This window comes from Aquila chrysaetos, chromosome 3 (assembly GCF_900496995.4).
Source record: "Aquila chrysaetos chrysaetos chromosome 3, bAquChr1.4, whole genome shotgun sequence".
NCBI classification, from domain to species: Eukaryota; Metazoa; Chordata; class Aves; order Accipitriformes; family Accipitridae; genus Aquila; species Aquila chrysaetos.
The window spans coordinates 6,933,439-7,073,814 of record NC_044006.1 but is presented as its reverse complement, the minus strand read 5'-3'; the positions used below and the strand labels follow the sequence as shown (position 1 = coordinate 7,073,814).

At 42.8% G+C, this 140,376-nt stretch overlaps 7 protein-coding genes and 1 long non-coding RNA gene across 22 annotated transcripts; 6 read left to right on the top strand and 2 right to left on the bottom strand.

Moving 5' to 3' along the window:
- Nucleotides 1–10,756: 10,756 nt before the first annotated feature.
- On the top strand, nt 10,757–18,365 carry FAM210B (family with sequence similarity 210 member B). Of its 3 annotated transcripts, none has more exons than XM_041122158.1 (4): nt 10,757–10,999; nt 14,288–14,460; nt 15,943–15,983; nt 16,912–18,365. In XM_041122158.1, the coding sequence occupies exons 1-4, from the start codon at nt 10,817–10,819 to the stop codon at nt 16,947–16,949; spliced, it is 435 nt and encodes a 144-aa protein (XP_040978092.1). In that variant the 5' UTR covers nt 10,757–10,816; the 3' UTR covers nt 16,950–18,365. The 3 variants fall into 3 exon arrangements, with proteins under 3 accessions (XP_040978092.1, XP_040978091.1, XP_029863654.1); XM_041122157.1 differs by having other exon boundaries at nt 16,295–18,365; XM_030007794.2 differs by having other exon boundaries at nt 10,765–10,999; nt 15,943–18,365.
- An 822-nt stretch (nt 18,366–19,187) lies between these two features.
- On the bottom strand, nt 19,188–27,236 carry AURKA (aurora kinase A). 5 transcript variants are annotated; one of them, XM_030007789.2, is made up of 9 exons: nt 27,014–27,236; nt 26,320–26,407; nt 24,913–25,195; nt 24,251–24,329; nt 23,349–23,540; nt 22,526–22,664; nt 22,010–22,158; nt 21,203–21,377; nt 19,188–20,560 (listed from the first exon to the last, which is right to left on the bottom strand). In XM_030007789.2, exons 2-9 carry the CDS (start codon nt 26,371–26,373, stop codon nt 20,369–20,371), a joined length of 1,263 nt encoding a protein of 420 aa, XP_029863649.1. In that variant the 5' UTR covers nt 26,374–26,407; nt 27,014–27,236; the 3' UTR covers nt 19,188–20,368. The 5 variants fall into 5 exon arrangements, with proteins under 5 accessions (XP_029863649.1, XP_029863650.1, XP_040978090.1 ...); XM_030007790.2 differs by lacking the exon at nt 27,014–27,236 and adding an exon at nt 26,785–26,883; XM_041122156.1 differs by lacking the exon at nt 27,014–27,236 and adding an exon at nt 26,773–26,841.
- CSTF1 (cleavage stimulation factor subunit 1) lies at nt 27,021–36,695 on the top strand. The gene is made up of 7 exons (XM_030007786.2): nt 27,021–28,099; nt 28,758–28,928; nt 29,645–29,840; nt 31,285–31,562; nt 32,362–32,559; nt 33,143–33,533; nt 35,074–36,695. The coding sequence occupies exons 1-7, from the start codon at nt 27,980–27,982 to the stop codon at nt 35,331–35,333; spliced, it is 1,614 nt and encodes a 537-aa protein (XP_029863646.1). The 5' UTR covers nt 27,021–27,979; the 3' UTR covers nt 35,334–36,695.
- A 126-nt stretch (nt 36,696–36,821) lies between these two features.
- On the top strand, nt 36,822–63,414 carry CASS4 (Cas scaffold protein family member 4). 5 transcript variants are annotated; one of them, XM_030007784.2, is made up of 7 exons: nt 36,822–39,174; nt 51,953–52,381; nt 55,589–55,693; nt 56,752–56,901; nt 58,730–60,064; nt 60,880–60,939; nt 61,666–63,414. In XM_030007784.2, exons 1-7 carry the CDS (start codon nt 39,130–39,132, stop codon nt 62,077–62,079), a joined length of 2,538 nt encoding a protein of 845 aa, XP_029863644.1. In that variant the 5' UTR covers nt 36,822–39,129; the 3' UTR covers nt 62,080–63,414. The 5 variants fall into 5 exon arrangements, with proteins under 5 accessions (XP_029863644.1, XP_040978089.1, XP_040978087.1 ...); XM_041122155.1 differs by lacking the exon at nt 61,666–63,414 and adding an exon at nt 61,281–61,655; XM_041122152.1 differs by lacking the exon at nt 36,822–39,174 and adding an exon at nt 42,807–42,996.
- Nucleotides 63,415–63,838: 424 nt separating this feature from the next.
- On the top strand, nt 63,839–95,836 carry RTF2 (replication termination factor 2). Its single transcript, XM_030008489.1, has 9 exons — nt 63,839–63,982; nt 65,146–65,240; nt 65,343–65,436; nt 65,628–65,767; nt 67,042–67,120; nt 86,289–86,402; nt 91,076–91,130; nt 91,210–91,302; nt 93,803–95,836. Exons 1-9 carry the CDS (start codon nt 63,914–63,916, stop codon nt 93,985–93,987), a joined length of 924 nt encoding a protein of 307 aa, XP_029864349.1. The 5' UTR covers nt 63,839–63,913; the 3' UTR covers nt 93,988–95,836.
- On the bottom strand, nt 74,446–82,027 carry LOC115339094 (beta-1,3-galactosyl-O-glycosyl-glycoprotein beta-1,6-N-acetylglucosaminyltransferase 7-like). 5 transcript variants are annotated; one of them, XM_030008486.2, is made up of 6 exons: nt 81,591–82,027; nt 78,960–79,088; nt 78,363–78,494; nt 76,420–77,451; nt 75,853–75,948; nt 74,446–75,073 (listed from the first exon to the last, which is right to left on the bottom strand). In XM_030008486.2, exons 4-6 carry the CDS (start codon nt 77,393–77,395, stop codon nt 74,847–74,849), a joined length of 1,299 nt encoding a protein of 432 aa, XP_029864346.1. In that variant the 5' UTR covers nt 77,396–77,451; nt 78,363–78,494; nt 78,960–79,088; nt 81,591–82,027; the 3' UTR covers nt 74,446–74,846. The 5 variants fall into 5 exon arrangements, with proteins under 5 accessions (XP_029864346.1, XP_040978221.1, XP_029864347.1 ...); XM_041122287.1 differs by having other exon boundaries at nt 78,363–78,456; XM_030008487.2 differs by lacking the exon at nt 78,363–78,494.
- On the top strand, nt 77,402–78,210 carry LOC121233172. The gene is made up of 2 exons (XR_005932044.1): nt 77,402–77,798; nt 77,918–78,210. It is a non-coding gene; the product is annotated as an uncharacterized LOC121233172 (long non-coding RNA).
- A 25,768-nt stretch (nt 95,837–121,604) lies between the features above and the next one.
- Nucleotides 121,605–131,893, top strand: TFAP2C (transcription factor AP-2 gamma). The gene is made up of 7 exons (XM_030010352.2): nt 121,605–121,856; nt 123,364–123,840; nt 124,187–124,238; nt 125,790–126,012; nt 126,661–126,779; nt 128,190–128,331; nt 130,196–131,893. The coding sequence occupies exons 1-7, from the start codon at nt 121,809–121,811 to the stop codon at nt 130,479–130,481; spliced, it is 1,347 nt and encodes a 448-aa protein (XP_029866212.1). The 5' UTR covers nt 121,605–121,808; the 3' UTR covers nt 130,482–131,893.
- Nucleotides 131,894–140,376: the final 8,483 nt, after the last annotated feature.

The following is a 140,376-nucleotide window of genomic DNA, read 5'->3' as shown; positions in this document are numbered from 1 at the left end:
CACAAACAACTAAAAAAAAGCAGGTAGCACCACAGAATGCTGGTTGTTTCTGATTATTAGCAAAACCTTCAGATTTTCAAGGGTTCAATACGTCTGACCCCCAATTAGAAGTGAAATGGTCTACCAATTTATTATTTTTCTTAATTATCTTGAAAGTATTTCTAGAAGGCAAGTAACCTATTAGTATGTGGGGGATGATGTACCATGGAAACCACTTTGGGGTTTCCATAGGACTGGATCTGCTGTTATGGCAGACTGGTAATTAAGGCACAGATCACTCTCTGATTTATGTCAGTTTTATAGTATTGCAACACTATCCATCCAGCTAAAAAAGAGTGTTATCAGGTTGCGTTTCTTCAGGAGCTTTTGGAATCAGGTTATTTTTTAAAACTCATCCAGGCTTCTGGAATAAGAGGATCTGTTAATAAACAGCATTTCTTCTAACCTTTCCCTTTTGGGTTTTGTTTGTTTGTTTGTTTCTTCTTTTCTTTAAATGCTTAATAACCTTTATACAACATCCAAGATCCGTATTTTTTTCCAGTTTTTCAGCTCTCCTTTCTGATTACCCATTTAAATTCACATTGCTATATATCCTTGTTCTTCTCTCCCATTTTACAAACTCTGGGTTTACAACAGCATAATTAAGAATTTGCCCCAGTAAGCTCATGAGAGAAGGAGTAATAAACAGATAAACTTGCTAAATCCCTGAATAATAAGTGAATTCTCATGTACTATACCACAGGATAACAAATAATGAAGAATGTCTTATTCATTATTAATAAGAAATAATGAATAATGGGAAGTAATACAGCAGAATGGCTTTCCTCCCTCTTTCCCTAGTACTGAGGATACCTGCTGAGCCTTCCTTCCTTCAGACTTGCTACTGTAGCAGATTTTATACAGTGGTTCTTGAAAGCATATTTTGGCAACTGGATGCACATCTGAAGAACAAGTAAAGAACCTTCTGCAGCAGTTAAAAACATTCAGCAATTTAGTCAATACCTGTCCCTATTCCCAGCAGATATGCTCATACTTGGCAGCGGCTCCAAGTTTTATTAGAAGTCAGGTAACCACATTAGCATACCATCGGGCCTGAAATAATACAGTTTTTCCTCAGCAGAGCTCATTAGCTCAGCACAGAACAGTTACATGACTTCTGGTTATCTCAGAGCCGAAGCAGATTGAGCTCCTACCAGTAAAATGTGCTGTAGGCCTTCTCAATAAAAAAAATCCCACTCTGTTTTCTGCCCTGACGCAGGCTGAGGTGCAGCAAGCCTTTTTCCTGATGAGAACTAGGGAGTGATGAATGAGGACCAGCTGGGGACTCAGTTTCCCTAATAGACCTCCTCAATGGCCCACAACATCTACTCCCTCTTTGTTCCAAGGGAGTTGGCTGCATGACTACTATTGAAGTAACCACTTTGCAATAGCAAGTTTTCACACATGGTTTAAATTGAGTCATAAATGCATTGCACAAGCCAGCTCCCAAAACTAGCCCAGCTGTGAAAAGTCAGCAGTGCCATCCATTGACTAAACTTTGTAAGGCATGTGCTTGACAAGGGAGAAATATCTATCAGTGAACAAGCAATATCCCTCCATTCTGCCTTCTTGCTATTGCAGATAATTTACCAAAGAAAGTCTTTATATGTTGGACTCTGGTCTCAAACAAGTTCCTACAATGCCTGCTCTCAAGCAACAGCTGCTAGACGTGTTAAAAGACTTCACTCATACAGACAGAATATCTGCGTTCGCGCTTGTTGACTCATGATGGATGGGTGCTTGTGCCAGCTAACTAGTGTCACAAGAAGAGCATGACAAGTCATAGGGTGATCACATGCCCAGAGTCAAAGAACAGGCTCTTTTCTTTTCTCCTACTGAGATGATATAACAAGCACGACCATAGTGCAAGATCAGAACCAGGTACAGTAACATGACACCAGTAATATGGCTAGTAACAGGGTGATGACATGCCCAGGCCCAAGAAAAGGCTCCTTATTTTGTAAGATCTCAAAGCTGACAACCCTATACAGAATTACTCTCTTTATAAGTGGTCCTACTTTACCCAACCACACTTGAAAATATGACACAAATCTTTTGTAAGTGATAGGTTAGATGCAACTGTGGTTTGTAATCTACAATGCTCTCTAGCTATGGGCTCATGTTACAAGCTACTCTCATCTATTAAATGCTTGTATCAATGCAAGTAGTATTATTAGTTAAGGTTTGGTCATTCAAAGTAGTTACAATTTTGGGTGTATCTCAAATTCTGCCTGAAAAGAAGAGCAGAAGACACCAAATGAAGGCACAGTCTCCTCCTGCACCTGCTCCTCTTCTGGTCTCAGGAAAATTACTGATGCAATTCTTCTGATGCAAGAACAGAGATAAGGTACAAGCATGGGGACCTTATCTGCAAAAGGCTCTCTTGTTGCACCGCTCCTAAGTGCTGGCTCTGCAGAGCAGACAGAAGTTAAGGACCACCTTGGCCCCTTTACCCATGCCTTTAAGGAAGTTTACAGGTTTTTTTTCCTTATGGCCAATCACATCAGAACCTCTTTGGCAAATTAAAGGTGTATATTCAAAAGCTGCAAGGTAAACTCACTTGCATGTATGAGAGTACAGACTGGGTGCATCACTCACTTTGAAAGGATGTGTCCCAGTGCAGCAGCATAACCAGCTGAAAGACGTGGTAACAATTTCCAGTAACCTCATACAAATAGGGGCTAATGACTGTGTTTAGTAATTCACATCAGCCTTTTCTGAGTACACTACAGATTGAATATTGCATTGCACTGAGTTGTTTGGCCAGAATCCTATTATGGCATTATGCAGTGAGAGGTAGAAAAGAGGGAATCTGGCCTTGACTGTTACTTGTTTCATCCAAATAGGCTGACAATTTGTTTTATAGCAATATTGGTAAGGAGTAAAGGGCAGGAAAATTTGCACTTGAGAATCTGAGTCATGGGCTGCTACAACAGAATGTTATCAACTATTTACATAGCTTTTAAGCCTGAAGGGGAAGAGGACAACCTGCTTTTTTATTTGTGAAAACAATTTGAAATTGCTGAACATTTAGAAAAACAAACACAAAACATGTCTCTCGCCTAATTTTTCCTAAGTTCTCATGAAGCTAAATTATGATCAGTACAGCAGTGAGACAAATGGAAAAATAAAAGCTAAAGGAGTCTATGTGGATTTGAAAGTCCATGGGAATCAGAAGAGTGTCATGGAGTCTCTCAAAACAGATGAGGCAGCTACTCAAAATGAGATTTATTCTCATCAAAATTGTTTAGCAGTCCAAAAAACATTAGTAACAGGTTTGGATGCCTGTCAAACAGAACCAATACTACACAGCCAACTTCAGAATTCCCAAGCTTTAGAACGATGACCCAAAATGTGCAATCACTCACCCAATAAGGCGAGGGCTGCCAACCTCAAGGAGTTTCCTTACCCAGCAGCGCAACCTAAGGGGAGACTCCCCCAACTGCTCTGAGGAGGACCGACTCAATTTGCCCTCCGACGGGACTCCGTTTATAACTTAGTCGAATCTGATCTGTGGTCACATATGGTCAGTGGTTTAGAAACATCTCTCGACCGAGGTGCTTCATTGGCTGTGGGCTTTGTCTGTCAACCGAAGGGCCTTGCCATTCCTATCCCTCGAGCGAGGTGTGTACGTGACCATAGTCTCCATGCGGCAGGGCAGCTTGACCCCCAAACCACAGCTTCTAGAACTCTTTCCTTTCAGTGGTCAAGGAGTTTCAGTCTTTATCAGGGCAGGTACACCTGCCACAAAGAGGTGTAAAACAGCTTGAGGAGGCAAAGCAGTTTAAACATTCAGCTTCCAAATTTGGCCCCATAATTTTTCACTTCATAAAATACCACTTTACCCATTTTAATAGCAGCAGACATTAAAAAGAATTCACTAAATAGCACCATTTTGCATCCCTCTCTGTGTTATAGTCATCAGCACAAGACACTGCACTTTTGCTGGGCTAGTTGACTTCATCCGTTTTAAAAGTTTGATAGCTTTTTTCCACAGGTACAGGTCTAAAGCAGACACCTCTTCTCAGAGTGGGTTGCACTGAATGATAAATTAAATAGCCATCTGAAATCTTATCCAAATACCAAACCCCAGTTACCTGAATGAATTGTTTGCACTTCAGTGCAAAATAAATATCAATCTAAGGGTAGAAGATGGTAACTTTTTCACAGACATGAGGAATGGAAACTTTGCTGGATACCAAAAAATGTGACTTGAGTTAAATATTAAAGCCTGTCTTCCAAACTGTGAATGGGTACGTGATAACATCTCAAGAACTAGCAGTGGGCACAGCAATTATTGCTGCTTCAAATGTAACCCAGGTTAATAGTTACTGAAAGGTGACTTCTATGAAGTAATCTGTGTGTGTCCTCAGTGCAGCATTATTACGCAGAGCTAGGGCAAAAAGGCCAAGAGCTGTTTGGACGTGGAGACTGAGTTACCCTCCACGTTAGGGTGAAACACATTAGTGGGTGCCAAGGAAGCTGCTTCTGCTGCCACTCCCTGTAGTTTATCTGTTCTGTGAAAAAATAACCTTCTTGCTTTGCTGGGGCTATCAATCCTGCACCTAGCAGGAGACATCAGATGTGATTTTCACTGACACATCCAAATGGCTATACAGCACACCATCCAACTGAAAAAACAACTCATCAGAAGATTACTGGAGAGGACTCTTGTGGCAAGAATTGCTTGCTGACTTGTTGTATCAACTAAGACACAAAGATCCTGAAAGAACTATGCTTCCTCCATGAGAAAGAGAGGGACCTTCATTGCTCGACAGCAACAGTCTGCTCACTCGCATGCCAAGGACAGGCACGTGAAATCAGCAGCAGGTCACATAAATACAAGCAATATGGATGTTTTCACTTCTTTTTTCTTCTATTTTTACTTTACACCCCTTTTTCTCAACAAGACTACAGGGTCAAAGAGCAAGACCTGCTTAGTAGGTGAAATTCATCTTTGTGCAGAGGCTCCCACAAGTCATCACATAAACTGCCAGAGTAGCTTTTGGAAGGATTTGGTTGAAGCCATACCTCCCCTTCCTCGGACAACCAGAGCTCTGCAGTGGAAGTTCCCACACTTATCCAGGGCACTGAAATGACACAGGGCCACACAGTCCCATTCTTCAAGGACTGGCAGGTAAATAAAGCAAGTAATTCCTTCTTTGTTGTCCTGTTTGGAGATTTTTCTCACCCTAAATTCCTCCCACAGACAAAAATATCTGGGCTGGCTTCCTTTGGATTTAGCTATCCTAGCAGTGCAGTCTTCTCCCATTTGAATACAAGATACCAAGTTTTAATGATTTTCCACTGGTTTTGCTTGAGAAGGAAGATGTCCCTGAAAGTTACCTGCATGTACTCGAGCATTCATGACACATAAATTTCCTATTAAGTATGTTTATAAACTGCATATGGATTCCTCAAATAATAAACAGGCATTGTGTTATACTTTGCACAGATACACATTTTAATTTCAAGGAAATAAAATTTCCTGATATTCTTTTCCTTATATCATTTCAATTCATGTTCATCTTATCAACTACCCACATTATCTCATCTTCATAATTTAAGCACCCTTGGAACATGATGTGAAAAAGCCAATGTACTAAAGAACTAGGCCACTTAAAACTAGTTCACATGCCATGCCCTTAATTTACTATAATATAAAAAAATTTACTTTAGCTTCTTTTCTGAATGAGGTTCATGATCAGTTCCCAACTTCTCTCATTATGTTTATGTACATGGCATTACTACATTTGTAATAATACTAGATGATACAGCTTCCATCACGCATAAGCAATTGCATCCCCCTCTCATACAGGAACCAATTCCTACTTGTCCATTAGAAGGCATTATATTTTGGAACTATCACATTCACGATCCCTGAATTATTTGTAGATTAAATGATTTGCAAAACATGTAATGAATTTGCTCTCATGCAGTTTATAAAACTTAGAAGACTTCTAAGATTTCTTCATTATCAAAACATCACTGTAGTTTGACTAAGACATTATTAAAAGTAAGCTGTTACTGAATTACTAATCACATGTGTCCTTACAAATGAACTTAACTCCTGAACTAGCTCATTGCAGAGTCCCACAAGCATCAATGGCAGTACTTAGCTTGCACTCTTGGCAAACCCCAGATTGAACAATTCTGCAACATGGATTTCTAGTTGCAGAAATTGCATGTTATAGCATACTTCAGTTCTGTCACTGTTCCTACAGCGCTGTAAAACGAAGACAGATTTTGACTTCAAAAAGTCAAATTATGGAAGGGAAAGTGTTATGTAAGGGGTTTATAATAGATATCTTGATAAAGGGTATCCCCTATGCTACTTCATTATAAATGCTCTGATAAAAGCATGACAAACATTTCTGAAAAATTACATGAGAATGGTCATTATGGAAAAGCCTTTGCCTCATGGGAATCCAATTGCATCTTCTGGCGACATTTTACTTACTGCCTCTTTGGCAGTCTCTCATCTTAATTCCCAGCTTTACTCTTACTGATGATAAACAGTAACTATGCAATAATAACATGAATAACACAAAACCAGAGCAGCACTATCTGGCTATTGGAAAATTACAAAAGGAAAATAATAGTAAATCTACATAGTAACAGGCTGAGAGATGAAGCGGTGGTTCAGACAGGACACAAATGCAGTGAATCAAGTGCATCATCAATCTAAGTCTATTTTTAAATAATAGATGCCTAAGCCATCTTGATTTGGGGTTCACATCTTGACATGCTCTTGTTTCAGGACTGCTGAACACGCTTTTGAGATGTGTAAATATTTTAGCATTTTGTAGCATCCACTTTTTCAGTTTATCTTATATTTAGCATAGATACCAAAACATTTAGATACATGAGTGCTTGTGAGAAAATGCATGACAGACAAAGAAGTACATTTATATAAGATAAATTATTAAAGTTTTGCTTGGAAAATGGACACGTTTTAAAGACTGATATTCTAATTATCAAAGAGCAATAGGACAATTTGAGTTAATTTTAGAAAAATGAAAATTACTAGTCAGTCCTGCCCACTAACAATAGCAATCATCTCAATTTACATGAAAGATAAACACACTGTATGAGTGTAATAGAGAAATTCAGTAACCAAAAAGTGAATCTCTCCTTCACATTCAACTGCTATTGCGCCCACTCTGGTGGATACAACGTCACATCTTCCCATGGGATCTAGCATGTTAACAGCTAGTAAATACAAGTTCAAGGCAGTTCTTTGTTAGGTCTAAAGTCTCGTTCTCCCACTCACCCCACGAATCAGGTTTGCAAATGTGACGCCAATCTGTAAGAAGGGCTGGAAGGAGGATCCGGGGAACTACAGGCCTGTCAGTCTGACCTGGGTGCTGGGAAAGGTTATGGAGCAGATCATCTTGAGTGCCACCATGTGGCACATACAGGACAACCAGGTGATCAGGCTCAGTCAGCATGGGTTTATGAAAGGCAGGTCCTGCTTCACTAACCTGATCTCCTTCTATGACGGGGTGACCCACTTAGTGGATGGGGGAAAGGCTGTGGAAGTTGTCTACCTAGACTTTAGTAAAGCCTTTGACACTGTTTCCCACAGCATTCTCCTGGAGAAAGTGGCTGCTCATGGCTTGGATGGGTGCACTTTTCACTGGGAAGAAAGCTGGCTGGACGGCCAGGACCAAAGAGTGGTGGTAAACAGAGTTAAATCCAGTTGGCTACTGATCACAAGCGATGTTCCCCAGAGCTCAGTATTGGGATCAGTTCTGTTTAATATCTTTATCAATGATTTGGAGAAGGGGATCGAGTGTACTCTCAGTAAGTTTGCAATCGACACCAAGTTGGGTGGGAGTGTTGATCTGCTTGAGGGTAGGAAGGCTCTACAGAGGGATCTGGACAGGCTGGATCGATGGGCCGAGGCCAATTGTATGAGGTTCAACAAGGCTCAGTGCCAGGTCCTGCACTTGGGTCACAACAACCCCACGCAACGCTACAGGCTTGGGGAAGAGTGGCTGGAAAGCTGCCTGGCAGAAAAGGATCTGGGGGAGCTGGTCGACAGCCAGCTGAATATGAGCCAGAGGTGTGCCCAGGTGGCCAAGAAGGCCAACAGCATCCTGGCTTGTATCAGAAATAGTGTGGCCAGCAGGACTAGGGAAGCGATCGTCCCCCTGTACTCGGCACTGGTGAGGCTGCACCTTGAATACTGCGTTCGGTCTTGGACCCCTCACTACAAGAAAGCCATTGAGATTCTAGATGTCCTGGCAACGCCTGAAGATTTCAGGCAATAAGTAACAACTTCGTGGAACTTGCAAATGGAAGATGGCCCCAAGTCCTACTGTTGCAGGCAAGGAGAGGTAAATATAGTGATACGCAAGGAGTAAACGTTGTTGTACATATTACAGAGACACCTGCATATCCAGGATAACACACACGTGTGTCTGTGTGGAAGCATTTTCTTGAGCTGTCTTTGAAAGTTGTACCTTCTCCCCTTTGTGTTAGTTACAGTGAGCAGGACAGAGCTAATGTCTTTTTCCCTGCACTTGTAAACTATCTTCACATGAAGGTACCTTAAGCCTGGGTGTTTGCTTGTTTTTCAGTAAGCATATATCATTTGTTGTTTATCGTATTGTTCCTTCCTGCTTCTAAGCAATATCTCCCACAGAGATTTTGGAGACAGCAGACAGCCAGACTGTACATATAAAACTGCCAACCCTAATGCTTTTATGCCTCATTAACTGACCTCCTGCTCTTTTCTGCATTGCCCAAGATTTCTAGATGTCCAGTAGCAATATATCACATACGCCACAGGAAAGCAGCTCTGTGATCTCTACCACGCAATGGCTCTAATGGGTCTGCCAGACAAACACAGGGAAGTGTCCAGTGTATATGTGCAGAGCCCTGTGGTGGTCCATGCCAGTGGAACTTGACTGACAACTTCTTTACTGAGATCAGAACTAACTCCTGGGATTTTTTATAATGCAGAAAAAAATTGACAAAATTGTAGTGAGCTATGATTAGAGCATTGCCATGTTAATATCACCTGTCTGCTCAAGTGGTGCTGGTCTATAGTCACAGAAAACACATTAACAAATTGCTTTGGAAGAGTAATAAACATAATAAATATGTGAAATTGTGTTCCGAGAAACTATTCTTCTACAAAGCATTCAGAGAGAGACTAGACTTATGAAGCAAGAACTAAAGGAAGTGTAAAACCCTAGAACTGGCAGTGCTGTTTTTAATGCCCAGAACAGACTCTATTTTAAAGCATGTAAATCTCTCCCCCTCTCTTCCTCCAAGATACTCCTTGAAACCCATCTGTTCTGTCGTGCACTGCACTTAACAAGAGCCACCCACCATGCCGTTTCAGCATTGTACCATTCAGTGTTGTCCTGTGCAGTTCCAGCTTGTGCTCCTAAACTGCAAACTCTTCCGGAGGGAAAAACCTCCTATTTATCTGACACAGTTCTGCTATTGTACTCAGCCCTGCATGCTTACATCACTGTAAAAACAACAATGTGCCTGAAGAGGAAAGGCTTAGCAACTAGGAAAAGAGAAGTATTTCATTGCTGGAACTTAGCATTCAGACACATTGTTTTAGTATGTTAATATAGTTAGTGCAATATCTACCCTTTGCCCCGCAATGAGCAGCCTTGTCTGTGATGGCAAGAAGCCACTATTTCAGAAAACTGCAGCGATTGCAGTTATGAAAAGCCTTGACATTGTGCAGGATAGTGGTCAACTTGCAGATATTAAACCATGTTCAGTAGCATTAACACTGAATGGTTGAAACACCACAAAAGGTCTGGAAATCACCACAGCTATGCATTGATCCTGAAAATTACCCAGTGTGGACAGATTTTGCTCATCAACCAAAACCCTACTGGTTGAAATAGGTCGAAATAACAAATCCCAGAGCTCCACAGGGCACTGGGATTCACCTGCAAGGAATATCCCCCCCGCATCCCCAACATCTACAATTCTCCCACAGTGATGTTATATCAATGGTATTTTTAATTCCTACTTTTCCTGTTGTGGTTTTAATAGAGAAACAAGGCTATAAATGTGAAACTTTCTCAGTGTTTGTTGGAAGGCCTCTTCTGGTCTCAGAGATGCTATGAACCCTTTGGGACTGGAAAAACTCTGTGTTGGCACTCTGCCCTGCACCATGAAATCTTGGCAAATTACTAGAGCTCTACAAAATAAAGTCAGTAATTAAGTAAACTGCCTGTACTGTAAGCCCATGCACCAGAACTGCAGCAGCCATGACATTTTAACCACCTCTCCGCTTCAACATACACTCTGAAAAACGACAGGCATCACCTTCCCTCCGCGCTGACAGGCCTAAATACCGCCGAGGACACTGAAAAGGCGATTCTCCCCTCTTAGCGAGCTACCTGGAAGGCCACACCATAAAGCTGCTGTGGACACACTCCTACAGCTCCTTCCAAAAGAGCGCTGGAGGGGGTTTAGCCCGCCAAGACGAGGCAGGGGACTGCCTCATACCGTCCCAAGTGGCAACACACCGCCCTTGGAGACTTTTTTCCCTCAGACTAAAAGCGCGCACCGCTCGCTCCCCCTCAGCAGCCAGCGACACCTGCAACCGCCCTCCCGCAAAAAACCGCCAGCCCGCCCGGCGGCGGGCGCCCTCCTCCTTAAAGGGGACGCTGCCCCTTTAAGGAGGAGGGCGCCCGCCGCCGGGCGGGGCTGGCGTTCGGCTTGTCAGGTCTGGTCGCCCGCCCGCCCCGCTCGGCGCGCAGAATTGGGGCTGCGCTGTTATCGCGCCGTTGCTATGTACCGCCTGGTGCGCCTGGGCCCGCTGCGGCCGCCGGCCGTTCCGCGCAGCCCCCCGCGCCCGCTCCCGCTCCCCGCTGTTCCCCGCGCCTTGGGCTGCGGTCCCCGCCTCGATCGGGTTGGCCTCAGCCCGCCGCTGCCCCTGGTAACGCTGCGATCCGCCGCCGGTAGCTCCGCCAAGGTAGGTAGGTGGGCGGGGGGGAGATGTCTGGGAGCCCCCCGTGAGGTACTGAGCTGTGTGAGGGGGCAGCGCGGCCTCAGGGCCCGCCTCTGGAGGGAGACGTCTTGGTGGGGAGAGGATGGTAGCTTTGATTAAAGCCCAAGTTGTCCTGTTCTGGAGGTGTTTTCCAGCTTTTGGGGGTGTGTTCAAGATCAGGGGTTCGGCTGGCCTGCACTGCCCCTTTGGGGGGGGGGGGGGGCATGTTTTCCCTGGGGGCTGCAGAGTTTGAGCGCTTCGGGTGAGTCATGAAGGATTAAAAAAAAGGAGTTTTCAGTAATTCGCGCAGACACCGAGAAGCCCGGGTGTTCAGGTGGCGGTGGCTGAAAGGGTTTTCTAAAAGTGCCGGGGGTTTCAGCCCCTGCAGATGGCAGCGGGTGGCAGGCTGGCGGCATGCCTGCAGAGTCTGACTCTGCGCCTTTTCGTTACCCGAGAGATAAAATACGAACGTGCACCCGCTTAATTACGTGTTTTGCTGTGCTTTCACCGTTCAGTTGATTTCTGTGGAGATGGGAAGGAAACATTTTTCTGAATTTGTACCACTCGTTGTTTTGTATTTGAATTGACTCAGGAAGAAGAGCAAATTATGGCCTTACACATAACTGTTGTTTACACTGCAGTAGATTATTAAATCTTGTTTATGCTGGGTTTCTGTAGGAGACAGGGACCTGCTTTCCAGCTGCTTGTGCCAAGATTGTGAACATGAGCTTTCTGTACAAAGCCTCATTTACATCTTAATTTCTACATCTTAATTTGCAGGTTAATTTCTGTAGCCTCACTGCAAAGCATAACGTGATGTTTCAGATTTGTTTTGATGCCTTAGTTCACCCAGAAGCTGAGTCTTTGCCTAAATTATGTGAATAAAATTGGCTTTGTAGCAGAATTATTTGGAAAATAGGTAGTTTTCTTTGCTAAGTTGTACATTATTCAGGACATGACTGTACTGATAGTCCAAATAATATCTGCTGAAGTGGTACTTTTTTTAACATCTTGCTTTGATACCATTCAGAAATTGCCTGGCATGTGAGCCTGAGAGCATGAGTGAATTAAAATGTACTTGGATGGTGAGAACAAGGTACTTTTCAATCCTTATGATCCACCTTGCAAGCATGGCTGTAAGACCCAGAGTTCCTCTGAGGCTTATGTATCTCTGTAGGTTGTCAGCTCCTGTTTTCGTGGCAGCTATCTGAAGAAAATCTTCATGTTTAGCTCCTTAAATAGATAATGATCATCTTTGTTTGGATGAAAAATTCACTATAAGCTATTAAATCTTAAAATACCATTCAAACCATGCTTGGCTTTTAAGAAAATCACACCATTGAATAAATGACTGTTCTTGACTAAGCATGTGATGTTGATTGCATTGTTAGGACAGCTTCTGGCAGAAGGTATTACGAGCCAATTTTGTTCAGTTTATTCAACTCGTTCCATTCAATAACTTAGTATTTAAATTTTACAGACTGGGAGTTAAAACAGAATTCTTCCCTCCTCCCCCCAAACTCCCCTTTCCTATAACAAAACTGAAGAGTAGGAGAATGAATACTGAAACATGGTGAAGTAGCAGCCATGTAGTACAGCTATGTATGGAATCTGATTACATCCAGTGGCTGAAAGTAATTAGATTAAGCAAAAGAATTGATTCATAGTTAGATAATGAGCTTGCTTAAAAAAATATATATTTGAACATTTTTTCCTCATTTACCTTCTAGTGTTAAAACTGCTTGGTTTAAGCAATAAAGGATTTCTTTTTCTATTGGGCATTTTTCTTTCTTAGTCAAGTTTCAGTTTCTATTCGACTATGGCTTTGGCTCATGAGCCAAAAAAATAATTTAAAAAAATCTAACTTTATCCATTATGTTTGAAAATTTTAAAAATACAAGAATCAGAGTAAGATTAGCTACACGATTCCCTAAATACATATTTATGGATCAGCATGATTTCCTGTCAAAATGAAATGCAGAGTAACACAAATTATGATTAAAAAAGAGAAAAACAGCAGCAAACATAGGGTTTGGGGGTTTTGAGGGGTTGGTATGGTTGGTCTGGTTAAAATCACTGATTAAAGCAAGTTCATCCTACTGTGAGTGTTGTAAGAGGAGCCTGTCTTGTATCCTAATTTACAATCTCAGCAAGCCCAAGGATTAATCAAAAGTATTTTTCTTCTAATTTGTGTGCCTTGAAACCAATCCACGGTAGGACAAGGTGGTGCCAGGCACTCAGTAGCTGTACCTGTCCTGTGGGCAGCAGCGGCCTTTAGTGTGGCTGTCATATTGTCATGACTGCTGCTGAATTCAACTGAAAAGAAAGGACTCTTCTAATCTTTCCTGACAGCCGCTCACTAATTAGAGAAAAATCCTGAGGTCTTTGTGGAAACATTTTCTTTCTCCAATTAGTATTTCTTCTATGGCAAGTATGAGGAGGTATCCAACGGCTGTCTTGTTACTAGCAGCGTATATGCCCTTCTTTGCCGGCATTGCACTATCAGATTGCTTTGGGGTATATTTTAGTACGAAGTTCTGCATTTTAAATTTACTGAGATAAAAAGCTATCAATAAATTTTACTGTGACAAACATTTTCAGTGAAGTTAGGCTATTTACACCAGCACTGGCATGTCTGTATAGTTACTGTCTATACTGTGGCAACAGTATTGTTTGTTGCTGTCAACAGTAGCAGTTCCCTGGTTCTTCCTTTTTTCAGCTGATCTAGAGAGGGTGATTTACAGGAACCTAAATGTTGGACCTCTTATATCAGTAAGTTGTTAGTAAGCCAGCATCAGTGTGGTATCATGTAGGCTTCCAGTGCCATCAGCTGCTTAGCCCTTGAACAAAAACCTCTTATAAGAATGCACTGTACGAAGCTGAGCAGTGGGTGTAAGCAAAGATCTCTTTGGCACCTCAGTGTCATCTCTCATGCAACTGTGTGGGTGTGCCTTGGCACACATTTGGATCAAATGAAAGACTGGGACTATAATAACTCTTTTTAATGATGAAACTTGCATTGTGTAAGAACTTGCACCAAGCTCAGTGCATCCCTTTGATAAGAATAGTTGGGAAAAGGGAGTTTGCATGGGCTCTGCCACAGGCATCTGCTATCATAATGTGAAAGAGCAAAAGCATGTTACTATCTTCCCAAAGCATGCTGAACAGCACTGTATGCAAGCCGCTTCTTTCATTATTTCAGATTGGCTCAACTGACTGGAATATGATATTGTGCTTAATGCTAATAAATATTTTTAATTGTTTTCTTTTTAGGATGCAGGTGGTTCCCCCGAAAAGGCAGTCACGGATCCCAGTGGTGAAAACAAGAAACTCAACAAATCCCAGCAGCTGAAACAAGTTTTTAAAGAATACGGTGCTGTAGGGGTTTCATTCCATGTTGGAATTTCATTAGTATCTCTAGGAATTTTCTACCTGGCTGTGTCAAGGTGAGGTTTGCACAGTTGTCTGTAGCCTCTAGGTAATGGTTTAACCAAGAAAAATATCTTACCATTGTGCTTATTTCTGGAAGGAGACATGTACTCTATGCCTGTTTCATCTATACACAGTAATCTCCTGAATTTTGGGTATAGTTGGATCCATTTATAATGGAGATTAGATCCGTGCCTGATGAGGTGAGAGAAGATAGATGTACATGGTCTTCTTGCATAGGTTCACGATCCATGGTGGTCAGGTGAAAACAGCAGAGTAGAGACTGCACCAGGGTAACTAACCAAATGAGACAATTTATTTTTGTTCTGCAGAAATATCTTTTCTTCTCAAAACAGTAGTATGGTCTGCAGAGATAGAGCCATACAAAAGTGCTGGAGCTTAGAGATAAATTTGTTTTTCTTGGTGTTGAACTCACTTTTTGTAGTTGAACTGCAGAAGGCAATGGCCACTAAAACAGGATTAGATTAAAAAAAGAAAACACTAGATAACCATATAGGAGTCCGGTGGGAAATTGTGTATGTATGTGGCTTCTGGTGGGAATGCATCAGTTATAAATATGTCTGTTGAGCATGAGGTATTTCAACTGAGGAGATGGGGAAACACATTGTTTCTCAAAACATTCCCTGCCACTTACTTTTGCCTTCAGTGGGGATATGTGAATGCCCGATTTCTCTAATTTACTACATCATGGCACAGGGTGACAATGAAAATTTTTTCCTTCAGGTATGATTTAACTCCCAGTTACAAGATATTATACTGGCAAGTGAAGGGGGTTGCAGTAACAACTTATTTTGGAAAAATACTCCAAACATAGGAACCTTGATGAAAGCTGCTATGTCTGTAGAGAATTAAAATATTGATGGATTTGGTGGATAATGCTTATTTGAGATCCATAATACTTCCTTCGCTTGCTAGATTTTAGATAAGATACTTGTCATTTTAGCAGCTTTGTACTCCTCTGTTAGAACACTCTAAGCCTAACAACAGGTACCTTATTTGGTTTGGGTTGATCTATATGTGATAAATTTCATCAAGACACAGAGTAGGCTTTATTGTAAATTTGGGGAAGATGAATTTCCAACACAAATTCACAAATTTCTAACTTTTTTAAAATTCAAAAGTAAAAAAATAGATTATTTTATCTCCGAAGGTTGAGCATGGGGCCAAGTATTCTCCATGCACATGCTGCAGCTATACAGCTGTAAAACTTAGAACAGACTTGACTTCACAGGGAACTTGTCAATTTAAGTAAAAAAATGCGCATCTGAAAATTTTGCATGTGGTGTTGCTACAGAAGTAACTTAAGCTGTTACTGCTGAAATAATTAATTGGTTTTATTATTTAACATCTAATTTGAACATAAATTCCAGAGTTGGAAGTGTGCCATGTTAAATTCCCTGAAAAAAATAGCACTGTATATTTTTTAGCATGCAGCCTTGAAATAAACTAAAGAAATCTTGTTTTCTTTTTTTCCCCAGTGGTGTGGATATGACTGCAGTTCTCTTCAAACTTGGTTTCAGTGAGTCATCATTGCAATCTAAAATGGCTGCTGGTACAAGCACATTTGTGCTGGCATATGCAGTTCACAAATTGTTTGCTCCAGTACGAATCAGCATCACTGTGGTTTCTGTGCCGTTTATTGTCCGATATTGCCGGAAGATTGGTTTCTTCAAACCTCCTGCCCCAAATCCATGATTTCTTACTGGTTTTTACTCTTTTTAAATGCTCTATATCCATGTAGCTTTTTGGATTGCTAAATTTTTTTAAAAGACTTAACTTGGATTCATGTTAATGCTGACCTCCTCTTGCATTTCTTACTTGTTCTTTCAGGTAAATGTTACACTGTGAAAAGCGCTGTCCTCCTCTCCCTTTTGCCACCTCTTCTTTAGAAAAACCTGTTAAAATGGTATCTGGTTTCCACTGCAAGGGGTAATATAAATGCTTGACAATGAGCAGTCTCTTTAGAACACACAGTTCTGGGTCTTTATAATCTAGCTTTTGGGCCTTAACATTTCTCTTGTCAAAATAGAGTGGCCATGTTAGTTTATTACTGTGTAGTTCAGAAACAGACTAAGATTTTCTTCCTAATAGTCTGTGGAATAAACGATATCCTACTGTATGAATAGTTCTTTTGGTAAGTGTGTATATTGGAATCTAAGGTGGTAGGTGAGTGTTTCTTTGTTATAAAAGGCATGTATTAGAGCCCAGTCTTGCAGCACCACACACATGCTGAACTAACTTAAGTGGCAGTACCTGTATGCTTAATTATTAAACAGTGATAATTGTTTTAGCCAGAATAGGTGATGCACTGTTCTGAAACTACAGCTCCTTTATGGTGCTTCCATGTTTCAAAATTTTATTGTTTGCAAATGTGCTTTATTTATAGGCTAGGAACTGGTCTTACTGAAGTCTTTTTTTTTTTTTCTTTTTTTTTTTTATGCCTATAGACTCAGAAGGAATCCTGAGTCTACTGAAATCAGTGTAACCAGAATTACCTCCTATGTGAACATATTCCAAAGATCATCAAGTCAGAGGCAAGGTATCTGTGGGTTTTTAATCTACTGAGATCTGGCTTTGCACTGGAGACTTTTTTTTTTATCTGAAAACTAACCCTAGCAGCTTTCTGCTCCCGTGGATGAAACTCAAATCTGCACCTGAAGTCCAGACATTACAATTCATAGCTTCTCAAGAACAATTCTTATGCTTTTGTCTGACAGACTGTTGAATGTACCAGTTAGAGGTGCTTTTCATTTCCTTATTTGGACACTGTTCCTATTAGAATGTAGTTGCATATGCATTATATTCACATACCACCTTTCAGTTAACCTAAAGACTGGATCCCGAAACTAGGTAGTCAATGTAACATTCTGTGGTAAACCTGAGTTTCAGACTTAGGACTGTGCTTCTGTGAGATAGCTCGAGGCAGATCTATCAGTCTTTCGGACCTGTTCCTTCCAGGTCTGCTCTTCTTATGTTGTCTTGCTCTGTCTTTGTGCTTACACTTACCCCAAGGTGGCTCTGACAGATCTGTTCATGCAGGAATCCGATTAAAGTAAAATAGCAGGAAATTACCCTGGTGATGACAGTAACTTTTTTTTTCTTTTCCTGAAATATAGTGAATTGAGAGGAAGGAATCATGTGGTTAGGATGAGAGTTGGCTGAGGGAGGGAAAGAGGAGCAAGTAATTTCTGTTGTTACAAGCAACCTATTAACTCTACTCAGCCATAACATTAAATTGCACCTTAACTCCTTTCCCATTCAGAAAGTCCAATCCATAGGCTGGTTGGATGCACTGAGGGTTCTCAGGCTCACTAGTGAGCAAGCAGCATTTGTGCCCTAGGAAGATGAGTCACAGCCACATACATCCTTGTACTTCTGTATTATTGCTACCCCTTGGTTAATCAGAGGTTTTCTCTAAGACAGGGAAAACTGGAAGAGGGGTAGTTTACCTCCTCTGCTCTGTGGAAGCAAGCAGATACTAGAGATTGCCACCTGAAAACAAAGAACCCATTGGTAAGGGCTTGGTCTCAGGGGGCTGTGCTGTTAGCACAGATGAGGGTTTAGTGTCTTAAAATGGAAACAGTTGCAGCAGTGAGTAGGTACACATGCAAGATAGAGGCTTGATGTATAATGCAAACACAGCCATATGTGACATATGTAAAGATGCATTATATAGTTAAACACTGCTCAAAATACTGACCTTAGGAGCAGGGCATACTCAGTATCAGCCTTGCAGTGTGGCCTGCTTCCATGAGAGCTGTAAGCTGTGTCACTAACAGAGCTTATATCATGCACAGCTGCTTGGCTTGCTTGTTAAAATATGGAGCCAACATTCTGCTGCTTCACATACCCATATGTGCAGAAGGAATGGCTGTCAAGCTCATTTTGACTAGCTGCTTATTAAAAAAAAAAAATACTGGACTTTGCCCATTTCATGCCTGCTTTGCAGTGTGGCTGCTGAAACTGGCAGCTTGTCCAGGGTACTAGCTTCAGCTTGCTGCTATCTAAGCCAGCTCCAATTAGAGCACAAGTTTCAAATCAGCTTGTCCCTCAAGGAAGCTCTGCCTTTACCCTTGACAGATCTGTGTTACTATACCTGTTACATGGATGGAAGCTTATTGCTGAGTGTTTGATAGGTAAAAACTGCACACAGTTGAAGGGTTACCACATTATGACAACACGCAACCAATACTACTGTAGCTTTCTGGGACCTGCTACATTCTAGAACAGCTAGAGTCTTTGAAATTTCAAGTGGGCAGTCAGTATTTATTAAGTGTAGGTTTTACTTGGGCTTATTTTTTTTCCTGTTCACAGAAGCCTGTGGTTTTTTTCTACATGCCCTCTCTCTTTGTATCAGTTTAGGGCAAGTTCTGTTACCAAGGATAACAAAAGAATTCCAGAATAGTCACAAGGCATCCTTGTTTTCTTCATTTAATCAGTCATTTCCGATAAGTATGTTTTGTCCTGAAGTTGTAAGAAAGTGAATATTCAAGCTTTTTCTTTTTCAAAAAAATCTTTCTGTAAAGCAGGAATCATTTAAAGCAAATGCACCTAAATGTTATTGAAAGTCACCAGCACTAACTAGAGATTTTCTTGCAGTAAAGAAACAGAGCTTCATTTAAATTATGACCAGAATTGAGTTTACCTATTAAGATAAATATGGTTGTATAAACTACTGGCAATTTGTTTAGATGAAGTTTTTTGCAAAGTATGTTTTAAATTAATTTGAGAATATATTTTGAATTCTAGAATCCTTGCTTGTAAAAGGATCATTTTTTAAAGTGGTTTGTAAAATAGTGAAGATGACCTTAAAGTCTTATAATGAAAATAAAGTAAATTGCTTTCTCTTAGTTTGCTTGAAGTGTTTTACTGGAAGAACAGTTGGTTTGTATGTTTTGGTGGCAAGTTGTCTGACCCTTGCTACCTTTTAGGGAATAACACCGTACAACACCAGACATTAACATTAGTTCCTGTTAGATATCCTGTTTGATAACAATACTTTCCAGACCTTTCTCTTAGAAGTGCTTTCAGACCATGTTGTCTTTGAATAACTGCATTAAAAAAAAAAAGGGGGGGAAGAAAGAAGCAGGCCTAGGTTTCAAGGGTTGTAGAAAACCCATAAGGTGAGTAGCAACACATTTGGTACTTACCTTGTAATCCTGTGTTGTGACTGCAGAATTGTAAGTGACCACACATACTTTGTGGTACCAGCACTTTGAGCAAGAACTTTATACCAGCATCCTTTTTGACAGAGTTAGGAAGCAAACTTATTTTGTGATCATAGATGAAGAGTCAAGCTGTACTGATGGTAAAGACAAGTGGTTAGAGAGACAGCCAGTGGAAGTGATAATGCCATAAGGAATGTTACCCTGCTGGTGGCAGTATATAACAAGTCTTTATTTTAAAAGTTGAGTGCTCACATTTAAGACAAAATAGAGACAAAAATAATGCACACATCATTTTTAGGACACTTAGAGAAATGCATTCACCTTACTCAGTTTCAGATTACACCACAGTTATGATACCCTTAGCAGCCCAGTAAGTTAGGAGGCAGGTATCTCCAGGATATTGCACTGTCCAATAAGCTAGAACGACAACTTCCTCTTGTTGTTAGAACAATGAACCATTACCAGGACAGACCACATCATAAGAGCCTTGAACAGCTTAATACTTACATCAACAAACCTGGCCCACATGCAACTGGATTTCAAGTATATTAAGTATTCCACAACCTCCAGCTAGAAGTCAAATAATTTTACATTGCAATTAGAGTTTAAGGAGATGGCCAATGCAAAGACTTGCATTCCAATTGCCATTAGATTCCAAGACCTGCTTTTCATATTGTAAGTATTACAGTAGTCACAGTACAAGACTCCTCTTGTTGATCCCATGAGGTTACCCCTGCTATGACTGTGTTCTGGATGGAGCAGCAACATCACTCTTTCTGCTGTTGGGCATCTTTGTAGAGTTTGCTGTAATCCAGGGATGAAGAAGTACATCCTTCAGGGGCAGTCGACAGAACGGGTTATGCTTCAGAAGCTTTGAAATTAAATCCCTTGCACCTTCTGTTACAAATGGAGGAAACTTGAATTCCACCTAAGGAAAAGGAAGAACACTAAAGATAATGCAAAAGTTCTTTGGTAATAACTAAGCCAGAGAGACAAAGGGCTCTACCTTCCAAGGTAGATCTGGAAAGGAAAGCTCTGTCAGACTTGTGGGCTATGCACCTTACACCTATCGAGATGAGATTAAGTAATTCCATCATAATCCTGAAGAAAACAAGGTTCTCACTACTTGTAGAAGTTAAGCTAGTATATTTTTCAATGGACTTCAAACAAGATTAGCTTGCTGGAACTTTTCTAGGGTATGCAGCAGGAAAAGTTCAGCTTACGTATTTTTAGTAATACCTTGAATGTTAAATATTCATTTTATAAATTAGAAAAGAAAAGATGCAGAGAAGATTAGTTGCTTTATGAAAGAGGTAGAAAGAAGTTCAGATGCAGGCAGAAACAGGGTAGAACCAAGGAAGTAAGGCAAGGTATCTTAAGGTCTCAGTCATTCTACTGAATGACTGAAGACAGTTTTAGGGATCTAGTTTTACATATATCATTGTGTCTTGCTACAGTTCTAGTTATGATACATGCCGTTCTTCAAAATGACCATTTGTTAAACTTCAGTCAAACAACAGAACTGAAAGGCAGAACAATTCAACTATTCCAAATAAGTGTTGGCACATACCTTGGAAATAGCTCTGTAGGTTTCCTGATATGTTTCTGCTTCAAAAGGTGGTTTCCCTACCAGGAATTCATAGCACAGAACTCCCAGGCTCCAAATATCCACCTTTTCATCATGTGTTCTTCCCTCAATCATTTCAGGAGGCAAGTAGTCAAGTGTCCCACAGAGAGTTGTTCTCCTGAAGAAAAGTCTAAGTTAATCATTTGCTGATTATGGCAATTATAAAATCCATTTCAAGAGCCAGACAGAAACTAATGCTGGCAATCATCTGTACCTCAGTGGAGTCTACCCTGGATAGAGTCAGCACCACCAGAATACCTGATAAAGAAGTTCCAGCAGTAAGTTTTCTACTTTTGCTTTAAAGCATCTCAGTCACTGCATTCAGTCTTATCCTTCCTTTTTTCATCCCACTTGCTAGATCAATAGTCTTCCTTTGTCAGGTGCAATTCAGACTAATTGAGGAAATGTCTTAAGTATATTGCCAGTGTGATGTTTGAACACAAGTGCTGGTCTGTCATCTCAGGGACCACTATAACCCTACAACAGTACACCAACCTTCTTCACTTGTTTCAGGTTCAGTAAGTTTTGAACTATACAAGTTGAAAAAAAAAAAAGAGGATAGTAACACTCCCTCTCTGCTACAGTTGACTACAAGACCTTTGCTACAGTGACCCTGTTCTTAAAGAATTTTTTCCCAGTACTTTAGGAAGTTCACATCTACCTCCATTCCACAATTGTAAGTGTGGCAAGAAAACTAACATTTTCACTACAGAAGTATTTCACTGTGTAAGATACATATTGTATTCTCACCTAGAAGATGGAGCATGCACAGACCATCCAAAGTCAGCAATTTTTAATTCTCCATTTGAGCCAAGCAGCAAGTTTTCTGGCTTGATGTCTCGGTGAATCACACTCTTTGAATGACAGTACGATAGGGCATCTGCTAATTCTGTTATGTACTGTATTTAGAAAGAGAACAAATCTTTAAAGACATTGTCACTCTAGCTTATCTGGCTACAGTATAGCCTTTTCTAGGCATAATAGAAGTTTAAGTTACAGCCATTATTCCTTAAACCCTTGTAGTCTGACAATACAGACTCTGCCTGAAGTGACCAAGCACTTACAACATTAAGCAATGCTGAACATAGTTATATTCGTGCTGTGCAGTAATTTGTCTTCCCAACTTATTCCTTGTTACAAGTGCACAAGCAAACTAGCATCTAAGGAATCTCAGTTTCACAGAACTTTAACTGAAGAGCTAGCTTTATGCTGCAGATATTCCAGATACGAAGAGCAAATAACGTATAAGAAGCTAGAACAACCTACAGTAGCAGTTCTTTGCTCATCAAACTTGGTAAGCTTCTGAAGTTCCTTGTAGACTTCTCCACGAGGTGCATACTCTAGAATAAGGTAGACTCTTGTAACATCATGGAAGTAGCCATATAATCTGAGAATGTTGGGGTGTCTGCAAAAAGATTTAAATATTCTTCTGAACAAGATATTTGTCCATGTAACTTTAATTTCCCTTTCCTGCCTCCACCCTTTCAAGGCAAGCATGGGAACTTCAACATCTTGTAAGTGTTCCTTCAGCTCACAACATATTCATTAAGAGAGTTTCATAGCAGATAGACGGTGTTTATCAAAGCAGCAGCTTAGACTCCCTACTAGCAAGCAGCTAGCCAAGAGTTTGGCTAATTCATATCTTCTTGAACACACCTTTCTATAGCAGCTGGAAGAGTAGATTACCATTGAAGGCGCCAATTCCTACAAGTTTTGGAATTTAAGCTTAAATACTTTAAACAATTTCTGCAAAAACTATTTTCTTCAGCAAACTAGGCTTATTTTCCAGGAAGCAGAAAAACCAGAAACAAGCTCAGACTCTTGAGAAATTGCAGTTACCCACGTAAATCCAAGCAGCAGCCAAGGGTTTTTTTGTAATAGGAAGAGTTGTTAACAGAGGTTACTTCATTGCAAGGTAGACAAAGATAAATCTTGGTCCAGGAAAGGGAAGAATCCTAACTAGCAATTCCAAGGTGTCATGTGTTTAAAAAGACACTTTTCTTCAACAGGTTATGTTATCATAAACAAAGTTACTTTGTTTATTTGAACACAAACAAAGCAAAGAGTGTAATTGGTCACTAAACTTTACCTAAGATGAGACTGTATTTCAACTTCTCTTCGTAGTTGATGTTCTACACCAGCTTCCTCAAGTTGTGTTTTAAAGAGCACTTTCAGCGCAAGAATAAATTTGCTCTGCTTTTCACGTGCCAGGTACACATTTCCAAATTTTCCTTTCCCCAGAGGACGACCAATTTCAAAATCATCAAGAGACCATTGCCTTCTGCAAGAGGAAAGAGAAAGTTACAAAAGCAAGATACTTGTGTGGGCTTTGACTCCTACATTTACAATCTCTAATGTTTCTGCTCAATAGATAACTTGGTAATCTGAACTAGATTTTGTTCTTTAAGACAACACCAAGAGAATAAAATATGCATTGAGACTTTTCAAAAGAAAGTTCTGAAAGCTAGTCTCTTCCTTCCTAAAACTTATGCACAGAGATACTAACATCAACCACACTACTACAAAATCGAGACTCCCTATACCAAGCCAGGCTCATTTCAATACGCTCAGTACAGACCTATTACTAGTGCATGTCAGAACTGTTTAAGGTAGCCATACTACAAACCTAACTTCCTCCTTAGTTAGACTCCAGTCTCTTGCACACGTGAAGGAGGCTTTGTTTTCACGTGTACACCTTGTGATTGGAGCAGTGGCTATCAGTGTTCTCTCATGGGAAGAGCTATTACTCATTTAGCAAAAGTTTTCTTTAGATTACAGGAAGTCCTTGTTCCTGAGAATTATCAGGTCAAAGTAAGATTTCCTGGAGTTTCATGTTGTCTCTGTGAAGTGGAGGGCCACTGGTCTCCGCAACCAAGGTGCTCAAGCAGCCTTCTGCTTAGCTGTAGCTTAGTTGCAGCACGAAGTCCTAGAAGTTAAAAACAAGCCTACTGCAACAGGACTCAGCCAGAACAATTTAGGCATAAAACTTACTTTTTAGTCTCTTCATTTTTCTTTTTAGCCGTCTCTTCATTTTTCTTTTTAGAGGTGCTTTCTGCTTCAGAATTTTTTGCTACGTACAGAGAAATAGATCAGCTTTATGAACCAGACCCACGAACACAATACAAAAATTCACATGGGAGCAAATCTAACCTCTGTGCAGTATCTGAAACAGTTCTTAGAATACATTCAATGACACTTTAAACAACCTAGCATAACTTACTATTGGCAAAGCAGCATAGCAGTTATCAGTGCTATCAAACTGTAATTTTAAAAGCTCTCTTAAAAAAACCATTAAGCTTCCCCCCCAAAAATACAGTGTTCTTGTATACAAGAGATTAACATGAATACAGGAAAAACTGTGATGTATGAGTGCCAATTACATTAACTCACAACTGACTAGTGAGCATCTGGAAATTTTTAAACACCCATATAGGCTCTAAATGGGTAATCCTGGCAACAAGGATAGTGCAGTAACATCTGCGCTGAAGTATATGCTGCTACTCTGTCAGGGCACAACCAAGTACTTCTCTACAGGACTGTCCCACATCATCAGCATCAGCTTTAGGTTTTCTGCACTGCACTCTGCTTCATAGAATAGAAGCATCCCAAGTGTCACAACTGTATAAATACATGTACATAATCTTCAGAATTACCAGGTACTGGAGCCTGTTGAGGTTTTTCATTATGCTTGCTTGGAACTTGAGGCCTAGCAGTCGCTTGGACCAGAAATTTTGGTCGGGGCTGCTGTGTTGTCTGGTTATTAGACAGTTTTTGGTTTGACAGTACAGTTTTTTGTGATTGCACAGGAACTCGCTGAGCAAAGTTTGAAGGACACAGAACACGTTGCGCTTGAACTCCGCTGTTCAGCAACCGGCTCTGGGCAGAATGCTGAGGCACAGGGACACGTTTTGGGCCATCGCCAATGGGATTAGCAATCTTCAAAAAGAAAAGATTATGTATTAATTGTAGAATATCATTATGGCCCCACTCAGTAGAGCAGGAAAAAAACCACAAAGCACATTAACAGGAGATGTTAAGGTATTCTGATCTTATGTTTTATGAATGAAAACATTCTTAAATTTCTACATTGACAAGAAAAAGCTAGCAGTTTTGTACAACAGCATACTTATTTATAGCTAGCAGAGCTTTTCCACGCACATCTGAAGAACAACAACCAAAGGTATTAGGACAGCAGATCTTTACTACAAAAACATACACTGCTTTGAGTCATTGCTTCCTTTATTGCTCTTCCTCTTGATATACCTTGCACTGCAATGGGAGTTCAGTGGAAAAATGCAAGTTTATTTAGTAAGGTTCAGCAATCTGCTTTTAATCTTTTGTTTCCAGCAAGGGAAGGTAGTTGAGGCTTATATTTAAGAAATTCTTAGTTGTTCTGGGATACTTTGCCTATAGTTAAGTTCAAATGCTAATGATTAGCTTCTCACATTTTTGACCCTCTAATGATACCTATGCAACAATTGAGACTTTTTTCTTCCCCTAGATATTATTTAGTCTTCTGGTTCAGTTCACTAAAAATAATGTACTCACAGCTTGATTAAAAATAAGCTTTGCTTATGCTATTCTGAAGCTTTACCAGGACTTACTTGATTTTAAGTTAAAATAGTGAGAATGTGCCTGCGTTTCTGTATAGAAAAAGATATGTAATCAGGGTGATCTCGAATACCACTGCATGGGCATGTCAATAGCAATATTAACACAGTGCTTGCTTTTGGGAGCCATATCTGGAATAAGCCGACTACACACATTTGCTCTCTCTTTAAAGGGTGTTATACTTAAAATACAAGGAGGATTTCCCAATTCAGGTATAACATACTAATATCAGCTATTAAAAAAAAAAAAAGTAAGCCCTGGCCACTGTTCTCTGCAAGAGAAAGCTACTGAAAGACAAAATTGGCAATTGTTTCCTGCACATTGGTTCAAGACAGTTTTTCCCCTTTTTGCTATTTAGTACAGCTATAGTAATTATCACAGGCCGTTTGAAACCTGCAGCTCTTGCGTGATCAGGAGACACACACCCACCAACCTAATAAGTCATTTACCTTCGCAGCGCGACCGGGGTATCCAGAATGGTTCTCTTTCGTATTCTTGTCCATAGCGCCCGAGAAGATCAGCTACATACAGCTTAGCCTACGGATGAGACACAGCGAACAGGGGTCAGTTCCGCAAAACCCACTACACCCTAGACCTCTTCTTCAAAACCGTCCCCACCCCCCAATTCGAAGGCCGGCAGGCCCCGAAGCAGGGCCTGCCGCATCCCACCGCCTCACGCCCCTGCCCCGCAACGGCCGGCCGGCCAGCCTGCCCTCGCCGCATCCCACCGCCCGGGCCGGTCCGGTCCGGTCCGGTCCCGTCCCTGCTGCCGCCGACCGCCTCCGGCCGGCAGGATCCCACAGGCCGCGGCCCTGCCCGCGGAGCCCGCCCGCTCACCCCCGGCCTCCGCTCCCTCCGGCCGACCGCGGCTGTTTGAATTCAAACCGCCCTCCCTTAAATACCCTTTAAACTACCGCCTCTCGCCATTGGCCCCTCTCCCGCCGCCCGCGCGCGCTGATTGGCTGCTTTTCAACCGGCCAGCCCGCCGATTGGCTCTCCGCACGCTCCGCTCGTTGCGAGGCCGAGCCTCGTCGCCGCCGGCCTCTGGGGCGCATGCGCAACGGCAGCCTGCTGCGTATCCCGAGTAGGGCCAACCCGCCCGCCCCCAGGGCGGTGTTTGCGCTACATGCGTATTTTACGTACCGTCTCTCCGCCGCTGCCTCCTTCCGTACTCCAACTGCGTGGATCGGCGCCCCGCTTACACACTTTTCTCCGCAAAGTCCCTGCCTGGCCGGGTCTTCCGTTACGCAAATCGCGTACGCCCAGACCACCCACCTGTGGCAACGCTACAACTACCATCCCTTCCTCACAGCCGCCGAGGCCTCGGAGCGCGCCGCCGCCGGCGGGGGAAGGGCGCCAGGTTAGTCCCGCATCCTGCGAGGCACCAGCCTCTTCCCTCTCCTCCTCCACACACGCACCCGCCGACCCGGGCCGAGCGAGGGAGAGGCGGTGCTGCCACCTCGCGTGGAGCCGAGCGCGAGTGGGGCCGGGGGCCATTGTGTCCTAGCCGGCGAGGTAGGTGCCCCGGGTGGCAAGGCGGCGGCCCCGAGGAGCGGGAGGACGGGCGGAGGGGCGAAGCAGGCCTCTGCCTCGCGCTCGCCCGCACGCGTGGCCCAAGGCGGCGCTCCACGTGCCCTCGGCTCTCGAGGACGAGCGCGAAGGGGACGCCGGCCCCGGCACGGCGCGCCGGGGGACGCCTGGCCCGAGGTACCTTCGCCGGCCCGCGGACCCCTCGTGTCGCAGCAGCCGCGACCCCGCGGCAGCTTCCAAAACCGCGCAGGTTCTCGAGGAGACGCTGAGCGGCAGCGGGACGGCGCCGGCGGAGGACGATCTGTGAGTGCGGTTCGTGAGCGGCGGCGCGAGAGGAGCGGGAGGCCGCCGTGCTGTCTCGGTTGCCGGCTGCCTGAGTGGTCCTGCTCACGCTCGTGAGGGGGACCTCGGCCGCTGAGTGACAAGCGGCAGCCGAAACTCGGTTCAGTACTTCGGGCCTCTGAAGAACCGTGATCGAAGGCAACTTTTAACTGTCTCTGCGGTGCTGAAAACAAGTGCGAAGGCGACCCTGGTGTGTGTGTTGGTGTTTACAAGTGATACAGGATAGGTAAAAAGAAGATGTCAGGTCGTCGTGTCGCTGCAGCATGTGACAGACGTCAGCTGCCACGGGGCATGGGTAGCATGGCATCCCCCCTCCTTGACCCGCGTCCACTTCGACTGCCGTTTCTTGAGGCTGACGTGAGTAGGGCTTTTGGGAGGGTGGTGGTGCGCTCTCGGGACAGGCTCTCAGCCTGCCGAGAGACCGTGCGGTCTGGCAGTGCGAGATGCTTGCGACTGTGCCGCCTGAGCGGCTGAAATCGCCGGGGAGGCCTGCGGCGCTGAGCGGCGGCGCCAGCAACTTGTTATTTCACAGCCCGTTCACCTCCCCGTGTTTGGGGATCCCGGTGTCTCAGCGGAAGCAGCGTTTCGGAGCTTTGCAGCTGGGACACAAAAGAACCCCGGTCCTTGCCCCGTCCCGTCCCCCCTCCCCGCCTCCATCAGCCGCCCTCCTGCAGGGAGCCGGCCCCCCGCAGCTCCTTGGGCTGCTCAGCCAGCGGGGCCTGCCGTCCGCATCCCCGCCCTGAGCGCGGCTCTGCCGGCCTCGGCCAAGGCCCCGACCTCCCCGGAAGGGGGAGAGGGACCCCCGGACGCGGCGGCGGGCCGCCCTGCCTCCCCGCTCCGCCCGGCCCGGCCCGCCGCGCCCCCCCCCCCCCCCCCCGCTCCGTTCCCCCCCCCCCCGGCCGCTCGGGGGCTCCCTCGGCGCGTCATCCGTCACGTGACGCAGCGGGGCCTGCCAGTGCCCGGGCGCGGGCGCGGGGTGTCACGGTCATGTGATGCTGCCATTCTCTCCTTCAAGAGTCGCCTCCAATCGATTTGCGGGCGCTCGATGCAGCAGCCTTCGCGGAGGAGCATTCTTCGGTCCCGGCCGCCGCCGCCGCCTCCTCCCCTACCGCCGCCGCCAATCGATGCGCTCAGGGCTCCGGTCGCCATTTTAGGGGGAGAGCGAGGGAGGCAGAAGGAAGGGTCGGTAGGTACCGGGGCCGCTCCGCGCTGTCCCTCCGCTCTGGGCTCCGCTGCCCGGGCCGGGTCTCGCCCTCGGCAGCTCCCGCCCGAAGCTGCCTCTCCCCCGCCCCCGGCGTTCGAAGCCCGCTTTCTGTGACCGCCGTGCTGCGGCTAAGCACTCCCCGCCCTCATTCAGTCCCTTTCCCCCACGCCCCCTCCCTGCCCGGTTATTGGTCTTGCAGCCCGGGGCTGGGAGAGGGTGTACGGCCGGGTGACCGGCATCTGCCGGACGGGGGTGGGGAATGCGGTCTGCCGGGATGGAAGGGAGGGAGCGGGTTGGGGCTGTGTGAGGGCGGCCAGCCGTTTGACTTCTCGGCACGTTTTATCTTCATCGCCTCCCCGGTGCCCAGGTCCGCCCGCTCTAGCGAGGCTGAGGGAAAGATACGGGCAGAATCATTTTGCTAACTAATGCCGCGTTATTTCAGTCTTCTCTGTTGCTCCTTAATACACTTCATGTTCTGTTTATTGGCGAGGTTTTCATTTCGACGGCAAACAAGTGCAACAGGTTTTTCCTTTTTTTTTTTTTTTTTAATCCTTTCATTTCTATGTCTGTGATTTGTACCTAAAATATGGTAGTATTTGGTGTCTGTGCTGAAATGCAGCAGGATGTGCTTTATTTGAAGGTTGTGGTTGTTTCGTGCAACTCTCTTGTATGTGATTTTTCTTCTTTCTTTCTTTCAGGCCCCTCCGAGGCATTCCTTGCTCACAATGTATAGAACAAAAGTCAGTTTGAAAGATCGTCAGCAACTTTATAAACTGATAATTAGTCAGCTGCTATATGATGGATACATAAATATTGCCAATGGCTTGATAAATGAGATAAAACCGCAATCAGTCTGTGCACCATCTGAACAACTGCTGCACCTAATTAAGTTAGGTAAGCTGGAAGAAAAAGCTAACGTAAAAGTCTAGTTTCTAAATCCCTAGCTTAAATCCTTGTGAATTAAGAGGTTAGTGTTACTGAAAACACATCTTTTATGCAAACGTTATGTCTAGTAATAGCATAAGACTTTGTATATTTAGATACAGCCTTTTGCCTCCGTGGCTTCTTTTGAAGGGCATTCTGACTCTGTGTTTCAGTCTTTAGTATGCATTAAAAGCAAAAGAGATCACTGACTGTTGTCAAAATCTGTTTGTTTGAACTTCTGTGACACGTTAGAATACCTGCTCAGGGTCCTGGGTGACTGGCAACCATCTAAAAATAGGCTCCAGTAAACAGGATCACTGAGTCCACAGACCTAATAGAAAATGGACCCACACAGTTCTCTGCCAACTTCAGAAATATTTTCTATATAATTCTTCCTGACAGTATTGGAAAGGGAGCAAGCCCTTCCATTGGCAATCTTCGCTAGCCTTTATATATCAGTCTCAAGGAAATAAGCTGCACGGTCTAGGGTCTCAGCAGAGGTATCTCCTGTTCTCTCTCTGTGTATCTTTCTCTCTGAAAGTACATATGTGCCGCAGTACGTAGTCAAAATACTTGAGCTGCTGTTGAAACAAGCTAAGTTACTGGAAGAGGTCTACCCATAACATCATGTATTGTAACTGAACTGGTTCTGCTGCCTGAACTAGTTGAGTTCCAAGGGTATAAATATGTGAAGCCTTGTGTCTGTTTGAAATAAGAATGCCAGACTTGCAATTTGTAGATGAAAGCAACAAAAACTTTTCCCTTGCATTAGATCGGTTGATGATCACAGTTGGGCACATAGATGAAAATTCTTGTGTCTCCCTTGTTACCACTTCCAGTGGTAAACTGTCTTTGTTCTGTAGATGCATCCTGGAAATAAAAAAAAATTTAAAAATCTGTAAAGTGGGTGTGAAGAGGAGTAAAACCTTTCATTTGCGATGCTGGGATAGTTGTTTGTGGAGTAGGTTTTTTTTTTTTTCCTTCAATGCAATAAAACAGAAAGGAAAAGAATTGGTAAATGCTTCAGTTTTTTTTACTTTAAATCTCATGTAATAGTGTTGGGGCTTGTTTCTCCCTCTAAAAAGCTGACTAGAGGCCTGTTGATGGCTTCAATAACTGATTGTCAGTGCATTTCTCAGTACTTAACATTGTACAACATTTGCTGGCTGTATTTCCACAGTTAATTTTAAGAGCTTTATTCTGCTCTGGTGTAGCCAAAGTACCTCTCATGTCTCACGAGAAGTACTGCTGTATAACTAAATCTGCTCTGCTAGCTTAGCTTTGTTCAACAGGGGCTGCCTCTCTTAAAATCTGACTCATAGCTGTTACGGAAGCCTGTAGCATAGATCTGGCCACAGCCTATCTGTCTAAGAAGGTTAACCTGGTTTAAGTGCATCAACTTCTCTCTTTTCAGGAATGGAGAACGATGACAGTGCTGTTCAATATGCAATTGGACGGTCAGATACGGTAGCTCCAGGCACAGGAATTGACTTGGAATTTGATGCAGATGTACAGACCATGTCTCCTGAGGCTTCTGAATATGAGACTTGTTATGTCACATCTCATAAAGGACCATGTCGTGTAGCTACATATAGCAGAGACGGACAGTTAATAGCTACAGGATCTGCTGATGCCTCAATAAAAATTCTTGATACGGAGAGAATGTTGGCCAAAAGTGCTATGCCTATTGAGGTAAAACATGACTTGAATAGTAACCACTTTGTGAATTCTTGAGGTGCTGTCTGTTTCATGCCATGTCTGTGCCTTCTGGCTGGCTCAGTGGGTTGGACTAAATATCTGTCTCGCCATATTTGCTACTCCCAACAGCGGCTCATAAAGTACCCTTGAAGAAAAGGAAGAAGAAATAGGGCAAGTATACCTGTGTAACTTCTGGCAGCAGTCTAGAGAATTGAGCCAGAATTTACTTCTACTAGTTGCTGATAATTGCTATATTGTATGAACACAGTTAATTTTTGAACCCACTTATACTTTTGGCCCCTACAGCCTTCAGTTTCAGAACTGTTGCACAGAATACATATTTATTTGCTTCATTTTTTCTCCAATACAGTTATCAGGTAGCAATTTAAAAGTGGGGGGTTTTTTTGCAGAGAGTGCACACCAAACTCTTGGCAGTATCCTGCGTGAGTAAAAGCTGCAGTTTTCCCAGTTGGTACAGCTTCTCTTAATTCTTACGGCAATACAGTATTTTGATTTGGACTGTTTACGAAGGTGATACATTTTCTTGCACCAATTCTCTGCTACAGAAACTACTTTGTCCTTGAGCAAGTCAGCTGACCTTCGTAAAGATACAGGGATCTTATAACAATATATAATTGGCCTTCAAATAATTAAGATAATAGTGATTATGTGTCTAGTCACGTGTCAGAAAGGTAGCTGTTGTTTGGCCACTCTGGCAAGCATAAAACTTACTTTTCCTATCAAAAGCATGTTCTGCTTTCTAACGCTCTAAATTGTTGAATCTTCTTTGTAGGTCATGATGAATGAGACAGCACAGCAAAACATGGAAAATCACCCTGTTATTCGGACTCTGTATGATCATGTGGATGAAGTTACGTGTTTAGCTTTTCATCCAACAGAACAGATCCTAGCATCTGGTTCAAGGGACTACACACTTAAATTGTTTGATTATTCAAAACCTTCTGCCAAAAGAGCCTTCAAATATATACAGGTTAGACACAATATCAGTTCAGAGCAACCAAAGCATGAATGTATAAGTACTGAGGTATCAGTGAGCTGAATTGTGTCTGAGTTTATAAGTGGTTAGGTATGTAGGAGTATGCAGCTACAAAATTTGCAGACATTATGGTAATTAGGTGTTAAAAGAGTTTGTGTGTAATGGATATTTATACTCTTTGAATCTAGTGCCTGTCTGCTGTTGGTTAATCTAGACCAAATCTAATATGGGTAACTTTGAAGTCCATTATATTATCTTCATTTTGGAGGAGAGTTCAGGATTATGTGGTGGTGGGCTTTGGGGTGTGTGGCTGGCTGACAAAGCCTCCTGTCACTTGTGCGATATGCCAAAAGTGAGCAGGCACTGCAAGCTGCTCTAGGACAAAAGCTGCGATACATTTAAAGGTAGCCTGTCATTTTAATCCTATAGGAAGCATTTTCTATTTTGCAAAAACAGAACACATTGTGCTAACTGATAGTTTAACTAGTTTTTTAGCACTTTAATGCCACCAGAATTGACGCTTCCATTTCAGATTTTTTTTCTTTCTTACACCAATTATGTGTTTTTGATCAAACAGGAAGCAGAGATGTTGCGCTCAATTTCTTTTCACCCTTCTGGAGATTTCATACTTGTTGGTACCCAGCACCCTACTTTACGACTGTATGATATCAATACTTTCCAGTGTTTTGTGTCTTGCAATCCTCAAGATCAGCACACTGATGCTATATGTTCAGTAAATTACAACGCAAGTGCAAACATGTATGTGACAGGAAGTAAGGATGGATGCATCAAACTGTGGGATGGTGTTTCAAATCGCTGTATCACTACTTTTGAGAAGGCACATGATGGAGCTGAAGTCTGTTCTGCTATTTTTTCCAAAAATTCAAAGTACATCTTGTCAAGTGGAAAAGACTCTGTAGCTAAACTATGGGAGATATCCACTGGTCGAACACTGGTCAAATACACAGGTATGTGGCAGGTGACCTTCCAAGTACCTTCTTTTTCAGGTACCGACCCACGGCAGGGGTGGTAATGCTGTCAGAAGAATAGTAATTCTTAAAGGCAATGGCAGACTGCTGCTTGGAGGATAAATTGCCCCAAATTTTTGAAAACACTTAGCGTAGACTAATTCCAGAAGAGAAGCTGTGATTCTTGTGTGTCAGTCACTGTAAACATATATAGTCTGAGCAGATTTTGGAGACTTTTCTGACATCATTACTTCATTGCTTTGGAGGGAAGTTACCACTAAATTAGGGAAAAGTAAAACGGAGCACTGCCCTAAGGATTAGGACACTTGTGCAGAGGGTTTTGTTCTCTAGTTCCAATTCAGTGTGGTTTAGAAACAGTGATTATTAAAACAAAACAGCATCATCACTTTTCTTACTGGTGATCATTTTGATTTTGTGACTTCTCTATTTATTGCTAGACTAGGGGCACAGTTTAAACTGGAAGGGTCAAAACTAACACCTCATGCATTTCTGGCTAGAGTAGGCCACTTTCTTGCAGAGTACCCACCCAGACAGGGGGAACTGAACATACTTTGGGGCAGTTGTTTTAACCATTAGACTCTTGTGCAAAAGATGACTCTAGTAAGCCATGGCAATATTCTGAAAAATAGCTACAGCTGGTTTGGGGGGTTTTTTCTTTCTTTTTTTTTTTTTTTTTTTTTTAAGGATGCAATTGTGTGCAAGGTAGTCATACTCAGAGCATGCTGACAATGCCATGCTTTGAACTCAGCAGGACTTAAGAAATGGTGAAGGATGTAGAAGCTTTGCATATGATAGCAGCTGTGATGGGGGAAGTTTTCAGGTCTAAGCAGTAGTGTGCTTAAGCATTAGGAGTCATAGCATAAAAGAGGAGAGAATGTTGAAAATTTTGCGTATCGGTTTTTGGGAGGTGTACGGTCCTTTTTTGTACGCTAGCTCTATTTTGCTCTCAACCAGCAGGGTGCAGCACCTCCTTGATAAACTTTTGCACACACCTGCATCCTACCCGGTATTTTGCATTGCAAAGTAAATGACTATATGTGAAACACACATTTTTATTTGAAGGGTATGGAGGGAAGGTGTGGCCAAGGCAGGTCATACAATGTGCCTTATGATATATACCTTAAAACCAAAAGTTGCTATTGATAATGAGAATCTGTGTATTCTACTCTCTGCGGTCTTTCCCCTTGGTTACAGCTGTAAGGCTCATACAAAAAATAGAAGGCAAAAGTGCTGTTAAAGTTAAGTGATTGCACTCATACTTAGTGGCTGGACTTGACTGACATGAAGTAGTTAATCTTTCTGTCCTCTAAGAAATTTTAGAATGTACCCTGTATATAACTACAAAAGAATATTCGTTACTGATTAACCTGTTGTTATGTGGAAGTGGTAGACTAACTGAGAAAATAAGGCTACTTTGTAGACTGCAGAAATTGATACTTACGGGAGGTTTACTCTTAGGTCTTTGGAAACATCCTGAAACTGATCCTATTTGGGTTAATATTTTGCTGCATATATTTAGGAGCTGGTTTGAGTGGACGACAAGTACACAGGACGCAAGCTGTCTTCAACCACACGGAAGATTATGTGCTGCTTCCAGATGAAAGGACCATAAGTCTCTGCTGCTGGGATTCAAGAACTGCTGAACGGAGAAATCTTCTTTCTCTTGGGCACAACAGCATTGTCCGTTGTATTGTCCATTCTCCTACCAATCCTGGCTTCATGACCTGCAGTGATGACTACAGGGCTAGATTTTGGTACAGAAGGTCAACGACAGACTAAGGACAGCTTTATAAAACAGTGATTATCCAGATTTGTTATATCATCGTGTATTGATTGTACTGCCAACAGATGCCTAGATGAAAGCCGTGCTGTGTCTGTTCTTTAATTCTGTCAAACGTGGCAGAAAAATATCAAAATACTGAGACTAAGTTGTGCCCCACGCTAATTTTTTTATTAGTGTGTGTGGCATTAATTTTTGTAAGTCATCTCTAATTGTACTCAAGGAGTGTGTGGGGGAGAATAAAATGATCCTTGCAAGAAGGATTAAACTTGTTCTCCTGTCTTTCTAAATCCCGCAAAAGTTAATGTGACTGTATCTTGCTCAAACTGGGCAGTATGAGCCAGTTTTGCTCTGCATTGTATCTGTGCAATCCCACTGAAGTCTGTTTAAAGAATGGATTACACAAGTAACAGCAGAACTTGGCAAATATTTTAATGAAGCCTTAAGCTGCCTTCAGTTCTGATTCATTCTTTGTAAAGCTCTGGTTTGTATCTTTTAGTCTGGGGGTTTTTTGGTGGATTTTTTTTTTTTTTTTTTTTTTAATTGGCCAAGTGGACCTTCAATTCTGAGCCAGTCTCGTGCCATAAGAATTTGAAACAGAATTTTAAATTGTTTGGATGAATTCTTGAAATGGTGTTCTAGTTCTGGTATTAAAGCTCAGACTTGAAATCTCTTCTTCTTTTGAATTTATCTTAACATGTGGGACTTCAAAGTAAATTCATAGTATTTTCAAGGAATATCCACATTGCAGTTGTAAAATATGACAGTGCTGCGGCATGTGAAAATGACAATAATTTTGCCATAGAGACCTTTAGTATCTTCTCAAAGACAGAAACTGTTGTGCATATTAATTTTTGTATAAGTACCTCAGAAATGTTACTTGGCTTCATTTTATTGAGAAATTTTCATTCTATGTCTGTTACACAGCACTTGAATTACATTCTTTTTTTTTTTTAATTATTCAAAAACCCAGACTCGCTGTTTCTTTTCCCCATTATCTCTAATAGTCTGGTTTTCCCAGACCTCATCCTATTGAACAGAAGTACAGATGATTAAGAAACTCTGTGCTTTTAACCCTTCTTTAAGTTTGAAAATCCACTACTTATTTTTACAGATAGTTGCCTGTGCAAAGTTTTAAATGTGTTCATTCAAGCATCCTTGTACAGTGCTCTTGGACTTCACATTTGTGAGGCTTCCTTTAGTCAAAATTTCAGCACTTGCTTTCATGAGGATTTTTAAATGTAAGATTGTTCTTACTGCTGGATTAACTTTCCATTACCACTGATGAAGTGTCTTGTCAAGGGCTGATGAGGGTACAGGTTTTCTCTGTATTTAAATAAAGATTACCTTTTTAAAAGTTATTTAATATATAAAGAAGGAAATGTATTAGTTGTTTTTTCTATATAAGAAAGGAAAAATGAATATTGGAAGGCTGTATATTTGGGGACATGTTAAAGCTTGATGGATTCGTTTGTTGTGTTACATTTGAATTGGATACAACTATAGATTTACAGTATAGAATGTGGGATGTTTTTTTAAAAGTGGTAGAGAATGAAATTTAATTTTCTCTTAAAAGCTACTGCTATGCAAAATATTTCTTGGCTTAGCAATCCTCTTTGCCCCTCCTCTGCCTCCCTTCAAGTTTCTAAAACTTTAGAAACATGGAGGCATGAGATAGCAGTTCTGGTGCCTTTTTTGGTGGAGAAACAAGGAGAACCAGAGCTTGGTGGGAGGCAAAAGGGAAGTCCTGACACAGTTATTAATGCGTGCTGTACTTGCTCAGCAACAACAGCCCTCTGCTATTACAGCCAGCCTGCTAAATGGATAGCAGTAGCAATTTTTTTTTGAGTGCTGCATTTGTTCTAGTTCTGTTAAAGAAGCTGTCCATAAGTAACACATTTGCTACTGGTGTTTGGACTCTTCTATTTCTAAAACACTATTTTGGTGTTTATGTATTAAACTGCTGCTGTGGTTGATCAGTTTGCAGCATGCTAGCCTTCACCTCGAGCTTCCTTAATTCTGTGGTCTTAACTTGCAGTGTAGAAATAGAGTTTTATTCTGATAACACAAAAACATTGTGACATTGGGACCTTTCTTTCTTTTCATGTTGCTTGAGGCCAGAAGTTTGGAGTTTTTCTGTTCAAAAAAATAAGGGCTGGAAGAAACTTAACTCATGCTATTTAGGTAGATGACGCAACCCCAGAGTGAAATAGTTCAGTACTACACCATCCCAGTGGTACTCTGGTAGGTGAAGGTGGTTGATGGGGGATGAGAATGAGAGGGGGCAAGGCTGCTATACAGCATTCAGAGCAAGCATGCGTGGAAGTACAGCAGAGAGGAGCCATAGCTGCATCTTGAAGAACAATGTTGTGCACACACGTAATCATCCTGTTAGATCTGCATTTGATTGAAGGGGAATACATCTTTTCACTGTGCAGGTCTGGAAGAACCTAAACTAGACTTTCTTCATGTGATCATGCTTACTGCTACTTTCTTCATGTGATCATGCTACAGAAACTTCACGCCTAGAAGCTGTATTCAATCAATTAAAATTCCAGTGCAGCCGCTTGCCCTTCACGAGTTTTGCAGTCTGTACCTCTTGGTAGCTACATCCCAGTGAGCTGCTCCACTCAGAGAAGCACTGTCATACTCAGGATTTATCACCTCCTCAAGAAAGTCTCCATCACCTAAAGGTCTGTTATACCTGTCTGGCATGTAACCTGCTCCCGCCTCTCCTCAGAAGAAGCTATGATGGAAATGTCGCAAGGTGATGCCAGAGCTGACGCAGTAGGCCAACAAGCCATGCCGACGTGAAAGCAAAGCACAGTTATGGGTTTGTATCTTCTGGCCTTCAGCATTCCTTGGCATGCTGACTCGGCAGTAATTGGTGCTAGGGAAAGTCTTTCCTAAAAGGGCATTTCTGGAATGAGGCTTGTTTGCCACCCATTGGAACAGATTTCAAACTTTCTACTTAAGAGGGGGTACTGGTCTGCGATAAATATTTCCTGGATACACAGGCTGTCTCCACCAGAGCTGCCCTGTGAGACTGAATCCCAGGAAACACTGAAGTGCAATAAAGGAAAAGTAGTTTTGTAGTTCAGGTTAGGAAGTTCGCTGTGTGGCTGTAAGGGACCCTTCAAACATGCTGCAGCACAACTGCTCCACTCGGTAGGTAGGTAGGATATTGCAGGACAGGAGGCGAAGCCCACACATTTCCCTGCGTACGCATTTAAGCCTTGGTGCAGCCAGGAGGAGTCTTTCACACAGCATTCACCCCCAGGTGTGGATGGTAATAGATAAGGTTTTTGCAAAGCCCCTTTATAACAAAAAATTGTATTGGTGCCTTAAAAGTTGAGACAACTTTGAAAGGTGTGAAAAATGTTGGCTTCAAAATCCCGAACTGATACGATTGTGGCAGTCTTATTTCTATCAAGCATTGTGCAGCCCCTTGTGGTACGTAGTATTCTTGTATTCATTACATTTCTAAAAGAGGAAATACAGGAACACGTAGCAAAACAGAAGGGTGAGACTTCTGACTGCGGTTAATTGCGACAAGTTGGTGACAGAGAGATCAAGGAAAATTCCACTTGCAGACAGACTTTTCTCACTTTTATACGCTAACAGGGTTTTTCTGTTTTGCATTCTGTTCTTTCTAATCTTATCTGTTGTCACAGAAATTATCGTTCCTGAGAATCTTTTCTACAAAATCCTAAATGCTTTTAGAGGTAGAGCAAAGCTGAAGTCTCTTCATCGTGCCGTAACTACCTGTATTGCTCAAAGTGACGCTGCTGGTGAATGACAGCAATGGATAAAAACATAAGAATCAACAGAACTGCAAAGGTATGTCTGTTTTTTTGAGTGCAGCATATAAACAATTAAGAAAAAAGGGTCCTAGAGTAGGGTTTGATGGTTGAATTCAGCCTGATGCTTGGTGATGTTGGAAATGTTTGGTATTCTCGAGGTGGATGGAAGTCGTCTTACGATGCTTATGTACCTAATGTCTCCCTGCGCTTTTTGTTGCGACAAAACTATTAACTGGAAGAAATGTTGTCTTGGGGAGGGCTCTGAATAAGGCAGAATTCCCAAATAACAAATAAAAAATATGTAACTTCGAGGTTCCACCTGTCTTACTGCTATCCTGTAGTAACATTAGAGACACGGTTATATTGTCAGAGACTTTCAGTGATAGTCCAGGTGACCTGTTGCATGATAGATAATTTCCGTACGTTATACACAAAACAAAAGAAATTCTGAAGGACTGTATTTGTTTCTTTTGAAAGACTGGAACTAATCTATGAGGGTTTTTACACTTCTTTTTGTATTCATATTGTATCTAGTGTAATTTTATATATATACATAGAGAAATAACCTGCTGTAGCTATAAGAGTTAGAGAATGCTGAAGTCTTGATTCAAAGTCAGTGCCTTGATTGTCCTACTGTCTGCAAGTGTAATAAGCAGTGTAAGGGAATTCTTATTTTCATCCAGGGTAATGATCTCAGTGTTTACTGTAAATAAACTGCCTCCTGGAAATCTGATGCAAAATATAGTGGGGGAAAAAACCTTAGTACTAGCTCGATGAGTCACCCTTTTGCACTCAAAATTTTCCATTGAGGCATGGAAAGATAAGAGGACTATTTTTCACATTAAGTCATCAGAAATTGATGCAGGACATTTTTAATTTCTATATAGAGAAGAGAGTTTCTATTTCTAGGTATGATATTTTCAGTTTTCTTAAATGGATTGCCAATGGCTAAATAAATGTAGTGGTAGGAAGCTGATTTCCCGTTCTGCTGTGAGATCTTTAGACACAGCCATAGCACGCCCAGTCAAATTCAGCTGAGTAACAACTGAAAGTCAAATTTATTTCTGCTATATAATTTATGAACTGTTTATAAGGTTCCCACTACCCTGGCAGTACTGTTTATTACAGTATTTGAACGTTATACTTAATACGAAAATACCAAGGACGTGGTTTTTCTACTATCATCTGGACTTCTTGAAGCACCATGTGCCAACCATCAGTAGCTTTACCGTGACAGGTAACGCTTTGCAATTATCACTGTGCCACAATTATTCTACCTTCACAAGGAAAACCATTTCTGAAAATGAATTCAGTATAGGAGTGCAGCCAAAGAGATGATGTTACTTCTTTCTTGTTGCGTATACACCTGCGGCATAGTCTGCACAGGAAACGTTGCACGTCTTGGTGCAATCTAAAACACAGTTACCACGACGGGCTGTGCTTGGGAAATAGTTCTCGTACTGTTTGATAACATTTTCTGTGCTGTTGCCAAAGAAAAAATAGGAGCGTTTTTTAAACACGCTTTAAGCTGATCTGAAGTTTGTCTCTCCTTCCAAAATGCCCAGTTCACATATTCCCATCTTGCCCACAAAAAAGTGGGTGAAGAACGACTCAAGATTTGTTTCTGTGAGCTCCCGTGCACCTGGGGATGCCTGCACCCACAGCCCCGTGGCTCTAGGGTGCCTGCTGTCACCACCCAGTCTCCATCTCAAACACTCTGGGAGCAAATAGTGGGTTTCAAAATAGGATTTGCCAGAGCTAATATATTGAGCAAGGAGTTACTTGAACAGCCAAGCGGAAATACTGGAGAGAACGATGAAGTCTCCATTTTCCTGGGCCTCAGACAATAACTGTGGGGCTATTCTCAGGGATACGGTTGGGTGGAAGTGGACTCGATGCCCAGCTTTCCTTGGGAAATCTTAAGAGGTAAAACTTTAGTTCTGTCATGCACAAAATGGTCTTGACCCAGGGAATTTTCACCTCAAGTAATTTATTGCCAGTTAACACAAACTTTTAATCACTGGTTCGGGTGATTGCAAAAGAATAAACCATGAACAATTAAGCAAGCACTTAAGTAAACACCTTTCCTCCCCCTTCCTATTCTCAACTTGTCTTATTTTTGTGGGAGGTACACTTAGTCCGCCCCAGTTCCTTCAAGGAGGTGATGCAGCACAGGAGGTTGGGGCTGGGGGAAAAGCTGTCTGGCTGCCGCTGCTGCTCCTCTGTGATTATTGCCCCTTTTCCTCCACTTTTCTGTGCCTCTGTCCTTGCCCCGGGGTGGGACACTCACGGCCACAGCCCCTTGGGGGGTCCCTGCCCCAGCGTGGGTCACCCAGGGTCTGCGGAGGGTGTCCCTGCCCCGGCATGGCAGGGATCTTGTCTGGGATTAATTCAAGAGAACATTCAATTGTATTTGAAAGTAGCTTCGCGGCCACAAGTTGTGGCTTTGTTACTTGTATTTCTGGATCATTTCAAATGCTGGTAGCACCTGAAAAATTCCAGGGTAGTAAGTGAATGGCTGTTCTCTATCTTCTGCATGGAGTGTTGAAACTAGTAAAACTGCTGGTTGTAAAAGAGGAAGAGAAGAGAAGAGAAGAGAAGAGAAGAGAAGAGAAGAGAAGAGAAGAGAAGAGAAGAGAAGAGAAGAGAAGAGAAGAGAAGAGAAGAGAAGAGAAGAGAAGAGAAGAGAAGAGAAGAGAAGAGAAGAGAAGAGAAGAGAAGAGAAGAGAAGAGAAGAGAAGAGAAGAGAAGAGAAGAGAAGAGAAGAGAAGAGAAGGAAAAAGAAAACCCCCGCAGGCATTCAAATGAGCTGCTTTGTGCCAGGAATTCTTTCTCATTTGGACAACTGCATCAGCTGCTTGTCTGCTCCTAGTCCCAGCCCAAAGGTGTAGATTTTGTTGAGAAAGCATTTTCAATTCAGCATTTCTATTCAAGATGCATTGCTTTTCTAGTTCCGTGATTGTGGGTTTGGGAGCGAGTGTCTAATTTCATCTTGAAGCTACTGTGGAAAGAGGAAGGAAAAGGCTTTTGCCAGAGAAAAGGCAGCATGTACAAAGGCAAAAACAGTAGAAGTTTGCAGACCCCAAGATGCTCACAAGTACAAAGCTGTAAAACCTGTGCATTTGCATAAGCGTAACCTCGGCAGAGCTGTTGCTGAGCAAATAGCAACTATGAATAATGCTAAATAACACTGTTGTTAAATAATATTAAAGAGTTGTTAAAAATAATCAAAGACACAAAACCCTTCAGCTGCAGTTAATGGTTAGCTTTCCTCCTCAGGTTTTCTAGCTCTGAAGAGTGAGATTATTTTGCAGGGATTTCTGTAACTACAAAGGAGATCGGTTTTCTAGAGACCTGAACGTGAAAATTTCCAAGAGTATCAAACCACTTTTTAAGTACAAAAAAAAAATCAGGAGTAGAAAATGACGCTGCAAAAGGTGCAAAACGGCTTCAAAATCCAACCCTCGCTTTCTGGCTCAGCCCCGCTGCCCTGTGTTTTCCTGCTAAGATGCGGTTGCAAAGCAGAAAAGGCATTTCCCCGGGGGTGTCTGCAGGAGGGACATCTGTGTGTCCTGCACCAGGCCCTCATTAGCATCAGCAGCTGCAGGCCAATTGCACCGTGGAGATAATTTTGCTACGTAATTAGCTCCCTTCGTTCCCAATAGCTGTTCCCCTTTGGGGCTCCCCCCGAATACAGCAGGAGGGGCGAGGAGGCTGGGCGTTTGCTCTTCAGGCTTCCAGCCAGACCCTCCAGTGCTCTGCCTGATCCACTGGACTGGACTGGGCTGGGTGAGATCCCATCCTCCTCCTTAGGTGATGGAGTAACAGGGAAATAGGAGACAACAAAATGAAGGTCAATGTAAGTACTAGATTATTTTATTTCTGTTGCAGTTAATTTAATGGCTCCACTTATTTCATTTGTGGTGGAAGTGTATGTAGTGTAAAATCTGTATCTGGCAGAATCCCTTTTCAAAGCATGCTGTTGATCTCATTTGCACATTACTAACAGAGCACACGGTCTTAATTTTTAAAATACAATCCAAGTTAAGCTGAAAAAAATGTTTTATCAAGAACAACAGTATGGTTAAGAAGGGTAAGGTTTTGTACCATCCGTATGAGGCAATAGTACGCCTTATTAAAAAAGTTACCATGAATGACCCTGCCTGGCCATTAGGATAGCCCTTGCTTTCCATATTTTCTTGGAAATAATGAGCTAAATGATTAACCCTTGAGCCATACATTATCTCAGAAAAGATTATGGGTTTTGTACTGATTACTAGAAAATTAGTAATGGAAATGTTTTAACAACTTGAGTCGCTCTTTGATGAAGAAAATGTCAAGTAATTTCGAGTTACGTGAGCCTGGGAAAGCCTGCACTCTAGGATAACGATTGACCACGTCCTGCAGGGCTCTTCGCAGAAAGAACCGAAGCTCAAAAGAGGAAAGGAGTGGTGGCAGTGTTCATTTTTTAGGAAATACTGCTCTGCTCTGGGAGGACGGGGGAATAAGCGGACGGATCGAATCCATTTTATAGTCATATGTTGATGTTTTTGCCCAGACTTCCAGCATTAGCTTGCTTTGTGCTAAGCAGGATTTCTTTGGCTGTGAAACTAACTGAATGGTTCAGCCTGACATTACAGCTGATTTCTGGCAGCTGTGACTCTGGGCAGGGTCTGCCTGGTCACCATGTGCCCTGTGGTAATGATGGGGGACAGGCAATGCACAGCTGTCGCACGGGAGCAGTGATGCAGGCTGGTGATTAGGGCAGGTGAAAAATCGTCCACTTTTTTTCCCAGAAAAATACTAAAATTTCGGATAAAGGCAACTTTGTCCAAAAGGGTGGTCTTAAAAAAAGAATTAATGTTTTGGGGCAGATAACTGCAATGAGAGAGCCGGAGGAAGCGGCAGCCTTTGGGAGTTGTGGTGTTGCTGCCGATTCCTTATGAATCAGAGAACACCCACCCCTGAGCCTCTGCCTTTTCGGTTGCTGTCACTTCTGCCACGTCCAGGGAATCAGCAGAAACTCTGCCACGGGTCAGATGGGATGCAGGGAGAGCATCCCGTCACGCTTGTGCACCCAGGAGGAAGAATAGGTAGCAGTCCCTGGAAATGAAAAATTTGTAATTTGCTCCTGACAACCTCTCCTAGGAATTTTTTGCCTGTTCCCTGGGCAGGCAGAGGAAAGAGGGCAAGCACCCTGCTCTGATGAGTCTCTGTGAAGCATCTATTGCTTAGGAGGCAGAAGGAGAAAATTGTACTTGTCATTAAACCCATGTTTGGAAATAAACATTATAATGAAATACAATTAAGATACTAAAAGGTTTAGAAAAGTGAAAAATAAATTAATTTGGTGCATATGGGAAAACATATTTGGATAGTAGGAGGAACCAAAACCCAGAAATACATACATATTCAGTTTTTAAATATCAGTTTATTTTTCCGTTAACTTGGGCATGAGACCACACGTGAAAATGCTGTGAATGGGAATGAAATCCTGATCACACTGAAAACAGTGGGGGTTTCTGTTGGTTTTAACACAGCTAGAATTTGATTAACTACATTTATGGAGAAAAGAGAGTTTGGAGAGAATTAACAGAACCAGCTTGTAATTCCCACCCCTACATCACTGACTAATGTGAAGCTGCACAACTTCCATCGATGTGGTTCTGCCTGAAGTATAAAAACTGGGTGTTCTTTATTTTATCAAAAATTGATTTGACCATTCAGAATTTAAAACCTGATGATTAGCACCTGGTTCCACCCTCAAAAAATCAATTAACCCTTTGAATAGGCAATAATAGCAAGTCCTGATATCCATTCCTTGTTGAAACTTGTACAAAAAGATCTGAAACTTCTGTATAACCAGAACACTTATTTTCTAAACCATGCAAACAAAACAAAAAATACAGTAGAAGGATCTTCTGCAAGTCAGAGAAAACATTGCACATCAAGTGGGACGTGCAAACCCTGCACCTAGAAGGAAGGCACATGTATGTAGATGAAAGATCTGAGTATTTCAGGTAAATTCTTTCTTCTGTGTATGTTGACCATGTGAACTCTGCCTACAATTAACTGAATGGGGCAAAACTTAAATTGACTCAACTTGGTCTACTATTTAAACGAGACTCCTCTGGGAAGCGTGTTCCCAGCTAACAGGGCAATGGAGAATGTTTATTTCTTCAGCTTTGTTCCGAGGTGGAGAGATTAACTGGAAACAGTTCTGTAAACATGTCAGAGGGTGTCATTGATGCATGCGCGTAACTGTTTAGCAAACACAACCCGCTGCCTTTAGCTGAATCTTTTCCTTCTCCTCAAATATTTTAAGTCCCATTTTCCTGCAGTAAAAGTGCTTACAAATTTTTTTTATGTGCAAAATGCAGCTAAAAATATTTTTCTTCATCCACAAAAGAAACTCCTGTGATTAAAACTACCTTTTTTTTAAGATTATTTTAGTAAGTTTTTTTTAAGAAGCAAATTTAAGACAATAGATGAATTACTTTTTTTACTTTGAAATGCTGTAAAGTACTACAGTACCTATGTGTCATGTGAAATAGTACATAGTAGTGAGCTGGAGTTTCCAAATACAAACTGAGTGGGAAGGGGGGGGGAGTAGAGAAATGATTTGGGGAGACTTGCAGGGAAGATGCTCAATTTATCATTTGATAATTGTTAAGGATTTTTCTAGAAACATTCACATATATTTTACAAGGGTGGGGTTTTTTTCTGTTGCATAGTACTGTAGGCTGAGGATAGGGACTGGGATAGGAGAGGGATTGGGAGATTTTAGTAATAGTAGGGGTCTTTTACCTTAGCACAGATATTTATTGTGTATATCAAGCACAGATGCCAGTCTATGTGAGTACTCCCATTCTGAGGTTATAGACTTTTATAATAAGAAATGTATAATTTTGTACAATTATCAGCTTTACCGACTCTTGCTTAAAATCTTCCCTCTCTTCATTAATAAACATGAGTTAACAGCTTTCATTCTGAAGACTCCCAAGGGCTGCTAGGTTTTATAGTGGGAGCATTGCTGGATGAGGATACACAAACAAAGATGTAAAGTCCAATTTGTAGGGAGAGTTACTATGTTAACATCTGATCTACGCTCCAGTAAAAGGAGACACACTTCCTGCTACACAAGAACTTTTCTTCACACCTAAGTTAACTGAACCTGTGTTACCAGAGGTCTTGTACTGTAAATCCATTCAGTATGGTTGGCTCAATATATGTGAGTAATTTGCATCGCTCTAACAAGGTCATGGACTCTGTGTAGGGGAGAACAATGTGTCAGGAAGAGGTTGCAGAGGATGCAACCTCTGTTTTCTAGGTCTGTGCTCTGTCATCGTCTTGTTAAAATCTCTCAGTGAGAGGAGAGCAACAGCACTGTCTGCTGAGGTGCTTTCTCATGGGACGAGGAACTGGCTTTTAAGATGTTCTTTGTCTTAGGAGATTTTTTTTCAGGGCTGCTGATGGGGAAGAAGCAACAAATGTCCAAGAAGGAAAAACACTTTGATCTCATCTGTGTTGTGTTAGTACTTATTACATGTTGGTTATTGTAAGGACACATTAACGAGATCGCTAAAATAATAAAGAACTATACACAGCTGGCCCTAGATGGCATTTTGTGGATGATAGTGTTAGACAGCCAGTTTCCGCTCCTCTGGTAATAAAGAAAAAATGCAGATCCCATTGGCCCCAAAGCACAGCCTCCTCCTAGCTAAGCATCCCGTAAGGTCTCTGCGATCCTGGGAATGCAGTACGTGTTTATAGTTAATGGCAGGTCAGAAATGCTTCTGCTTACATGATCGAAAGGGGCTGCCACAGTGATTCTTCACATATGTCCTAGACAGCTGAAAGTGTAGATAGGGCCCCATTTCTGACAAATAGCCCCACATTAGATGAGCCAGAGCCACGTAACTGGAGATGGCTAAGGTCTACCAAGTCTATCTGTGATGTTGGATCAAGCGCTCACCTGCCATAAACCTCCTGTAACTTTTGTCTATAAAATTGTGATCACAATAACAGTAGGAGCAAAATCAGTTGGCTGGGATGAGTTCTCTTAAAAGTGTCTCAAAAAATGAGAGATCTGGCATTTCTTAACGTGAGCAGATGGAGCCTGTAGGACGCGGAGCTGGCTGTGGGGCTGGATGCTGGTAAGCGACAGGGCACAGATGGGAGAGTGGTGGTTCCTTACCCAACCTTGTAGTGCTTTGGTTTACTCAGCGTCGCCATACCCTCCTCACGGGAGTATTGCTAGGAGTTTAATTTCAGTGGAACATGGATATAACCAATCTAGCTTTCATAACTGACCCAGCTCAGTGGCTCCAGCAGGTTTTTTCTAGTGCCACAGATTGAGTACCACTTCAAACTCTACTAGAAAATCAACTAACCTATAGCAAGTTCTTTGCTGTCAGAACTACAGCACTTTCCAGTACCAAAGCTAGCTAGTTCAATGCTTGCTTGTATGTATATCCTATAAAATAGCTAGACACATCAGCACCTGTGATGCTAGGCATTGCTGTGAGTTTAATAGTTTGTTTTACCAGTATTAGACTGATCTTCAACATTTGCTTCAGCATCCTGGGCTAATACTTTTTGAATCCACAGCTGGGACTCCTAAAAACTAATGGAGCTTATATGAACAGTATTGCCTACATTCCTTTGGAGATAACGCTGCATAAAAGAAATGCCTCACAGTCTCTTCCACACCTGGTGCAGTAGGGTCCTGAGAAGCTGGGTGAGCAACCAGAATCCTTGGAAAGGAAACAAGAAATAAAGGGGACTTACTAGTCCTGTAAATAAATAGAGGAGCCAAGGAGAACACAGAACAAAATAGAAAAGGCAGACATGTTTGACATGTTGTTTTTACACCTTGTGAAAATGTTCCTTCTTCTGTGTTTTTGTGGAGATTAGAATTCAGCAGAAATTAGTTACTTCAGCGGTGTGGTGCTGCTCGTACTGGTTTTTCAATGTACTGCTGCAACTTTCTGCCAGGCTGTGGGTGCTGAAATTACACAGAAGAGTCTGTTCAGGGAAGATGTTGGTGGGGGGGGGGGGGTGGGTGTCTTAGTGGTTTGGATTTTTTTTTTCTTTTTTCATCCTCATATTGCACTGCAACAAAAGGCTGTCTTTTGAAAGGGTTTTCCCTGGGACCTACCTTCCTGTAGTTTGCTAGTTACTAATATACTCTGTTACGCATGTTTCTACCTCTTATAAATTCCTTCAGAGACTAGTTCCAAGTCAAAAGGATAAGAACTCTTCATTGAAATACCTTCCGAAGTTTCTTTACCCTTTTTAAAATGCACTGAAAAATATCACCAAGGGCTGCAAGCCAGTTAGATCACTAATGTCTTTCACTGTCACCGGGAATTGTATCTGTACCAGTGGCTAGCCTATTATGCCAGTGATGGGCTGGTATTCCTGAAAGAAAATAATGAAAAATTGAATTATGTTGCTGTGCACTTACGCAATACTGAAACTGAGAGTGGATGGAAAAGATTTGCTCTCCAACTCCGTAGTACTGACCGTGTGCCCTGAAACTTGAAATTTAATTTAGCGCTGCCTCAGATAGAAGAACCTTTGCTTTTCTTTTTTTTTTCTTTTTCCCACTCCCCCGTCCTGTTTGAGAGTTCCACTGACCTGCAGAGGTCTGATAATCTTCCAGTTCATTCATGTTCCGTAGTCTTGGAGGTTGGGGCCTGTCTCCATGACTTCTCTATTTAAGATCTTAAATTTTTCAGTTCCATCCCTAAGGATGGCATATTAGGGGATCTATGAACAGCTTTGTTGTTCTAGCTAGGTCAGGTTTCCCAAAGTGTCCTATGATTATTTTTTTTTTTAATCCCCTGCTTGGCTTGCAATTGAGATGATTTCAAAGGTGCCTGGGTATTTGTGTTGACCACAGGGGTGAGCCCACATGCCCTAATTTGAGCACTACAAATTGGAGACCACCTTTCACAATTTGAACCACTGTGTTCAGCTTTGAATTGGTATCTCGCTGTGGGCTACTTGCCCTTGGATGTTTGCACAGCTTTATTGGCAAAACCAAAGGAATGTGTGCTGTGCTTCAAGCGTAGAGACCCCTCTGTTGAAAAGGTTTGTGACTTTCGTGGTGTAAGTTTAAAATTTAACTTTTTATTTAGTGGGGGTGCCCCTGAATATACTCATCTGACTTTGCCAAATGAAGTGTTGGTCAGCTGAGTTTTGACAGCCTTTCTGTGGAATAGCTTGGCTGTTGAATGGAGCATAGACCTCCCTGTTGCTTTTGCTGACCTGGCTGTTCTCTTGGTTCACTCGTTTTGCAGCAAAGCAGACCTAGCAATGTTTAGGAAAAGAGATGAGAGAATAGTTGGAATAATTTATCCTGCCAATACATGCTGCAGTCATGTTTGAGTGTTGCTGAGCGGGAGGATTATCTCCTTGCTCTGCATAACTTAGGTTGTAGTCTACAGTTACTATTTGCAGAAATTCTCACTGATGTCTATGGGCCAAATTCTGACCTAGTGAAAATCATCATATTTACTCTAAAACAAATGAGATTTGAAAATAGATTTTGTTGTGTCATACATTGGTTGATAATAGAATTAGGGCCAACAACGTGTTTAGCATGGTATTTCCACAAGAAAGACTTATGTCGGGAAATGTCAACATTTAGGTGCCTTTTAAAACCGTACCGTGAACCAACGTTTCCTCTTACTTGTGTTGGTGCAACTAGGAAAGACAGTCTTGTTGTCTAATGCACTGGGCAGGGGCTCAGTTCCTGAGTTCAGGCTTCCTGGCTCTGCCACCGATTTCCTGCGTGTGCCTGGATAAGGCTCTTCACATTTCAGTTGCCTGTTTGCAAAAGGGGGAGAGTGTCCCTCTGCCCATCCTCTTCAGGCTGAAGAATAGGGTCTGTCTTTCAGTGTGTCTGTACAGCATCCAACAACAAGGGGTCAAATGTTAAGTGTTGCTGATGAATAATAGGAAAAGTTGGCTGTTTTCTCCTTTCTTTTTTTTTTTTTCTTAAAAATTGCAATAATGCGTGAAGCCCAAGCCCACCCTGGGCTGCGCTCTGTGGTGGGATTCCTGGAGGACTGACTTCAACACAGGTGGTTCAGAGCATTTGGCATTGTCCAAATAGAAAGTGGACTCCAATGTTCAAGGCAAGAAGACTGTTTTAACCAGGCTAGGACATAAGGTAAATGGGACTGTTGTCCATCTCTGGCAGCTGCTGATGGACAAGCCCACGTATCATAAAAAGGCCATTGTTCATGGCCACCCTGACGAAGAAATGTGTGCTGCTAACAACAGGCCATTTTCATCAGCTGAGCTGACAAATTGGTTTACTTCTGCTGCAACTTCAAGCCAGCTGTTGCTTTTCAGCAAATGCTCTGGACAAAAATAAAAGGCATCACGTTTCCTATTTGGGTACTATCTCTTTGGACATTACTTGCACTTTCTGATAAGAAACTAATGCTGAAACACAGCCAGTGTCCCACTGACTGGGAAGCAGTCAGTCTCATTTTAAAGCTGAAACCAAATAGTATCTTCTACTGAAAAACACTATGTCCACAGCTCGCTCTACCCTTTGCACAAAAGCCTCGAGTGAATAAAGCTACCTGCTGCTACTACTTTCCATTCTTTTAACTGTCATCTTGTAATGAGTAAGCAAATGCCCCAAATAAATAAGCTAAAAAAAAAAATGTGGTGACCTACGCACTCATGATTGCCAGAAATTTGTAGGCTTCAGCTGAGACAGGTAGGGCTGCCCTGTGGTGAAGAAGCTGGGAAATATGAATTTTTGCTATCTCACAGATTTCCTGTGACCTTAGGAAAGTTGCTTACTCTATTCCTCCTTGGTTTCCTGTCTAAAAAAAACTACAGTAAGAGCACTCTGTGAAGATGTTGCAAGATATACTGGAGATGACAGTATTCAGATACAGGTGACGTCTGTGTGATGGAGAGAAACACAGACACTGTTTCAGGTGTGCTTACCTGAAGTTAAGCTCACAAATGCACTGACCTGCTGTGAAGACTTAGCAGACAGCAGAGCTATTTGCTTGGTGTCACTGTGTGCACAATTACATTTTTCCCTGAGCTAATGTGTCCCATAAATCTTAGCCTGGGATGCTCTGAATCAGTAGGATCCAACTCTCCGCACTGGGGTGGACATGGACACAGCTAGCTGGAGTCTGGTCTTCACAAGTACTGCAGCCCACTGCTGCTCTTCAGTATTTCTGCCATCGGTGTTACCACTTGGCACTTATTAACCCCCTTAGTGTTGACATTACTGAGAAGTCTGTCTTCATAAGGCTCTGAGAAAAGAAAAAGTTTAAAGGAAAATAAGCAAGGTTGGGGTTGTTTAGGTTTTTTTTTTTCCTCCAGGTAAGCAATAATTAGCCTTTTTCATGTGCAGTTGAAGTCCTCGGATAAATTGGGTAGCAGGCAGGAAAGCATGACTTTTATTTTTCGATGGTTGATGCATTTTCTCTGCAGTTTCTGACAATTCACAGAATGCCAGTGGGGAAAACAACCTATTTTTCATATAGGATGTTCATATGTAATAAGTCTAAGAGCGTCAGGGGAAAAGGTGATGAGGAAATACATTGCAGTATTATTATTACCTATTTCTTTACTGCACTGAACATAGCAGACACAGGCTTCAAACATTTAACTCTCTGAAACCAATGCTCTGAGAAATGTTGTTTAATATGAAAACGGGTGGACTTGAATTAAATTGAAATTAAGGTGGAGATAAACACCAAACCGGAAACAATTAATTAACACTTGTTGGTGTAACTGTGCAATGCCGGTGTTTTTCCTCTCTCCAGAATACCTTGGCGAAGGCGCTATACGACAACAAGGCAGAGTGCTCCGATGAGCTGGCCTTCCGCAAAGGAGACATCCTGACAGTTCTGGACCAAAACGTCATTGGCAGCGAGGGCTGGTGGAAATGCTCCCTCCATGGCAGGCAGGGCCTGGCCCCCGCTAATCGCCTCCAGCTCCTTGCCGCCTCTCAGGCTGTCCTGCTGCCTCCTTCCACCCGGAGCAACTCCGCAGAGTCACCAGCGGGCCAACAAAATATCTACCAGGTTCCCTCCGTCCCCAAGCCTACTGTGTCGTCGTCTACCTATGAGAAGATGGAGGGGTGGGTTAAATCTCCAGCTAAGGTTTCTACCCTACCTGCCCAAGCAATATATCGGGTACCAGCCTTGGCTGCACAGCTGCTCAGTGAAAGGACCCAAAGCTCAACAAACCAGGTAAGAATATAAACAGCCATAACAGTAACTAATGTTGTTATTAAAACAATCATTGGGAGTGGGAGAATAACAAAGGCTATTGGCCTGAGCACTTCAGTGGAATTTGCAGCAAAGCCATTCTAATAAATGGTGTTTAGGAAACTGCCATCAATTCTACTACAGTTTATAGCATTATGTGAGAAATGCTGCTCTGGGCAACAGATGAGAGTCTCTATATTCTGTAGTCCCTCACTTTTTTTGAAAGTTTAAAGCAGCTGTAAAATAGGGCAGGAAGTAAAAGAATATACCATTTGTTTGGAAGAATCTAGAAATGGTTTACAAACCTACCCCAAAGTTAAAATAACAAGACACAGAACTTGCTCCTCTGATGGTCTAGAGCATGCGTCCATCCAGAGTCCTCTGGGCATATGTGGGGTCTTTGCATCCATCTGCACAGGAACATAGTTTGTAATTAAAAACCAACCAAACAAACAAATCGCCCTTTGCTGTGTGATTGCTGCCTTTGGTCTAGTTTCTACTATTTCCAGTGTCTCAGCAAGCTCAGAGTGCTGCTACCTTTCTCTTCTGATACTCAAGGTTGTCACTACGCTTGCACAAACTAGCAGCACCTGCTTTAGACATGCTGGAGGGCACAGGGTTTGGTTGTGTGGTCTGAACCAATTTCTCTCCCAGCCTGTTTTTGCTGCTGCTGAAACAGTGACCAGGGTGTAGGGGATGAGAGCAGCCGCCAGTCCCTCCAGTTAAGGAGGAGAATTGCAAACCAGGTTTTCCAGGGTTTCATTACAGCTGCCTGGCCTGGCCTCTTCTTTCTTCCTGCTCTTTGTGTTTGGCATTCAAATGAAACATGTACATGGAACTCGTAATTTGACTAAATGTTGCATCAAATGTCTTAACATCAAAACCTTGTGCTTTCTGCAGCATAAAATGAATGGGGAACCTTTTATTATAAAAGGTAAATAGAGCAGGTGGGGAGGCAGTTCAAGTGCAGGTTTTTGTTCAGTCCCATGAGCTCTTCAGCCCTGGGCAGCTAGCTCTTTGTTCCATGTATGAAGTTCATGTTAGAAATGTTAATTTAAAAAGGAAAAGGAAAGAAATTCAGCCCTGAACTATATAGCCTTTTAGGCAGATTTAATGATCATTTGATTTATGGGACTCAGTCAGCCAGCTTTCATCCCGTTGTGCCAAAAGGACAGTTATGGAAACCGAAGTGCTGGCTCCTTCTGCGTGGCAAATGGGTGCTGGAAAATGGGCAAGCTTGGTGCATCTCTGGTGACTGAAACCTAATTTTCAGCACTGCAGCTGCACATTCAGCCTTTGTGTACAGTTACCATAACTGCAAGCTCAAACTGAGTAATAGCTACAAAAGACCCTTTTGCACTTGCTGTGATCTGTTGTCTCCACATTCCTAACCCTAAAGAAGGCATTTGCAAATTGAATGCGAGATTGATAGAAATTTTCTCTGTTGTGCCAGCAAATCAGACTGAGAATGTCATCTATTATTTTTTATCTGAATGAATGGCCCAACAGAAGAGCTCCTTGGCTATTCCTGTCTCTCATTTTGTGAGCTTATGTACCTAAGCTTGTTTAACAGAGGAAGAAAAAAAAGAAAAAAAAAATCCTAGCCTGTTTTTATTATTTAGAAGTTCAGATTTGCCGCAACTGCCTCCTGCGCAACATCACAGCTGTTACTACACCAACTGTACCACGGTGGTCACAAGCCATACACAGATGCATGGGGAGGCTCAGGGGTGAACAGCCTGTGTGTGCGCAGAACAAACTGCAGCGCTCCAGGACGCCCTGCGTAGATCCTATGGGACAACTGGCAAAGTTCCTGGCATACTCAGCTGTCCTCTGAGCAGCTGGGTTAAGCCACTCTAAGTCTTTGAGGGAGCTGATTGAAAGCAATAAACCAAAACTAAATCCCTCAAAATCTGTGTGCTTTCACCCTGTTAGAAAAGCCTTGTCACTTCTGCCTAATACACAGGGCACCTCCTTGCTTTATTGTGACTGAAAGTACTTTAAAAAATAGTAAGATGTGATATTCGGCGAGTTTCGTTTTTGCTGTATGCTGAGTAAGATTTGTCCATCTGAAGACAGACCTGGGCTAAGGATGGCTTTCTTGATACCACTTATCTTTTACCCTTTCTACTCAGGAAAGTCTCTTCTTTTCTGCCTCTCTTTGCAAGCAAGACGGGCTCATATCGCAGAGCACTAAGGGGATTTGTGTTCACTCCTCGTTCCCTTTCTTCAGATGAGAGCTAAGAGCTTTCGCAAAGATGAAGCAAGCAGTTGTAAAGCTGGAGTCTTGTTCCTCTACCATATTTCCCCTAAATTTAGTCACTACAACGATCACTTACCTGATGGAGAATGCTACCTCCAATTTTAAATAATTTATTGTAACATGGTGGTGTTTCTGTGGGTCAGTAGTTTACAATACTCCATTTATAAACCAGCTGTGGAGAGCCAGGCTAAACCCATGCTAATTGAGCAAAACTCCATGTTTTGGGGGTTGTTGTTAAAAAAAGTCCTTTCCCAACATTCATACTTTGGCATCTTAACTAATTGTCCCACAGATCTGGTCATAGCTCTTAAAATGATGTTTAAAGCAAACAGGAGAACTAGTCTGTAATTGACCTAAATAATGTAATTCCCATATCAGTCTTCTCTGTTTATGGAGCTGGACAGGACATCAAGGTAACTATGTTTACCCTTACCAAATGAGTCAGTCTTTCATAACTACTGAATAATGCATCTCAGCCTGTACCTTCTTGCTGCTCTTACTCCCCATAAATAAGGCTTGACCTAATGGCTCTGTGAGACTGGAGAAGTAGAAATTCCCCCCTTTCTTTTTTTAGTGGTTCTGCTTTTGGACAGTATAAAGATTTAAGTGATAACTGAAGCTGGATTTTCTGCAAATCTTTTCCTTCCCTTGGTTGGTAAGGCGGGTTGATTTATATGTGCCATTTCTTATCTTATCTGAAATAAAGCAGAAATGCTATCAAAGGAGAATTATGGGGAAAAAATACCATGCCTGCTTGTAAGGTCAGTTCCTGTCTATCACCATTAATGAAAAGCTGAAAGGTTTTTAATTACTTAAGAGTGATTACTCTAAGAGTGGCCTATTCAACTAACTGAGTTTTCAAAGATGTCCTGAGTTTACTGCTCACTGCAGCTTTCTCATTACTGTGTTTTTTTCCTCCCTAAAAGCACCTGCTTACTCTCCCAAGAGCATGCCGGGCTTCAGTCCCAAATATCAGGAGTGAGGTGTATGATGTTCCATCCACACAGCGCCGGGAGTCCTTACTCACGCAGGTGAGTCCTGCCACGGTCCCCCCATGCAGTTGGGACCCTGTAGGACCTCAGAATAGATTTTAAGGTAAATTCTAGTGTTTCCCTGTTTGCTTATTGTAAAATTTGGCAGAAAACCATATATTTTTAGGGAAGTTCAAGACCTAAAGCAGTTTTCTTTTGAATTTGTTAGACATTCAGAGAAATGTGTTTTAAATTTGGTACGTTTCTAATAAATGTTTTCAGTTTTACCATTACTGAGTTCCAGAGAACAGATGAATTCTCAGTATCAGAGTGTCAGCCACTCTGCCTTGGTTTATCCATTGGAAAATGTGCTTTGTCTGTGTGTCATTTGATCAGGAAGATTTCAAGATGTTTCTAGAAGAGTCACTAGTGCATGTTCAAAAAGAAACTAAATGTCACCTATCCCACCCACCTTCTGGGCAACAAAATGCAAGGGATTAGATCATGTAACCACGACCCATTCAGGGTAAGGGCAACACAGGATTGCATCTACAGCTGAAGTGTCCTGTTACATGATCTTGCTCTTGATACCATCCTTCCCTGGGGAGCGTGAATGTCACCACATTTCCTCTACATCTCACTGCAGCCTGTGCAGGTCTCCAGGATGGGACAGATGCCAGGCCCCAGCCCCATGCCATCACCTACCATGCATAGGTGTATGTGGGACTGGAGCATGTCCACAGAGCCTCCCTGCGCACCTTACGCTCCCTGGCAGCACCTAGCAGCGCGGGGTTGAGCCCGCTCTAATTCACTTATTATCAAGTTATCCACAAACTTCTTTGTGTTGCCCACTTTGTATAAGTGGGGTGATCCCTGCTCAGACCCAAAGCCAGGCGTGTAGATGGCGGCTGTCTCGCACCACCGAGTGCCCACCGCCCTCGCGTGCAGCGCTGCGGGAAGGTGCTCCAGCAGGTGCTCTCTGTCAGGCTGAGTTTGACCCACGCTGTCCGAACTAGGAGCGACACAGTATATAACCCAAAAGCCTTTCATACCACCGAAGTCTTCAGTGGGTTCTAAAAAGGATTGAAGTCAGCCTGGTTTTTTTTCCCTTTGACCAGAGGAGTGCCACTCCGCCCACCACACGAAAGGGCTCTGTGCTGGTCAGATCCACCGAGTGTTTCCAGGAAGAGCAGAAGCAGCTTTACAACATCCCATCCAGCCCAGAAAAGGCAGGAGCTGTTATCCAGAAAGACTCACTAGTGGGCAACGTAAGTAAGGTTTGTTGGACACAAGAGAATAATCTCTCATTACTATGACATTGGGCATGTGTGCTGAACCTCCCTCAAGGTGATCGCGGGGACGAGACCAGCGCATCTTCAGTGCAGTATTTTGTCCTTCATATTAAAGAGACAAGTACTACCCGGCTCCTGGATAGTCAGGGTACCTACCAGGACTATGACTACCACTGGGTTTGCATTTGCTTTTTAGAGTGCAGGCAACAGGATCTCTTGCCTTAACTTCTTTTTATGACAGCATGAAAAGCAGACTCAATACTCTACATTCTTGAATGTCTGTTTGTAATATTTAAGCAGATGGAAACTAACTGTCCCCGTTCCATGCGGCACTTTCCTGTGCCTTTTTTGGGAGTGGAGCACTCCTGGCTTTCGGGGTCAGGGGGGTGGTCAGGCTTCCCATCTCTTCCCCACTGTTTGACAAGTACCATCCTTGAAGAAAGGGCTGATCTCAAATATCACAACAAAGAAAATGCCTCGATGGAAACTCTTAATTTGTTGAGTGCCAAATATTTCAGGTTTCCTGAACGGTTTTAGGATCCAAGAGAATTTTGACATGCTCCTTAGCACACATGCCTAGGGCTGAGGTGCAGGATCTTGGGGCAGACCATCCCAGCACAGGAAATCTGAGGCTTCCTGTTTTTGTGGATTTAAAGAGAAGTGCTGTAGGTTCACAGCTGCCCCACGACTGGAGAAACCAGTCTTGCACAAAGCCTGTTCAGCAGCGACAGTAGGACTGGTGCTACCCAGAACTGGGGTGCTGGCATATGAGCTGTTGCTCATTGAAGCTGGCATTCCTGACATCTTCATGGCTGTTAGCAATTGTACTGACAAGCTGCAACAGCCTGGGAGCCGATTTCCTTGCAGAGACACGGTTTATCGTTGTTTCCAAACTCAAATTTTCTTAGAATTCTTTGTTCATGGGCAATTTGGAAAATTCTGGCTTTGGTCTGAAACACCCTTGTCTGGGCTCCCCTTCTCACGCACATTTTCTGCAACCAGGGAAGTCTGACCTGGCCAGTTGTTTTTAAAATTTTTATTACATAATAGTACCTTCAGTTGTTTCTTGTTGCTGCACACTCCTATAGTTCCTTGCACTCCCTCATGCTTGTGCTTTATGCTTGTAAAGCATCCAAGTATGATCTCTCCTGAAGTGCCTGTTAGTATTAGTCTGGATTTTCTTATGCAAGAAGTGGTCCTGCATTCGCATTTTCCAGCTTAGGCTCCAGCTGTATGCACATGTATTTTTAAGGCATTGGGCAAGATCTGTATCTATCTTAGCAAACCTGTATCAAGTAAAAATTTAAACTCCTTGCAGTTATTTGAGAATAGTCAGCGGTGTCTGTTGGTGATTTATTTTTTTGTCATGGTATGCATATGAATGGGGGTGGGGATACTGGAAAATCAAGTGTTTTCTTATGCAGAGGCTACTGAAGTCTTACCTCCTTCATTCTGTACAACTGAGTATTTAACATTGCCTACTAATAAACTGGCATTTCACTTGTAGCCATTCCAGAAAACTATGAGTTTCCCACCCCAAAGGAGCCAGGGAACAGCCTACAGATTTCACTGACTGAGAACACTGCTGTACAATTTAATCACCTGTGCTCAAAATATTTTAACCTTCATATGTGCAGCTTGTGAATTTCAGAAAGAAAATTAAAATTTATGGGCTAGCTTTTTTGCAATGCAGTTCCATTGACATTACTGGAGTTGCAAGCGTTTACATGCTCTGAGAATTCAGTTTTGTTTCTCTTTTTTTGTTTAAAAACATGGTTTATGAATCCTGTGTGCTCTGTTGCAGTTATATGACGTCCCTCCCAAAAGAGAATCTGATGTTTCAGAAAATGAATCTCAGAAAAAGTGCTGGGGCCATTACAATACCTTGCCAAATCCTCGAAAGTCAGAATGGATTTATGATATTCCAGTATCACCTGAAAAAACAGGATTAAAACAAAACCCTTCTGGCCATTCCTTAGAGAACCAGGTGCTGTACGATATACCACCGGCTAGGTACAAGGCGCTAACAACAAGTACTGAAGCCAAAGTTGTAAATCCACAATTATATGATATTCCACCAACACAACGGAAATTAACATTTCCAGATATCCATCTTTATGATGTTCCATCCTCACGGGATGTGCTCCTTTTGCCACAAAATGGTAGCTGTGATGTACCCCCAAGTCTCCTGGCTCCAAAGGCTGAGAATCAGACCTCTGAAGAGAATGTTTATGATATTCCAAAAGGTTTGCCCACTGCTGTGCAGTCCAAGAAAGAGATGGAAAAACACAGCGACAGTTCTGGAGACCAAGCATACAGTGCTCCTCCACAGCTCTCAAGAGATGTCAAATTAGAACAAGACAGATTATCTGTTTCTAGTGTGGATAGCAGAAGCAGTACACTCTCTACATCCTCAAACTCTTCTGCTGAGTCTTTTTCTATGTCATCATCAGAAGAGCCTGCCAAAGAAATTAAACTGGACCTTGAAGTAGCCATAGAGACAGTGACTAGATTGCAGCACAGTGTATCCAGCTCGGTTGCAAGTTTAATGATCTTTGTGAGTAGTAAATGGAGATTACAAGAACACCTAGAGAAAAGCATTGAAGAAATCCATAGGGCAATCGATCACATAAAAGTATCACTGGGAGAATTCCTGGCCTTTGCTCAACTTGTAAAGGTAAATGCCTCTTACGCAACTGATAACAACCTTCAGACCAGAATTAAAAAACAGCTGGAAATTCTTATGAACTCATTCAAAATTTTGACAGAAACAAGAGAAGCTCTAAACAACTGCAACTGGTCACTAGAAGCTTTGGTCCTCAGGAAACCTCAGAACAACCCAGATGATCTTGATCGCTTTGTTATGGTAGCCCGCACGATTCCAGATGATATCAAGAGGTTTGTATCCATCATCATTGCCAATGGAAAGCTCCTCTTCAGAAAGAATGAGAAGGAACAAGAAACGAAGCAATCAAAAGTGAACCCAGAATACAAAATGGCAAAACAAATCACAGTGCCAAGAAGAGTAGAAATAGATTCGCTGCAAAGAAATACTCCTGATAAACCCAACCAAAGTCAGGTCTCTCCTGAGAAACCAAGAGAAGATGCTACTGAGGACTGTGATTATGTTCAGTTACAGGTTAGTATAACTGAATTTTACCATCTATGTTCTTGATCGTTTGCAGATATTAAGTGTTTTATCTTTGCACTAGTGCCAAATTCAGTTTGCACTACTTCCTATTTTCCAGACTTCACGTGAATTCAGGATTTTGTTAGTCCTAGATGGCACATGTAGAATGATCAGTAATTTTAAGTAATAGAGAGAACTGGCATTTGAGAATTTACCCAGGCAGCCAGCACTGAGAAAAAAATTTTAGCTTGCCTGTTTAAATTCATTTGAGAAACTGCTTTTAGCTGGGGGTTAGCAACTTGTTTCTTCTGACTAGTAGTTCTCTTCTTGCCAGTACATTTTGTTTGTTTGACTCTGACACGACTAGACAAGAAATGTTAACTTTCTAACTTGAGATATATTGGAAAGCATGCTTTCGTACAAACTTTTGATTTCACAAATTAAACTCTTACTGTGAATTATAAAATTTGTTAGAATAATTTTGGATGTTTGTTAGAATCATTCTCCTTAGACTTACTGAAATGTCTACTAAGAATATAACTCTCTTGGTTTCATAAAGAAATGCTGGCTTGTCCTTAGAATTTAAGAAATGTTATGTTTTGTTGATGTTGGTTTCAGGCTTAGATCTTGCAGGATCACACACTAAATTTTTAGTAGGAAAAAAACTACAGTTGCTTCTAATAAATGTACCATTGCTGTCCGTAGTAACATGAAGGCTGCATAGCAAGGAGTTGTTTACCCCTGAAATAAGAGAAAAAACACATTTATATTTAAATATTTTATGTAAACCATTTCAACTTTGCTTTCATTTTGATTTGTAACAGGCACAGAAAATCATTTTAGGTAAAGAAGTAGCAAAGAAAAGTACGGATTCAAAACCAAAGGTATTTCTGATTTTGAAAACTCTTACTTATGAGGACTTCTAGTTCCTGGTTTCCATGCTTGCTAAAATTCAGAATAATTTGCATTTGGACACACATGTCTATGTATAGAGATCTATTTGTTTTGTCATAGTTTGTTTTACCAGAACTAGTTCTTAGAATTACTGCTGAAAGCCCATGCAAAACATCTATTTTCCTCAAATGTAGCAAACCACTCTAGTTTAAAGTCACACTATTTATTTACTTGCCTTTGTGTATCATTTGGGACAAGGCTGGGAGAGTTAGTACTTCAAAATATCTTGTCATGCACTGGTATAAGGATTGACTCTCTTGTTATCGTACAGTTTTAATCATTCATAACCCTCATGAAGTTGGCACCATTACAGATCGAGTCTGAATGTTTTGTACTATCTGAAAGCTTGAAGTCCAGACTGTATAAAGGATGGTGTTTAGCTACAGCACTTTGTGTGCTATCCATTATTAAAATCACATTCAGTGAAATTTGTTTAGGGAAAAAAGGCAATAGGGAGAAAATACCACGCTGAAGTCCAGTACTTTATGGAAGGAGAAATGATTGTAAAAGACTCCTGGGCTGGGGCAAGTTGGAGACTATTAACTAACAAAACTTCCTGTAAGTCAAGAAACGTGAAGAATATAGGGTAGAGCAAATAAAGAAACAATCAGTGTGCCACCAACCTGAGTCTATTTTTTTTTTTAACCTTTTTCCAGGTTTTGCCATCTGCAAAAAAGACTGTAAATCAAAGCAAGCAGGACTCTGCAAAGAAAATCGCTCTCCCAGAACACTGTAAGCTGTGTTTCAGTGCACTTCACAAGGCAATTGGTGTATTTACTAATAGTCTGAGCAACAACCAGCCACCTGAAGTCTTCATATCCCACAGCAAATTGATCATTATGGTGGGACAAAAGTTAGTGGATTCTCTCTGCCAGGAAACTCAAGAAAGAGATGCTCGGAGCGATGTTCTCCACAGCAGCAGCCGGTTTTGCAGCCTCTTGAAGAATCTGGCTCTCGCCACCAAAAATGCTGCAATACAATATCCAAATGAAGATGCTATGAGGGAACTTCAGGATCAAACTGAGGAGCTGTCTAAGTACACACAGCAGTTTAGAGCAATGATGGAATGAAAGACACTTTGCTGTTTTTACAAATTCTCCATTGTTGTTGCTCCTTTGGCATGTGGCAGCCAAGGGGGGCAAGAGCAGCTCAGTGACGCCAACTTTCAGTCACCTCTAAGAACTCATGCTGGGCAGTTCCCTGGGTGCTGGTGCACTTTTAGCAGGTGAAGATCCACACAACAGCATATGCATAAGAGGATCTGTAGAATTAAATCTGTGCCTCTCCATTGTTCAGATCCTGCCTGGAAATGCCATCATCTTAGTGACTGAGCAGGAATGTTTGCTGTGTATTAGAGCCCAATTATTTTATTATCTGGCTGACTTCTTATTTTTTAATTTCTATATAGGTCAGATAAGTATATTTTCCCTTTTTTTTTTTTTTTTTTTTCCCTATTTGGGTACGTAAAGTCTGTCTTCAAATTTTGCTGTACAATGTTCTGTAACTTATGATATCCCATCATCAATTGTTTCCTGAGGACTTTACTCAAAATTTGTAATTACCATTTTTTTTTTTTTTAAACAGCTGCAAAGCTAACTTTTGTTTTTAATATACAACTGCGATAAATATATTATGGGACAAAATCTGGCAGGTACTACATGTAGCCTAGATGTTAATGGGAAATGCTTCACCCAGTATCTGAGCACAGAGGAAAACTGACTTGGAGGAGTCCTGGCTCCTGATAAATCCACGGGGAGCAGCACGTCTCAGTCGTCCTCTATCGCATCCTGAAGCTGTTCGGAGCATTGCTCCAAGTGAAACAGTTTTAGTCACTAAATGTGCAGAGGCTTTGGACAAGCTCTTCCTACAAACTGGAAAGGTGACGTTATTTCTTGCTGGGCACCCAGAGCACCCGTGCTGGCGAGGCTGCCCAGGGCTTCTCTGAGCGGCCCTTACTCTGTTGGTCTGTGTAGCTCATTAACTTTATCCCCCCGTTTGCTGGATCTGCAATACAACGATGAAGGCCGTGTAACCACACAGGCAGATTGTTTGTATGCCTGTGTTATCTGTATTTTTCCTAATTAATTTATTTTAAAGTTTTTATCTGAAATTTCAAAGCCTGGCCTTTCTTGACAATGTTGTACCTCTGTCTGTGCCCTGAAAATGGACAATTTTGTGAGTAGTTAGAGCTAATTTGCACTGCAACAGTGCACACGCTCCAGTGGTCTGTGGAAAAACCAGCTCCCTCGTCTTCCTCTCGGTTTTGTTTTCACCTGGCAGTCACCATGTTTTACACCCTTATTTAAACGTCGACATTTGTAAATATTACTGTTTGCACGGTTAAATGCAGTAACTGCATTTCACGTTGGCTCTGTATGTTTTGTATTAAACTCGCTCCTGGCGTTTCCCAGTGTTTGTAACCCGCCATCGCCCCCTCCTGCCTCAACTGCCCGGGCTGAGGGCGGGAGCGGCGAGAGGCGTCTTCTCAGCGGGAGGCAGCCCCCGGCCCAGCCCCTGCTCGCCCGGCCCAACTTGGGAACACCTCATTTGGCCACAAATCCCCCAAAGTGGGTCTCCGGTTGGGGGGTTTCCTCACGAAAAAAGGAAATTTTCTTGCGGCCGTGGCGGGGCCGGGTGAGGGGCAGGCGGGGGAGAGGCGCCGGGTGGGGGCGCTGCGGATCCTCCTGAGCGCGGTGGCACGTTCCGCGCCCCTCCGGCACCGGCCCGATGGACTCGCCCGTCCTGCCCCGCCCCTCCCTCTGGTAGCCACGCCCCCAGCCTGCTGGTTGCTATGGCACAGCGATGACGCTCTCAGGGCACGCCGGAAGTACCTCACTCCTCCCCCGGAAGTGTGCAGCGTGTGAGGGGAGGCGGACGCGGAAGCGTAGCGCTGCGGGCGGCGAGATGGGATGCGATGGCGGCACCATCCCCAAGCGGCACGAGCTGGTCAAGGGGCCCCGCAAAGTCGAGAAGGTCGGAGGGGGCTGCGGGGAGCGCGGCCGTCGGACCGGCTTTGTGAGCCTGGGCCCTGACCCCGGGCCCGCGGCCCGGGGGGAGAGAGAGAGAGAGAGGCCCCGCGGAGGCCTGGTTAGCCCTGCCCGTCACGTAGTGCCTGCGAGCCGGGCATGGCGCTCCGGCTGCTGGCAGCGTGGGGGAGAACGCCCTTCTGCGCGGCACCGCGCCGGTCTGCCGGTACCGCCGCAGGGTGACTATCTGTGGCGCCGCCGGCAGCTGGAGTGGAGATCCCGTTGTCTTCTGGAGGGCTTTTTTGCACATAAGTCGTTCCGCTGAACGTTCTGCTGCACGCATGGGGTTTAGCGGCCTCCTTCACCTAGGGTTATGGTGTCTGCCGGTAACACTCTTCATAGGTCGTTTAATAGTGTGACCAGACCGTTGGCCATTTCTGCATTCCCTGTGCTTGCATTCTGAATGTTGCTTGGGCTCTCTTTTTAGAATGTTTTAGGGTAATGGGTATACAGTGGCGTTACATGTGTGGATAGGTGGATGAAGATTGGGAAAAATCTCGCAGCAAGTGGCAGAAAACTTAGGCAAATTACACTTGCTGATGTAAAATAAGTAAATAAAATCCACTTCTTCCCCACGCCTGGCTATCAGGGTAGCTGTGAACCTTGGCCTTTCTTTTATGGCTTAATCTGTCATAAAATTCATGGGTTTTAGGCTGGAGGTTCAGGTAACCTCCTGACATCCCTAGATTTGCTTTTCTTGTTATCTTGTTCCTTACAGGGAGTGGAACTGGTAGTTGACCCAAGCAGGGGTGAGATGTAGAACTAGAGAGAAGAGGGTAGTGGAGAACATGTGAAGAGCAAAAAAGAATAAAGAGGGAAGGGAACAGGTGGAAGTGGCAAAAAATAAGAAAACTGAGTTAGAGTTAGGAAGATGGGTCCCGAGGTGCAGAAATATTTTCAATAGATAGAGGTAGACCCTCAGAACTGGTGATGAATTTTGCTAAAAGGTTTTGCTAAAGTTATTTTACAGATTAGCTTTGATGCAGAAAGTAGGTTTGGTAAGAGACCTGGGGATTTGATTAATGCTTCAAGTATTACTTGAATTTTATGTTCAAAAAATTTGCAAATATACAAGCTATTTTAAAATCACGAGTATTTTTTTTCCTTCAGGTTGACAAAAATGCCGAGTTGGTGGCAAGATGGTATTACTGTGCTCTGAGTCAAGAGAAATTACGTCGGCCAATTGTAGCTTGTGAGTTAGGCAGGTATGAATGTTCCCATATAGACCGTTATATTAAAAGGTACTAATTTCTAAATAAAAGAACGTTATGAGTATCAAATATGATACTAAAAATTTTATGTTACAGGTTGTATAATAAAGATGCTATCATTGAATTTTTGTTGGACAAGTCAGCTGATAAAACTCCTATGGAAGCTGCATCACATATCAAGAGCATTAAGGTAAACAGGTTGTCTCTTACATTAAAGAGCATCTTGAAAAGTAAAAGATGCTACAAAACCTCAATCTGTTTGTGTTCTCACTATATACTAAAAGTGTTAAAAATAGTAAACCACAATGAAACGATCTTAGGGAATGTTATGGCTGAAAAATCATTAGTAAACAGCTTAAGGCTTGCATTTTTATTTTTCAGAATGTAACAGAACTAAACCTTGCAGATAATCCAGCTTGGAGTGGTGACAAAGAGAGTATAAAAGGTGACAAATATGATGACATCCAGTCTGCACGCTTTATATGCCCTGTGGTGGGATTGGAAATGAATGGAAGACATAGGTCAGTAAGCTTCTGGATTTTGCTCTTGGAAGCAAGTACTATGCTAAACTGAATATAGAGCAGGTAAAAATGCTTGAATCGATAATGTTGCAAATCATGTACTTACTCAAGCCTTTCTGGGGAATATTTGTCCTCATTTCAGAAGGAGGGAGTTCAGGACACTACTAAGGGTCCTTTCATTTCATGTTCTAGAGGAAAGATAAAAAGTTAACCCCTTCCTAAATGAATTTATGTGTATAATCAAGAGCAGAGGGCTATGTTTGCAGAGAAAAAGCGACTAAAAGTTGTTTGGGGGCTAAACCACGGGAGATTGGATGACGCCTCCCTTTGTGTCACATCAAGCAATTCTACCTCTCCCTGTGTTAGGATCAGAATGGAGATGGATTGTATATCTCTTCTAATCCTGCAATACTATCTGTTTTTTATTGGGCTGAGGAAGGACATTTCTTTGCATCCTGGTTTGGGCAAGTTAGCAATTTCTTTTTCTATGCATGTTAACCCTGATGAGTGAGAAGAGGCCGGGTTCACAGCTTGATAGTTGCAAAGTATTTCTTTCTTCAGAGAGTGATTAGCTGGGAGATATTCAGGTGGAATCAAAGAGAGAACCTGAAAAGTAAACCTATTTTTACCAGAGCCACCTTAGTATTTTTCAGTTCAGTTGAGGGTGATGGACAGGAAAGATTAGCAGTAGCTCTCAGGAAAGGGTGATTACATGAACTGTGCACGTAATTGCTTCACATAGTCTTGCAAGAATCTTCTATGTGGACAGGAGAGATGTGGGAGAACAGACCCACGCTAGGGTCGCTTGTTACAGCTTTGCTGGAGAGCTTGAGTCAGAGTAAGTGAAACCGATAAGCTTGGTGCAAGGTGGAACCATTCAAATAGTGTAACTTTGTAATAAAACAGATCATGGTGATGATTCCAGAGAAGCCTGTGTGTACCTGTAGCAAATGTACAAAAACGTCTCAAGAGCTTCTGTTTTGCTAAGATCCCTTTGAGAGATTGTTGTAAAACTACGCTGAATTATACAGAGAATAAAATAACAAAATACATGTAGTGGTTTAATGTACACAATATTTTTCATGTGATTCATACATAATGCCTACTTAAAGGTGCTGATACCTTGATTAGCTGCAAGAATTTGTAAGGAGAAAGTTAGCTGTGTCCTGCTAGCCCATTGCAGTGTTGTTTCTGTGACAAATCAGAACTGCACATACATCTTTTAGACACCAGGTTTCTTAAAAATGATTGTATGTCTTGTCTTTTCTTTGAAGGTTTTGCTTCTTGAGAAACTGTGGCTGTGTGTTCTCTGAACGTGCTCTCAAAGAAATTAAATCAGAAGTTTGTCACAAGGTGAGTTTTTCTTCAGCTTTAGTAGCAGTGGGGTCATGTATGGCCTTCACAGATAGATATATAGATACAGGTACATACTTGTGTGTACAATTGCATTCACATCCACTATTGTAAAATGGGGTTTTTTTACGCGAAGATGCAAATTGAAATGGAACTTGTAAAAGTTTTGGTTTATGATGGCCTGAAGTAATTCTGTATGGCCTTTTTAAATAAAAATATGTTACTAAGTAGTTGTAAATATGAGTATTTTTGTTCTCAGAGACAGTTTGATTTTGCAGTAACTACTTTAGAAATTTCATTTTTTCAATTATTTGGTTATAATTTCAGTTTAAAAAAGCGTGATTGTTTTTGGTTTGGGGTTTTGGGTATTTAGTTTGGTTTGGTGGTTGTTTTTTTTCCTGAAAGCATGTGGTTTGTGTTTTATCAGTGTTGCTGTATGTGTTGAAACTGATTACATTTTCAGGTTATGTTTTGATCCCTGTATTTTTAAAGGACACTGTCGTCTTTTGGAGGGGGGGGAGCAACTCTTCATAGAATTTTCAGCAATTACATGAATTATTGTAGAAATTGACTGCATTTCATTTCACAGTGCTGGTTTGATCTCATTATATCAGTTTCTTTGTAGGTAGGGGCAATGATAAAAGTTGTAAATACTCTTTTTTTTTTTCCTATCACTACTTTTATTTATTACCAGTGAGGTTTGTGGTGATAGTTGCCACATGTAGACAGGGTTATTTATCAGCAAACACCCTGATATTGGATAGATATTAAACAAGAGCTGTGAAGGAAAAACTTTCTTGGTAAGTTGTTGCAGGTGATGTGGAATATTGTTAATTAGGTTTAGCCTCATACCGCTGCATCCAGTGCTAATTTTGTTCTATAGAATACCAGTTTAGTCCTAATGGCACTGCTTTGCTGTTGGCAGATACTAATTTATTTTTAATGAGTTTTTTTGTTTTCGTGTAAATTTTTGTTGATAGATGGATGTAACTTGATTATTAAATGCAGGAATTAAAAGTTTTGTCCATGGTTTGGCCAGTCTGGTAACCTTATAAAAACTAAATGAATCCCACATGTTTTCTGGATTTTTTAATAATCAGTATTTATCATAGCCTCATATTTGCAAGCAGCTATTTTCACATACATGTGAATTCTTCACAGTATTCAGAAGGATGCTTCTAGAAATAATGAGGTGGATATAACACAATCTAGTCTGTCATCATTTCATTATTGGATTTTGGTGCACAAAGACAATGGTAACCAGCTGGGAGAATGTGTTTTAGTCCAGATTTCCTTTGATTAAGGTCGAAGAGTGATTTGGTAGATTTTTGGGTATATACTGATAATGTTCTCATTCTGTATTCAGAATCAAGAAGGGGACCAGAACTCTTCTGAATAGGATTGTGAGGAACTGGTTGCCATGCTTTCTGGTAGCTAACAGTTTGTTTATATCCAAAGCATTAATTAGCAGCATTCCCCCAGCACATTCTATCTTTATGTACCAATGGGGCATGTAGTAAAATGAACTAGAACTAATGAAGAAGGAGGAAAATGAAGTGTTGCATATTGTACATATGCTAGGATTAGAAATTGTTTATTAATAAATAGAATCTTCTTCTGGTACATGTTTTTTGAAAATGCAAAAAATTTCTGAACTAGAGAATGTTTGAATGTTGTGGATTGCCATACATATGTTTCTACTGGTGCTAACTACTGTATTTTAAGAATTACAATATGTTTTTTGAACCGAAATCCAACTTGTGGGATCCATGTGGGCCACAGCATTTTTTTTTCATGGCCTTGCCACCTTCTGTCTGCCAGTGCGTGCCCAGATGCCAAGCCCTGTGTGCCCTGCCATGTCTGTGTGTGCGGAGGCATTGTTACGTGACTTTGGAGAATGACGTGATGAGAGCAGTTCAAAAAGAACAATCCTGTATTTGCTTGTTTACGCTGTGTATTCAGTCTCTCTTCAGCTAGCAGAATCTGTGTTTTCACTTCATCCCAGGGGACAAGGTTTATAGCATGGATGTAAACTGGAGAAGTGTCAATCTAGGAGCTGTGTGGCAGTTCTTTTCCCCACTACTGTGAAATTCAAGAAAGCTCTTTCAAAACAAGCTGCTATTGTGCATTAATTTCGCCTGTGAGCCTACAGAGCAATCTTGATAGTCTGCTAAATTGTAAACAGCAACGGCTTCCCAAAAGACTTTGTGTAACAGATGCTGTAATGGTGCAGTGAAAACATTCACCAGAGAATACAGATATCCAGCAGCCCAAACAATAATTCTGCAGTCCTCACCTTCATGCTCATATACTTCAAACTAGATTATCTGAACTAGATAATGAATGTGTGTTTACATACTACAAGATGCATGTCTCAAAATGCTGTGCTTCGTGAAACTGTACAAAATTACTTTCCTGTGCTCAGAACAGAGGATTGCTTCCTTTCCATGCCTTCTGGCTTGGCTCATGGGAATGCTTACCACTTTGTGAGAAGTCCCACAGACAGTTGTCTCACTGCTCGATTTTCTTCCCAGTTTTTTCTGTGGCAGCTTATACAAGAAGTAGAGCAATCCGTTTGTGCAGTGATATGCAGATCATGAAATAAGTGTTTAGGAAAAATTGAATGCATATGCAGATTTTGTTTAATTCAAGGAAATAGAAAGATGAAGAATTCAGCATTCCTTGGTTTATCTCGACAGTACTTGCTGTAGTACTAGATTTGAAAGGCATTATGGAGTCTAGGTACAGGGAGGATGAAGCAGTCTTTCTATCAGAGTTCTCTTTCAAAAAACCTGTCGTGGTTTAACCCCAGCCAGCAACTAAGCACCATGCAGCCGCTCATTCACTTCCCCCCCACCCAGTGGGATGGGGGAGAAAATCAGGAAAAAAGAAGCAAAACCCACGGGTTGAGATAAGAACAGTTTAATAGAACAGAAAAGAAGAAACAAATAATGATAACACTAATAAAATGACACCAGCAATAATGAAAGGACTGGAATGTACAAATGATGCGCAGTGCAATTGCTCACCACCCACCGACCGGCACCCAGCTAGTCCCCGAGCGGCGATTCCCCGCCCCCCCTTCCCAGTTCCTATACTAGATGGAACATCACATGGTGTGGAATACCCTGTGGGCCAGTTTGGGTCAGGTGCCCTGGCTGTGTCCTGTGCCAACTTCTTGTGCCCCTCCAGCTTTCTCGCTGGCTGGGCATGAGAAGCTGAAAAATCCTTGACATTAGTCTAAACACTACTAGCAACAACTGAAACCATCAGTGTTATCAACATTCTTCACATACTGAACTCAAAACATAGCACCGTACCAGCTACTAGGAAGACAGTTAACTATCCCAGCTGAAACTAGGACAAAACCATACTTTGCCTCAACAGAAACTTTACATGAAGAGCTGACAATATTAAATCCCCATATATTTATCTGCTTTTACTGGAATTGTTAAAAAGACTGTATTGGTACTGGGGAAAGACACAAGAATGTGAGAGGAAACTGTCATGGATGGAGGACTTTTAGTAATGCAACTGTAATTAATGTGTGAGGCCTGTTTTTAAGTGACTTGTAATTAATGTGTGAGGCCTGTTTTTAAGTGACTTACTTCCCTTGGAAGTAAACTGTTCTTTCTTGCTTCACATCTTAAGTAGCAGTATACTGAAGGATTCAAGTTAAAAAAATAACATTAAAATGTGAAAACTCTTAAGGCAAACAAACAGTCAGACACTGTAGCAATGTTGAGAGAGAGAAATTGTCTCTTGCTGCCCAAATGGTAAATGCTTTGAACTGTCTTGCCAAAATATAAAACTCCCTGGCCAAAGATTTTTTGAAAGACCAATGAGAATTTTTTAGTGGTGGTTTATGTTGGAGAGCGAGCTTGTTAGATGAAGTGTTTGGGACAATTTTTGAAGCTTCTAACTATTTAGACTGAAAAGAGTTGAAAAAGAGCTTTGTCTAAAACAGAGCAACTGTTTACAATGAATACAAATACAACTTACAATACCTTTTTACACAAGTGCATTTTGTTTGAGCCATATTTTTGAGGTTTTGTACAGTAAGAAGAGAAAATTTCAACTATCAGTATTAAGTCACATGCTAAAATGTGCAGCATAGGACTCTAAATCAGCAGGCAGAGAAACAACTTTGCTTTCAGATAACAGAGTTTGGTGATGTAGCAGAAGCCCTGAAGATCAGGAGTTTGCTGCTGCCTTCTGCTTCCTGTTCTTCAGGAGGAATTATATGTGATGCGGAAACTGTCAGTTTAAAATTTGCACTTTTGAATAGGATGTTCTCGCCTATTGTTGTGTTTAATTCTCCAACAGACTACTAAAATTAAAAGAACAAGCAAGACCCTTTCTACTCACTGTTTTTGTATTTGATGGTATCTTGAAGGTTGTAAGTTGGTGCTAATCTGTGTTGGTCTGTAGATTTTGGTGGGGCCCAAAGTGATTAAGTGTTTTGGAACTGCTGTTCTAACTGGCTTCCTGATGCTTGCATGGGCAATCTTTGGTGCCTGCTTGTTTGGAAGTCTGCTATTTGACAAAAATTATGCTTTTAGAAATGATGGAATAAAAGAATCACCTAGCAGTGTATACCACCTATTTAACCTCACTTTTGGGGGGTTGAAAAAGGTACCATTACCGATTTTTTTTTTTTTTTTTTTTTTTTTTTTTTTTTTTTTTATGTTGATTCTCCTGTCTGAGAAGTAACTGTTGGTGTAATAGTATGCTAGAGGTAGTTTGGAAACAGGGTAGTGGTTATTGAATCTGTGGCGGAAGTCTTTCTGGGAGTTCAAGTAGTCACTCTGGAAGTTAAGGACAAGATTACATTTTTAAAATGTAATTTCTTGTATCCCTTTAAAATTTATTTTGCAATTGTTTTCAGAGTCAACAGACTCTAATACACACTTGAAATAGTATCCTAACTATTAAAGTCTGTGCCATATAAAACACTTGATCAAATGTTTAACTTAGATACAGAGCTATTAAACATGTGCCTTGGGCTTTTTGAAATAGAAATTGCGCATACATCTTTCAGATACAGAGTTAATGTGTGTGCAGTATGTTATAGAGCATAGTGTTTCTTTGAACAAGGTCACATTGACACTATATGCTCTTAGATCAACAGTCACCAAAAGTTAGTAAACATTGGTTGCTGAGATCTAAAAGTTGTGATCGATCTACTCATAACATGGTAACGCATACAGAACTTAATGAACGCTTTTTATGTGTGTTTAAATGCTCTCAGCTTCTGCAGTTTTATTACTTAATTTTTTACTGTTGTTAGAAGTAAAAAATCATTCAAGAATATAATGTGGTCATGGTCACTCAGAACAATGAGTAGAATACTGTTTCTTAATGATTGAGAATGGGGTGTTTTAATTATGATTTTCTTGGGGGTTTTATGTGTGTAAAATTTTGTTTAAAATACTAAATCCTTTAAGGAAGGAGGATCACATTCCAATGATTTTCCTGGATTGATGTGGGTAAAGTCATACCTAAATTGTATTTTAAGAGGGCTTTTTGTGCAGATTTTTTTTCCCCAGTTTGACTGGTTCAGTTTCTCCAAAACAAGCCCATGTTATTTAGCACCTTGCTGTTGAATTTATCCTTTTAATTCAATTCAGAAGCAATACACAACAATAGTTCTGTGTGATGGTGACAAAAGGTGAAAGCTACATACTGGATTCGCTGCAATGATGGTAACAAGGAACGTTCCATTCACGTTTTAAAAGAGAACATGGAGTGGATAAATGCTGGCAGTGCCCTACAGTGGATTGGGTGTGGTTTGGAGAGAAATTAATTATGAATATTGCTATGATTAATACATGCCAGAGACCCATTAGCTTCAGTAATGGTTTTCAGAAGGACTGTCAACAAGCTCAGTGTGAGCATGCTGCTTGGCCTTTTTTTTTTCCTTGCTTTTTTTTTTCCCTTTATTTTCCTCCATAAAAAAGCATGTCCAGCAATATTTAGCCACAAGATAAGTCCTGGATTGTACTTAAAACTGAGTACAGGCCTTTGGGTTGCATTTGTAAGTTTCTGTAAATAAATAGGGACCAGATGGTCTTTCTTTAGGTTAAAGTTCATTTGAAAGAAATTATGTTTCCAAGAAACTCGTGTGGGAAAATGAGCAGTATGGTTCCAGGAACCTGGGAATAAGTTTGTAATAAGAAACTTTCATGTCCTATTGTTGGGTCATTTGTTGATTCATTTGATTTTTGGGGGGAAAAACACTTAAATCTGTAAGTCAGTTTTCTTGTAAAAACTGAGTGATATTTTGGGTGCATATTGGAGCTTACATCTAAATTGCTCCTAGACATTTATTTATAATTTGTAGTTTCTAATCAAGTGAGCTTATAAGTAACAAGATATATCTTATTAGTTCCCATCAGAGTTCATGCAAAATAATTGGGAGTTTATTTGGGTTTACTGGAATGAAACTTCCATCTGCATTCTTGCCAAAATACTTCTAAAGGAGGATGGATGAACAGTCTGAAATCTCACAATTCAGGTTTCTCCTAGTCTCTTTCTGTCAGTAGCACCTAACTAAAGACCTCTGGAGACAGGGTGTAGAGATGGTCTTGTAAGACGTTTAATCCCATGGAAGAGTTGTCATATTGTATGAAAAACTACCACCTATATCCTCTCTGTTCCCTTATATTCCCCCAGTCTTTTTGATTTTAAGAGTCCTGAAGAGGAAAGAGCAACTCTTGCCTGGAAAAGGGCTGGATCCTTGTTCTTTTTGTACTACTGTTCCCTGGTTTTGCCTGTGTTTGTGTTGTGTTGTGTTGAAAGCCATACGGTAGACCAGTGAGTGCTGCATTTGGTCTGCAGAGGGTTTGGGAAATGAGATGCTTGTCCTGGTTGCTGCTAGGTGTCATCTCTGATTGCTGCAGACTGTTGCAAGGTTCAGGGAAGTTCTGTTTTCCCTCAGTCAGGTACACTGGGATTGAAAGGTGGCTTTTCACTCAGTTTTCCTTTGTTCCCTGGCCTCAAATTTCCCATGTCTCCTTGCCCTAAACCCCTGCAGAGACTCAGAAACAGGGACTTAAAGGTAAACATGCATTGCAGGATCCCTACTACTGTTCGTGGCACACACACTGTTTTCATTAGGAGCAAAGCCTGAGTAGTGCAAGAGTGATGTTGCCATGCTACACAATGAAATTAGAAATGCAGCTGGCCATGGGAAAAAAAAAAAAACAAACAAGAAAACAAACAGTGAAATGGACTGTCTGAAACTGGTTTTCACTTGCTTATCTACAAGCTCTGAAATTTTAGCATGAACTTCCATTACTCAAAATAATCTATTTCATAAGACATACACTAGACATAACTTTAATTAACTTGTGCTCTTCATATTTTATCTTTGTTCAGTCATTGCTTCCATTTTATTATTTTCATACCAGTTAGTCCTTTTTCTGGCTGCAGACGTGAGGAATATGTATTTTTCCAGTTAAATAAGTCACTTAAAGGGTTATGAACTTCCCCCATGTCTTCAGTAAATTATAGACTTAGACATGTCATTTTCTTTGAGAATTAACCCATCAGTAGTCGTTGCTCTTTATCTTACTGTAATAAATAAAAACTTTATTTCACTAGCAGACTGGTAGTACAGTATTGTGCTTACTCTCATGCTGTAATGCACAGAGTGAAGTCTATGGCTAAAAATGTTAATGGTTTCTGTCAGTGTTTTGAACACTTGTTTAGATGTTAGTTAAGCTCAAACATTCAGCTTCATGTTGAAGTAGTTCTCTTCCTGAAAACGCCAGTGATCTTCAATTGGGACTTCTGCCTGGTGCAGTACTTTAAGCCTGTAGCGTCTCTCTAGGCAGTCCGTAACAAGTGGATATGTTGCAGGCTCAAATTTGTTGGCAAACAGATGAGGTGACTCAATAATCCACTGCAAATCCCCTAGTCCATAGACACAAATGTCTCTGATGTAATGACCTGCAAAGACAAATTGAAGGTATCTGAAAACAGCAGAAAGCTGAACAGAATCACTTAAAAAAACAGTTTCACTCTATAGTGTTACTAACAAAAATTACCTTTTGATTTCACATAGAAGATCATTGAAATATATCTGGAGGATAAAGCTGGATTTTAAAGATAAAGGCGAGGGTTTGGTTTTATATTTTACACAAGTGAATGCATGTTACCTCCAGCTGCTTCATTGACATGTTGCTCTGCTTAATATTGTGTCTTGTAGTTGGGCATGCTGAAGTTCTGATCTCCTACTTCTATTTGGATACCTGCGTAATCGTGCAGTACTTCACTGTGCTGAGTTTATACAGTTACATATTTTAAATTTTTTTTGCATGCTTTACACATGGTCAGCACTATTCTCCTTTTTTATCTCTATCTTCTTTAAATTGAAGAGATTTAACCCAGAGTTGATGAAAGTGACAAACATGCTTGTCAAGTAAACCCCCTACTCTTCACTGAAAACTGATCAGTCAAGTTAATGCATTGGTAATTGGAGGTTGAAAGAACGGTTGTCAGTATATCGATACTGTGACGATCTATGCAAGAATATATCGGAAGCTATTTAGATTGTATACAGTGGAGTAATTTAGTAGGGTGGCTTGCTGTTTTACTTGATACTTCCAAAATAAAATATATATGACCACTGAGGCACATTTCATAGGTAGTTTAAAGCATAATATGTAATTTGCAATGAATGCTAGTCAATGAATCAAATTTGAATTCATGATCAAAATTCAAATTACCTTTGCAGCCTTTGTGTATGGTTCCTTCTTGATCTTTCCATTTAATGGCCCGTATGTTTCCTTCCCAGTCTGCATTGGGTGTAGCCCCTGGAGCATCTTTAAAAACAAGGTTCTGATAAGATTTTTTCCTACTTATTACAGGGAAAATTTTCACTGCCAAAGACTTTTTAAATGTAGCCACATTAAGTATTTATTTACAGATATTTACATCATATGAACAGGCATCATTCTCAGTTTTGTTGCTTTTTTAATTCCTTGAGAGCATGAGCTTTCATGTAGCAAAAAAATGGTACTCTTTTTAAGTCAACATTTTTCTAGCCTCGTAGCTAATGGTCTGCACCATAAGTAGTACTTTTCTGGAATAAAGCTTTGTTTCTCAGCCATCAGGAGATGTGACTTTTTGAAACGGCAGCATCAAGGCTGGAGAAATTACTATATTTATGCAATGCAACTCAATTAGGTGGTGGTGTTAAGCTCTGAATTGGAGCTCAGTAGCTCTCCGTGTCAGAGACCTTGCAACGCTGTTGGTGCAGGGGTTATTCATAGTAGAAATAACATACATCTTACCATTTAAACGATTCAGTGTGACCCAGTAGTGTTCATCCGGACTGTACGTGTCTCTTGACCATTCAAGCAAATCTTTTGCACGGGCATCAGTCAATATAAACTCTACAAATTCTTTAGTGAGTATGTAATAGGCACTACCAAAATATATTGTCAAATTATGTGGAGGTTTAGCTTTTATATTCTTTGTTGGATACACGTATGACATTCCAGAACGTACATATTCTCTGTAACTAACCTCTGTCCTGTGTTTCATGTGAAGTGGTTGGACTACCCCAGGAGTCATATTTTTACCATTCCATTTACTTTTGATGTATTGTATAATATCTTTGTTTGTTTTAATGGGATAATCTTGACCACATAGATTAATAACATAATTCCACTGAATTTTGGAATGAACTAGATCTCTCATGCAATTAATATCAGCTTGTAATCTTGAAAATCCTGCATAAACAACACTTTCTCTTTTTGAGGAAATAAAAATATTTTCAAAGCAATTAACAATGTTTTGTACAGCAGCTTTATAATCTTTTGGTGACTTGTCATCAACATGTATGCAGTAAATATTCTGAGGCATATAAATAGCTCTTAGCAGCTTTACAAACATTTCCAGCTCCTTGTGAATTGTGATAATGTATGCCAATGAGAAATTTCCCTCTTCATCTGACAGTGGTCTTGTGATGAAATGCAGAGTCTTCGAAACCATGGAGCAGTTGCATGAAGTCTGAATGCAGCTGAGTGGTTTAGGTTGGTGGGTATTCTGACAAAAGTTTCCAATTTTAAAGGCAGCAGTTTTCCCCATAAAAAGAGCTGAACAAAGTTCATCCGGGTAAAAACCACACTCTGCTATGTTTGCATTAAATTTTTGCTCATTTGGCTCTTCAGACAGCGTATCCTTTAGGTAGATAAAAGTGTAGATGAACATACAGACAGCAATGCACACTAAAAATCCTGATTTTGTTGCATCAAGTGGGTTCATCTTTTATTTTCCAGATACTGTCTTCTCATCATAGTTTAATTAAGCGTTCAGATTATCTGAAAGGAAAAGTGAGATAAAGAGAGGGAGAGAACCTTTTTGACTTTTTAATAGATTACATGTTAGTGATACATTTATGAATGTTGAGATTACTCTCTTCCCAGTTACTAGGAGGAACTCTGTGTGCTCATGCTCATGCTGCAGTGTACTCAGCCACTGAAAATGATACTTGCAGAGCCACAAAGCAGTCTTTCTAGGACAAACAAAATTTTCCAAAGAACCCAAAATGGCTTTGTACACTTCATTACTTGAGCAAGCGGGGGCCTAGCCCATCAGATAGAAGTTTCTTCTACTTTGAGGCAATGTATGTGCCAGTAGGTGACACCAGTGCCATAAGTTGGTCAAGGTCTAGCTTTAGAATAGGGAAGGTGTGTGAGCACTGTGTGCTGAGGGGTGGCTGCTGCTGAGATTTCCTTAAGGCCTGGGAAACCTTAAGTTCTGCCAGAGGGCCATAAGTTGGTCAAGGTCTAGCTTTAGAATAGGGAAGGTGTGTGAGCACTGTGTGCTGAGGGGTGGCTGCTGCTGAGATTTCCTTAAGGCCTGGGAAACCTTAAGTTCTGCCAGAGGACCAGAATTCAGTAAATTAAATCAGCAGAAAATGTATTAAATAAACAAAAAGAAGAGACTAAAATGTAATCCACAAAATCCACTGGTTTTTATCCTTATAAAGTCAGCAAATGCTTCTAACTCTGAGAGATTTTTTTTTTTTCTTTTTTTTTTCCTCTGACATCTTTGTATTAGTGCTTTGGAAAACGGAACATGTGGACAACGCTCATTTCTTATTTTTAGCATGTGTGCATAGCCTGAGATAACTACAGTACTGCCAGTATTAGCATTCAGAGATAACTCTGTAATTTACATCACTATCAGCATAGGCTTTTTTCCATTGTGATTTTTTTGTTATGTATACCTTGTTGAAAAGTCAGAAGAATGAGTGCAGCAGTCCTGAATCCCACAGCAATTACATGAAGTCTTTATCCTTGAAGCATTTGGTATAGAACTTCCTAGAGAAAATATCAGGGCTGGGGGAAGGGTCCATCAGCTGCCATTAAGCTTAACAGTTAAATTAAGAAAGATTTTATTTTTATTTTAAAGATAATTATTTTTCTGTATTTAATGAATTTGGTTTTAACAAAATTTGTATTTCACCTGTATTTCATGCTTTGCAGCTGTCAACATCACAAATTATTTGGTTTTACATAGGAACAGAGAACAAGCATATTTTTATAAAGGTAGTTTCTTTATAGGAATGCTATTGTGGTTAGAAGGCTCTTGGTTTTCATTAGAAAGAAATGGAAAATACTTTTTTAATGAAAACTCAGTATGCATCTGTCTTAGAAGCTTGAAAATAAAGAAGGCACCATAGTTAAAGTAGAAATGAGGCATAGAATTTAAAAAGCACTAAGAATACAGAATTTGAACCAAGAGAATGGATACTCTATATTATCACAATTTAAAAATCTTATTAGGCTCTTGGGAAAGAGTGTATTTATCTTATTGTCCTTACTGGTAAGCACTGGATTTCACGCTGGAAGAATGCCTCTTTTCCACTTAGCATTCCAGAAAGTGGAGTTGTATGTTAGGTGAAGGGTTCATCCATTTTGCTTGTGTGTTCTGTCAAGCAGTGCTCTTCAGTCTGCATTGAATGCACAGGCCAAAGAAAAATATGAGGAAATCAGGTCCCAAGAGGATATTTTTTCTTCACAGCTCCTAAGGGATACATTTACTGCGTAAACAAGCTTGATGTGAGTCTGTCATCCATTTGAATGAAAAGCTTCAGCAAACCAAATCCATGTCAACCTTTCAATATTGTGTGGAATGGAGGAGAAAAGGAATGCCATAGAAAGCTGAAAGCCAGGATTTTCGCAGTAAAAATAAAATACGCCAGTGCTGTAGCTTGCTGACAGCTGACTACCAGACCTGAGAATGGATTTGCATAAGGGCCGTTTTGTACCCGATAGCAGAAGTTGGGGAGAGGGGGAGAGGGAGTGTCTGTTAGGAAAGCACTGATGTTTGTGGACCTGGAGTCAGAAAAACTGTTTTATTCCGAGTGAATAATTACTGGAGGAGCATTGAGGTTGTTCTGAATTAGTGAATGTGATGAGATCTCTACGGTATGTCATGGGGAAGGTTCATTCTGGGCATAAGAATTACACTGAAGACACTGGGCAGCTATAGAAATATTTGGGACTTTATACCTGCTTAGAATATAGAACATCTGTACAGAATGAGCACACTTGTCAGGTTTTTTCCTTAAATACATCTTTGTGGACAGGTTGCAAAGGATAGTTCCCTAGGGAACCAAGCTACAACCTGTTTGTTTCATACACTTAAATTTTTATTACCCTTCCAATAATAGGTTTTGGGTTGTTAAGTGTTTACTATGGATTTTTCCTATCGAACTGTGTGGCATCTAGAAGCTATATTTTATATGGTAGCATAAAAGTACACAAACACCCCATTATCAGGTAAGAAGAAACAATTCCTTCTCCAGTGTTAACATGTTTTTGGGGAATGACTAAATGATGAAGTCTTGCCTATGAGAACAGAATTTGACATCTTACAGCCTCAGGGTATATTACAGAATGAAAGCATTGGCTTTCTGGTAGTGTTTTACCGGATTTAGAGCTAGAATTGCAGCTGTTAGTCCCATTGTGTATGAAATTTGCCACTTAGAAGAATCCTCTAGCCCCTACGCTATTGTCTGCTGTCAAGGACTGTGCTACCGTATTTCCTCCTGCCCTTGAAGAGCAAGATGTCATACTGTTGAGAAGATCCACTGTCCAGGCATAACCCAGTCTTGCCTTTTAGTTTTATTATGCAAGAGTGTTGTTATAGGCATTTATTGTTATCGGAATGTGTCTCTGAAACTCAAGTTTTTCTATGTTATGGATAGGTTTTCTAAATCTGGAGGATGAAGTTGTCTTAATTTTTACGAGTGCTGAGAGTAGTGTTTGACATTCTTTGAAAAACAACCTGTTTGTAGGGATTTTCAAGCACCTTTGTGGCTGCATTTATGGATATTAACAGAAAATTGTTTTTGTAAGCCTAAGCTCCTCCACCTCAATTAAAAAAGATAAACTCTAGACACTAAAGTGGAATTACATTTATGCCTGAAAATAAGCCTGTGAAGAAATATCTCAGGTCATCAAGACCCCATTAGCTATATACTTTGCTGTGCATTTCATAGTAACAGATCATTTTACAATTCACTGTTTCTTCCTGCCATAGGATTTTGGACTGCATCATTGCACCTCTAAATACTCTGTTTTGTCTGTACTCCTTCTATTTGCTTAATACTAAAGTTTAGATAAAATTTAGTCTGTATGACTTCATAATTCAGTGAAACAAATGACTTGGGAATACTTCATTTTCTAATAAAATGGTTAAAAGGCATTAACTCCTTATTTTCAAATATTTTTATGTCTTTTTTTTTTGTCTGACAGGTGTTTATGGAGGCATTAGTGTAGACATTTTATGAACAAGTGAATACTAATTCAGTCCTTTAGAAAATTAATGTTAAAATCAGCACTTTTAACTGCTTTTTATGTTGCTTTGCTTTTTGCTTAAACCTGGGTAGGTATGCTGAGTCTGCTTCTGTGTTGTGACATGGATCAAGTAAAAGAAAAAAATTTATCATCGGACCAAATTAATACTGCCTTAGAAATTTTAAATCATTCTTACTTAAAAATATTGCATCGGCATTTACTGATATATATTCAACAGATTTATGGAGGTTTAGCTGTTCATCTTTGCTATTTTTTGTTTTCCTCTTATGTTTTTTTTTCTTTGTGTATTTGACCTCATAACAATTTAAAACAAATACTATGAAAGTTATTTAAACCTTTAAGTTATAGGGCTGTAAGAAAATTAAGTTGCTTGCAACAGAGCATAGCAAGTATTTATAAGTATTGTGATTTTTATAATACAAACAACAGTAGTAGTAATGACCTCCATCCTACTGTACGTCTATGACAAAGTAAAAAAGAAAAAATTGCAGATTTGAGTATTTTTTAAGTGAAACGGTTTTTCCGAAGGGAAAATATTTGTCACTTTACAAAAATTAAAATGTGTTTGTGTTTTAATAAAGATAAAAGCAAAAACCTGAAGTCCTACAATCTAATTTATTCAATCTTACCTTATACAAAATTAGCCAGGAGACGGCAGCATAATAAAAATAGAGAGTCCCATTGTCCTTCAGCAGAATTCAGACAGCATTTTTCATTCTGTCGCTTGTGTGGAGATCTCGCATAAGTAAAAGGGGTTAAACATTAACGTGAATGTTTTCATTTAAGACTTCGTCTGGCTTCCTGCAATGCTTAGCATATTTATTCTGCAGTAATGCTGTTTGGCTTCAGAAATGTCCTCTGCTTCACAATAATGAGAGAAAACTTGAGCTTCTCCAAATTCTGTTGCCACTCTGAGACAGCCTTTAAAGGGCTGAAATCAGACTTTCAAATATGTAGAGTACATTGCTGATGATTATAAATAGTATTGCTTTACCTCACAGGCTTTAACCTCTGCACTGCTAACGGAGCATGCTGAATGATGAGAACTGGAAAGGAAACGAGCCCTCTCCTCCTCTTCCTCCTCCTCCTCCTCCTCCTCCCCCAGTTCTTAACTGTTTGCCTGCTGAAACTTTCCAATTTGCAGCAAATAAGTATAGCAAAGAATTGCCTCTGGTCATTTCTAGTAGCTGGAAGTTTAAAAGATAATAAATGAAATACCTCCTTCCGAAACGGAATGTTTACTGTGTTACTACTGTTATAAAGGTTCTTGGGGTTTTTAATAAGTGAAAAGTTAGCAGCTTAAATTTACTGGAATTAGGAAGCTTTGGGTTTCTAGGAATGAGTAAGAAGGCTGGTGTATTTTGGACACATTCAGATAAAAACAGCGTGCTGGTCAGAAATAAATAGAAAACCTCGAAGTAAATTAAGGCACAGCTGCAGGTATGGCAGATACAAAATGATCACTGACTGTAAGGGAAGCTCTGTAAATAGAGGCTTCTGCTTGGACAGTATTTTTGTAGTAGGTGCTACAACTTCTGAGTAAAAGTTCACATTCTGTGAATTAGTGTGTAGGAGACTTTCCACTCTTCCCAAGTTATCATTTACTCTTTGACCTATTGTATGTCTGAGTGGGGTGGCAATGTCAAAAATTGTGTTCATCAAATCTTACGCTACTGAACTTCTAATGAATAAACCTCTGGAAGAGTACCTCTCTTAAAACATGTTTTTAGTTAACTGTTACAAGAGACAATCTTTAATATAAGAGCTTGTGTGGCTGGTAGATGAATGGCAATATGGTCCTTGGTTGAATAGGATGTCTGTTCAATTCTTTTTCTAAATACTACCCTGTTTAAAGAGGGACAGTCAGGTTGTGGTCATAGATGTTCCATAATCTGGTGGGAATTGTTTTGGAAAAGTATTCATGTCTTTATGCATTTCCTAGTAGTGCTCATATTTAGGAGGACTGCAGGAGTTAATTTACTGTTGATAATTTGGGAAAGAGGTTTCAGGTTTCTCATAAGACATTAAACTGTAACATTGATGTAAATATTTAGATATGAAAACATGTTTGTTGTTTGTATTATATTAAGACTGGAGTAGTCATGGATGGAACTACATTTCAGATGCTGTACAAAAAAAAATATCGCTGTCAAAAGTAGTTTACAGCAAGAAGTACAGTACAACCATATTCTTATGTAGCTGAAACTTAAGAAGAACCATAAACTTTAGAATTCAGGAAATCATCTTAAACCAAGTTTTCATTATTACTAAAAAAACTTTTGTATTTTATTCTCTAAGAAAGATAAGAAGCTATCCTACTATATTAAAATTACTTGAAATTTAAAAGGTCTTCATTATTTGAAAAAGTGATTTCACTATTTCTTTTACTAGTCTGTTTAAAAGATCATATTTATACCTAAGCTAATACGTCGTTTACAGCTCATAATACCTTTATTGTTCTAATGATTTTAATTCTTTGGGTTCTTGGTTTTGGTTTTTTGTAAAGCTGTTTTTTGTGTGTGTATTTATGTACATACACATGGGATATGTAGGGTACATAATTCTGAGTATCAGATTTTGAAGACTTTTTGATCATACCTGCACACCCTTTAAATAATTATTGATGCAAGCGTGTTAAGCCATTTAGATATAAGCAGTTTTGAACACGCTTTTATAATTGGACCCTGAAAGGGCTTTTAGACAAAAATCAAGCCGCTTGTCCAGCATCTCCTTTGGTTAATGTCCCACTCTAATTACAGATTGAATCTTGCATTCAGATCTGCCAGCTGCTGTTCCAGTGCTTTTGTCTGTTTCAAAGTAATTTTCAAGTTCAATCTCATTTTGGAATGTCTTATGCTGCAAAAACTGCTAGGTGCTGCAAAAACATCAAGGAACTACAAGAAGTACCTTCATATGTATTTAAAGTCCCAATATAAACAAGGTACAGCAAGGGGAGACCCTGTGATAATCATAAAACAAAAATCTGCCCCAGAACACCTTAATCTGAAGGAACAATCCTACTGAAATTGCAAAACTGAAATTTCCTTCTGCTTTTTATCTCAGTATTTCAAAACGTTGAGATAGAAATCTTCCCTTTTTTGCATGAAGGGTTACTGAGCTTTTTAAAAAATCAGAATTAAAGCTTTGTATCCAACAGTACCAACAATTAAAAACATGTTTGATTCACATGTGTGATGCAACAACAAATCATACCTACTGGAGTTAGTGTCACCTGGGAATGTGGAGTTGGTTCTGTGCCTGTAACTTGCTGTACTTAAGGTATGTTTAGAAGGGTTTGGTCTCCTGTAATATAATCTGGCTGTTGTCATGGCAAAAAATTATCTGTTTCAGTGAATGGAAAGAGGACACTGTGTTTATTTCCCCATTTCTTGTAAATACGTTTCATTTTAGAACAGTTCCACCTGTGTTTTCCAGATGGGAACCTGGATTTGCTTGCTTTTTTCAAAATGCAACATTTATTGAAATTAGAGTCCTTTGACATAAACTTTTACTGGGAGGAAATTTCCACTTATTTTTGTATGCTTAACAGAATATGTTTTAAAAAATTATTGCAGAAATTACTTTTTAAATCACTGGCCTCTAGGAGGGTGCTGGTCTTTTCATGCTGTATTCAGAAAACACCCCACTAGAAATGAATGTGTAGGGCTGCTTCAGAATCAAGACAGCTGCCAGTCACTCCTGCCGCAGTATGAAGACTGATTATCTGTCTTGATTTTCTAGGTTTCTCACTCGCAAGTGTCTGAGATCATATCATACCAAGCTGGTATTTCTAACACTAGCTCATTGAGTAGCAATGGAAAAATTTGGGCTACTCACCCATTTCTCATGTGTGACTTATTCTGCCTGACTCACTTAATATTCATCTCTATAACCCTTGCTTCTCCTTCATAATGTCTCTGACCACTTGGGTTCAGATTCATTTTTTAAACTGTGTTCATCACTTGAGCAGACTGTAGTCAAAGTACTGTCCGTATGTCCTTTCATTTGTTTAATTCCTACTGCAAATACATACGTAACCTTTCTAAACCTTTGTTTAGAAAACAGAAGAGTAATAACAGAGGCGGGATTATAAACTAATCTTGCAGATTAACAGAAAGCTTCTTCTGGATTTAACAAAATAGAAAAAAAAAAAAAGGAAATTAAGGAAATTGAGATCTTAGGAAAGAAAACATAATCAGTGTGCTACCTTCACCAAATGATTGAAAATGTACGCAGTGAAACATTTGCGTCTTCAACCAGAAAACAAATGTGGAATTACATGAAGCACATTACATGCATTATCCAGATTAATTTATAAATGTACTTGCAAACTTGGTAGTGTTCAGTAAATCAGATGAAGGACAATGAGATGGGAAGGCTGGGTTAATAAATAATGCCACTTTTATGAAACCTTTTTATCCCCATAGTAATTCAAAAAATAATAATACTAAAAAAACCAAAACAAAAAAACCCAACCCAAACAAAAGAGGTTTTCCTGTCTAGCTGTTTGGGAGAAAAATTTCCTGGTGCTGTCTGTTCTACACGTAGAGGAATAACAACTTTGGTGTTGTTCCTAGTCAGTGTAAAGGAAATGCTCCTATCAGTTGTTGTTTCTTGTATTACTAAGTTGAAAGACAAATTCTAGAGCAGAATGGCATAATGCTTAAATCTTAATCAAATGCATTTGTAACTTAAAAAATCGGTTTTGTTTCTTAGCTATGGGGTTCAGAAAATTGAGTAGATTCTAGTTAGGACTACTTTTTTAATCTAGTCACTGTACATTTTATGCTAGTAAAACAAGGAACCCATGAACAGAAAATATACAATGGGACCTTTTCTTTAAAGAGAAAGAATTAGTTAAGAGTGTTGTTTATAAAGGACTGATAGTGATATAAATGCAATTTCCATAGCCCTATTCCATGCAATAGGGCTTTGAAGAAGAACAAAGTATTTTCATATTTCTGAAATTCTTTTAGAATTTGCTGCCCAGATTGATATGCGAGCTGCTTTTAAATGTGGTTGTCAAAAGTTCACAATTCACTAGTACGATGAGTATTTTCCTTTTCGTGAAGAGGGATGCTGTCAATCAGTATTATTTTGCTCAGTGGTAAAAACAACTGAGATTTTTCCCTTCGATGGTTTAGGTGAGAAGACGTATTAAACTGTATTAAAAGAGAAAGAACTACTGGAAAAGACACAGCACCAAGGGAAAGGATTGGAGAGCTCCTTGGAGAGCTTACACACAGTGTTAATTCTAAAAAAGATTCAACAGCATAAAGATCTTGGAAAAAAATACTAGTTTTGTGCTTTTTTTTTTTTCCTTGAAGTGTGGTGTTCCCTTTCAAGAGGAAGATGTAATTATCCTTAATGGTAATAAAGAAGATGTGGAAGTATTGAAGAAAAGAATGGAGGATAGAAGACTTAAAAGTAAATTAGAAAAGGTAATCTTTTCATACATTGTTTAAAACAAAATTAAAAGAACTCTTGTCTGTAATGCAATCTGCTCTTAGATCGCATAGCTTTGCTAATCTTTATGCAGACTGGAGCATTTACTCAGTAAGCTGTGTTGTACTTTCAGTGCTACTTTTAATGAGACTGTGTGCATATTTGCTAATGGCATATTTAAGGTGTATGTACTGAAACTTTTTTTGACTAGCAAGCAGCGCATAGTGCTCTGAAAATCACCAAATTCAATGCTATGGGTAAAATGGACAGTGTGACAGCTGTATTTTCGGGTTTTTTTGAATCAAAGAGCTTGTGTTAGTCAATTCTAGTACTGAGCAAAGTCTTCCCTTTATTTCATATGGTAGTTCCTGTTTTATTGTGATGGCAGGTTATTAGTTTTTTGATCTCCAGGTATCCTCTACTGGCCACTGTCAGAAACACAGTATTGGGATATGTAGATTCCTGGTCTGATTCTGTAAGACCGCTGTTTGGAAATTTTGTCATTTCCTGAGTGATTACTGGCGATGCTAATTTCCACCATACTATTGAGGTCTTTTCGTTTCTCTTTTTTTGTTGTTTTGTTTTTATGCAAAGTGCCATGGAAATAAAGTTATTGCAGCTCTACTATATACTCTACTGTATACTACTACTCTGTGAAGTAGTACTTGTTCTGAGGTACTGTACTGTCAATGACAGTTCTGCACATGGGATGTTTTTCAGCATTGCTATTTTTTTCTGAACTGGCATTGCTATTCTGGAGGATGACAAAGCAAGCAAAAACTTTAGTGGTGACTCAATCCAGAGTGCAGACAGATTTAGTTGAATCTCAAGAGCATGAATCATCATTGTCTGACACTTCCAGCAACTGAGACTTTAGGTGGAGGTTGATCATCTCGCCCTATTACTGCGCTTGATTTTGTCTGCCTGTAGGATTAGATGGCATACAAATGTTTTCCTAGATTGTTTTGAAATGAATACTTGTTTACTTACCAGCGAGCATATGATTCCTTCTCATCATCGGGTCTTTATTCATCTGTGCCAAGACAGCATCATTGGCCCTGGGCAATACAACAAAAGGATGGTTACCTATAGAAATCCTGCTGCTCTGTTTCCTCTCTGTTCATAGCCTCTGCACTTTGTGTCCTAGAGCTTCTGGCGTAAGAGAAATACTGTAAATCTTATGCTGTCTCTTCAGATGTTTTGGGGTTGATTTTTTTCTTTTTTTTTTTTCAGTATTCTCTAATCAAATGTTTGAAAGAATTGTAAAGATAATTTGATGATAGAATATTGTAGATCTCAGCAGATGAGTAATCAGCCCCCAAAATAGTGGTTGTTTGCACTTGATTTTCATTAGGAAGGTGGCCCTAACAAAGCACCTGTAGCTTTGGTTCAGATAATTTGGAATACTCTGAGAGCTTGTGCTGTCCCCAGCTTCTGTGCAATAAAGAAGTGCCACCTAACTGACCTACTACTCCATCTGGACACTCACAAATCTGTGGGACCTGATGGGATCCATCCAAGAGTACTTAGGGAACTGGCAGAGGTCCTTGCCAAGCCACTCTCTATCATCTATCAGCGATCCTGGTCAACAGGGAAGGTCCTTGCCAATGTGACTCCCATTTATAAGAAGGGTCGGAGGGAGGATCTGGGGAACTACAGGCCTGTCAGCCTGACCTCGGTACCGGGGAAGATTGTGGAGCGGTTTGTCTTGAGAGCACTCACATGGCAAGTCCAGGATAAGAAGGGGATCAGGCCCAGCCAGCATGGGTTTACGAAAGGCAGGTTCTGCTTGACCAACCTGATCTCCTTCTATGACCAGGTGACCCGCCTAGTGGATGAGGGAAAGGCTGTAGATGTTATCTACCTTGACTTCAGCAAGGCCTTTGACACTGTCTCTCATGGCATACTCCTTGAGAAACTGGTGTCTCATGGCTTGGATAAGTGCACTCTTTGCTGAGTGAAAAACTGGCTGGATGGCGGAGCCCAGAGGGTTGTGGTGAATGGGGTGAAATCCGGTTGGCGGCGGGTCACAAGTGGTGTTCCCCAGGGCTCGGTGTTGGGCCCTGTTCTGTTTAATATCTTTATCAATGATTTGGACGAGGGGATTGAGTGCACCCTCAGCAAGTTTGCAGATGACACCAAGTTGGGAGGCAGGGTCGATCTGCTGGAGGGTGGGAAGGCTCTACAGAGAGATCTGGGCAGGCTGGATCGATGGGCTGAGGCCAGTCGTATGAAGTTCAACAAGGCTGAGTGCCGGGTCCTGCACTTGGGTCACAACAACCCCACGCAACGCTACAGGCTTGGGGAAGAGCGGCTGGAAAGCTGCCCGGCAGAGAAAGACCTGGGGGTGCTGGTCGGCAGCCGGCTGAATACGAGCCGGCAGTGGGGTGCCCGGGTGGCCAAGGCGGCCAACGGCATCCTGGCCTGTATCAGAAATAGTGTGGCCGGCAGGAGCAGGGAGGTGGTTGTTCCCCTGTACTGGGCACTGGTGAGGCCGCACCTTGAGTCCTGTGTTCAGTTTTGGGCCTCTCACTACAGGAAAGACATTGAGGTGCTGGAGCGTGTCCAGAGAAGGGCAACCGAGTTGGTGAGGGGCCTGGAGCACAAGTCTTCTGAGGAGCGGCTGAGGGAGCTGGGGCTGTTTAGTCTGGAGAAGAGGAGGCTGAGGGGAGACCTTACCGCTCTCTACAACTACCTGAAGGGGGGTTGTAGTGAGGTGGGTGCTGGTCTCTTCTGTCAGGTGGCTGGAGATAGGACAAGAGGAAATGGCCTCAAGTTGAGGCAAGGGAGATTTAGGTTAGATATTAGGAAAATTTTTTTTACTGAGAGGGTTGTCAAACGTTGGAATAGGCTGCCCAGGGAAGTGGTTGAGTCACCATCCCTGGAGGTATTCAAAAAAGTGAGTGGACGGGGTACTTCAGGACATGGTTTAGTGGGCATGGTTGATGGTTGGACTCGATGATCTTGAAGGTCTTTTCCAACCTAAATGATTCTATGATTCTATGAATTGTGCTGAGCACTTCTGTTTCTTGCAGTGTCAGCGGTCCCTCGTGGTGGCAGACAAAAGGAAGTCATGCCTTGATCTTAGGGCTCTGTATGCCTTAGGTGAATATGCAAATATTTTTTGTTAGTTTAGTGGAGACTTACATTACAGGCAGGTACAGTATTTGCAAATCTCTCAGCAGACCTCTTGCATTTCATCCTTAAGTTCTGATTTTTTTTTTTCAGTACTGCCTTGCCTTGCTGCACCAGCTGATCTTTTTGCAGCTAGAACCAGTCTCCTCTGCTGTCACTGGCACCATTCATTCTAATCTGAGATCTGTGAGCTCCAGTCCCAGCACCAGAAGACAATTTCTAGTTTGGGATCTGTTGGCACTGTTGTTCCAACCTCTTCCTCAGTTCCTCCTTTCAGCTAGGGGAGCAGTCTAAGTGGACCGACTGTATTTGGAGCAGGAAGCACAAACTCCTTTTCTTTATGCCAATGAGACAAAGCATAAGGAAGATGCAGCTAGCACTAGTATAAAAACTTATTCAAGCTCAACTATGCCATATGTGCCCATGATTAATTATGTGTAATATATATGCATTATGTATAATATATATGCATACATATATTTACAAACATCTCATAATTCAGATACCGGGAGGTAACTTTTCTTTGTAAATCCACCCGTAATAACATAAGGTGGAAGCAGCCTTAAAAGAGGTCTTTCATGTACAATGAAGGGCCAGGAGAGCGAAGTTTGCTTTTGGACTAGTAACCCTCTGCCGCCACCTTCTGGCTAAGCTTTGCAGCAACATGTGGGAAGGCATTTTTTTCTTGAAGCATGAATCATGTGCTAGACAGCATGGGTTCTCCTAATTCTTATAACACATTTAAATATTTTTTTTTTTGAGTTTGTGTAGCTTTCTTGAAATACATACACCATTCTGAATGTATACAGAGTCATCTTTTGTGATAATAACACCAATGACTGTTTTAATACATCTTTTCTTCTTCAGCTTGGCATTTATATAATCAGAGCCAGTAATGGGATTCTTGTTGCTGTTGTTTGGGGGTTTTGTTTTGGTTTGGTTTTTTTTAATCTAGACAAATATAAATTAACTTGGAAAATCTGGTCCACAGATGTTTTTAAAAAATTTGGGTTAACTATTTGCATCTTTTCTTCCCAAGCCATCCTGCAACAAAAGGCCCAGTTATTGAAAGGTACCCAGGAGGGATTTTGTTATTAACTAAATAAAATAAAGTGGACATGAGATGCAAGATTATTCTGAATTTTTTATTGAAAAATATCTTTATTGATTAGAGTTAACTGTGTCCTGTTTAATGTCGTGCATTTTACTGTCCTGCTATGTGGGTTCAGTGTATCAGATTACCTTAATGATGGTAACACACACTCCCCCTGCGAAGTATACAAACTAAAATGCCGTATCCAGATAGTTTGGTTTTGGCCTGCACGATTTTCTTTAAGGTGCCTTTAAGGTTGCCAAGGTTATTATTTTTCCATATAGAAATAATACCAAAAGTGTGGAGCAATATTGTGAAAGGAGGAGTTCCACTGTATAAGACATAAAAATGTACTAAATGGAATTGTGTGTCTATCACATACAAGTTGGGAATTGTTTATCCTTTCAGTACGTTACCAGATTTCTGCTTGTGTTGTTTCAGAAATCAAAGAAATGTAAGCCAGCAGAATCGGCTTCTCAGCAAGATACCGCTGAAGGTAATGTCACAGTTACAAATTGTGTGCAGCCTTCTGAGTCATGAAACAGATTCATTATTTCATTTTTTTTCTTACATAGAGTCTCCAGGTCCATCAAAGGCTAAGAATGGAAAGGATTGTATCAGTTCCAGCTCTGGGGAAAAGAGGCAGATTATCTTCACCAAAAGTTCAGGTTGGTGTTTATTCTTTAATTGAAATGTGAAAAATGTGAACAAATAGTTCTGCTTTGGAAAATATTGTAGGAGAGATCCTTCTCTGGCTATTTTGAACTATAGTTTTCAGAAGCTACCCTCTCACTTTCTTTTTTTATCTTTCTCAGTAATAAAAGGTCAACTCCTGTCTTCAAGGGAGCTTACTTTTTCAAAGAATCCCCTCTTTCAAAAGTCTGTCCTAAAAGGCTGTCTTTCCAAGCTGGAGTAGGAAGCTGTCTCATGAACATGCACAAATTTCCTTGATCAATAGAAATTGTAGTCAATTTAACTTTTTAATAAAACAGAGCTTTGCTTTACGATCTGCAAAATCTACAAAACTGACGTAGAGAAACTGTGAGGGCTCCTGTTTGTCCATTTTCTCCTTATTCTACCCAGTTTGCCTTTGTCCCATCTGCTATCCGTCATCCTGTACTTTGAGAGTGGGGACTGACTTATTGTTATACTTCCACAAAATACCTAAAACAACAGGGTCTGTGTTCACGCTTGTGACTGGCAAGTGCTGTAGCGATGCAGGTAACTAATAAACATAATAAAACACTTTTCACCACGTTACATTTTTTTTCACTGTGAAACAAGCCAGATTTACTTGTTTATGTCATTCCAATATTGCTTTAAGTTGGTGGGAACCAATTTGAATGAATGAGATTAGGGATTCTTATTCACACAGTGATATAGTCAAGGGTTTGGTATATCTGTTTTATTGACTAGGAGGTAGTGTGAGGAGAATTAGTAGTTGTTTTCCTGAAGTACAAGTGGTCAAGAAATCTGTTATCGCAGTTTATTTCAATGAAGTGTATAAAAATATCCCAAGCTGATGACTTGACTTCTAGTCCTCCGTTTTAGTTGCTAATTTGCTGCGTGTCACTGAGAGCAGTGGAATATAACTTCAGGATGTACTGATGTAGGTACGTGTAGCTACAGAAGTCACACAGCTATGAGTAAACTTGGCAATCCTTTAGTCCAATGGATGGTGCCCTCTCTTTATGTAATATACATTATGTTATTTAATGTCTTCAATTCATACTGATGTTTTCATATGGAACTATAAGAATGGGTACGCTTTAAAAGTCAGTCGGAGGTTTCTCTGTGAAGTATTCAATCGTGTACATTACAGCCACAGAAAAAGTCAATATAATTTGTTTGAAGAATCTGAGAATAGTTAAATGATGAACTGTAGATAGACTATGTGAGAAGCTGGGAGAATTTCCGTCAGAAATGCCTTACCTGCCCCCTACTGTCTGTTTTCTTAAAGGATAGACTTTTAAAAATGCTTCATTCTAGACGATTATAATTGCTCTCGGACGTTTAGGAACCTAGTAATTCTAATAATGTTTGATGTATTTTTCTTTTTCAAGAGTGTAAAAGAAAAATATGCTTTTTGAAATGTCAGGTCATGGGTTTGTGTTTCTGGCAGCAGTTATATTGACCAGCAAGAGACTGAGAGGGAAAATAAAAGGAAAATCCATGGACTGAGGAATGCCAGTAGCATAGGAGTTAATTTGTGAACATGGCACCCTAAGGTTTCTGGACTTGCAGCATACATATTCATTCTTTCAAATCCAGTGTTTGGTAATTCTTTCCAGACAACTATTGGTGGCATTAAAAGCAGCATTCTCCAAATATAAAAAGCGTCTGATCTATGATGGTTTAGGATTGCACATATAATTCCTATGACTACGTGCAGAAATCAGTTAAGTGCATTTTCAGACAGGCTCTCTACTAGCTATTTACATGCCATTGTGCCCAAGTTAAACTAAATGTGTAGAGTTTCTGCGGACATCTACGTATTCATTTCTTTGCACAAGAGACTTGGCACATGCTTTTTAAAATACTGTCCTTCAACTTTGGAGAAGATTAAATAGTTGTTAGAAAGGAGGGGGGCGGGTCTGTAGCAGTAGGTATAGTACACTGAGAGAGTATCAGAAACAGAGGGATGGGCATTTTCCTGTCCCAGATGTAAAATGAAGCAGACCATTGTTATTGGTCATAAATGTCTTTGCAAAGAATAAAGGGAGGAGATAGATTCCCTACGGACAATATGTCACAAGTTTAGCTTTTGTCATTTGATAGCTAATTTCTAAACAGTACTTCAGGGTGGTGGAATACTTTCATGTTTCTTTCTTAAGACTAGAGTTCAGAGCCATTTTTCACTTAGAGGAATAAATGTTGTCAATACTAAATTACAGTGCAAGGGATTTACACAAGCAGGAAAGAATTCCTCTCTCTCCAAGATTTCTAAATGCATTTTGAGCATAAATTCTAAAAGCTAGGAACATGTTTGCTGTTAGGAACATGTTTACTGTCAAGTACAATCATGGGATTTATTTGCAATAGCCCTGAAGAAATGTATATACTTCATCTGTGTACACATTTTTTAAATACTTTTTTCCATCTTTATCTAAATACTTACTAATTGTAAGCTGTTGTGCATGCTTCATTCTATTCCTTTTTCTCCATCAGATAATGGAAATTCATCTGTACCAGGAAAAGTCAATAAGGCTTCTTCTACTACTACGAAGAGATCCATTGCAGACAGCGAGGAGAAATCTGAGGCGTACAAATCTATTTTTACATCACACAGCTCAGCAAAACGTTCAAAGGAAGAGTGTTCCAATTGGATTACTCACACAGCATACTATTTCTGAAACAATGATGAGCCTGATTGTAACATTCATTACTTCTTTCCTTCCCTAAGGCTTTTTCTGTACAACTCTGATACAGAACTTTTGTTGTAATCTGATGTTATCTGGAATTGTTCAGTTTATAAGTTGTTTATAAACTTGTGAATAACTAATGAACTTGTGTTAGTCGCAGTTTCTGTTAAATAAGAAACAGATCACCAGAACCCATGTTGTATCAGCTGATATCATTCTAAAATGATGGATTATTTGCACAAAAATTTTTCTTTTCTTCTCCCAGTTGGATGCTGTCATTCTTAGTCACGCCAGCTAGCGTCCTCAGTAGTAGGAGTGAGGGTAGAAGGATCTGCCTACTGTCCTCTTCTATTGCTATTTGCCACAACTGTAATTATAGTTTTCAATGTATTAGTACAGAAATTCAAACCTTTTGAAACTTTCTGACAGTAAAAAGAGCAATAATGCTTTTCTTTTGTACTAGCTAACTGGGCACTCAGTAAAACTAGTATATGTTTCTTAAAGGTTCTGTAGGTATTTTCAAGTAATTTACCTTTAGATGGAATATATGAAAGCATAATAATTAAAATGTTTGTACAACATTCTTCTTGTACATATCGTTGTAGCCTATTTTTAATAGCAGAGTATTCACTTCTAAACCATTATCTATAAAAATGAGCCTGTAATAGTAAGGCTGTTTTCTTCCCAAAAAGGTTTTGGGAATTTTCTTTGTGGGTGTGTGTTTTAAAGTTAGAAGTATCAGGTCAAAGCTTGCTTTCTTTTGTCAGAGGATCAGAATACAGTGGAACGAAAGTATGAGTTTCCTTACTTTTCTGCTGAAACAGTAAGGTTCTGTGTACATCCCTGAAGGAGCAATTTTCCATTTTGAATTCAGCAGCTTACATGAAAATACGAGCATTTGCACAGGGTGAGAGAAAAACAGGTGGTGACAGAATAGGAGCAGGCAGATCGTAACTGGCTTTTTAGGGAGAAAGGACTGAGCACCAGTGTCATGCAAGTCAAACCCATTGGTGGCTGATGGAGGGAACGCTGCAAGGCTGGAGTTAGCTTCTGAGAACATTTCTCTTTCACTCTGTGGGCAGCTGAAATGTGCTGCTTTTACAACATTTGTAGTACACATCGTTTTATTTTCTGACATAAAATTCTTAACAGCAAACAACTCTTTGACTTAATTGCTTGTTACAGAAAGATGCTAAGCACAGTATGTCACTCAGTCTTGCTTTTATATTTATGCTTTTTATCCCTGTGACGTTGATTTAAATAAAACTTGCTCTTGTCATATGACCATAACACTTCATGTTCAGTTGAACATATATACAAATGCTTATTTTGTTGGTGTTAGAACAGAATAACTTTTTATGGGCTTTCATTTGGCCCTTTCATTCTTAGCTTTTTTCCAAATGCAGGAATCCTTTTAAAATGTTAATGTTCCATAGCAATGATTTAGTGGCTGAATATTTGAATCCAATAATATCTACATGAAATGACCAGAGGGAGGGATGGAAGCTTTTCACCTTCTTCTCTTTCTCTTTTAAAATTAAAATAAGCTTTTATAATCTTGGCGCAAACTAACCAGAATAGAAATGCAGAAAGTAGGAGGCTTTTAAAACCACTGCATGATGTTACATTGTTACCTTTGTGTGTGAAAATGATTAATTATCCTCATAACTTATTTTTAAAAGTGTCCCCATTTATAATTGGCAATAGTTAATTGGGGATTCAAATGTTGTGTTTATATTTGCGTAGGTGGTCTCCATGATTCAAGCATGTTAATGCAATTGCTAGAATTTTATTATTATTTTGATAGGTATAATTAAAAATTGGCTTGTTGTAGAATTTATATAGTGGTAAGCATTTTTGTTTTCTAAACATGTGAATGCATATATACATCACATCAGACAGTTTGAGGTTTACTTGAGCTTCCAGGAAGCATTCAGCCACGTTTTGTGTGCATGTGTGCATGTCTAGTAATCAGCTTTGTTCTCCCCATTTGGTATTCTTTTCCTCTTCGTTATTATCCTCTATTATTTGTTAGTTACAGATAATGAAATTACTGCACTGAAAGATATACTATAGTAGGCCCTTTATTTGCAGTCTAATTCTGTTTTAACAATACATGTTAAAAGTCTTATTAATGTTTTATAGGAGTGCATTTTTCTTCTATTTAAATCAGTTATAATTCCTAAGGGGAATTAACGTAATGCTTTTGATTTAACTATTACTTTGCTAAAGAATATGAGAAAACATAGTATGCAGTTTTGCTTCCCTTTTCTTGATAATGTTAGGCAAAGTCCAGCCTGCTGACTTGGTAATGGTAACAGGCTTTCCTGCTCATTGGGGCATAATAGTGACTTTTTTTTTTTTTTTTTTTCCTTTCAATCTGACCTGTTCCTCTATTAAAACAAGTTCATGACTACCGTGATTTGGTATAATGTACAGATGCTTCATATACACTTGGGTTTATTATCTGGAATTGATAGTTCATGCTGTGCCACTTTGTTAGGATTTTTTTTGGTAGTTTACCATCCTGAATTTGTGGATGGAGTTCTTAAAATGCCTATGGTTTATAGAAGTGTTGTCAGTGACTGATGAGTTCTTTTCCTTCCCATTACAAAAAACAGCTGCGAAGGAATGTGATATATTGTTGGCATGTGATGCAATTCATCGCCACAATTGACTTTTGTTAATGTAAAATAGAGGAGCAAAAAACTGACACTTCTGTTGTTGGCAGGCTGGGTTAGGCAGTTGAGACTGGAACGTTGACTTGGCAAGTTTTAATAGATTCAAGAGAATAGTTTGCTGGAGGATGTTTGCTTTGTTGTGGTTTGCTTTTTGTGGGGGAGGGCAATTTAATTTTCTTTTAATGTAGGTGAATTTGAATGTTGGTGAAAGTTGAAGACTGCAGAAGTCTTAGAATCTGAAACCTATATTTTTTGAGATGCCACATAAGTGTCCCACAGCATTGCACCCATGTGTCTCTCTTCTCAGGAGTTCACAAAACAGTTAGTTTTGTTTCCATGATGTTCAGGCCTTGGCCTCTCTTCTGAAGAGCTTAAAAAGGATTCAGTTAGTGTCAGTTGTATAATAGGGGGACATGTTTTGTGGTGTGGAACCTGCCCACTGGGAACTGGACTGAAATTCACCAACTTCCTTCCCATCGCCCAATAATCAAATGCTGGTCATGAAACCTGGCCCAGATACGCACTAGTGAAAAGGGACTGTAAAGCTGTATATCCTGGTTTACAGTCCTGTGAACTGTCTGTCTTTCTGCACACTTGCAGAACGTTCAGTCCTTTCGATACTGGTACCTCTAAAACTGAAAACCTGAGGGCGTTCACACATTTGGACTCAGCGGAGATCAGCCTGGTATCAGTGTTCAATACCGCAGCTTTCTTCCCTAGTCACACCAAATTGGATGTGATATTGCATGTTGTTTCACGGGATATCCAAAAACTACCCTTTCCCCATGTCCCCAGTGATCCGTACAGTGATCTGTAGCCTCAGACGCTGTGCAGCAGCTACGACGCCCTGCTGCAGCCGATAAACCACCTTGTGCTCACCTGTGCCACGCGCTGATGTGCGAAGAGGACCGGAGGTGCTGACACTGTGGCTTTTTGTCTTCGCGGAGAACGGTGAACTTTGCACACCTCGAGCCTTGCACGCCAAACATCCCAGAGCTGGCAAAGGTGGGTTTGGGGTGGATTGCTCTTTCCTGGCTCCTGCACACCGCAGTAAAAGGTGATTTCCCTCCTTTACTCCCTAACCTCTAGTACCTCCATTCTTTGCGCATCTCCTGCCCTCACCATGTTGCCGGTACCGTCGGCTCTTCCCTATGTGTTTTTAGTAGCAGTTAGGCGGGAGGTGTGTGCTGATCAGCCTGCTGACAGGTAGTGGCAGTTCTGCAGCCTGTCCCTTTTTAAGGGCATTGCTGTTGGAAGTCTTGTCTCTCCAGGCGTTTTTTTTTCCCCCAAGACCTCTAAAAACGGCGTGCCTTCAAGGGTTTTATATCTGTGAATCTTAGTTGAAATTAAACAATGTTTTATAACGTTGCTGGTACAAGTGAGGCTGTAGCAGCCCTAAATGTCTAGAAAATTAGACTAAAAGCCTTCTGACAAAAAGAGTACCCCCAACAGCCGTTGGAAGGCAGAGTTGAAGAGGAGGAAGGTGTAGTATCTGTTCTGGAAAGACTGGTATTTAGTGACATCCTGCTGATAAAATGTAGTTAGTGAATAGTAAGCTTCAAGGGACAGAGTTCATTCTATAAGGATATGTTAAATTTTATTTCCCTTGACTATTTTTTTAGAAGTAATCATAGAACTATCTTCTCTCTAATGGGAATAAAGTTTGAGAGGCATGCAGTGGGAGTATACATGTGGTTTGCAAAGATGGTTGGGAGATTTTAGTGGAGTCTTGGAACCTCTCTGCTTCAGTCTCCAACTTCCATGCCATGAGATCATCACATGCCTGTCAAATTGACTAAAAAAAGCTTAAAGTTCCCTTTAAAACATGATGCTTGTTAGAGTAAAATATTTCTTATTAATGTCCTATTCTTAGCTAAACTGAACGAACACAATTGTCTTTAAGTGTCCTGTCTTGCTTGCTTTGCAGCCTAGACGCCAGTTGCAGTTGGCATATTTTGCTCCAGATTCAGAACTGCGGTGACCCTGCCAAATAGTTTCTTAGTTGCATTTAAAAATAAAAGGGCTGTTTATACGTTACAATCCACAGAGGGTCTGAAATCAGTATGTCCTAAGATGAATACAAATCATAGACAAAAAGTGTTTTGTTGGAAGGCTTCACAAATATGGAACTGATTACTGCTAGACAGCGCAGATTTCCTTCTGTAAGACGGAACTGACATAATTCCTTCCTGACAGCTAGAAATTATAATTGAGTTGGTTTTTTTGTGTTTTAAACTTTATCAACCTTCAAAATGAGCAAGCGGGGTGGAATTCTAATCCATTGGCAATTGATGGGAATTCTGCCTATAAGCCAGGATTTTAATCTAAATATCCATCCAACTGCCCAGTTACTGTGGAGGTACTGCTAACAATTTCATAGCTGTGGTTTTGTCAAACATTTAACTTCATGTGGATTAAAATATCTCTTACAGGTCAGTGACAGAATTCAATTTGCAGATTGACCACAGATCTTTTTTGGGGAAGAACCGATTTCACTATGACATTGAGTAAAACAAAATTCTCTTTTTAAAATGTTGCCCTACGAGCTCTTTGTAACACATCCAGCAGAACTCAACCTTGGTGTAGTATTTGTGACATCTCTAAGAGGTTTTCTCAAAAGTTCTGAGTTTGTGAAAAACCACCTCTTCCCCTTCTAGAAGCATTCATCTGTCAGACCGCACTGCTACTTTTTCCCCCCAGTTTTTCCCTTGTTCCTTCTCATGTGCCTCCTCCTTTCTGCTGCCTACAGAAATCCGACGGTGCTTTGCTTGATGATGGTCGGGAGAGCAGGGAATAGGGAATGATGAGGGTGATCAATGCTCTGGTTTTGCAGCTGTTAGCTCTTTGGGGCTGATTTGCATTTGTTATGCAGCCAAGAGAGGCTGCCTCACCCAGCTGAACCTTCTCCATCTTCCAGGCCACGTCCTGAATTTGATGGCAGTTTGAGTCAGGACAGGCTCGTAGCTTGTCACTGTACGAATTATTTACTTTGCTTCCTGTGTGGTGGTTTTTAAAGAGCAGAGTTGTATCCACAGTGGAGAACATCAAGACGTTCAATCTCTTGCCTTTCCATGTTACTGGTAAGAAGGTGTTTCCCCTCTTCCTTCTGTGATCTCGGATGGATGTCCAATCTTTCACTCCCTTCTTTCCCATGTAAGTTATTTCCCCACTGCATAAGGATGTCTTAAGACTTAAAGATGTCCGTAATTTGTAAACAGAAGAAGAGGAATGTTTTTCCCGTGGGCTGCCAAAGCCTGACTTGACTCTGGGAAGAAGTGGGTTGTTAGCCTAAAATAGAAACAATTCGACAGTGTAAATTTTCTTAACAGTCATGGATGTCACATTTTAATGCCATGAGTTTCCTCTTTTTTAATTAAAAGTAATTCTGAGGAATCACTTAGTATCCACTTTGCAGTGATAAGTGGGGTTTGCCCTATTAGCATTGAAAGGGCTGCATTGAACGGGATGGGTGTAGCTTTCTTCAACTTGCCTACAAAGCTAAAGAAATGCAAAGCAGCTTATTGCTCAATTATGCTGACTTTAGCAACTAGGTAGGACAAATTAAAAAAAGAAAAAGGGAATATCTAGTCTGAACCTGGGTATTTAATGGGTCCCAAAATGTGCTGAACTCTTCAGTCTAAATGGGCTCTTTAGTGTGGTGTCAAATAAGTTAAAAAGCAAGGGAGCTTTACAAAGCTTCCTTCATTGTTTAAACTTGTTTAACTCATGTTAAGGCTAATGTACATTTATTCAGACTGACAAAGTGCTGAATTTACACAACAGGGATAGTAATAATTAGGTCAGATACTTTTTAAATGGCAATGGGGGGGGGGTGGGAATACTTGACTCTTTTATGCTTATGAATGGAAATGATGATTAGCAGTGGCCGAGGCCAACCGCAATACCTGCCTATGCTCTTCTCACCCCCCAACGATTCCCCCCCACAACCAGTGCTGAGAGTGCCATGTCCCAGCTCCCAGCCCGTCTGTTCGAGCAGCAGCTGCCAGTCAGGCTTTGCATTTTGTGTTACTTGTGAAAACGTGGTATTCCTGATGTGACGACATGTATTTTTAGTAAGCCCCTAACTGTCCTTTGAAGCTGGCTCTCCTCTTCCTTGCTGGGATCTGACTGAGACCAATAAATTACACTAACAAAGATGAAAACTCGATCATTAAAACTGCATTGTCTGTTCAAGCTTAGGAAGTTGAACTCTAATCTTTCATCGTGCCCGCTCAAGACTACCTAGTTCTTATATATTTATTGTAAACGTTCCCCTGAACTGTTAACATCCCTGCGGTTCGGAGATGAGATGAGGTGTCTGTATCTCGCACCTTTCTCCGAGATTTTTGGTGCTGGTGACTCCTAGGACAGAATCCCGGATTACTTAGTCCCTGGAGCTGATCCAGCACAGCAGGATTTGTTTCTCCAAGAACGTTTTTTCTCGGCTTTCCTAATATTTGAACAAGCACTCTTGTTTAACTCGGTGAAACAGAATCTGCTTGCATTTGAATTGTGGTCAGCAGCGGGCATGCTGGGCTGGTTGGATCTCTTAAGCTGTAGCCATTTACTTCCCCATTGAGATTTAAGCTACTCATAGCTCATTTGGTTTGCATGTTTCCATTCTTTAAGGAATCATTAAACACTCTCAAACATACCCGTCGGACTGGCTGCAGCGGCTGCCGCCCGCTGCGCAGGGCAAGGTCGATAGGCAGAACCATCCCGGCACTCCTGCGTTTAAAAACCGCAGGAAAGAGCTGGAATTTGACTGAATGGGTGAAGATTTAGTGTCAGGCACACCAACTACCTGAGAACAAGTACCTGTAAATGTATACGAGGGCGTGCTCCGGGTGCGAATGCCGCCTCCCGAGCAGGGAGCGGGCATAGGCGCATCTGCAGCATCCCTGGGTGGGAGATCTGGTGCTGTAAAATGCATCAACCTCGAATTGAAGTACGAATTGCTGAGCTGAAACCGCAGGAGCTTTGGTCACTGCACTGCGCCTATTCCTGAAGAATTTGGGGTTGGCTTGTTTTTGGGTTTGGGTTTTTTTTTTTTTTTTCCCCCTCCTTCGGCTTTGCGCCAAAACACCGCAGCGACTAAACCCGAGCTGCACTTGGTCGTGTTATCCATGCGGTGGCACCAAAAGTACAGCCCAGAGACCGGCCGGGGTCGGATCCGGTAACGGCTGCGGGAGCCGGGAGGAGCGGAGCCCCTGAGGACGGCGGCAGCCCCGCCCCGCCCAGCCCAGCCCCGCCCCGCCCCGCCCCGCCCCGCCCCGCCGGGCAGCGCGGAGCGGAGCCCGCGGTGACATCTTCCCGCATCCAAAGCCGAACTTCTTCCCTTCTAAACGGTCTTGGTCGCTTTCTCTGCCGCCCAAAGTCTCTGAAACTCCCTAACCGTGCTGTAAGTCATCTCCATTTTCCAAGCTCAATAAATGGCCATAGATAAGGACAATATTGCTAAAGCTTCCCCTCCTGTCACCTATAGAAATACGCACTGATGTCCTGTAACTCCGTGTAACAGTAAGTAGATGAAGTTATAGTATTGCACAGGGGTCCAGACTGCAGAAAGATCTGGGTAGCTATAGTGAAGTGTGCTATAGTGTCTGCCCTGAAGAATCTGTGATCGCAGGATAAATCTATTGTCCTTTCATTCTTTTTCAGCTGTTTTCATGCGTATGTAGTTTGTATGCACTTAATACCAGGGAATGCATCGTAATTATGAGTGAAGAAATACTAGTAGTAATAAAGAGATGGACGGCGAAAAGCAGGAAAACATTTCTAGAGGGAGAAGACAGTGGAGAGACACTGCTTGTCTTCTAACAGAATGACTCTCAAGTGAAAACAGCAGGATTTATTTGACTGTAATACACTGATTTTTTCCAAAGAGACTTGGTCCGAAAATAGAGGTTTTGTTCCACAGAAAATTGCAGTGCTTCAGAGCTTGTTTCCATTCCAGATCAGAATAAAAGGCGCAAACTACTCCCCAAAGTAATGTTCTGTAAAATGTTGATTTGGGATAGTTGAGCTGGGCCCATTGCTTGAGTTGTTCCAGCTACGTTCAAATATTTTCTTTCTTAAAAACAAGCTACTCACAGAATTAACATTTAATATATCTTAAATTTGAAATTAAATAAAATAGTTGGTTCTGTCGCCCCTAAAAACACTGCAAATAGTGGCATGTTTGGGATTTAAATCATATTTTCTGGCATCCGTATTACATTGAAACGTTTTCAGCAGCTCTCCTTGCAATGTTTAGCACTCCACGTTTGATTTGGAGAGATCCCCAAGTCAAGTTGCCCGTAGTTGGAATTTTAAAAACAAAAGAGGGAAAGAAAAACTTGTCTTCTATTTTAGGGTCTTGCAGTACTGGAAATGCAAACACTGCAGAGTGAATATTTAACTAGTGCATGAGAATCTAAAAAAGTGTAAAGCAAATGCAATGCAGCAGTCTATTTGCCTTGTTCAACTAGAGCAGCATTAAGACATTAAAAATAGATTTACAGATTTCATAATGTGATTGCAACATTCACACAGGTTGGGATTTTTAATTTAACTTTGAACTGGATAATGCAGATTGCATGGAGACCAGAATGGACTATATTCTAATAGGAGAATTTGCCTTATGCAGGATTAACATATCAAAGGCAGAGAAGGATTTTTTGAGAAGATGGCACAATGATCTGGCTTGCTTGCCAGGTTGACATCCTACTAAAGCTGTTGGCATCAGCGCACGGTTTCAGACCATTTCAGGCAGTAGGGCGTGAGGGAGGCACTTGCTCTGCTTTTATCACCTTGCTTCGTGTTAACCGCGTGTGATACAACTGGTCATGGTACAGTCTGGTAAATTTTGTTTCCATCTTCTCTTGGCATTAGAGGTCTGAGCAAACAGCCTCCTGCTAAGAGGTGGCACGGCACAATCCCAAAGGGCAGTGTGCTCTAGCAGCGTGCCGTCCTGATGGAAGTCACGTTGCTGCTGAAAGCAGATTGCATTTTTTCTGGGACTGCCCATACCTCTCGCGGTCAGTGGTGATTAGCTTCCATTCCCGGTGTTGTAGGTTGTTTTGTGTTCACTCAAACTGAAGAGGTTTGCATCTGGAAGCGATGCTTGATGTGAACTCTAACTTATTTGCGTACGTGTTATCGGTCTGCTTTGGAAATGGGCTTCAGCTGTGCTGATTTAGCAGTAAAGTAGGAGTTTGTGTATCTCTTGGAGGTGTGGAGCGCTTGCAGATCCCTTCCCGTGTTTGCTCCGGCTGCTTCGCTGGCTCACTGGAGCTCTGCGCCTGCCCCTGCTCTGCGGTGCTTGCGAGGCACTGTCACCGCTCTGGTAGAGGTGCTGCTCAGTCAGGGCAGTTCCAGGTCAAACTTTGGGAAATTTGCAGAATTTGCTGTTAGTAGGAGAAGCCAGGCTGTCTCTGTGAGAGTTTCCAGCACTGAGTTACTTTAAAAAACAAACAAACAAAAAAAAAAACCCTAAGAAAAGGCAGTGGGTTTAGCATTGTTGGCTGAGCGAGTGAATAGATGTCATCCTCTCGTGTTTCTTCCCTAACAGCTGCCATCGTGCTCTGACTCAGCTGTAGTTGATAATGTTGGCTTGAATGCCAGTCTAAATAATATTGCCAGAAAAGGAATTCAAGGGAGGTAGGTATTCAAACAATTTGTATCACTAACAAGGCTAGGTAGTTACAGTACAGATTTTGGAAGTACAGTGGAAAAGGTGAACAGCAGAAAGGACGTAGGCATGTCCTTAGGAGCAACTGCCAGTGTGATGGAGGAACAGCCCACGTTGCTGTCAGTTTTACCTCTGCACTGGATACTTCTCTTGGGGATCTGCTTGTCAGTGCAACTGTGGCAGAGATGGACTACTTCTCCACTGCCAAACAACCAGAATAATGACATCCTTTGCTGTTTCACTCCAGAAGGATCAGGCAAACTAGCACCACCTGTACTTAGAAAGGCAGAAGAGAGCTCTGAGCCCCCTGCACATGTAAATGTGTAATTTTGAAGGTTCTGTGTCTGTCACACACTATTTTGCACTCCAGCACGAGGACATCAGATGGGATCGTACTATCTGCTACCTCCTAAGAAAGTATATTCATTGTTCCAGCCCCTATCCGAGTTGTAGCAGCGTGTCGTCTTGTGAAAATCTCCCTCTGAGGTTTATCTCTCTGATAAAAGGTTCTCCTCCACAGCTGAACTCTCACTATCATGTTAGTTAGCTTTTTTTCTCATAGAAGTGGAAGCAGGGTATTTGCAAGTATCAATAGCCCTATATTCCTCTGCACAAAGACATTGCAACCCTCCACTGGTGTGGTAAGCTTTGCATGCTTTTCTAGGATGGTGGCATTTCATGATCACAAGGATTATCCTTGTTCTTCAACAATGTCAGAAAATGGTCCATATGAAAACAACTGAGCGATGGGATGAACAAAAGGAGTTATGAAAACTATATAATTTTGTCTGAGAACTCTGATGCCTTCTGGGAAGTATCATATAATACCCAGCATGAAATATCCCATCAAACACGGACAGCACAGACATGGAGCAATGTTGAGCAAGAAGTTTGACCAGAGCACCGATTATTGATTTCAAAACATCCCAGTGCTATGTGGCCACAACAATCCGAGGCAAAATTGGAGTACTCAGAGAGAATCAAAGCGGTGCAGACATGCTGCTCACACAATGACTGTTGAAGATCACTTAATGCAGATATGCAACAGCTGCAACAAGTTTCATGCAGAGACATGCCTTTATATTTAATTTAAGTATAGGCATTGGCACTCACAGGGGAGGGAACGCTGTCTGAAAGTAATAGTAAGCCTTCTGCATCCGGAGTAAGAATTCATATTGAATCATAGCAAAAGTGAAGGAGTGGCGAGCAGCTTCAGCGCAGCGACTTGGGTTGAGGATTGTCTATGAACTGGGCTATCTCCTTACATCTTCAGAAATGAAAAATGACGTTATTTGTAAGCTTGTGTTGCTGCTGCTGGCATGATAGTTGTCCTGAGGATAAGGATGCTGCGATTTGCCAGAGCGCAAATTAAGCCATTGCTTTTACACTTGGCCTTTTTTTAAGCTATGCTGCTGCTTCCAGCCAGCTACAGCAGCCTCTGGGGTTCATGGGCTATTTCTAAGTGACCTGTGCATGATAACAAAGAAAAATGAACTTTTATTCACTCTGTGGTGATCCCTAGCATCCGCTGGAAAGTGTCTGGAGATCACCAAAGTTAAATGTGCTGAGAACTGGCCTCCATTAGTAGTTAGTCACATACACCGAAACCAGCAAATATTGTGTATTCTAGATGGAGCTTGAACGGTTGTCGTCTGAAGGGCGCAGACAGTTCTCCAGTGTGGTCATGTTTAACACCAAAATGTTGGATTTTGATGGCACAGCAAAAGTGTCAAGAAACAGATTATGCCACAGAATACATCCGAAATGTCACTTTGAAAGGCACTGTGGTTTTATCTGTGTTTTTATGTGATTTCTTTGCCTTGTTTCTTCTAAACCAGAAGCCTTCTCGCTGAGGAAGCTGGTCTGTCTTCCTATGATATTGACAGGGGCTGAGGTCCACCAGTATGTTGGGTAAAATTCATGATAGTATTTACAACTAAAACTTGCTGATTTTATTTGCTCTTCTCTTAAAGGTACACTGTATTTAATGACAAGCCTTTTTTCTGAAATGAAATTTCAAATTTATCTGAAACAAAGCAGCAAGTGCTTGTGAAATAGGCTCATGCCTCTCTATTAGCTCTGGGTTCAAGATTTGGAGATTATTGAAACTATTTTCACTGATTCAGCTTGGAGCATTCCTGTAGGGTTTTTTAACCTCTGAGGATGTTTCCTTTCATCAGCAGGTATTGCAATAGTCTGCAATGACTTTTTCTCCTTTTGGGCAAAAGTTAAATATGAATTTATAACACGATTGCATTAAGATTTCAGAACTGTGCTGCAAAAACTAATCAATGTTGCTGTGATCTTACTTGCCTTGAGATTACAGGCAAATAACACCCCATTGATATAGTTAAACTTCCCATAGCAAGCTTGGATGATACACTGAGCTCAAGTGTCTTTTTATTAAGCTTCTCTGAAATGATTTTCAAAGGATGAAAACCTAGGCTTAGCTAGCTACAGAGTTTAATGGAGCCAAACTGTTACCCATAGTCTTTAAAGAACATGCTGTAACCTTTTTGCTAAACAATCTGCTCTGCTGTTACCAAGTTTTACCCAATATTCAAATGAAACTTATTCCTTTTCAACCTTTGCCAAGTTGAGGTTATTAAGAAAGAGATACAAATTAAAAGGATTAAAAATGCAGCTCTAATTAAACACATATGAGCAGTTAAGAGTCGGCTCTGCCCTGGTTATCTGTGCACATAGAAATATCACACACAACTTAAAACAGCCATAGTCTCCATTAAGTTCTTGCTAAAGGCACCACCAAACAACGTTAATAATACGCTGTGCCTTTCTCTAGAGCTTTTTCTATGTAGGTCTTAAAATGTTTTAAAAAATTAGATGCGCCATTGCTATCCCCACTTGCAAAGCAGAAGCAGCTGAGGCGGAGAGCAAGGAGAGGAGCATTTCTCCTCTTGCCTCTTCAACAGCCTTGAAGTACGTGGCGTCCTCCACGGAGAAGAGCTCCTGGTGGTCCCCAAAGGCTGTGGCAGTGGCACGGGACAGGAGGGGGATGGCTTGCCTTACCAAGCAGACCTGACGTTTCTTTTCAGAAGAATGTGAAGTGCAATGAAAACATATCAAGCAATTTTGGCTTTCTATGACAAAAATGAGTTGGTGTCTCTTAATAAGTATCTAAACAAGCCCTTGAAGACACATAATCACAAAACAGCATGTGCGATCACAGCTCGGCATTTTAAAGGATTAGAGGGGGATTAGGACATTTGTAAATTCCTCACCAACCTTTTGTAGAGACAGGATGGAATATTTTTTAAAGAATTCACAAGCAGCAACTGTCTGTTAAAAGCCTTTATTCCCCTGATTTGTGCTGGGTGTGGATCGCTTTGTGATTTTTTTTTTTTTTTTTAAAAGGTAGCATAATTTAGCTCATCAATCTAGGCCGCATAGAAATCCTGCTTTGTATGATTCCTAATAAGTTTCAAGAGCTTTATCCTCCTCATGAAGAATGGGAAAACCTCCTTGCACCAGAGTATAACAGGTCCTTTAATTCTCCTGCTGGTGTTGCTGGTTTAACACACCCACCCAGGGGAATAATATCACCCGGGGAAAAAAAGTGAGTGAATTTTGATCCCCAAGAAGTGTTCCAGAAAAGCCACTCATATTCTAGTATTTCTGGGACCAACATATCATGATTGGCTTGAAAAATCACAGTAAATAATCAGGGTTCACCAGACAGGATAACAGGACTTACCTGCTTTTTCTGGGAATGGGAGATGAAGCTGGACAGGAAAGGAGAGGAACACCCTGACTCGTGCCCGCATCCAGGTGAGATGATCTGACAGATCATTTGGATACGGTGCGTATTAAACAGGGCTGTTCAGAGCATACCTCAGGCAAAAAGGAATAGGAAATACTACATAAAAAAATCTGCTTGCTTGAATGGGTTAATTTTTCAATATTATTTTTGGCTACTGGTTGATGAGAAACTTCCTAGGGAGACTTGTCCAATTGTCCACAGGTAGGGAGCTGCTGTGGTACCCAGTGCTAACCTGCTTGTTTTGTAATGGAGGTGAGACTTTCTCCGAGTTCATATCTCTTTCTTCGTCCAAGGTTGTAGCTTGGTTTGGGAGCATGGGTAAAATTCAGGAATGTGGTAGGTAAGGCTGCAGGCCAAAGCTGAGGGTGCTGCAGGATCCATGGGTTGTCACCTTCTCACCAAGGTTGCTGAGGATGGAGTTTCTGTGCTGCCCCATTCTACCTGCTTCTAGCAGGGTGCGGTAATCCTTGCCTGTTTGCAGATCTACCAAGGATAGGTCAACAAGAAAAGACTGTTAACTTTGGGCCGAGCTTTTGGGTAAGTTTTGGGGTTTTTTTTTCCCCCCAAAGTCTGAATGTTCAAAGCTCTGAACCTGACAATTTCCTCTATATCATTATTTTACCACTGCTTCCTTAGCCAAAAGCTAGTCTTGAGCATGAAAGCTACTTTGGCTTAAGCATGTGAATTTAAAATATCCTATCTAGAACTTAATAGCCTGTGTATGACCACTTACTACTACTAGTCTGAAGGGGTCTCAGAGCAGTCACCCATGGAGGTCCTCAGGAATGGGCAAATCTTTCTAGACAACTCCATACACGAGCAAACAGCTGCAGCAGCTCTGCCTTTAACAATTACACGCATGCTCATAAGCTTTTCTTATTTCTTTTCTTTTTATTGCCTGTGTTTACCAAGGTACAATCATAAGGAGTTTTGCCTAGAAAAGTTCGAAGGGGTTGGAGGAGGGAGGGAGGGTCCCCCAGCCGCAGTGTCGGGCTTCTGGCCCTTTGCTGTTGTACGAGCTGGTGACTCAAGCATCAATACAAGTGACTGGGCCACCACCCAGGCAGCAATATAGCATCCTCCCCGCAAGGAAAAGAGGGGGGTTCGCGCCCCACGTCAGTTCGACTGGTTCTTTTCTCCCTTCTGGCTCTTCGTTCGCTTCTAAGTATATTTGGAGCGGTGTTCATTTGCCAAATTCTGCGTGGATAAGTAGGGCATGGGGATGTTAATTTTTGTTGCTACTTGTCCTTCAGACCTGGCCCGCGCGTTCTGGCCCAGGGCCAGGCTGAAGAGGTTGGTGCGTTGCTGGCAACCCTCTAACCAGAGGTAGTTTGCACTCGGGTGCTTCTCTCTGTAGAAACACACACACAGTATTTCATATGGTCACCCCTTAGGAAATACAGTAATTCACATTAGTTTAATTAACCCGACGAAGCCATTGTACTGAAATGCAGCCACCTGTAAGGGAGAGCAGAGCAAGCGCCGGGGTTAAATGGGAGAAAGGTCCCAATTTTAAACCAGAAGAGTAGGTGTAAATCTTCCCTTTAGAAGTGGGGAGGGATTAGTACACACAGGCCCAGCAGGAGCCCAGTTTATTGCTAATTCTGTCTTCACGTTTTAGCCGTATTAAGAAAAAATGAAAAAACCCAATCCTTGAATATTGAATGTCCCATTTCTTCATGACCACAGGGATTAATTGGGAAATGAAGGTAACTGGAAGAGAGGGGCAGAGAGCAGAACGCCACGGGGAGCTGCGGCCTGAGCCCGGGTACAGGTAAGGCGCAGGTACGGGCCCTTTCCCTGCCGGGTTGTGCAATGGAGAAGCACTCGTCACCCTAAAAGGTGAGGGATTTGCTCTTCTTGGCCTGCTTTTCTCCTCCTTCGTGTTTTAATAATTCCTGGGTGACTGATACTGACCTCGAGGTCAGGAGTCTCCGGTTAACAGCCAGGAAATACCCTTCCCACTGGTCATTATTGCCTAATTAACAACTTGAAATATTTCGCCATCGGTGTCAATGACCCAAGAGGGCCGTTCGGCGAGGTGGGGGCTGCAGAGCACTTGGCAGCATCTGCATGTGAAAGGCCGGCAGTGGGATGCTGAGGCCGAGGGCATCCCTCCCTCCGGCTCACTTACACCCAGTAGAAAGTTTTCACAAGCAAATGGCTACAACTGGCTGGGTTTAAAGGTCAGGTATTGCCAACCAGTGCCACGGTGTCAGAAAGAGCTTAGAAAAGCTGAGAATGATGAAAAGGGCTCCCAACGGCCCATTCCCTCCCCGTCACCCATTCTGGCCTGGGACAATGAATCCTTGGCTTGAATCAACACCAGGCTGGGCTGAGCCAAGGTGTCTTCTTGGCCTGGCAGGGGCTGAGAGAGAGCAGGAGCAATCCCCAGCCCTTCACCCACTGCCCGGCAGGACAGCCTGCCACCAACCTTGCGCCCTACACGTATAAAAATACATAAATATCTTTCAGGAGGGACACACCCTACCCAAGGGGTTTTTCTAGTGTTTGTGGCACGTCGAAAGGCTTGTGAAAAAGGCTGAGTTTTAGAAACAGCCTCCCTCTCTACCTGACAAGGAAGGCAATGGGAGAGGGAAGGGCATTTTAGGGTCCTGGGAGGCTGCCGTGGAAAAGCAACGCTGAAGCTGTTGTGGAGTAAGAGGTCTTGAAGGCTGGAGCTGGCTGTCTGGTCTCCACGGGCCTCTTTAAGTCACTAATCTGGCAGAAAATTCACACGACAGAAAGAATGCTTGGAGGGGTCCAATAAACAAGTGCCAGGAGCTGGATCCTGCTGCTGGGAGCCCAAAAAAAAGGAGAAGGAAGAGGTGAAAGAGGAAGCCCCCCCTGGCCCCCCTTGGCACTGGTGAGCTGCATTGGTGCAGCTGCCCGCAGAAGAGCAGCCTGAGGCCACATTTGCTACAAGTGAATCCGAACACTGCCACGGCATCCAGCGTCACGCATCTGCTGAGCATCAGGAATGCAAGGATGAATTTATCTCTGCTGAGGTGGAGCACGTGGTGTAGCACGTACGACAGCACGACGCTTTGTCCTGCTCTAGTATGCACTTCACCGCTACCCCAGCAAATTCACCCCTTAAAAAAATATAATAAAATTGAACCATCAGAGGGAATTTGCTTCAATGTGGACATGGAATTGCTCATCTGGCACCCAGATGCCTTCAGCCTGGATTTGGCATCTTCTGGCAGCACAGCCTTACACAGAGAATTAATATAGAGCAGCTAACTTCATACCATCGTAATTTAACGTTAACTTCCATCTGCAGGCACTGAGAGTGTTGTGGTGATGTATCAATAGCAGTATAAACGTATCTCGCGTGCCTATATAATGAATACAGCTTATACAGCTGCTCCTGGTGAAGCTATCGTGGAGGGACCAGAGCAGATGAGCCTGGTCTGAGAGCTCAGTAACTGGTCTGTTCCTTTTGGGGCAGGATCAGGAGGTGTGTAAATGTTCTCTCCCATGTTACACCACCAAATTAAATGGGTCAAGCCAAACATGAATACACTGAAAAAGCAGTTATTACTGTAAATGTTGCAGAAAATTAATATGGATGAAATACAGCTGAACCCCTTATTGATGCATTTTGCCTTTTTAATTCATTTTGGGGGGATACCTGGGCTGCAGTCAATGTCACTGTTGCCTTTGGAGAACCAAAGTCCTTTTATTTGTGTTAATCATGCACCTGCAATAAGAGAAAAAATAATAGAAATAAAAGTAGCCTGTCACTGTAGTGTGGCTAAGGGCGGTGCAAAGTAACTGAAGTTTTTCTGTTGAGAGTATGCTTTTGAAGGGTCACAGAGCCGATCAGCGAGGAGCATAAACCGGGCGTCCTGCCCCCCCGGTTCCTGCTCTATCTGTCACAGTGATACCTAAACCCTGAACAAATCCCTGGGTATTCCTGGGTCATGTTTGCTTATTCTCAGACTAGTTTTCCAGCTAATGCTTTCAGAAACAGGTTTGAAATTAAGATTTCCATATTTATGTTCCTATTAACATAGATACATTAAAAAACTTAATGAGCTTATGTAACAAATTGCTACATAACATTGTTAACAATTCAAGAGAGGATCTGTACTTAGGTAGATAAGAATGGCATTTGCAATGGCACCAGCTCCGGTAAAATTACAAGGAGCATCAATTGCATGCTTCAGGTAGACTGTCCTGAGACTGGAGCCTAAAGGTCTCTGGCATGGTCCAGTCCCGCCGGCGAGGTGTGTGCCTGGGGAGCCATGTGCCACAATCCATTTGCAGAGCTTAAGCGGCGTGATACAGCCCGCAGCCTCTGCCCAGGGACTTTCCACGTCCGAGGGACGAGATGAGGCTGCGGTCGCAGCCCAGGTCTCGGCAGAGCCGGCCCCAGCTCTTTGCCATCACAGCCTTCCTGCGTTGAGCAAGACCCTTTGGGCATGTCTGCAGAGACCCGGGCTTTCTCTGTGCCTGCTCTGAACTGGCTCGATGTGTCAGCGGGTTTGGGAGGCCGCCAGCCATTGCTCTGCCGGAGCCAGCGTGCCTGCTCCGGTAGGGAATGGGTGTCTCGGGCGCTGCGAGGGCTCCTGGAGCTCCCAGATCACATCTGGCCAGCTTGGGGCAGGGGCAGGGCGAGCTGGAGGTGTTTGTAGCTTGTAGATACGCTTTACATTTCTGCGTTTCCTGCTTCCTCACTATAAACAAAGAAATACCGCATCCCCAAGCTTTTGGGACAGGAAGACGGCATGCTGCCTACGTGCATAGGTAGTGCAGAGCTGGCGAAGACCGGCAGAGCGTGGCAGACGTTCAGCCGGTCTGCGACTGCTGAAGATGTAAATTCTCCCCCGCTTGCATGCAGGTACGGTCCTCGCTACTGACCAGGCTCACGGGCATAACACGCTCTCCAGAGAAGCTGAGGCATGGATTTTAGGAAGGAAGAGCTCAGGATTTAAAAAAGCAAGTACTCAGACCCTTCCCCTCCCCAGTTAGTGCAGAGTTTTGTATAGACAGGTCAATAGTCCGGGCTCTTTTGCCCAGTCCCCCAGGAAGCCACCACTGGCCAACAGCTGTGGCAGCGAAGCGTGAACTCGTCCCTCCCTCCCATTCATTGCAAAGCCTCCCTGTGACTCTTGACACGCCACCATTATTAAGCAGGGCCAGGTTTGGGCTCCAGAAGGCACTGCGGGCTTGATGAGGTTTGGCTGGCTTTGCTGGAAGACGCCACAGGCCTAAGTGGCAACTGGTGCCCTGGGCATGGACAGGAGCCTGGGCGCTCCCAAGGAACTGGTGGCTCTGGGGGGCTTTGGCCTCATGGCCATGTTTTGCTGGCCACCGTGGTGGCTGCGGTGGCTTTATATGCTGGCTAAGAAAGAGCAGACGATACCTGCCCCACCAGAACAACACTGTGCCTTGCAAACCTTGGAACAAACTTGAACTGGTGAAGAGATTTGTGCTGTTTGCGGTGATGTTGCTTTGAGCGGTTCTTAACCACGCTACAACAGATTTACAGTCTCGCTGAAACGCAAGTGCGGATTCCTTTGGCAAAACTATGCTGGGATAAGCTATGCTGACAGAAGAGCACTTTAGCTGGTGTATTCTGTGTTTACACAAGAGGAGTGCTTTATCGGGCTAGCTGTACTGGCAAATCTCCCCTCGGGCTAGTTAGTCTTCTCTCTGCAGCTTTGCTGTGTAGCTGTATGGGCAAAGCCTCCAAGGAGAGATGCATTTGGTACTTGGCGAGGGGACTTGCGAGAAAGCCTTGCCGTGCAGGCACGGGGCAGTTTGTCCCCCCCGGGGCAAGCATTGTCCGACAGCCCGGACCCGGGCTGGAGTTCAGGTCATTCTGGCAGCGCACCAGCACACACCCTCGGCGTGGACACGGCGCGCTCTGGGGTAACCCGTAATTTGCATGGGTGCAGCCTGACCTGGTTTGAGCCCGTGTCTGCCGCTGGATTTGCATCTGTTCAGCTGAGCTGGTTTTGTTTCGCTGCTGTGATTGTTTTCAATTCTAATGCAGCCCAGCACAAGGAAGTGGTGGCCTCGTTCCTCTCCTCTCAGCATCAGGGCTGGCTTTCAAAGGCAACCATCTGTCTTGCACCGATACGACTCTCAACTGTAAAAACTGCCCTCCAAGTTCCCTCTCATTCCTCGACAGACCCTTGGCCCATGGCTCCCCAAAGCAAAACTTCCCTGTGCCCCGGAGGGAGGGAGCAGCTATTCTCGTGTCCCCTCCAAGGCTTCCTTTGGCTGCTGTCCCAGACTGTGCTCCCAGGGTCATTAATCTCAGCTCTCTGGACCACCGAGTCATCTAACAGCATAAACTTGATCTGGATCAGGTGTGGACCTACAGCTCCCCTTCTTCCGAGTTAGTCAAAGCATGTGGTTAGAGTCAGCTTTGGAGGTTTTGTAAATTTGTTTTGGTGACAGGGTGATGGACCACGTCTGATGCAGTGGTGTGGGCCAAAGACATCTCATGCAGCATAAAACTGCTGCTACCAAGTTAATGACAGACGCTTTTTTAATCCATTTGCATTGGTAGATGATAACTTGGTGCTTTCCAGTGACAGACTTTTGTACGAGTAGTAGGAGATGTAAAGCTGCTTGAACCGTGTTGCCCGGTAGGGTCTGGACTGTGGGTCCTAATTTCCATGGGACAGGAACTCTTGGCTCTTTCCTGAAACAGCTATGTCAGAGGTTGGAAATCTAGCAAATACCTTTGATACAGCACTTCGCCTTCTCTGGACTGATACATACTGGGCACTTTTCACTACTCCAGCAGGTAGAAATGTAGCATAGGCAAAGAAAAAGGGATCAGGCATGGAGAGCCATAGCTGCCTGATCACAATGGTGTTCCTGTGCAAAACTGTTAACAGCAATGACGGGATATCTTGGAGCAAGGGTGCATGTGTGCAAGTAGAGAGGAAAAGGGATGACAGAGGAAAAGTTGGAAGCCCCAAAATTAAGATGTATTGCCTCCATTTTATTACTGAACGGCAAAGAGTGCAGGTTTTTAGTAAAAGAAAAATCAGATCTGTTAGAAAAACTCCAGACCCTGCATATATTCGCTACAGTAACTGTGCAACATCATCCTGGACTGTCTCTGCAGATACACCTGCAAAATCAAGTCCTTGAGAAGGCAGCTTGGAGCAGGTTTGGAAGAATTTGGAGGTATTTGCTGGCACCTGATATTTTATAATGCTGACAGCCCTTCACTGGTGCCTTATTAGCATGATCATAAATGACAGAGTGCATTAGGTGTAGAGTTTTGACTGATGTAATATTTGCCAGCACTTCAATTTTTTTTCCCCCAACAGCTCTGCTTCATCTTGCCATGTAATTAATAGAGTTCCAGCTCACCAGTGTGCCAGCAAGGGAGAAACACCGCAAAGGAGGAAATGTGGTGCCACCAAACCCTCTGTATTTTCCAATGCATCGCAATTAAGCAAACACCTGTGGTAATCTTTTAACGGGGACATGGAAGGGAAGAGAGTGTCCTTGTATGCTGCTAAGTAATAAAAAGGCCAAAGAGTTTGAGAGTTTTATGTTTGTCTCTAAATGTTTTTGTCTCTCTGAGCTTTTCCTCATATGTGATACATTTCAGATTTTGTCCAGCCAAGCCTTGATGGAGAACTCCGGGGAAGCCTGGCTGTTTAGAGGGATTAGGAGTTTTCAAGAAACTGGACTATGGAAGCAAAAGAGTAACTGAATTTGTTTTCTTTACTTACTTAAATTGCCTACAGGGAAAATCCTCAGCTTCAACTCACGCGACCCATTTCCCTGACATTGAGGTCAGTTTACTGATTTCATCATGCCTTTAAGATGACTGCAGAGTGAAAGGTAACTAGAAATAAGGCATCTGACTGTTCTGTAAATTCTTTTCCTACTGTACAGGTACCGTCTGCATCTCTGCTGAACTGCTTTATATTGTGCTCAAAATCATCTTTGAAAGTGTTTAGATTCTTTATCTGTTAGGATTTTAAACTTGTGCATGTCCGTGTGTATGTATGCATGTACATGGAGAAGTGGATATTTAAAAAAACCACACTTGACTGATTCCCTGATGGTGCACAGGCTGCAGGACCCCTCAAAGCTGGGGATGGAAAAGTCCTTTTGTACCTGGTGCCCATCTCTGTCAGTGGAAGAACCTTCCCCAAACCATCACTGTTGTGCCCCAGCAGTGGTTTTCTAAAAACACAGTGCATCGTTTCAGGTATCGTGTAGGCTGCATTTACCCTGAAAGCAGAGAAAAGGATAAAGAGAGCATCTCATGGCAGATGTTTTTACAGTGCAAGTATAGCTCAGTGATAATGCCTGCTCCCTTTTCTAAATGGGCAAAAGGAACTGGAGACTCATATTGAAGGATTTTTATTAGCTACAGCCTGAACTGGGCTGAGCAATGTTTTTTCAGCTCATTTCTGTGTCTGTATTTGAAATACTTGCTTTTCTGCTGTTTTAGCCTATGGGATTCTTTCTTTTTGTGGTACTGGGGCTTTTTTTTTTCTTATTGTAGTATGAGCAATTAGCTGTAGGAACGTATGATCCACCAAGGCTTTATTTTTTAAAGTATGAATTATGTATATTGTGCCAAGAGCCTGTTTATCTTTTTGCTTTCAGAAAAGAGTCTAACTAAATGTATGAATCCTGATTTCACATTTAGCATTGTGGTGTTTTGACTGGTTTTGTTTTCTGATCTTGGTGGTTGTTTTTTTTTTTGATGTGGAGTCTGCTTCCTGCAGTAACGAACCGAGTTCAATTACACACAGTCCAGCAACGACATCCTTTGGAGCAACGTTCTGGCTAACTGCAATGAAGTTCATGGCACTGCTGCTCCTAATGGACGTAAAATGGAAGGAATAAAAAAAAATCAGAGCATCTCTCCAGAATGGAGTGATCACACCACTGCAGGCAAAATGTCAGACCCCTGGGGAGGTACCTCAGGATCACTGGGCAGAGATGCAAAGGTCTTGGGGACCATGGCTCCCACTTCTCCCTTGGTCCCATCTGATAAGAATCCGGCTCTCGCCAGCACTGGGATTATTACCCTTGTTTTATGAAAGAGGAGACCGAGGTAAATGCAGCTGCAGTCACATTTGTGGTCACCCCCTGCCTCAAGAACAGGGACAGGCTGGGAATTTTGGTCTTCCTCACCCCTGTCCCACGCTGTGGCTGCAGGCAGGCTGGCGTGAGCTCCCTCCCTCCCAGGTATCCGTCTCCTGCCGCAAACCATCCAGCTCAACAAAACTTCTTGTGTACAAAAGCCAGAGAAACTCCTTTGCGGGAGCCCGAGGCAGCTGCGCATCGCTGCTGAACCTCTGCCACATGCCATGCAGGATCTAACCCAGGGCCCGAAAGTGCCTGGTGTCAAAGTCTGTCACTTCTGCCCGTGAATTGCTAAACACATCCTCTCCGCTGCAGGCTCACGGCACGCTATGGCCAGAGGACTCTGCTCCTCAAGCTCCATCGGGAAGGAGCAGGAAGAAAACATAGCTGGAATCGTGTTTATTAAGCAAATTAATAGGTCGGGGAAAAAAAACTAGCCGCGGTGTAGGCACGCTTTCTTCTCGCCTGTTGCAGAAGCAGGGGCTGGAAGCTGAGGCAGGGAGCGGGGCAGGTGCTGAGTGTTTGACGGCGCATCCCCTCGCCGCTCCCCATCATCTTCGCTTTCTCTGCTTGGGGGGGCAAGCTGCGGACCGGGGTGGGGGGCGAGTGCTGGGGCCGGCACTCCCACAGCCCCCGACGGGGCGCCGGCTCCCCGTAAAGGGAGGAGAAACGGCGGGTCAGCGGCAAAAACCTCCTTAAAATCTCCCGGCTCTGCCGCGGGCCGGCGCATGGGGGGGTCGGGGGGGGGGGGGGGGGGGGGAAGGACCCTGCGAGGCGGCCACCGAGAGCGAAGCCCCGCGGCGGCGGACCCGTGTCCTCGTCCCACCTCCCGGGGCTGGGGAAGCCGCGGAGAGAGGAGGGGGCTGCAGGGGTCAAGGTTTGGGAAGGGGGAGGACAGGCCGGGGCGGGAGGGCGCGGATGCGGTGCGCAGGCGCGCTGCTCCGCGCCCAGGTGTCCGCGGCTCCGCCACGGAGGCAGCTGCCGGCGCCGCACGCCCCATGGCTCTGCTGGGGAGGATCGACTGGCAAGTACGTACCTCTGCACTTGGCCCCCGTTGTCGTCCGTTCCCCCCCCCCCGGGGACCCCTCCTCCGCCTGAGCAGGAACCCCTCCGCAGCCCGGGCGGGGCGGGGGGGCGGCTCTGGCACACCCCCCCCCCCCGGCTTTGGGCTGGAGGAGGGGGGGAGCGGGGGTCCTGCCCCTCCGGGCTGCGGCAGCCCGGGCGGGCTCTGCTGCGTGGGGAGAGGATGGGGACGGGACACGGGTGGGACACGCCGCTTTCCGCCCCTCCCCGCGGACTCGGTGTGGAAGTTACACGGGAAGCCTCCCGAGGCCGCGGGGCAGCAGCTCCCTTTGTAAAGCTCTGCAGGAGCCGAGGCGACAATCCGGACAGGTTGCTGCAGTCTCATTAATGATACAGATATGTGTGTGTTTAAATAATTTTTAGAGGAAGCGGGATGTAACTAATTAGCATCCCCACGCTCTCTTTTAATTGCTGCCAAATAGGAAAACTACTGAATGTGACAGAGGCTCAGCAGTGGGCTCTGGCTCCCCTCCCGAGAGCGTGTTCACACCTGGGGGGTGCTTTATGGTCCCCCATGGGAAACTGCATCCTCGTAAAAAGAGATGTGTGCGGGGGAGCTAAGCCCCCAGAAAGCAAGAAACCACTTCTCCTTGGAAACGGGGGATGTCCCCAAAGTAAGGGCACCATTTTTTTAAATTATTTTTTTATTATTATTTTTAATAAGTAAATAAAGCTGCCACCTGTCAGGAGCCACCTCCCTGGCTGCTCCTCGGTTCCTGCGCAGCTCTGACCCGCGTCTCAAAGGGAGTGTCCGGGGAGGTACCGTGCCCTGGCAGCAGCCCTGGCTGCCTGCGCCTTTCCTGTGCCCGGCAGTTCCCTGGAAAGGGAGAGTTTCGCCGGGCGTGGGAGGGCACAGCCGCCGGTGTCCTTTGCAGGTGGCCCCCAGCCCACCCGCTTCCCTGTCAGTTTGCGTATAGAGGATTGCGGGAAGCCACGCTTCGGTGAGGGAGAGCCTCAAAAAGTGTTATTCCTCCCCCCCAAAAAGGCCCGAGCTGCCCAGATATTTACTCAAAGCATCCCTCGAAAGAAGCACCGGGGGCAGGAGCCTCGCTCGGCCCCGGCGGCGGCATCACCTGCCCGGCGGCCGCCGGAGCGCGGAGGGAGCCGCTGGGGGCCGGGCACCCCCCCCGGGGGGCGATGGGCAGCCCCCTTGCCTTGCCTTGCCTTGCCTTGGCCGGCCGTGTGCTCCCCGCGGAGCCCGGACCCCTGTGCCGGTCCCTGGCAGCTGCCGCTGCTGCCAACAGACACCGAGGAGCAAGTGGACGTGCGGGAAAGTTTGTCTCAAAACTTCCAAGTGTTTAGCCTCTGTTCTGCTTTCTTGGTTTGTTTTCTAGGAAGCCAAGTGCTTATTTTGGTCGCCTTGTTCAGGTAATTTCTTATAAATCCCTCATCCTCTTCCGCGCCTCTGTTTGTAAATATTATTTATATATGCGACAAATAATGAAACTGAATTCGTCTTCGCGGTTTTGGCCACCAAAAGAAACAAAACCAAGGTGTTCAGACCTTGACAGTTCTCAAGAATGAGAAAATCATGGTTGCCCCTCAGCGTGACGTTTCTGAGCAGAAGGAAAATCTGGCTTCTGAGGTTATGATAAAAATGACCAACGTTGCTACAATACAGGGTCTCCCTGGAAGGGAAAAGAGCTGATCCCAAACCTGGGAAGCTCGACGGTTCCCTTCCTCGTTTCTTTCTAAATCCATCTTGTCCCTTTAATACAAATGAACTTTAAGCTCCCCCTGTCTTTTATTATTTAGATTCCTAGTCTTAATGACGCCAGGAGCAGCGCAAGCACACTCGCTAATAATCGTTGCGAACTGCATTTCAAAGAAACATCCCTGGAAGAAAAACACCGTCGTTTAAAAAAAATAAATAGAGACTCCACCAAAAATGATAATGCGGAGTCCCTGCTGATGATGGGCTTAATGCAACTGCTGCAAATCAGCACCTGCCTGCTAGATAAGGCAGATAACACCTCCAACAGTTATTTCCAGCACCCCCGTCCTCCTCGGTTTTATTTTTAGATCATTCATTTAGTCGGATGGTGTTTTGTTTTTTTTGTTTTTTTTGGGTTTTTTTTTTGCGTTTGGGTTGTTTTTTTGTGTGGTTTTTTTTTTTTTTAATTTTTCTTGTTATTTTTCTTCCTTAATCCCTAGGAAAAAAAGCGAGGGAAGAATGAACTGGTTTAAATCTCGAGACGTGGGTCTATCTCGGGCCTTTAATAACAGCTCTCGGGCTGCTCGTCCCCGGGCACTGAGATAGCCGAGATCTCCGCAGCCAGCACTGTCCAGGGTCATCTTTTGTCCCTGCCACAATAAACAAACACTTGCTCCTCTCATGTAAATGAGCAGTGATCCGGATGCACCTTAAAACACTGGGAGAAGTCGTTGCTTTTGAAAACGATGTTCATTTTGTCTGACACGCATAACTGCATAGATCAAATGGCTGCAGAAAGGTAGCAATTTGGCAGGGAAGTATTTTCTAAGCTTAGATGAAAGTGTGCTCACGGCGTCCGAAAATGCCTGTCTCACCTCCCACCTGCTTCCCCAACCCCACGTTTGCGCGAAAAGATTAGGCGGGCGGGATTTTCGTTAAAAAAAATAAAAATAATAACGATGCGAGGAACCAGTGGCACAATTCACACAGCTCCGAATCGGGGACGCTGAATCAGTGCTGCTTTACCCACCAGGGATTCCACACAACTGCAATAATCTTGTTGGATAATTAAGTAAATTATACCTTAAACATTGGTAGCTTGCAAGTTGTTATCAGTAATTCAAACTCTTGACAATTATGCAAATTGAGCTCAGGCTGGCGCTCGGACTTTCTCGCTTTTGCAACGAGGACTTTTCCCGAGTTTATTTCGCCCAGAAGCCGCCGGGACCCGCCGAGTGTGGGGGGCGCCGGCGCTTCGCCTACCCACGCGGGTTTTAGCAAAGTCCTCCCACGCCTGGGGCGGGGGGGGGGGGAGGAAACACCCGACACTGCTCCCCCCTCCCTCAAAAAAAAAAAATCCAACGCGTCGGGGGGCTTTTTGGGGCAGCCTCCTCGCAGTGTGGGTGCGGGGGCTGTCCACGCATGACCCCTTCCCTTCCCCGCGGGCCAGGACTGCCCTGAGAGCTCTGGGGGCGCTGAAGGGGAGGTGGGGGGGGTCCGGCTCCGTGCTGCCTCCCCAGCCCTCCGCGGGCGCGGAGCGCAGCGCGGAAGGAGTGGCTTGAGGCTGCGCGCTCCCTCCTGAGTGGCTGGCGGCCGCGGCTCCCAAGCCATCCCTGGGGAGGAGTTATGATAATCCTGTTGCCATTAAGGGCGTCTGGGCAGGGAAAAAAACCCGAGTGACCATTAGCGCGGAGGTTTAGTCCGTCATCTGCCTTCATGCCTGCCAACTGAGCTCCGTCCGGGGGGTAGCTCCTCTTCCCCAGCGCCGACGTGGATTTACCGCCCGTGGGGGGGGGGCTGAGCTCTCGTCTGTTTTCGGCACCCACACACCTGGTTTGGACGCTGGACGCCATGTTGTGGAAACTAGCTGATAATGTCAAGTACGAAGAGGACTGCGAGGTGAGAAACGCGGGGAGGGGGTCGGGAGTGGAGAAGGGGGGGGGGGGGGTCCGGCGTGGGGCAGCGCGGAGCTCCGCCGCCCCCCCGAGCCGCGCTGCCCTCCCTCCCTTCCCGCTCGCTTCCAGCCGGCGCCCGGCTCTCCTGCCTCCCCGCCGGGCGGGATTTGCCCCTTCCCGAAGGCCCGCGGTTTGCTTTTTTCTTTTTTTTTTTTTCCCTTCCTTTGGAGGTACGAATTTTAATTCCCTCCCTCCGAGTCTTTTGAACTCTTAAATAAAAGGGGCTGAAAGCCCCGGCTGGGAGAAACGACCTCGCATCCCGCGTTCCCCAGTCGAGCCGCCCCGTACGAGAGCGGGGTGTCCCCCCGCGGAGCGGGGCAGGACAAGCCGGGGCCGAAGGCCGAAGCGGGCAGCCCCCAGCCCGCCGGCGGAGCGCTGTGCCGAGTGCCCCAGCCTGTCGGACCGGTCCGGGCTGCGAGGCCCCGCTCCGGGTGGGAGCGAGCCGGGAGATGCGGAGGAGCCGGCCGGCAGGTAGCAGCTGCTGGGGGGGGGGGGGGGGGGTAAGCCGGGCAGTGCTGTGGCGGCCCTGCCTTCCCACGTCGCCCCCCTTCGCGGGAGCATCTCCCACACCCCCTCCGTGAGGTGCCCCCGGGTTTTGATCTCTTCGAAAGCGGCTGTGTCCCCCGTGTCGTCGTCCTTACCCCCCCCCCCCCCCCCCCCCCCGGCTCCACTGGTCGCGGTCCGCCTGCTTGGCTCCTACAGATTAGCTGCAGTCCCCGCTTCACGCTCCATTGGGACCCCATTCACCTCTTATTAACTAGCCCTGTTATTTTAATGACCGTGAAGCCAGAAGCTGCTAAATCCCTGGATCAGCTTCAATGTAGACATTTAAGCTTTGACTGCTGAGATTTGAAAGCGGGAGAGAAGCGGAGATGGGACCGCTGGGAGGGAGAAACGCCGTCCTTCCCCGCCGCGCCAGCAGCCGTCGGGCGAGAGCTGCGCGTCCCGTCCCGGGCGGCCCCCGGGAGGGTGGGGGGGGGGCCGGGGGCCTCCGGCCTGCTCTGTCCGGGCCCCTTCTCGCCAAGGGCAGCGGGTCCGCAGCCTCCGAGTCTCCTCCCCGGCCGGGGCAGCTCGGCGGAGATTGGGCTGCGTCGCCGATTTGAATTCTTCTTATTTTAATGATTCTCCGCACTGACTTGCACAAGCGTGAGGGTTAGTCTGTTGTAGTCGCGCTGAGGAGAGCGGCGAGAACCGGTTTGTAATCTCTTCCCTGGGAGTGGGGCTGACTTCTTAGAGGCGAAACGCCGTAAAAAGAGCAGACTCCCTGGGCAGGAGCCGGGCGGCTCCGCCGTCTCCTCTCCTCGCCTCGCCTCTCCTCTCGCCCGGTGCCAGCGAGTGCCGCCGCCCGGCGGGTCCCCCCCGAGCCTGGGCTGCCGCCGGTGCCCGAGGACCCCCCCCCCCCGCCACTAACGGCCGCCTGCCTTCTCCCCCCACCCCTCTGTTCTTTCCAGGACCGGCACGATGGGAGCAGCAACGGGAACCCGCGGCTCCCGCACCTCTCGGCGGTCAGCCAGCACCTGTACAGCCCGGCTCCGCCGCTCTCCCACTCGGGCGCCTCCGACTTTCAGCCCCCTTACTTCCCCCCCCCGTACCAGCCGCTGCCTTACTCCCAATCCAGCGACCCCTACTCCCACCTCGGGGACCCCTTCTCCATCAACCCGCTCCACCAGCCGCCGCCGCCGCCCCCCAGCCAGCAGCAGAGCGCTTGGCCCAACCGGCAGAGCCAGGACCCGGCCGGCCTCGCCCCCCACGGCCGCCCCGGCCTCGTCCCCCACCTCTCGGCCCTGGAGAGCGGCTCCGCCGGCGGCCGCAGGGAAACGTACCGACGCTCCGAGCTCCTCCTGCCCCACGGCCACGGGCTGGACGCCTCCGCGCTGGCCGATAACCTGGGCCTGCACGACATGGCCCACCAGATGGAGGAGGTGCAGGTAAGTGTCGTGTCCCTGTGTCCTCCCGTGTCCGTCCTCCCCCCCCCCCCCCCCCCGCGGACTCCCACCGTCGCCCCCCCCCCCCGGCCCGCCCCGCGCATCGTGGGAGGCGGGCGGGACAGGCAGAGATGCCCGAAGGCTCCGCTGCGAAGCCAGGCACCGTCCCCTCCTGCGCATCCCAGCTTCACTTGCCCCATCCCCGTCCTTGGAGGGAAACCCGCCTTTTTCCCCCCTTCTGCCCTTAAAATGGGGACGGGCGAGGAGGGGGTGGGTTTCCCAAAAGCCCCCGGCTCGTTCCCTCTCCCGCTTTTCAAGGTGCGAAACTTTCTCCCCTTTCTCTTTCCAGAATGTGGAAGATCAACACTTATTAATGCATGACCAGACAGTCATTAGAAAAGGTCAGTAAGGTGGCACTGCAGTTTACTTTCCCTTGTCAATAGTTAAAGTTTAATGACGCACCGGTGAATTGACGCCTTATTATCTTTTAAAGGACAGATCCTTTCGGATCGGCAGGGTAGAGGAGGTTTTCTTATACTCTCTCCGTCGCTGGATTTTTTCTAACGCCAGCCGAGGGAAGGTGGCGGTGGGGACAAACCCCCGGGGTGCCCCGGTCCGTGAGACCCCTCCGGGGGACACTGACTGTCCCTGCACGGACGAGTCCCTGCTCTTGTGTGTGGCTTTAATCGAAACCAGGACCTTGGACCGAATTTAATGCTGCCTTGGAATACGTGTGTGTAAAGCAACACGGGGCTTGTTTTTGTTTTTCGTTTGGTTGGTTTGGTTTTTGGGTTTTTTTGTTGTTGTTGTTGCTAGCACTCGAAGACAGTTTGGGTTTTTTCTTTTTTTCTTTTTTTTCCCCCCCTTCAACTTCTTTACGAGACTTGAGAAGGGAATGAGTTCGCTGGCATATAAGCCTGCTCGGCTTTACCTTAATCAAAATGGTTTTGTAGCTGAGGTTTTGAGGAAGGAGAAAGACGTATTGACTCAATTTACAGTCATTTAGGGCTTTTTTTTTTTTCTCCTGCTTTTGTTTTTAAACAAATTTGTGCTTAAAAAAAAAAAATCAGTGGAAGTTTTCTTCGAAGACTTCAAACAAATACCTAACTGAGGAAAAGCAGAAGTGTTTGTCAGAGCGCTGATTGCTGCGTTTAGCTCATGGGAGAATAATTTCGCTGTCAGATGCACCACTGAAAATCTTTCCCCCTCCGGGGAGCGGGGCCGACCCTGGCTCTTTAACCCTTTCCGGTCGGTGCTGTGAGCCAGCAGCACACCACTGGGGGTTAACTGGGTGGATTCGCAGGGGGACGGAAAAGCTGGATCTGAGGTTTGCTCCTTGCAAAGCCTTTGTTGTCCCTATTCACCTAAAGGCTGAAGCTGTTAACGAGCAATGTTTTACTTTCAGTTCTCTCCTGGGCTGAACCCCTTCTCTCTGTTGTACTGTCTGTTATGAATTTGTTGGGATTAAATTCCAAAGGCGGTTTCTTAAATCCGCGTGTGCGAGGTGGAAGATGAACCCCAGCAGGAGGTGGGAGGGAGGCTTTTCCCTGCCCCGGCTCGGAAAGAGGTTTTGGCAGTAGCTGAAGGATGCTAATTTGGAGTCTGTACTTGTATCGGGCTTTTTATAAGCATCGATTTGCTAACTTGCAGCACGCTGCTTCAGACATGTGTGTTCTGTGCGTTTTTAGAAAGTATTCTTAGTCGTGTTCGGCAGCTCCTTGAACCTTGCTGTGGCACAGTACAGCTGTTCAGGAATAGTTGTGGGGACCTTTAGGTCGCAGCCGAGCCCCGTGCTGCGGAGAGATGCTGGGCACGGGGGTCAGTGGTGTGAGCATTTAAGGCAAAACGAAATCCTGTCTCCTGGTGTTTTTTTGTAGGAAGGAAATTCACTTGCTGCTTCCTCTTTATTTTTCCTTTTTATAAAATACCTGCTTTCCCTCTTCCTCCCACAGGTCCCATTTCCTTAACGAAAAACAGTGCTCTGAGTCTCCCCTGCCAAAAGGATGGATTAATTGGAGTGGTCATAAACCCCAATGAAGTATTTTGTTCGGTTCCGGGGAGACTTTCCCTCCTGAGCTCCACGTCAAAATACAAAGTGACAGTAGCAGAGGTGCAGAGACGGCTCTCGCCCCCCGAGTGTCTCAATGCCTCTTTGCTAGGAGGAGTACTCAGAAGGTAGGCTGCAACTCCCCTTACAACCATCCCCGTCGTGTCTGTTGTTTGTAAGTTTTCTTGTGCTTGTGTGTGAGCAGCCAGATCACCATAACGAGGAGCTAAGAAAGCCTTTTAGCAAATTTCTGATTTTTAAGTAGCTCAACAACACTGAATCCTAATAGGCTTTGGAAATAAAACTTCTTTGCACTTCTACTACTTCTCGAGAAGTACTATTAACGGCTCTGACAGCAATTCTCATTCTCTGTTTAAAGTTGGATTTTTGTCTCAAAAACGGCTCCTGGAGCTTTGTTATTAAACTGTTTCCCCATGGAATACTTTTTGGATTAAATCGTGTGGTCTTGATTAATCGTTACAAGGACACTTTATATGTCCTTTTTTTGCGTGCACTTAATTTGGCTTGTGATCATTCTACAACTGTTGGTTTCAATGGTGCAGTCTGAAACATTTTGATTTTGACCTCTGCTGTGTTTCATCCTGGCTGGTTTGTAGTAGAGCATTTAAAAAGTAGGTCACTTGAAAGGAGCCTGTTTTTTATCTTCCCCCCCCCAGTAGAACCCTACTGAATGTCAGTAACTGGAATTTCTCATCTTTAAAAAGAAGTGTTCCCTGAAGATAAATAAGGCCATTTTTTTCCCTCTTTAATTACAGAGCCAAATCTAAAAATGGTGGCAGATCATTAAGGGAAAAACTGGATAAAATTGGCTTGAATCTTCCCGCTGGTAGAAGGAAAGCTGCAAATGTGACACTATTGACATCTTTGGTAGAAGGTCAGTCTTGAATGTGTCTTAAAAATAAACTTTTTTTTCCCCTTGTGTACAGCTTTTATCCTCTAGGCAAAGCCTGGAAAGGCTAGAAAGTCAAAGAACATAATAGGGAGTTTTTTGTTTATTTTAAAGTCAGCATGATGGGGACATGGCAGCGACTAACAGCTGTGTTGCCTTTGAGGGGCTCCTCTCCCCTTCTTCTCCCTTTGCTAAGCCCTTGGCCTCCGAGCCCTACCCGCACAAACCCAGCTACTACTCCTCTTCCTCACGGCTGCGTCGCAGGGATGCTGTAACTCCTACACGCCAGGATGTTCAAAATGCATGTTCGTCCACGCTGTGTTTCTTGAGGGGGGCGAGTCGTTTCGGGTTTTCTAGGGGTGTGTGCAGGGACAGGCAGGGAAGGGAAGAGGGGTGAAACTCATCATGTTAGTGGTTTTGGTTCCTTGTTGGGAAATTTTAAAAAGTCTGGGGCAGCTGACTCCAATGCCTGGCCCTACCTCAGCGGTGTCCTCAGAAGCTTTTCTAATAAACAAGCATATAAAGTGAGATTTATAGCTTTTGACTTCCTGATAGGAAACTGGAGCCCCTTTAATCTGTAACATGTTATGTGGACCCTCTATCAGTTAAGCTGACTTGAAGGGTGTATATATATATGTATGTGTGTGGTTATGTTTTGTGTTTCTGTTTAAAGCAGCTCCTGGTAGTGGTACAATTTAATAGGTGTAGAAGCAGCAATTGAAAAGTGAAAAATGGTCTAACAATACCTTACTATTTCACTTCTACATCAGCTCAAATAATACAGCAACTTGCATTTAAAACCTTTCTTTGGAAGCTGGGTTTAAAAGAGCTTATGCATGTGCATGTATACACATGTACATTGCAAGTAACACACCGATCATGCCAATCAATTTTTTTTAAGCCTGATCAGATTGCCTTAATGAAAAAAAAAGTGGCCTAGTTGTACACCTTGCAATTTTATTTTCTATATGTAAATGCTTATTAGAAAGTATTAGAAAATACACTAAACTGATAAACCCTTTATTATATAAGTGGAATTTAGTTGCCAGGTTTTTTAAATATCCATGGACAATTTGATCTAGACTGAATTCTAGTCTTTGCTGCACAGTTAATCTGGGTAGAGGTGGGAGTTTTTCTTACTAGTACAAGCGCAAGAGAATTATTTTTTGTAGCAGTCACCATGTAGGTCTTTTTTTCTTGATGCAAACTTACAAAGAAACACTGATCTATTAATTAGAAAATGGTAATGAGTGGTATAGTGGTAACATAGCAGTGTCCCTTTCTAAAACAGAAATACACTTCAAAAATTCGTGGCACTTTCCTTAATTTCCCCGATCTCCTTATAATAAATAGATGTTGCTATATTTAATAAGCATTCCCTTTTACCCATGCCAGGTGAAGCTGTACATCTTGCTCGTGACTTTGGTTATGTATGTGAGACAGAGTTTCCTTCCAAAGCAGTGGCCGAATATTTAACTAGACCACACATGGGCCGCAATGAAATGGCAAACAGGAAGAATATGCTTCTTGCTGCAAAGTAAGTTTTGGGCTTGTTTTTTTTTTTTTCTTCTTCTCTTTTTTTAAAGATGCTTTTGTGTGACCATGAGTATCTGTGACTGTGGGCAGTTTGGTACGTCTTCATGTGTAATTTTAATACAGGAGAAGCAGCTTTTTTTTTTTAATTTGGTTTTGGTTTGATTTCAACTACGGCAGCAGTTATTTTAGTCTGAACCAATAATAATAACCCTGTACGATAACTCTAAAGCAGTTTGGACCAGTTCTGTTCTTTTTCTTTTGATGGTAGTAAAAACTTCAGGAAAAAGTCCTATACGGGGATGGCTATATCTCTAAGAAAAAGATGTCCCTAGGTCTGACAGGGTTGAGGACCTGGAGGGCAGGTGTGCCCTGGGAATATGAACCAGTGTCGGGACTGGGAGCGGGAGATGGTTCACCCACCTCTTGTGTATGTGCAGCCCGGAGGGGCATCTCCGAGGAGAGTTACTGGTGGGCATGCTGAGTGCAAGGGAAGCTCCTCTGCCATGTCCTCGTAACTGCTCTTGGCAATAGCAGTCCACAGGTTTCCCCCATGGGACACAAGCAGTCAAGAACCGTGGGTAGTCCCTTTTCACTATTACAGCTGAAGATTTTTATAGTTCAGTGAAAGCCAGCCTTTGGTAGATGTGAAAAGTCCCTGTACTTAACTAAATTCCTCTTGCAAAGCTTGCTGAACAGGGGGAGGAAGGGTAAAGCAGAAGCTTTGTAACGGCTCTTCTGCAGACACTTGTACCTGTAAAATAAACCACACACTGAACAGGTCTCTGGTAGGGAATACCTGTGTGAAGTTACGCTTATCTTAAACCGGTGGCTGGAGTGCTCGCTGTCCCCTTCCCCCCCAGCCTTCCCAGGCTGAGGTTTAACAAAGCCTTCATTTCATGATCCGTTCTGGTCCGAGATGTTTTCTGGTCTGGGGTTGGTGCAATTCCTTGCTTTTGAAGGCAGCCTCGCTCTGCAGAGGAGCAGAGAAAAGCCTGCTTAAACTGCTGAGAAGAGGTGCCCCGACTGTGGGCTCAGATCAGGCACGCAAAACACACTCCTCCTGTTGCTGAATTAATACATCTTTCCCTGAAAGAGAGACCTTCTTTTACAAATATATCTCTTGGAAATATAGTCTCTCTCTCTTTCCTATAGCTTGAACGTTATGCTTTTTACTGAGCACTACCCCTTCCGCTCTTCAGTATTATCATAATTGGTATTGTTATTAGCACTAGTAACAATCATCTTTTGGAAGGTATTTGTGATTGAGAAATTCTGATAAAGCGATGATTCTGTTAAGATTGCTCAGCTCCTGTGAAATCCCATCAAGGGGACAGATTTACAAGCAGCAAACAACATATGCTTGAGCTTTATTAACCATTCATGTTTTGCCAGGCATATGTGTTAGTGTTTGCAGGATCAGGGCCTAGGTCTCTATTAAAGAGGGCATATACATATACTATGAGCAACTAAACTGAATCTCCTCTTCAGCTGGTTTAGTCTTTCTAAATCTAAATCTGCAGCTGTGGCAGTTCTCATAGAAACTAGCCCTAAATTCCCACTCCCCCCTTAAAATCTAGGGCAAATGATGCAGAGCCAGCCAGACACCAGAGGTGGAGAGATTATTTTGCAGAGTGTGGATGTGTTTTTGTGACATAGATATAACAGAAGGTTTATCTATTGGTGCTAATAAATTGGCTTTAATTTTAGACGCTGCTGCTGCTGGAGTAATGAATTTCTGAGAACTCCCAACTCCCACATGACTGCCAAGTACTCGATACAGGCTTTCTCTGTTATTTTTATTTATTTATTTGCTTTTGCATAAATTCCCACCGTGGTGTAAAGTGTGATCGCTTTGTGTCTTGCAGGCAGATTTGTAAGGAATTCACAGACCTCCTCACTCAGGACAGAACTCCTCTTGGAAACACGAGACCTAGTCCCATCTTGGACCCTGGCATCCAGGGCTGTTTGACTCATTTTAGCCTGATCACACATGGCTTTGGGAGTGCCGCCATCTGCGCTGCCATGACGTCCGTCCAGAACTACCTAAATGAAGCATTAAAAATAGCAGACAAAACATACATGAACGCTGGCGACCAGAGCCCTGCAGAAACCAACAAAACCATTGATAAAATGGATAAGCACAGGAAGTAAAAGGAGAGAAACCAGACTTTAAACCTTTAAACTCTTCCTCCTAAACACAGACTGGGATCTTCTTGCCGGGGGGAACATAGAGATTTGGGTTCGTTTGGTTTTTTTTTGTTGTTGTTGTTTTTTTTTTTTTTTTTTTTTTTTTTAAGAAAGGAGGGGAAAAAAAGGAAAAAAAAAAAATCCTCTTATTCAGGATCTTCACTCCCCCTGGATCCATGAGACAAGTCTTTCTAAAAGCTGCAGTATCCCTTATCTGTGGAAGCAATTACCAGAAGATAAGTACAAGTGTATTGAAATCCTTTGCTGTAAAAGTGGTGCTATAAAGGGGTTTTGATGGAGATATACAAAGATATATTTAGATTTCTTTTCCATATCTAAGTATCTAGTGGTGACCAGCTTCATGTATAGTTTTTAAGATACAGATTTTAGGTGGAAGCCTATTTGTTATCTGATACAATTTCAGGGTTTTATTCTCTCTAAATGCAACAGTAACAATAAAGCAGTATTAAACAATGGCATATAGATTTATGTACATTAAAATTTTTTATAAACACCTGAAAATAGTAAGATTATTCTGTGGGTTGTTTTTTTGGTTTTATTTTGGTTTTTTCTTTATTTTCAGATTACCATAGGAGAGTACTAAAATCCTGCTAGACTTAAAAGTTATCTGATAGCATCTGACATGCTTATTTTTATGGAAATATTCAGTCTTTTAAAAACTGCAGTAATGTTGGCTGCAGTGAATATTATCTTGATATTTTTTTAACAAGGAGTAGTTCAAAATGAAAATGCTTTTAGAAAATTCACTTTCTGTGTCTAAGGATATTGCAGCTTTATTCACATATTTATATTGTCTTGTTTTTAAATTGGGGGGTAAACTTGAAAGAATAGGCACATAACTTTTTTTTTTTTTTTTTTTTTTTTTTTGCCTACTAAGGCCAAAAAAATATTTCCAGGGAGGCTTTATGTGTATTAAGGGAAGCAGTGTGTTGAATGTAAATATTTATTTATGTGTAATTTAATCGGATTTGTAAATAATGGTGAACTTTTTAATACTTTTTTTTTATAAATGGGTTTCAAATTTTAATTTTGGTAAGTATTTCAAAGGTAATGGGTAAGCTAAACATATCTTTAGGTTTATGCACAGGTATGTTATACAGGGTATTTAAGACTTGGTTTTTTTAAATATCTCAATTCTTGCCACTGAAGATTAAATCTAATCTGAGGTGTATGTTCACAAAGCAATAATTTTGTGCATCATCCACCTGATAACTGACTAGACATGCAAAACGAGTGTGTGAGTTAGTGTGTATGTGAATAATGGAGGTTCTGAACTATCTTTACATATTTGTAAATGTTCCCAATATAATTCTGATGTATATGATAACCATATAATAAAAGTATTCTGGATAGAAGCATGGAATGTTTTGTTAACTGAAAACAGTTTTGTTTTCTTTCTATACTTCGGGAATGTGGGGCGAGTAGCACTAGAGGACATTATGTATTGAGTCATAATTGCAGCACTTTGTTCGGATTAACAGAACAGAAATATGAAGCTGTTTGCCAGTAAAACTAATGGTTTCAATTAAACACATTATGTATCTCCAAGAATCTCTTTTTTTCTTCCTAAGATGTCATTATCATGCTAGCTGCCTATTTAAATAGGGAGCTTAAACACAAATTGCAAGGCTTGCTCTAAATAAAAATCAATCCTACCAGCTTTGTCTTCAGGTTAATCTGACTTCATTAGTATAATCTGTCTCTAATGACAAATATTTGCAAAATTCTGGCATGTGAAATTTGATAGGTCTCCCATCTGGTTTCAGCCCAGTTTTACTGATTTGAGGAAGTTGGTAGCATTTTGCAGAAAGTCCCCAAAGTATTCTGCGCAGCAGTAGTGAGGCAGGATCTGAGGCTTTCCAGTGGCATTCAGTGTCTCGGATGCAAAATAGCCAAACAAACCTTCCCGGAGAGAAATTTTTTTTTTTTCGGGTGCTGTCTGAAAAAGGAACAATGTGAACCTGGGCTTTAGTGTGTCCTTGGCGTTTCAACACCTGATCAATCCATGGGGCACGTGGCTAGGGCAAACATTACGAATGGTGATGCTGGACATAACTGTGAGTAAGAATTTGGTTCACATCATGGCAGTGTGTTTCTTTCACAGATGTGGAGAAGAGGCAATATGTACAATTTTTTAATACTTTGTTTATAAATTCTTTTTATGTTCTCATTATTTTTCCTCTAAAGGGTAAAGGCAAACTACTGAAGATGTGCAGGGAGAAGAAAGGAAAGGGAAGCTCAAAGAAATGAATGAATGTATCAGTGGTGAGCTGAGAGAAAGCTGGTTTTTGAGTTGCAGTCCAATCCCCTTCTGTCCTAAAGAGGTGTGAAATTCCAGTCTTTGCATTTTTAGACTCGTAGCATTTGAGAAATAAGCATTTTGGACCATCTGTAGACACATGCATAGCCAGGACATGTGGCGTCTAACAGAACTTTTAAAATACATAAACCATATACCATTCCAATAATGTATTTTTACTGATTATATATACACATAGAAATATGCTAGGTATGGTAAGAGCTTGTTTAGAGAATAGGATGCTAGAGTTCTGGGTTTTTCTTCTGTTTCTGCTGCTGGACTGCTTATACAGCATATATAGTAAGATATTTTAGCTACCAGACAATGGAATCTTGCTTTTTATTAATGCACAAAACCAGGCTCTGAAATAATTGCCCCTTGGGATAGGAAATAAGGATGTTTCCATTTATTCCTGCATGCACTCAAGTAAAGCCAGTCAATTGTCTAATGTACTGACTCGGGTTCTATTTATATGTTTGGAACATTAGAAATGTTGAGTTTCCATTACCTTAATGCTTTTCCTCTACTGCATGTTTTAGATGGCACATTATTTTGAGGCTCAACTACCTTATAAGCTGTGCCAGTAATATGAAACGAGAACAACGTCTTCTGCTCCATTCACTGAAGAGAACAGTTAAACTCTGACCTGAACTTGTCTGTCATCCAAAATCGTTAATCTTAAGGAAAATGTAATAGGTTAGTAACTTCTTGGGAAATACAAAAAGCACAGAGTTATCTGAACACGCAGGAAGGTATTTACTTTTTCCTGATCCTCAATATTTCATGCTTTTTACTGCTTTTACATAGGCTATTCCCTGGGCTGGCTAAAAGAAAAAGAAGTTCTAATTAAGACTGTTCTGAAGTTCTACTTCTTGTTTCCTTTGAAAATGGAATATTCAAGTGACTCTGTCCAGTCTTGTCCCTCACCATTCTCCCAGAAAAATAATGGTTTGGACCTTTATATAAGGGAAAATGACTTTAAACTACTAGGATTTAAAAGTAACAATTCTGAAGTTGAAACGGACCATTTTAAGTATTGCCTTTCTGCAAAAATGTTATTTGATAGATACCCACAAAACGGTTGAATTCATGTCGCTCAGTATGAAAACAGCTTGTGGAAAAAGAAAATGCTTCAACCATCTCTCGCTTGACCATCAGCAGCAGCTGGGCATCGGGGGATGTTGGGGTCTTCCCAGGCAGTGCTCCTTCCTTCCACCTGCGGCAGCTCAGGGCATGACTTTTGCAACCCTATCACCTGACAGGCAGCCTGGTTGTTACAGATTATTAATTGCAAACCTGATGATTATTCAAGACCCCGGCTCATGAAATCATCTGACTTCATGGCAGCGGTGCTTTCAGTTGAATTTTTTTTTTTTCTAGCGTTCACAGCTTCAGGGAGAAATAATGATGCAAAACTAGTAATATACAAGAAAACAAGGAAAAAGAATGAACTTCTGTCTTAATTAAGAATTGATTTAGTAACTGATTTCAGTTAACTTCATTTTTGACTCCCAGTTTTTGCTTTAACCTTCACTTGTTTCACTGTTCCTTACTAATGGTTCATCTCACCCTGTCTCTTGGCTACAGCCCTACTGCTGTCTTTTCCTCTGCTCCCTCAGATTTTTGCAATATGAATAAACCCAGCAATGCATCTTGAAATGGGTCTAACTTGCTGTGATAGCCTGCTGTGCTTATTTATTGTAGCCCTTTCTTCTCTATTTTTTCTCACATGTGATGTTTACATACATCCTTGTAGTTGTTTTGGCCTAATGGTGTGCAGCCTCAGTCCTGGCAGTGGGCTTCGGCTGCCTTCTGGGGCAAGTTCTGCAATGAGCTTCATTTTTGAAAAGTTTTTATAAAGTTTATTTTATTTTTTTTAAAGAAAAAAAAATAGGGTGCTGTTAAGATTTTGTCCCAGAACTGTTACTTCACTAAAAGAACGTTATGAGGGTAGGGATAAAGATGCTTCCCTCTCCAAAGTACGTCATGTTTCTGTTCATTGATATTTGCAGGTTTTTGTATGGGGACCCTGGAGCCAGTTTTGCCAAGCGCTCTGGGGTCCCATTGGGATTGTGATCCAAGGCTTGGTGGTGAGCCACAGGAAATACATATAGAACCATGCAAATGAGAATTTGTTCCTAAACCCTGGCCGCAGCCAGATACGCCGTGTCTTTGCGAAATCTGTGCATTATTCAAACCAGTTGTGGTCTGTCATAACACTTCTGTGGTGCCTGGCTATTGCTGCTGCCTATTGCCTAACGTCACGTTATCCACGTAGCTGGATGGATGACCATCTCTGTAGAAATTGCACGGGACCTACACTGGAACCAGATTTTTAACAAATTGTTACATCCTGTTCTGGATCATTTGCTGCCTTCTCCCTCTTTCACTTTCACTTTCATAGGGTTATATAAATAAGCTTTCTCCCAGTTTCAGATGCCATTTTTGCATTCACTGAATGGTCTTGCATGTCTTGCGAGGATGTTCCAGCTCGTTTCCATGGGCCACTGTTGTGTAAGGGCTGGCCACAAATATTCCATTTTTCCTCTCTTTTGGCTAACAGCCCTTATTAACCGGTTCTCATGAAGGCCCCGCGCACAGGCTACTACTATTCCATGACATGTTTCCTGAATATTCCATTTGATTTATGGTTTTGCCCATAATTTCAAATTAAAACCATGTAGTCATGCTACCATGTGCTCTCTCTGCCGTGAAACTCAAACACTTGTTTATTAATACAGCAGCAAGTTCAGAGATCTACAATGAACACAATAACAGAAGTCATGTTTTACGTGAGCTTTAGAGCTTATATTTCCAGGTCAATTGGCATAAAACTAAGGGAAAAGTAGCAGTTTAAACTAAGAGGATCTGAAAGGTAGTGTCCTTCAGCTGATCACTGCAATAAAAAAATGATTTCTGCTTAATTGAAAGGTTCTTCAGTAACAACAGAAAGTGGTCTAAAATGATGCCGGCTCCCTTGTTATAGACAGGGATGCTAAAGCAGAGAGAAGGGAAAGAGTTTGATTGCAGCCCTCTGGCAGGATGGTGCCTATCTGGGAGCAGAAACCACTTCTGCCAGGTCCTCATCCTGTCCTTTCTCCTTTGCATCACATCAACTCCATAGAGAAAGGAAAACAACCCACCCAAACCACATGAACGGTGCGGATTTGGAGGTATATTGAGTGCAACGCAGTATTTTGCCTTTGTAAGGTAGTAAGATGCCTTTTACGTTGTGTCAGGCTGTTGCACCTCTGCTTGTTGCTGGAAGACCGCAGACCTGAAAAAGCCACAAGGGGCAAAGGAAAAGACCTGCAGCCATGAACCCTGGTGCCGGGGCTGCAGGTGTGGGGGGTCGTCCTCCGCCGAGCCTGCTGGAGGACGGAGGGGCAAAGGCAGAGCGCAGCCCGTGCCTTGGTGCAGTCTGGCGGCTGGATGATGCTGGAGCTGAGCTGGGTGCTGGACTGTGAGCTGGAGCAGCTGGGATTGAGGCACAGGTGTTTTTGGCTGTGCAAGAGAAACAGTAATTAACCTCCAGCAGAGGGGTAGGGCAGGTACCTGGGACCAGTAATTTTCTCCAGCTCTTGCAGCAAAATTTACCTGAGCTCATTTGTCAAGCTTTGAATCCTTAAATCTATAACTCTAATTAATTAAGAATCTCTAATTACCCCAAAACGGTGCTCTATATTTAAGGCTAAAATAAGGTGTGGTGAAATCCAGAGAAAACATGAGAGGAGCTGGAGGATGTTCAGAGCCGGAGATGCCAGGAAACAGCGCGTTTTCAGAGATCAAGGTGCACGTAGGTGCAAAGAAAAGCCAGATGGCTCAACGTGTCAGTGAAACCTAGGGCAGGCCCTGAACTGCCAGAAGCCACTGTCCAGTATTTGGACATCTATCCCTGTGCGTCCTAAGAAAGCAAGGCCCACCAAACCTCTCAGCAGGGGATTCTCACATTGGAGGCCCAACGCCAAGTAACCTTTGGCTTTTAAGCCCAAATCTGGGTATTTTCTATACCAGAAGCACATCGGACGAGGCTCTGGTTCTTTACAACCTTGAACAAGAAACCCCAGTGGGGATAGTATCAAAAACATCATTGCAGATGGGTTCTGGCCCTGCCCTTGTAAGAGGAAAAAGCCCTTTCACAGTGGAAGTCTTGTTATATTAAGTTAAAAATTTATAGCTTTTAACTAGGCTGTAACCAGCTAATGTGACTCAGGCAAAGATGTAACGTGGACAGAGGCATTACTTAGAGCTACCATTTTTGCTTTACTGGGGAGGTTCCTGTCTTCCAGACCTCGCGCACAAGTTCCTAGAAGCCCAGGCTAAAGCACATTTAGGAATTAGGCTATGAGGTCATCTGATTAAGTGAGGGGGATCAGCTGGGTTTTGGGCTGATTGACTTGAGCAGTGCAGCAGCCTTAAGCCTGAAACGCTCCTCTCTGAGCACCCTTTGGGCTGTAGCTCCTTCCCTGGGACTCGCCAGCACCATCGCTTCAGCAAAGGTAAGGCTTCTCCTCCCTCTGCTCTGGGGGTACAGTGCCTGCAGACAGGGTACATCTGCATGTGTATGAGGTCGTTGGGAAGACGTTAAAGGAGGAGAAAAATTATGCATGCTTCTAGGTAAACGGTAGGGTCTCCCCTTCAGAGCCTCAAGTACTGTTTTCTAGCTCTAATAGTAGGAAATCTTTGTATTGTCTGGCAAATAAACGCTTGTACTTAGTGGCTTTGTCTGGTGGAAGATAAAAGTTGATAAGATCCCGGTAAAGCTGTTGTGAGGCTCTCCTGTTAACTTCCCTGCAGAAAGCGTTTCCAGGGATTCACTCCAGGAAAACTGCTAGGCTGGGGAAGGATTCAGGGTGATCAGCGATCTTTGTTAACGTTTGAAGTAAAAAAGAGCTCTGCCTGGTATTCTTGAGGACTTGTGTGATTGTGGTGTTAAAAAGCAACATAAGCGTAGCTAAAATCAATCCTTTTTTTCGTGTTTGCTGGCAAGGTGTGGCATAGCGAATTGCATCAGAAAGGTAAAGATGAGAATGAGTCGTTGGGTGCTACCTGAACAGGTGAGAGAAACGTGTTAAATCAATGATGGGATTTCCTTTCCGTTCCCTCGTCTCACGTAGCTCAAGACACGAGAGTGGGGAAAAAAAAAAAAACCCCAAACCCACACAAAACAAGATCAGCTGTTTGGATCGCTTCGAGCAGCGCTTTGTCTGGGTGGGTCAGGACACGGCAAACGTTCTCCCTTTGAAAACCTCCAGGTTTTCACCTTGGAAACTCTTTGCCCTCCGAGCCGCGATGAGCAGGCGGCGAGGGACGCTCCGAAGCTTCGGCACGTCGGGGACTCGGGTTCTGCCTCGGCCACCGCGTGTCCCGCCGCGAGTGGGTCGTGCTCGGGTGTCCCCCCCCCCCCCCCCCAGCTCCGTGGGTGCTGACTCAGAGCCGGGGGGGGCACCTACCGAGTCACAGCCCGGCTCTCGGCAGCTCCTGGCTCGCTCCGGAGGTCTCGCAGCCAGCGCCGAGCAGGCCCCGGCCTGTTGGGGCTGGGAGATCTAAGGAGATCACAGCTGGGGCCAGGGGTGATATGGCCACAGGCCATCATCTTACATAAAACCCCCTAAATTTGCATAATGTGTTTTACAAGATTAAAACTGAGGAAACGTGTTTTTTTTTTTTTCCTTCCTTTTGCATAAAGGAGGAAAATAGGTGAAAGAGCTTTAGCGAAATGGGATATCGGAAACCGCTGGCTTCCAAAATGACAGTGTCAGTAACTGGGTTTGAAACGATTTCAAGGGTGACCGTCTAATCTGGAAATCTCTCATAGCGTACTTGGGGAAAACAACAACCCAGGGGTAGGATCAGAAACGGAAAGCGAATATCGGACTAGTGACGGGGAAACTCGTCCCTTTTGAAGGAGCTGTTTCTCTAAACCAGTTGGATGCCGCACGTAGGAGAAAACCCTCCTTCCGTGGCAGGGCTGTGGCATGGAGAGGATTGCCAAAGCTTGTCGAGTCACAAAACCGAGGCGTTCTTACATTGCTTAATTACAGTGGGTGACTTGGATGCTAATGCAGAGGTCAGTAAATGGCCTACGATCTCCAGAAATGCACCTTACTTGAAGACTTGGCCGGCGCTGGCTCGCTGGGAGTGAGTGGATTTTGTACAAAGGTCACTGCTGGTGACTTGTTCCTCAGCTGTGCGTGCCTCCTGCGCTGGGCTTACTGCTTCCCATAGGGGCTAATCCTGCACAAGTTCTTTAGTGGAAAAATATGTCGAGGTGAGGGGAGAAAAAATTCTAGGAAATTGCAAAGCTTGGATGTTGTCTCTGCTGCAACACATTAGGAAATGCTGGCTGGTGCTTGTGAAAGTCTGATAAATATCCCAGAGTGTAGCTATGGCCATGGACCTCATTAGCTACAGCTGCTGCCTCAAAAAAAAAAAAAAAAAAAAAAAAAAAAAGCAGGGAAATTTGCCACTTTGGGGAGGGCAGAAGGCAAAAAATGTCCCTGTTGGCTGGATGTAAACGTGGGCTTGGAAATTCAGTCCTCTGCTCCCCTAAAAGTGTGAAACTTGGGGGCACGTGGGGCTTCTGGGCTGTGGTAGGGCAGGTGCCCGGTTCCCCCTCTGGGAATAGGGTGGCCAGGCTGGGCAGCAGAGCTGGCTGGAAGTTATTTTCAGCTGTTGCTTAAGGAACTGGCTACAACTTTAATAGCTGATTTAACAACCAACCAAACTGCTTCCAGCACAGCCCTGTACTTGTAGGTGATGAAGAGACTTGAATTGAGAGGCAGTATTGGATTTCCTGAGAGGCTTTGTTTTAGCACGGTTTGGCTTACTAATCCCTTGCTCAACCCCTCCCTGCAGGACTCCCAAAGTTGTGGTCTTCAGCTTTTCCCCAGGACTTGGCAATGGTGTCCACAGTTATGCCCACGTACATGGGTGTATTCGTCGTTTGTGCAGAGGGAAAGGCTGTGGCAGCTGCTTGCTCTGGATGCAGGAGATGTAAATCCGTGTGGTGTTAGTGAGCTACGTCTGGACCATCTATGGTCAGATCAGGCACATATTTAGGGCCCCTAACTGCTATGAAATAAATAGCAGTGAAACACCTAAGCACTTCGCAGATCAGGAAGACACGTCTAAAAAGGCAAATAGCTGCTTGCCATAGGAGAGCTGAGAGGTGCAAATGGGCCTGCGCTGTGGTCCTGGGGTGAAAGTGCCACAGCCAGGAAATCTATACTGTCAGCAAGGCCGATATGAAGTGGTTGTACAAGGAACTGGACTTGTGTCGGGTGAAATATTTTAACTTTTAAAAATTGTTATTATGTCTCTTCTCCTTCCCCTTTCCATCTCTTATGAAATAAGCCTCGTAAAATTACTAGTTGGGGAGCGGGAAATCTCCTGCCTCTTACCAGGGTGCAAACTTAAAAACAGGAAAAAAAGAAATAAACAAACATGTTGAAAGAGAGGATTGCATGGAGGAGTAGCTCCATGTCTGTGCTAATATGGCTCATTTAACTTGCAACACTCTGTATCTCTACATGTTTT

Coding starts and splice junctions, on each gene's coding strand:
- FAM210B (XM_030007794.2), top strand. CDS start 10,817: ATGTACCGCCTGGTGCGCCTGGGCCCGCTGCGGCCGCCGGCCGTTCCG. Junction 11,000..14,287: donor CCGCCGGTAGCTCCGCCAAG/GTAGGTAGGTGG, acceptor TTTTCTTTTTAG/GATGCAGGTGGTTCCCCCGA. Junction 14,461..15,942: donor TTCTACCTGGCTGTGTCAAG/GTGAGGTTTGCA, acceptor TTTTTTCCCCAG/TGGTGTGGATATGACTGCAG.
- AURKA (XM_030007789.2), bottom strand. CDS start 26,373: ATGGACAAGAATACGAAAGAGAACCATTCTGGATACCCCGGTCGCGCT. Junction 23,541..24,250: donor AAAAATGAAGAGACTAAAAA/GTAAGTTTTATG, acceptor TTCCTCTTGCAG/AAGGCAATGGTCTCTTGATG. Junction 22,159..22,525: donor ATGAGCAAAGAACTGCTACT/GTAGGTTGTTCT, acceptor TTCTAAATACAG/TACATAACAGAATTAGCAGA.
- CSTF1 (XM_030007786.2), top strand. CDS start 27,980: ATGTCAGGTCGTCGTGTCGCTGCAGCATGTGACAGACGTCAGCTGCCA. Junction 31,563..32,361: donor AAAGTGCTATGCCTATTGAG/GTAAAACATGAC, acceptor TCTTCTTTGTAG/GTCATGATGAATGAGACAGC. Junction 33,534..35,073: donor AACACTGGTCAAATACACAG/GTATGTGGCAGG, acceptor GCATATATTTAG/GAGCTGGTTTGAGTGGACGA.
- CASS4 (XM_030007784.2), top strand. CDS start 39,130: ATGACAGCAATGGATAAAAACATAAGAATCAACAGAACTGCAAAG. Junction 52,382..55,588: donor CCCAAAGCTCAACAAACCAG/GTAAGAATATAA, acceptor CCTCCCTAAAAG/CACCTGCTTACTCTCCCAAG. Junction 56,902..58,729: donor AAGACTCACTAGTGGGCAAC/GTAAGTAAGGTT, acceptor GCTCTGTTGCAG/TTATATGACGTCCCTCCCAA.
- RTF2 (XM_030008489.1), top strand. CDS start 63,914: ATGGGATGCGATGGCGGCACCATCCCCAAGCGGCACGAGCTGGTCAAG. Junction 67,121..86,288: donor AATCAGAAGTTTGTCACAAG/GTGAGTTTTTCT, acceptor TTTTCCTTGAAG/TGTGGTGTTCCCTTTCAAGA. Junction 91,131..91,209: donor TCAGCAAGATACCGCTGAAG/GTAATGTCACAG, acceptor TTTCTTACATAG/AGTCTCCAGGTCCATCAAAG.
- LOC115339094 (XM_030008486.2), bottom strand. CDS start 77,395: ATGAACCCACTTGATGCAACAAAATCAGGATTTTTAGTGTGCATTGCT. Junction 75,949..76,419: donor CACACTGAATCGTTTAAATG/GTAAGATGTATG, acceptor TTGTTTTTAAAG/ATGCTCCAGGGGCTACACCC. Junction 75,074..75,852: donor CATACACAAAGGCTGCAAAG/GTAATTTGAATT, acceptor TTGTCTTTGCAG/GTCATTACATCAGAGACATT.
- TFAP2C (XM_030010352.2), top strand. CDS start 121,809: ATGTTGTGGAAACTAGCTGATAATGTCAAGTACGAAGAGGACTGCGAG. Junction 123,841..124,186: donor ACCAGATGGAGGAGGTGCAG/GTAAGTGTCGTG, acceptor TTCTCTTTCCAG/AATGTGGAAGATCAACACTT. Junction 126,780..128,189: donor ATTGACATCTTTGGTAGAAG/GTCAGTCTTGAA, acceptor TACCCATGCCAG/GTGAAGCTGTACATCTTGCT.